This window comes from Trachypithecus francoisi, unplaced genomic scaffold, assembly GCF_009764315.1.
Source record: "Trachypithecus francoisi isolate TF-2019V2 unplaced genomic scaffold, Tfra_2.0 Lachesis_group15, whole genome shotgun sequence".
NCBI classification, from domain to species: Eukaryota; Metazoa; Chordata; class Mammalia; order Primates; family Cercopithecidae; genus Trachypithecus; species Trachypithecus francoisi.
The window spans coordinates 30,256,223-30,400,401 of NW_022681460.1; the positions used below are offsets into that span (position 1 = coordinate 30,256,223).

At 39.1% G+C, this 144,179-nt stretch overlaps 2 protein-coding genes across 2 annotated transcripts; one reads left to right on the forward strand and one right to left on the reverse strand.

Moving 5' to 3' along the window:
* The first annotated feature begins 18,276 nt into the window (after positions 1-18,276).
* On the forward strand, positions 18,277-101,374 carry HTR1E (5-hydroxytryptamine receptor 1E). Its single transcript, XM_033236535.1, has 2 exons — positions 18,277-18,576; positions 99,852-101,374. The coding sequence occupies exon 2, from the start codon at positions 100,037-100,039 to the stop codon at positions 101,132-101,134; it is 1,098 nt and encodes a 365-aa protein (XP_033092426.1). The 5' UTR covers positions 18,277-18,576; positions 99,852-100,036; the 3' UTR covers positions 101,135-101,374.
* A 41,590-nt stretch (positions 101,375-142,964) lies between these two features.
* Positions 142,965-143,140, reverse strand: LOC117097050 (small integral membrane protein 30). The gene is given in 2 exon segments (XM_033234538.1): positions 142,965-143,116; positions 143,119-143,140. Coding segments are annotated over 2 exon segments (174 nt in total).
* Between the last annotated feature and the right edge of the window lie 1,039 nt (positions 143,141-144,179).

A 144,179-nucleotide genomic window follows, 5' to 3' on the forward strand; every position in this document is an offset into this window, starting at 1 on the left:
TTGCCCTGTAAATAACAAGGGTTCTTAGAGAACAATAGGTGATGTTTGAAAACACTGTTTTAGTAAGAGTTATATAGCAATGCCCGAAACTAAACCATGGAGTCAGCCAGGACTCAAAAAACAGCACAAGTTCAACTAAGGAGGGTGAATGAACAAAACAGGGTAAGCTGATGACTAAACTAGCAAGCCCCTTAAGTACTCACCAGCAGTCAGGGATGGCAGGGTTAAAACGGAGTCGACTCTGCTTGTTTGGAAAAACTCTTCCATTAGTATTTCTACAGAATTAGACTAATACCAATTTGAAGACTTAGGTCGCATATGATGGATTATCCTTGCCACTGGAGAACTTTTTAAACCTTGCCTTTTTCCTTTCCCTGATTGTTTCATGGTAGATCAGCTTTGGAATGCATCAAGGAGCAACAAGAGTCAGATCTGTGACTCATCCATCGAGATTAAAAGCTGTCCAAATACATAGTTAAGTGACTGTGAATGTGTTAAAAATGCCAAAATACACACAGACAGAGGCTCTTCTAAGCTTACTAAGCAACTTTGAATTTTTTTCATCAATTTGTATAATACACTCTCTGCAAGCTTTAATAGAGACAGGACACAAAACATTGTCTTTACTGAGTCTCGTTTATGTCCATCAGATTGTGTTACCTCACCTGGTAATGTACTAGAATTTCCTCTGAATTTTAGACAAGGTGATCATGAAATGTGGTACAATCTCAGGTGGCTTGGCAAACAACCTTCCACATCAGTGCAGTCATCTCAGCCTTTAAACCATCAGCTCTGGATTGTAAATTTGATCTGCCAGGTTATGAAGTTGAGTCAAAAACAAGAACATTATGCCCTGCTTTGAAAGGGGATTAGAAGCAAAAACGAACTCAAGTGTTAAAAAAAAAAAAAGTACTAAAAAAAGAAACAAAAAAAAAAATTCTCTCTCTCTCTCATTCTCTCTGTTTATCTCTTACCCTTCTTTTATTTGGTACACTACATCCGTTTAAATTATGTTTGCCCAAAGGCAAAGACAGTTTTTGGTGGTATTTTTCTACCTCTGAAGAGAAAACCAGGGTGAGTGTCATTTGAAGATGGACAGTATCTTAATTGTCCTGTTGGAACTCCTGCACACTGCAGAGACTTGGTAAAAGCTCAAAAATAAGGAGGAAACCTTTCAGTGGTACCATCAAGATCAGTGTCCAAGGTTATACTAAGAACAAGAATTTTAACTCCACAATGCCTGCATTTGTATTCTCAAAGATATAGAAAACCCCTTCTGAACTCAGGCACTTAACCAACCTGGTCTAAGCTTATAAAGAAAATAATAATTCTGATTATCTTTTTTCCTCCTTTTTCCTACTCCTAAAAAAAGAAAAGAAAGCATAGCCCTCAAGCAGAAATTAACTGGACATTTTCTTTTTTAGTTTAAAGATTTATTTGACTAATAGTGGTGCCTAAATTATGGGACCGTTTTCTTAGCAAGTTACCATGCTGTGTTAACATGGAGACAAAGACAATTGTCTGGTGCAGAACCCTAGGAGCTCTTCCTGGGTTGCCAAGTGTTACTGATTGAATTGTGCCCCCTACAAAGATATGTTAAAGTCACCGTGTCTAGTGCCTGTGAGTGTGATCTCATTCAGAAATAAGTTCTTTGCTGATGTAATCAAATTAAGATGAGGTCATTAGAGTGGTCCCTAATCCAATATGACTAGTGATCTTATAAGAAGAGAAAAATGCCATGAGAAGACAGAGATACATAGGGAGAATATCATGTGACAACAGCGGCAGAGATTGGAATGATACAGCTGCAAATCACAGAATGTCAAGGATTGTTGGCCACCCTACAATATAGGAACAGGCGAGGAAGGTTCTGCCCAAAGTCTCGGAGGAAGCATCATCTGAAAATGCCTTGATTTGGAACTTCTGGCCTCCAGAACTGTGAGAGAATAAATTTCTGTTGTCTTAAGCCACCCAGTCTGTGTTGCTTTGTTATAGCACCCTAGGAAACTAAGACAGTGGGCAATGAGCTAGTTGAAACCAATAACTTTCCCTTTTCCCAGTCGGAGGAACTTCACCAGAACTTGACTTCTCATGGCACAGATACCACCAACAGTCTCTAGGTGCTGGGCAGCTGACAATTCCCAACATGCCTTAAACAGCCGTTTTTCTCCTATTTTACCAGGCATCTCATACTCTGTCCCCATTAAAAGGTAGAGCAATGGGAAGTGGAGATCCCCTGCAAAAGCACAGGCCAAGCACAGAATACTAGAAAAATAAGAGGAGTGTCAAAACTGCTGACTTGCCGCTCATTAGTGCCACCTGCACCAAGTGACACACTGGAACTTGCCGCATGCCCTTTGCAGCACATATAATGCACTCAATAAACTCTGACTTTCCATTTACATATTAAGTGACATTTGGAGTATGCATAGAGCTCATATTCTAGAGTCATGATGCCTGGCTTTGAAAGCTGTCCCCTGCACTTACTAGCAATATGACCTTGAGCAATGCATTACCCTTTTTGGCCTTGGTTTCCTTTATCATAAAATGAAGTTAATAAAAGATAACAAGAATTTCCTCTGGGGGCCCTTGGAAAAGTTAAACAAACAAACAAAAAATCCTTGTGAAATGGTGCACACACTTAGAATACAAGTCCTGTGTAAGTTGCTTTGGTTGGTACTTCTTTTGCCTGCTGTAAGCATAAAGTAACTGAAAATTTATTTCTCATGACTGATGAAGCATTACCAGCCTCCCAGAGTGCCAGGCCTCTATCTTCTTACAACTATCACACTGACAAATTTCACTGGCTCATCATTTTCTCTTCATGAAGTCATTCTTGGGTTTCACGTCCTTAAAGACAGCTATGATTCCTGTTTCGATTATTACTTTCCCTAAATCAATAAGCAAAATAACTACTTAAATTTGTGTACTTAAGAACAGAACTGTCTGAAGGCCTCTAGGTCCTACCAGATGCATACAAATGGTGATTGATGAATGTCAGGTATGACCATCACAATCATTCTGTTGCTTTCTTACTCAACTGAGAACAACTAGCCACCATATCCCAAGATAGTTTTAAATTGTCTTTAAGTTTTTCCAGATGCATAATTTGCACTCATCTAGTCATCAAAATGTCTATAATGCAGCAAAAGCTAATGTTTAAACAAGAAAATATTGTGATACTAAATTCATTTTGATCCCTCACTTATTGAGAATAACCACTCGCACCAGCATTGAGTTATTTGCAGAGAAAAGGGTTGCACATAACAGCCTAAACCTTTCTTTCTATCTCATTAAGATGCAAAATGCACCCCACACACACACACATGCATGCACAAAAATATAAAAGAGTTAATTTTTTTTTTTTTTTTTTTTTTTTTTTTGAGACGGAGTCTCGCTCTGCCGCCCAGGCTGGAGTGCAGTGGCCGGATCTCAGCTCACTGCAAGCTCCGCCTCCCGGGTTCACGCCATTCTCCTGCCTCAGCCTCCCGAGTAGCTGGGACTACAGGCGCCCGCCACGTCGCCCGGCTAGTTTTTTGGTATTTTTAGTAGAGACGGGGTTTCACCATGTTAGCCAGGATGGTCTCGATCTTCTGACCTCGTGATCCGCCCGTCTCGGCCTCCCAAAGTGCTGGGATTACAGGCTTGAGCCACCGCGCCCGGCCAAGAGTTAATTTTTTAATACCAATGCAAGAATTCCAACATCAATCATGAAAGCCTTTGGGATCCATTTTTAGGTCACAACATTTAATTAAATTTTAGTCAATATCTTAAACCAAGCATAACATATGTCATTATGAAATCCATTTCAACAAATCTTTTTTTTTTTTACAAAATTAACTTAAAGAATTAAGTGGTCACTCACTAGCTAAAAGAAAACAAGTCACAACTTGTCCTTATAATGTAAACCTATGTTACACATTTAATAGTGAAAGAGAGTGGAGGTCTCATTCAATAACCTAAATAAATATATACATGCATAATAAACAATAAACAAAGCAAAAGAAGTCCAGAAGAACAGTCCTTTACTTTTATGTTCCCACTCGAGGCCCCAGGGAGTATCTGGGAGGCACGCCTCCAAATTACTCAACTTCTCCATTGGAAGCTTCACCGTAGGCCTGGTGGGAAGAGGGGTTTTTCAGTTTAGAGCCTCTAAGCCACTTCAAATAGCCAGCTTCTTCTCCTCAGTAAGACAACCCATCTATTTTTGAACTTCTCATTCTTTTCCTCTCCTTTAAATCTCAAAGTTCATTTACCCCCTTTTGCTTTCCAACTGTACCAGGTCAAGCCTATTTATACTCTTCCTGGTTTTCAAAGCAGTTTTGCCCATCTCTTTTCTCTTCTGCATCTCCAGACATGAGAGAGGTGGGGTGGGACAGGATGGGAAAAGCTCCAATTAGGGTCTGGCCCAGACTGGGTTATCCATGAGATAAGATGAAACTTCAAACTGTTCAAGCAGACCTTCTCTTGACATATCCCATTTATAATTATGCTTCAAAACAAAAGGAAGCCTCTGTCTCTTTTTTAGCACCTTTTAAATTGCTTTTAAAAGACCCTCCTTAGTTACCCATATTTTGGTATATTTTAAGCTCCTGAAATCGGGTGAGATAGGAGAAGAGGAACCCAACCCTATGACATGTATATTATGGTTATTACTAAAAAGAAATTTATAAAATAATCTTTAATTATATGCTAATTTTAAAACATTTTACTTGAATTACAAAAGGACAGCTTTAATTACTAAGCAAATTATAAAAGTATATAACTCTGTGAAACTGTCCAAGAGTCAAAAAGCAGTTGAACTACTCCATTATTCTAGACTACTAGGACTTCTCTGATATGTCCTGCTCAACAATTGATTGTATCACTTTGACACTTTTTAAAGACCACTGATTCTTGATGTCATTGATTTTTAAATTTCCCCTTTGAAAACTTTAAAACAATACTAAGAAAAGAACAAAGTAATGAAGAAAACAGTAATGACAAAAAGCTAGAAAACACTCTATGTGTATGTGTATGTGTGTGTCTTATTGTTATTGTCAACAATCTCATTTGTTGACAGCAAGATTGGCTTTATAGACTGGACTGTGTCTCCCCACCCCCAAAAAAAAATGCATATGGTGAAGCCCTAAGCCCCGTGTGACTATATTGGAGATAGGGCCTTTAAGGAGGTGACTAAGGTTAAATGAGGCCATAAAAGTGGATCCCTGTTCCAATAAAACTAGTATCCTTATAACAAAGGAAGAGATACCAGTGAGCTCACTCTCTGCCATGCGAGGACACAGTGAAATGGCAGCTATCTAAAAGCCAGGAAGAGAAACCCTCACCAGGAACTAAACCCTGCTGGAACCTTAATCTTGGACTTCCCAGCCTCCAGAATTGTGAGAAAATAAATTTCTTTTGTTGAAGCCACTCAGTTGATGATATGTTGCTATGGCAGCCCGAGCACATTAACACAACCACTGAATGTTTGACAGAGTAAAGGAAGGGCTGCATAATATGAACAGTTTGAGAAAACCTGTCCTAAGACAAAATCACCATTTTGAAAACACATTGCATGTGAGTCTTCAGCAATCCTTTGATTTTCTTTTTAATTCATGAAGGAATTATTTGGGGGAGCTTCAAAAAATACAAATTCCTTGGCCACAGTCTCAGGAATTTTGATTCAGTAAGTTTAGGGTGGGCTCTGATTCTGTTTTCTCTCATTTCATTGTTTCATATTCCCCAGTTGATTCTGATGCCTAGCCAGGTTTAGAAACCACTGCTCCAGGGTATCCAGAAAAAATAGAGAGTAGTGAATGAAATCCCCTCCCCAAGTGTTTTCTCCTCCTCCTCCCAAAGCTGCCTGTTCCCTATCCACCCCTTTTCTTACCAGTAAAATAAATTTAAAGTAGTCAGGTTGTTGAATTGAAATCAGTGTGTGAAAATTTTCTGTTGAAGAACAAAAACTGCCCCCCCAACCCTCCAGTCAAACAATCAGGTGACATGCACGAGAGCAAGACAAAACTCTTGGGAAGTCGCTGCATCCGTTCTCAACAGGTCTATTATAGATCTTCAGGTATTTGTATTCCAACTGTCTTTCTGGATTAATCTATTTACTTTTTTTTTCACCTTCACATTTGAAACCCATAGTTTTCATAAGTAACCCAAGTCTCTGAATAGACCTTTCCTTCATAAGAAAAGAATATGGGAAGGTCACAGCAATCCCATTACTGGGTATATACCCAAAGGATTATAAATCATTCTACTATAAAGACACATGTACATGTATGTTTATTGCAGCACTATTTACAGTAGCAAAGACTTGGAACCAACCCAAATGCCCACCAATGATAGACTGGGTAAAGAAAATGTGGCCATGGAATACTATGTAGCCATAAAAAAGAATGAGATCATGTCCTTTGCAGGGACGTGGATGAAGCTGGAAGCCATCATCCTCAGCAAACTGACACAGGAATAGAAAACTAAATACCACGTTTTCTCACTCATAATTGAGAGTTGAACAATGAGAACACACAGACACAGGCAGGGGAACATCATACTCTGGGGCCTGTTGGGGGTGAGTGGGGCAAGGTGGAGAGAGCATTAGGACAAATACCTAATCCATGCAGGGCTTAAAACTTAGATGATGTGTTGATGGGTGCGGCAAACCACCATGGCACGTGTATACCTACATAACAAACCTGTGCATTCTGCACATGTATCCTGGAACTTAAAGTATAATTTTTTAAAAAATTAAAAAATGGAATATGGGAAGGTCAAAATCAAGCCTTGAATTTATGTCTCTGGAGCCTGGGATATCAAGCAATGGGCTGAAGCTGGGGTGTATGTGGAGCCTAGAGCTTGGAGAGAGGCAGCTCTGTAGTCTTTGTCCCCTACCAGCAATCTTTCCCAATGCTGGGTGGTGTACACACCTCCCTCCACACGCAACACAGCCCTGAGGCTTACACCATATCCCAAGGCTGGGACCACTTCAGTTATAACACCAGGGACCCTTCCTCACAAGGTGAGGAGAGAGAAAGGAGTCGTAAATTCAAAGAGAAAGGCAAAATACTGTAGGATTCCACAAACAGCACTGCAATTATGATCACTGAAGTTCTTAGAGCTAAAATTTTGAGAGATGCTGTCATGGGAAACTCACTTGATCCATTTTCCATCCAGAGACTCACTTGAGGAAGTACTTGTTGATAATAGTTTTCAAAAGCTGAAACAGCTAAATTTAAAAACCTCTTTTTTTTTTTTTTTTTAATGCCAAGGCTTTTTGAAAAGACTGCGGCCAATTCCCTCTGTACAGACATGTGGAATTCTCATACTGGCCCAGTCACCTGTGAATCCAAGGATTTGTTGCAACAGTAGAAAGTCTGGGCCCTGTCACACATGCATTTTTTGCACACCAAGCTCAAAAAAAGCAAGTATATGTCTTTCATGCTTCTACTTCCCATTTCAATGCCCTCCCCTCAATACAGGCCCATCCCTTTTCTCTCTCCCAGGATACGAAATATCCCCATTATATTTGGTATAAATCTTTGTACAAGGTTTTGCATAAATCTTTAAGAAGCAAGCTAATGACAAAAGTACTAACTTTGGAGTCAGCAGAACTGGATTCTAATCCAGGCCCTATCACTGCCCAGGCATGTGACTCTGGAGAAGGTCATATACACCATGCTTTTCTCAGCCCATATCTGTTCATAAAGAAGTACACTGTACATTAACACTCAACTGTACATAAGGAAGCTCTCATCCTCCATCTGTACATAAAGAAGTACACTGTACACTAATGTCTATGGTGTCTAATTTCTCTAAACTTTTCTGGGATCTGATAATTTATAAATTTCATTTACGTATACATGAAGAGACAGAGAAAATAAAACCACTTAAAAGACATTGAACATGTCCTCTTCTAACTTCTCGAGGCCTCGATGCTGGTTCCAGATTGCCTGGTTTCAAACCCCAGTTTGCCACATACTGGCTGCAGATTTGGGAAAGGTACTTAACCTCTTCATAACAGTCTACCAATATAAAAGATGACGATAATAATAGCTTTTTCCCCACAAGGATGATGCAGGGATTAAATGAGCCAATACATAAAACATGTTTATAGCAGTGCTGCAAATAGAAAGAGTTCAATAAATGCCAGCCTCTTTTATCATCCTACTGTCATAACGTGAGAATAACAACCTGTCTTCACTTCTTCCCATGGTTCCTGAAGATCAACTAATATAATGATTGTCAAAGTGATATGTAAATTACAAAGTACTATTTAAAGGTAAAGAATTATACAAATGTTCACAAGCAGATGAATGATTTTAAAAAGTATGGCATATCCATAAATGGAAAACATTTTGGCAATTGAAAAAAAGGAACTACTGGTACATGGTTCATATGGATAAATCCAAAGACATTTCACTGAGTAGAAGAAGCTAGATGCAAAGACTGAATATTTATATGAAATGCCTAGAAGAGGCAAATTTATAAAGACAGAAAACAGGCGGGGCATGGTGGCTCACGCCTGTAATCTCAACACTATGGGAAGCCAAGAGGGGCGGGTCACCTGAGGTCAGGAGTTTGAGACCAGCCCGACCAACATGGAGAAATCCCGTCTCTACTAAAAGTACAAAATTAGCCAGGCGTGTTGGTGCATGCCTGTAATCCCAGCTACTCGGGAGGCTGAGACAGGAGAATCGCTTGAACCCAGGAGGCGGAGGTTGCGGTGAGCCAAGATCATGCCACTACACTCCAGCCTGGGCAACAAGAGTGAAACTCCGTCTCTAAATAAATAAACAAAACATACCAGTGGTTGCCTAGGATGGTTTTGGGAGTAGAGATTCACCAAAAATGGGCATAAGGAAACTTTTTAGAGTGATAGAGACATTCTACAGCTAGACTGTGGTGATGGTTGCACAGTTCTAGAAATGTACTAGAATCATTGAATTGCACACGCACAATGAGTGAATTTTATGTTATATAAATTATCCCTCAATAAATTATTAAAATAAATAATAAATAACTATAAAGTAACAGTGTTACCATCACCTACTATGTTATTTCATAAACAGTATCTTTTTTAGAAAATGATTTGGAATTGCCAGATTTTATGAAGATAGGGAAAGTGCTTTGAAAATTCTACGTTTCTATACAAACTAACAATATTATTAATAAAAACAAATAAGAAACCCATTTTAAAGAACTCTGTGATTTGTCTACCCCACATGTACTCACCCTGCCGAATACTCCCAGGTCAGGAAGCTGCTCCTTTAGTGACCCTGAGTTCTTCCTTCCCCCCACACACAGTCCACTCACTCCCATAACCCAGCTTGCCCTGGAGCTCTATTAGCCCATCCTGGAACACACTGCAATGGGAGGGAAAAGAACAGGCCTTAGTACAGACACAGGTTTAAGCCTCAGCTAAGCCACATTCTACCTGTGTGGCGTCAGGTAAAGTATTTACACCTGCGCTCCTCCTTTGCTCTGTCTGCCAAATGGAAATGATAATGCTCATCTCCTAAACTTGTTTTGATTGTGACGATTAAATATAACATATGTAAATTACCTAGTATTTGCTCAACATGATTTTTCTCCTGTAGGAAAAAAAAAAAAAAAAACTCTACCATATTTTGTTAATTCTTCAGTATTTATTGTGTACCAAATGTGTTGGGGACGTTTAAAAGAAACAAAGGTTTAAATAATTCTCCAGCAGAAGCCAAGTCTGACAGATAGCAGGTGTTTTTCTGGGGCTTTGGTAAGAAAGTGCACTGCACATGGTCATGACAGCTGCTAAATGACAAGGCCTAAAGAGCCAGGCCAGTGGGAGTCGTGTCTTGACAATACCGAAGTCTCCTTTTTTCATACAAGAGGAAAAGCTTCCAAGGCCAAGAAAAAGAGTGGAGCGTCTTTCTCCCTCATACAGGTCAGTTAGAAAAAGCCACAAGGGATTAAAGATCAAAGGAACATTTTTCTTTCTCTGAGTTGTGAATAGCTTTGGGTGAGTAATAAATTGAAAAGATTTAAGGGCAACAAGGTCCAAAAAGAAAAATTAAAAATATGTTAGAAAACAACAAAGCTCAAAGAGATGAATAAAAGAATATCCTGGGGATAAGTATGCTCATATACAGCTTGAGGAGCTAGCCCACAAAATGCACATAAAGGCCAATTCCTATGGACCCCCCACAAAAAAAAGTTATCTCCAACTCCAGCTGCTGACTAGATACTATGCTGGGTGGCCTGCAGCATCCTCAAATTGAACAGGTTCAAAATTTAACTCTAGTACTTCTCCTATCTAGTTGTCTCAATCAGAAATTATACTTAACCTTTTTCATGATCTCTGCTACCATTACTTTAATGCAGCTCGCCATTACTTCATGAATAAAAGAATGAACACAAGAATAGCTAAAGAATAATACCTAAAAGCCAATTTTTTGGGAGATGGTTAATTTTATTTTTTAATCAACAAATGATACTTGTACATATTCATGGGGTACATAATGATGTTTTGATATAAACAATGCATAGTGGTCATATCAGGGTAGTCAGCATATCCACCATCTCAAACATTTATCATTTCTTAGTGTTGGAAATATTCAGTATCCTCTTTCTAGCCATTTAAAACGATATAATATATTATTGTTTACTCAAGGGTCAATTTTTTAAAAAATGATGTAAAAATATGGTTGGAAAATTCTCCTTCAATAAGTATTTATTGAGCACCTCCTGTATACCAAGCACACTGAGGAGCAGTGAAGTGTGTATAGTATAGTGCAGCATAGTGTAGCATTTCAATGGAGGGAAAAGTTAGAGGTGACAATGAATAGGTATTTTTGGGCTGAAAGTAATCAGAGAAGAGAAATCTCCAGGATGAGAATCCAGAAAAGGGAAGTGATGTGGATAGCATAAGACAAACAGCATTTTCCGGCCGGGCCCGGTGGCTCACGCCTGTAATGCCAGCACTTTGGGGGGCCAAGGCGGGCGGATGAGGTCAGGAGATTGAGACCCCGGTGAAACCCCGTCTCTACTAAAAATACAAAAAATTAGCCGGGCACCTGTAGTCCCAGTTTCTTGGGAGGCTGAGGAAGGAGAATGGCGTGAACCCGAGAGGCGGGGCTTGCGGTGAGCTGAGATCGCGCCGCTGCACTCCAGCCTGGGCGACAGAGCGAAACCCCGTCTCAAAAAGAAAAAAAAAAAAAACAGAGAGAAGCAACATTTTCTACTTTACCATCCTAGAGAGACAAGGGAAACGAATACAAGCTACACTGGAGCTTTGGAGGAAGAACTTGAGACTTGTATAAAGTAACAAAATATTCTTGTGTGCTTTGCCTTGAGATTATGATGAACATGACTAAAATTCTATAATTCTGGATGCTAAAGGAGAAAGAATTACTGATCCAAATGTCCTTAAATACCAAGTCTAGTGCTTAAAAGTTCTTCCTTATCAAAATATTGGAGAATATATACCTAAATGTTTCTCTTTTGTTGTCCTGAATTATTTACATTTAACTATTTCATCTCTTTGGAATTTTGTTTTAATTTACATATGATATGAGGATTTTGAATTTTGTTGTTGTTGTTAATTTCTTTTTTTATTATTATACTTTAAGTTCTAGGGTACATGTGCACAACGTGCAGGTTTGTTACATAGGTATACACGTGCCATAGTAGTTTGCTACACCCATCAACCTGTCACCTACGTTAGGTATTTCTCCTAATGCTGTCCCTCCCCTAGCCCCCCATCCCCCAACAAACCCCGGTGTGTGATGTTTCCCCTTCCTGTGTCCATGTGTTCTCACTGTTCAACTCCCACTTATGAGTGAGAACATGTGGTGTTTGGTCTTCTGTTCCTGTGTTCGTTTGCTGAGAATGATGGTGTCCAGCTTCATCCACGTCCCTGCAAAGGATACGAACTCATCCCTTTTTATGGCTGCATAGTATTCCATGGTGTATATGTGCCACATTTTCTTTATCCAGTCTATCATTGATGGGCATTTGGGTTGGTTCCAAGTCTTTGCTATTGTGAATGGTGCTGCATAATTTATTATTCTTTTCACTGCTTTGTGTTATCTTACTATCATGGGTTAAGTTTGTCTATATTCAAGACCTCTATTTGTGCTATCTTTTCTATTCTTTTTAGATGTATTTTTATAGTAATTTTATTATTTTTTTTGTTGTTGTTTTTTTTTTTTGAGACAGAGTCCCGCTCTGTCACCCAGGCTGAGGTGCAGTGGAGTAATCTTGGCTCACCACAACCTCTGCCTTCCTGGTTCAAGTGATTCTCATGCCTCAGCCTCCCAAGTGGCTGAGACTACAGGTGCACACCACCACACCTGGCTTGTTTTTGTATTTTTTTTTTCTTTTTGTAGAGATGGGGTTTCACCACACTGGCCAGGCTGCTCTCAAACTCCCGACCTCAAGTGATCTGCCTACCTCAGCCTACCAAAGTGCTGAGATTACAGGTGTGAGCCACCAAGCCCAGCCAGTATTCCCTTTTCAAAATCACTTTACTCTTATAATAGATTATAACTACTTACCTAATTGTCCTCCAATTAATTCCTTTTTCAAAGTTTTCTTTACATTTCTACTACATTTATAATGTCATATAAACATTAGAACCTTCTGTCCAATTCTCTCCATTTAAAAAAAAAAAAAAGAATGCTTCAGTTTTCTTATCCAGGCACATACCTCCATTTACTCAAGTTCGCTTTTTACTTATTATTAGCATTGGCTAGGTCTGCTGAATTTTTGATATTAGAGGTTCTAAGTATAAGCAGCAATACCTAAAGTGCACTCAAAGAAAGGCAAGTTAGGAAAGGCAATTTAAACATAATGGTACAAGAGATAGAAATACCAGCAGAGGTGCATTCTAGAAGGCAAAAGTAGAGAAAGTTTAAGAAAGACTTGTGGTAAGCAATGCTAAAACTGATGAAGGGGACAAGAACTGAAAATCAACCTCTGAATTTGGGAGTTACTATACAAGTCACTGATGATTTTCCCTAGAAAAATTTGATAGCATGACTAAGTCAGAAGCTATATTCAGTTTATTGAGGAATGAGTGAGAGATGAGGAAGAAGAAATGCTGACCATGAATTCTTTTTCTTTTCATGACGTTAAATGGTAATGGTAAATAGAGGCGAAGATAATACAGATGAGAGATTCAAGGAAAAGTGGGGAGTAGAGAAGGGTACAGGGAATATTTAGGCTAGAGAATCTCTATATGCAGGCTGGAAGAAAAGAGTCAGAAACCAGAGGCACAGACATTAAAATAATCTGAGAAATGAATCTCCTTCTTACTCAGTAAATAAAAAGGAAAAGATCATACCAATAGCTAACACCTGTTACTTACTGTGTGTCAGCCACTGTGCAATGAACTTTAATGCACTGTCTCATGTAAGAAACCCTCATACAAGACTTATCCCCATTCTAGAGATGTTGGAAACTGAGACAAATGTACAATAAGTTGGCCTAATGTCACTCTGCTGTAAGTAGTGGAGCTGGAATCTGAACCCTGAAGTTCAGATTCAGAATGCTTGATGACCATCCTACATATTGTCAAGCAGAAGGGTGAAAGCAGGGAGCTGCCCTAACATTGATGAATCACCTCCCAAATCACCAAAGGCCACCTATGAACACATAATAAGGACTTCCAGCTTTGACTAGGACTCAGGAGTGGCAGAAACAAAGAAGTTCTCCATTACAAGGATGCCTATGAATGAATAGGTGTCAATTTCACAAGCAACCACCCTGTTTTTCACACCAGTTTCCAAACCTTGATCTGCACACTGCTTGTTTTTTGTGCCTTCATGGTTTCCACTTGTAAGTTATTTATTTAATAATACAGGGACTTGGGTACAAAAAAATAGAAAGAGTGAATAAGACCAACTATTTGATAGAACAACAGGGTTACTGTAGTCAATAATACTTAATTGTACATTTTAAAATAAAGAGTATAATTTAATTGTTTGTAACTCAAAGAATAAATGCTTGAAGGGATGGATAGATACCCTGTTCTCCATGATTTGCTTATTTCACATTGAATGCTTGTAGTAAAACATCTCATGTACTCCATAAATATATATACCTCCCATACACCCACAAAAATGAAAAATTCATAAAAATGAAAAATAAAAAAGCACATAAGGGCAAAGGGACATAATTGTTTAGCCCACATGGTCATAACACAGGGCTTCTGGCCTGTCCATTTGAGCAAAGGGTTAGGCTGGTGAATCCCCAGATGCACATGCATGGCACATAGTGATAGCTCCCTGGAGCACAGAGAAGCATGCTCTGCAGGTCAGGAAGACAGAAAAATTAGCCCTACACAAACAGGGCCTGCTCAGACTCTACATATCTTTCCAAAGCCCCAATTCCTTCACAGAGGTTTCTCTGCTCCTTCAGCTCCTTCATGTAGTCATTCATGTAAATGCCTTCACCTACCTTGGGTTTTTAGTTCTCTTAGAGAAGGGACCAAGTCCTACATCTCTTTCAAATTCCAGGTTGGAGGTGTTCAAGAAATCATTATTGAAAATGTATCAGCTATTTCTACTTATAAGTAAGTGAGCTGCTTCTCATGATTACTTTTGATGAAAAAATGTGTTGATCATGAACCACTGTCAAGACCACTAGAGCTTGAGGTTTGTTCCACCAAGTCTGCCTTAATATTTCCTCCTGGGAACAAATATTACCACATGCCAACAGGGAGTAAGAGCCAGTTTTTGGTCAGAGAGTAGAGCGTAAGGCCACCTTGCCAACTGTTCCCTGAACAGTTTAGATCTAGATGATGTATTCTAATCAATTAAGCTGTATTCTAATGAATTAAGCTATATTCTAGTTGATTAAGCTAATCAACCTAAATTCATTATTTTGCTCCCTGTATCATGAGGTTGGTGAACACAGTTAGCCAATAGTATCAGCAAATAAAACATTTTATAGTGAAAATGCCTTCATTCAAAAGCATTGCTGGAGATTGTTGTCAATTTAATAATTTATTCACAAAATATGGTGACTCTCAGGCCCATCTCTACAGAAGCCCTCCCTGGAATCCTTCCCAGTGGAGGAAGCCTGCTTTTTTTCAGTTGACATCAGGCTTAGCCATATGATTTGGGTTAGCCAATGGAATGTGAGCATAAGTGATTTATCTCATAATTCAGCTGAAGCTTTAAGAACCATTGTGATGTTCCCCCATTACTCTTCCCTCTACCATAAAAATGGCCTGGCTTCTTCAGTCTGGATTCCAAAATGGAGCTGCAGACTCTCCACAGCTAATACCTTTATTAGCAAGCCACTAACTTCTACCATAGCAAGCCACTGAGATTTGAGGGTTATGCTTGCTTACCTTAGCATAACTTCCTGAAAGCTGACAAATGTTAAAACCTACCTATAAACATTTCCTTCTCTCCCTCTGGCCTTTGTCACACCACAGACATAAAATGCAGTTTGAAGCTCAGTCTTTGAAACCAACAGTAAAATGAGAGAACCATGTCACAGGGTTGTTGAAATTGTTTAGCGGAATAGTGTATGGAGAGCACCTAAGATGGCGTGAGCTCCCTCACCACCATAACGTCTTCCCTTCATGTTTCATTCCCATTTCCATGGTGGAGGTAGGAACTCACAGACAATGTCAACCAGAATCTTGATTCTTCTCTGTAATCATGTGATGAACAAGTTATACACAGTTCCTGCCTCACAAAACTTGTAGTCTTACTTCTAGCAGAAAAATGTACCATGTGCATGCTTGCTTCCTCATCCATTAATGCGAAGTTCCAGCATCCAAGTGAAAAGTTAACAAATGTAATTAGGATTGTCTAGGAGATAGAGGGAATCCATTGTTCATTATTTTTCCCTCTCCCAACCACTATCAACCACCCCACCACCTATATACACCACCACTGCCAGCACCACTTCCAGCAATTACTCCCTGGTCCTAAAACCTGGGTTAGATTGTCCTCCTTTGTGCTCCCATAATATCCTGTACTTCCCCCTTCTCCAAACTGTTACTCTGGAATGGATTTACTAGTTTGGGACTCAGTCTTCCCACTGAGAGAATAAACTGTTTCTTCGTTATTTTAGTCCTAGAAGTTGCCTTGTGCCTCAAACATGATAGATATTTATCAACATTTTTTGAATTAACGAATGAGTGGATTTGATAATTTCTTCATAATGACTTTTTAGTTCCTGCTGCAAGTTGAGGAATTTTTATACCAGATGTCCAGGGCTCCATGGAATCCTTATAGTTTGTTAAGTGACAAGGAATTCTCTATTATGAAATGGGGATGTATACCTACATTCCTAAAGCACTCACAGAGCCCATTGGAAATTCAAATGGGTAATACAAATTGAATTATCAGCTCTTGACTAAGAGAGCATTGATTTTATTAAAACTGGTGAAATATATGCCAGAAGTTAATTAATAGCTTGAAAATAATCAGACACTTCGTAAAGCTGAACATCTGCCAAAAAGCGGGTATTCTGAGGTATGCTCAGGACCGTTTCCAAGTGTATAATATTTGTTTCCATAGTTCTTTACATTGTAATAACCAAAAAATAGGTAAATCAATTTTTTAAAAAGGAATTTAACAAACTCATATTTCCTTTATATTTTGGAGGAACCCCAAATTTGCCAGAGTAGGACAATGTCCTTACTTACTCTCTTGGAATATCTAAAAAAAACTTCAGTCCTATAAGATTCCTTTTTTAAATGAGGAATGATTCTTGTTCTGTTTATTTTTACATAATACCTTGATCATCAAACAAACTTCAAGCTGTGTCATCTTTAGTAGAAAAACATATTTCCACCTCATCCTCCTGTTAGACTTCAGTCTACTTAAGCCTATTCTCAGTTTAATGGGATTAATAGAAGCAAATCACAATTCAAGACTATAGTTTACCAACCTTCCTTTCTCTTGTTCAGTGAAATTCCCCTGACATCCATCAGTCAGCCCCTGCTGGCCTTGAGAGGCACACCAGAAGGCAGGAGGAAGGGCACACAGGCTTGCTTTTTGAACTTAAGAAGGGTTTCATTTGGTTTAGAATTGCCAAACTTCAAAAAATAAATAACTTAAAGTGCTTTTCAGATCAGCCATAAGGCTGCAAACCAGAAAGAAAAGTGTGAGGCAAGTGTTTGGGGAAGCTACTCAAGTTGCCTACATGATTTCCAAGGTCCTTTCAACACTAAGATGTGTGTATCAGATTGTCTACAGATCATACTGTCTCCATAAGATTGTCTAGTTCATTTTATGGCTAGTCTGAACAATCTGATTTTCTTTTTCTACAATGGCAGGGACTCAATCCATGTTAAGCTTCAAAGTTGAGTCACCCAAGTTCTCCACAGAGAACAACCAACCAGCCCTAAGGAAGCTTCTTTTAGCATTGCCAGGATTCTGTGAAGTCCCTTCCAGCTTAACTTTTCTGACCTTGCCGCAGCAGCACATCAAAAAGAACAGCCCCTGGCACCCTAAGAAGAGCACAAAGCCCTCTGCCAACCTGAGATGGCGCCCAGGTAGACTTCCCTAAAAAAAAAAAAAAAAAAAAAAAAAATGGCAAGGCTACTTCAGCAGATCTTTCAGCCCCAACCACTCCACCCTCCGTCTCCTTTTCTTCACTGCTTTCCCCATCTCTCTTCCCCGCTTCCACTTTGACCCACCCCAATTTTCGTCCACTTCTCCCTCACCCCTTCCTTGTAATCTCTCTCCTTGAGGTGTCCTGTGGATGTTGACTGTAATCTCCCCTGCAGGAAAGCTAAGAAATGCACCTCCAGAGGGTTGGCCTGTTGGAGCCGCGCAGAGAAAGCGTGCAAATCGGTCAACCGCTGTTCCTCTCCCTCCTCAACCCAGGTTCTCTGCAGAAGAGGGGAGTAGGGTCTGCCCCCTTGTTGCATCTATTTTCCCCTTCTCCGCCAGGGCTGTGGCCCGCAAGGGGCTCAGGAGGTGAGTCCCTTGCACACAGCGCCAACCCCGCAGGCCCGGTTTATAACATGGACAGCCCTGCCCTCTAGTGTTTGCAACCGGGAGCCCTAAGGCGCCATCAGCTCCATAATACCTCTTTTACAACCTAAGCAAGACCTGGAGCCCCTCCGCGCTGCGACCTCCAGTTCACAACACCATCTGCCTCACACCCGGGCTCATCTTTTCATCGCACCCCCACCCCACCCGCCTCTCTGTTCACGGTGTCCTGGGAGGCTGCGACCTGCGTAGATGATTTAGCAGACTGCCCCTGCCCCTGCTTCTGCTCCTCCTCCTCCTCCTCTTTCTTCCTCGCTCTCTCTCTCTCTCTCTCTCTCTCGCCTCCTCTTCCAGTCCAGGCGCCCAGACTCGGCGAAGCGCAGCGCCTGCCACCCGCGGTGCCTCGGGCTGCCCGGCGCGCCGCGCTCCCAGGTTCTGTCTCGCCGCACCCCGGCCGGCACTGGCGCAGGCAAGGACGCTGGCGGGGAGAACGCCCTGGGCTCAACGTATTCCAGAATCGAATGTTTCTGGAGAAAAGCAGTGCTTTGATCCAGCTCAGGAGAAAAAGGAGCGGGTTCCGAGTGAGACTTCTGGAGCCAGCGGGACGCCCCAGTTTGCCCAGTGCGGCGCGGCTGCACGCACCATCCACAAGGTGAGGGGCGCACACCTTCCGGGACGACCTTGGCTTCTCTTCTTACCCGCACCCACTCCAGGTACTCTAGATCTGGCTTGGGAATGTTTGCCAGCTTTGAGGCGCAAAGGCGGTGGGAGTTGGGATGCGGGGTGTCGGAGGGAGACTATAAGGGTCGCCCAGGCACCGTGCCTGCCCCCTGGATTATAGTACAGAGCGCATTTCTTGTTCAAACAATTCCTCAAATGTGTGAACCTGAGAATCAACATCGTGTGTAACTGTGGTTTGAGCATTTCATCCCGCTTCCTTGCAAAAGGATTAGAGGCAGTTTAAAGATTAAATAGGTATGGAACGGGTGCTGGGGGGTGCCGGGGAAAACTTGAGTAGAAATCACAGGGAGGTGGTGTGCTCCAGGGACCCCAGGAGGACGGTGTGATTTCAAAGCCAGCTGATTAAAAAATCTTTGATTAGAAAGGACTGCACGGTTGCTCCAGCCCTCAGAAAATAACTATGTGCTCAGTCCTGATAAAATACCCAGGTGAGGAGGTAACGGGACAGGCTCATTTTTTTTTTTTTTTTTTACTACAAAATAAATCTTGAAAGTAAGAGTTAAGATGAGAAGTTTGATCTTAAGCCATCTCCACCCAATACTGCAAGGTGAGAGGCTGACCCCCTACCTAATGAAAATGAAAGGAAATTGAGTTTAAAGGGAAGTGATTCCAGCTCCTATCACAGGATCATAGTGGTTTTGCATGTATATGTATGTTTCTGCCTGTGCCCAGTTTTGGAAGAAAGGACCTTGTATTCAACCCAACGCTGCTTGTCCTTGAGTTAGAAGGATAAGGCAGAGGGTGTCAGCATCCCAAGGTGCTTCTTCCTAACCTCTCTTATTGTCCTTCCTTGCCTCCTGTACCAAATCTCTTGGGAAGGGAGCAGCCCAGAAGGAAGTAATAGATCGTCAAATGGGTTGGGAGAGCAGTTTTTTCCAAAATAATTTAGGCTCATTTCATCATTCTTATGTTTTCCCTCAAAACTCTAAGCAGTACATCATCCTAAGCTGAATCTAACATTGCTCCAGAATATATATTTACCATGGTTATACATTCAGACACAATATGCATAACCTTAAACAGCCAGGATGCACTTGTGAGTCAGGGGCTTCCCTTACTTAACCCTGTGCAAGAGAGGCAAAGCAGGCACCTGGGTCTGATTCCCCGTGCAGTCTCCTTCATGAGGAGCGTATGTGAAATACCTTTGAAATACAGAGAAGATTGAGACAGCTTTTCTCTTTCTGATACAGTTGCTTTCCTGCTGAATTAAATAAGGTGACCCTGTCTTCAACAAATAAATGACTTTTGAGGCATTTGAGGCCCATTTAACAAAAGAACAAAATATGCCTACCTCGGTTTTTTCTCCCTCCAGAGCTTTAGCCTCCAGTCCACGGAGTTGTAATGATGAAGCTCTCCTCCCGGGTGGGACTAAGATCAGTTTCTGTATCATATTTAAAACAGAGTATGTTGCTTATTTCTAAAATTGCATAGCACCTCACCACTAACTATTTTGCTGCATAGAGGTGGGAGAAGTACTTCTGCCCAGGTATTTCATCACTATGAGAGCTATACAGAGAAACTCAATCAAATCCTGATTCACCATTGTTGATAGAACTTAACTATTGTGTCATCATCACCTGATATGAGCTGCAGACGCTTCAAGGATTGCTTTAAGGATTGCTTCAAGGATCAGCTGAGATTTCTAATGACAGAACTAGAAAGGAGCCTTTTAAAATGTAGCCATGACTCTGGTCATTAGGTATATGGATGTTCAAATATTCCCTTAGGTGACTATTTTTGCTTTCATAACAATTTCCAGGGAGGAAAACTTAGCAGATTATTTTTATAATGAAGAGTATTCAAATTAACAATGTGCATCCACCAGCTAACAAATTTTAAATTCCACAGAAATCAACATCACAAACATAGTAAGCTCAAGTTTTCATTCTTTCCTCTTCTGCCTTAATGACTTCATTCAAGGCATAGTCCCAGACCAAGTGCATGGAGAAGATGGCTCATGTCTCTCAACATTTGCCCAAGGGAATGGTGCCTTCTTTGCAACTCAGCGTGATGTCACCTTTGTTAGCCATTCTGGTGTCTATACAAAGTATTTGCTCTCCATTTCTTGTTATTGATGCCTGGTCAGCAGCAATCATATAAATAAGTTTCCATTCTTTTGAGGAAGATAACAAAGTCAGAACTTCTCAGAAGTGGTACCAAAGAAGAGACAAAATCCAGGATATGTCTCTAGTTCAGGTAACACTGCAATGCATTTCCATTTCCTGCTGTGTGATGGGGTTATTATTGAAGAGGGAAGTAAGATATATCATTGGCAGCACATTGTTCCCACCTGGCTCAAGCACCGCCCATTCCTCAGGTGGGCTCAATATGCTACCCCCACCACAACCAAGATACCAAGGCTTCAAATGAAAAGTAGATCTCATCCAGGCATGATGGCTCACACCTGTAATTCCAACACTTTGAGAGGCCAAGGCACGAGGATCACATGAGCCCATGAGGTCAAGACCAGCCTGGGCAATATAATGAGCTCTCGTCTCTACAACACATTTTAAAATGAGCCAAGCATAGTGGTGTGCACCTGTAGTCCCAGCTACTTGGGAGGCTGAAGTGAGAGGATTGCTTGAGCCCGGAAAACCAAAGTTGCAGTGAGCCAAGTTCATGCCACTGCACTCCAGCCTAGGTGAGAGAGCAAGACCTTGTCTCAAAAAAAAAAAAAAGAAAAGAAAGAAAAAGAAAGTGGGTCTCTTTGCAGAAAGCCTCAGGCCCTGAACTTTTCTGTCATCTTCTCATTACTCAAGTGTCTAATTCCCTACATCTCACTTTTACACACAGGTCATTTTTTTTTCATGTTTGTTTTATTGCCCACCTTGGAATTCTATTTCTACACTACTCTTTAAAAGTGAAAGATCAAATCTAATACTCTAATGTGGGAAAGCATTCCCTCTATTTTTACAAGCTTATTTACACACACAAAAAAAATAAGCTTGAGACTGATCAAAGGCTGACTTTCTACCAAATAGGAACTTATTTTTTATGTCATAAATTATCAAGGCCATCTCAAGGCAGAGGTGAGTTTAGCATCTCATGCTTTATGCTCCTTTCTTCTCCACCTACCAGATTTTTATTATGTGTGAAATTATATGAACATAAACCCCAGGAAAATATTGAAGATGAGTGTGCCATCATAAGTGATGAGAGGACAGATGAACAGGGAAGAGAAATGGGGCAGCAGCACTTTAGAGTGGCTTATTTCTCTCTTGTTTATTCCTCCCCGAATCATTTTCTAAAACCGGTATTGTGGCCCCTAAATTTGGGGCTTAGGTCAGTCAACTTACCAAAGCTCTTCTTCCTGGCAAGGAAAGGACTTTCATCAAAATCCCAGCTACTTTTTATTCGTTCTCACATTTTGTGGACTAAGAAACTGAGAACCAGAATTTATAGAGATCATTCAATCAATTGTCATATTCCTGGATCACAACAAATTGATAAAATTCTTGAGGAACGCTCTTTCTACTACAGATTGACTGTAATTTTGTCTTTCTTTTTTAGTTCTCTTATTTTGTCTCGTCCACTGTGGATTATCTGGTTTACTGCAGTCCTTACCCAAATAGATGTCAGTGTTTTTGTCCCGTTGTTGTATTGCCCTAAAACACGTCAAATGAAAAGTACACATAGCCAACCGGACACTTTAATAGGTTTATTGTTAGCACTCTCTCATATTGATCAATTTTCACCACATGCAGCTGTAGGATTAGGAGGACAAAATCCTTTAGAAGAGGCTGGAAAACCTAATCCTGCATCTGGATCATTTTAAACTACAAGTTGTAAGAGGAATGAACATCTCTGGATTTCTAGTTATCAGTGCAGACCAGATGGAAGGTCTTTATGAAATCTGGTGTGAGAAGGAAAGCATTTTATAGCAAGAAGAAAATATTTTGAGAATTAGCGACCAGCAGCAGCAGCTAGCAATTCTAAAACTCTCAGATCCTCCTAATGACCCCATCTACCTAAAGTGCCCAAATAAAGTAAAACCAGACCCCATGAAACGTCGTTCCTCAGATGCAGCTGTTCTTTATTGCTTTATCAGATAATGAGCCTGTGGTGATATTCCAAGAGATTTGGGAAGGATCTGACACAAACATTAAAGTATAGGTTTTTTTAGGATAGCCTACCCAAGAAAGTTAAATCTGTGTCAAGATTCACAAGCCAGAGTGTCTTTTTGAAGTAAACACCAAATAGATAGTGAGATTGACAGAGAATACCTCCCAAAAAGTGACTTTAGTTACAATATCCGAATAATGTTCAGAGTCACGAGTTTATTCACCTGCACTTGTAGGGAAGAGAAAAGGAAGAAGGAGGTAACATATGCTGAGTGTCAGCTATGTTTCAGGAACTATGCTAAGAGCTGTACGTATGTTCTTTTGTTTAATGTTTACAAAAGCACTTCAATGTAAGTATTATTGGCCTCACCATTCAGTCATTTATTTAAAAATTACATATGTCCTCCATCTACCTAGTCTGCTGTCCTTTTACAGAAGTGCAAAAAACTCAGAGTGAGTGGCAGTGAACACACATGGCGGAAAAACAAGAGAGAAAGTTTGAGAAGTGTGTGTGAGTCGTGGAGAGGAGCCTATCAAATTCCTCTTTACCTTCAGAGGAATCATTTAAGAATGTTGGTGTTTTGTTTTATTTGAGACAGAGTCTCTCTGTGTTGCCCAGGCTGGAGTGCAGTGGCACAATCACGGCTCACTGCATCCTCAAGCCGGCAGGCTCAAAGGATCCTCCCACCTGTCTTCCAGGTAGCTAGGACTACAGGCACATGCCACCATGCCTGGCTAATTTTTTTTTTTTTTTTTTTTTTTTTGGTAGAGATGGGGTCTCTTATGTTGCTCAGGCTGGTCTCAAACTCCTGGGCTCAAACAATCCTCCTGCCTCGGACTCCCAAAGTATTGGGATTATGGGCATGAGCCACTGCACATGGCCCATTGTAGAATTTTTAAAGGTATTTGCGAAGAATAATACACATACAGAAAAGTGTACACATCATAAGTGTTAAACTCAGTGACTTTTCTCAAAGTGGGCTTGCCTACGTAACTACCCACTGCCAAGATAAGAAATAGAACATCACCACTATACAAATTCCTTTCCTATTCCCACCCAGTCATGACTTCATCCTCCTCCTTAAATGGAACCTACCTGACTTCCAAGATCACAAATCATTGTAACTCTCATATACATGTAAATCATATGGAATGCTCTCTTGTCGTTTGATTCAATGTTGTATTCATGAGATTCATTCATGTGGATGGTAATACCAGAGGCTTGTTTATTTTTTGTTGCTGTATAATGTTATATAAATATGTCACAATTTAATTGCACATTCCACCACTGATGTACATTTGGGTTGTTTCTAGGTTTTTGCTATAATGAATAACACATTATAGTATCTCAAGCTATTAGCTAAGACGATTAGTTTGGTGTTAGGGAGAGTTCACTCTGGCTGTAACATGGAGTGGAAGGGAATGGGCCTGGTAGAGGCAAAGGCTACAATGAGAGCCCGAACCGAGGCAGTAACCATAGACATGGAGAGAGAGAAACAGAAACCAGATGAATTTTGGCTACAGAAGAAGAAGGAAATGATAATGTGTTGAGATTCAATGGATGTGAGGAGTGAAGGGAAGGATAGAATGCAGAACAACTCATAAATTTCTAAACCTGTAGATAATGTTTCCTTTCACCACGACTAAGAACACAAGAGAGTGAAAAAGAACATATGTACTGAATCTCAGAAAGGCTAAAAGGATTGCCCAAGGTGACTCCAAACCTGTGCTTCTGCACAGATTATTTTCTCACTATGTCTTTTCTCACATAGTTCTCACTATGCCCCTTCCTCTTACAACAGCCCCCATCCCCACCTGCAAATGGTAATGGGTAGCCACCTAAAAAGGAATATGACTACTTCATATTTCCCGAATGGGTGAGCTATGAATCATTTGCTTTTCCCCTCAATTTTGTCTCCCTTTAGCAGCACAATTACAAAAACGAAGGAGATGCTGATCAGTTAAAACTTTGTTTTATCTTTTAGACTACAAGATAGAATTCAGGAGAAATGAATGGATATAAAGGAAGCAGAATCTGTAGAGGGTAGTCTTTGGCTGGCTGGTTCAAGAGAACACATCCAGTTAACAAAGTGTTCAGAGAGTCGGTTCCAACCCTCATGGCAGAACTTTCTAACCATATCTGAAAATACAAGTAGATTGTCCATACGGTGTGTTTCTTGCATCATTAGAAGTAATTAGGCACAGCCTGGCCAGCAGAGTGAGACTTTGTCTCAAAAAAAAAAAGAGCGATTAGGCAATGTCTTTGGGGGCATATGTCAGGTTGGGTTCTCCAAGAAAAAGGCTCTGAGATGGGGTTTAGTATGCAGGATGTTTACTAGGAAATGCCTTTGGGAACCATGCTGAAGGAATAAAAGAAGGACGCAGGACTGGGTTGTGCTGCGAAATGGGCCCAACAACATTCATAGCTGACTCCATGGTGAGCAACTCTGAGCTAAAAAGATCCATGAGAGTTGCCCCAAGATGAGCCAAAATAGGTCTTCCTTCCTCCCGTAGTCACTGAGTGTGGTCTTCTCCCGGAAAGGCATGCTTCTAGGGGAGGCAGCTTTCTCCAGCTGAGGACATTCCTGAAGGGACTGACAGTGGAAGACTGTTCTGACAGCAAGACCAACAGCTGGGGCTACAATGAGAGGCAGAAATCTTGATGAACATATATGAGCCCTTGATGAACAACTTCTCTTAAGAAGGTAGAAAAGGTATACTGATAACTTTCTTCAATGGGAACTTTATAGATGATCCTAAAGAAACTGCATTTTGTGGGGGTTGTGTGTGTGCATGTGTGTGCGTGATGGTATTGTATTTAATGCTTGAAATAAACTTCACTATAGCTTTTTCTTTATTGGACCTGCATGACAACTGAAATACAACAAAAAACTGCTCATGAAAAACCTCCCTTTGCTATCTCTGCCTATCTCAGGGATAGTATCCTGCAAACAAATTTTATGCTGTGCACTTTTCAAAAAGGGGCTAACTGAAGAACCTTTCCCAGGCAGAGCAGACTCTGCCGGGGAAGATTCCTTCTCTCACATGAGACACAGCAGCCCTTATGCCTCTGACTTCATGACTCATTCTGTCTTTGTTTTCGATGCTGGGACTGCTGGCCCTGGCTTTCACACACCTGTATTCAGTGAATTCCTACCGAGAGCCACTCCACAAAGTTTTTATGACCTAGAAAGGGCAGAATTACCCTCTGTTTTCTGCCTCCATCCCAGCTCTATTCCTGGATATGATTGACTTTCTCCTTTACTTTGACCTCCTTTAGGAAATAGTTTCGGTGTCTGCAAAAACATCGTTATTAAAGAAACATGGGGTTGTTAAAGCATGCCATTGGCTATTTGACCTTTGTTGTGTTAATTTTCGGTTATGTTCTTATTTCAGTTCTCCAGTTCACTTCTCTTGTTTGTAATGTAATGCTCTCCCTCACTTTGTTCTTATCATGACCCAAAATAAATTATTTGCCCAGTCTGCACCTCAGTTGTCGCATCTCTAAAATGGAAATAGCAACCCATGCCTTCAATACCAGTTGGAAGGAGTAAAGAAAGAGTGATGCTGCATAGGCTGGGGAGAAATAATAGGTGTGATTACAATTAATATCTTCATTATTATTCCTGTGAGATGAGTTGTATAAATAATCCTGGCCTTAATCTAGGTGAAGTGTGTGGTGCTGGCCTTGTAGAAAATAAAGACAGATAAGTACAGGCTGAGTTCCACTGCGGTGAACCCTGTCGACAAGATGTGTTCTCTTTTAATTCCTAAACTTTGCCTCAGATCAGGTACAGCCTCAAGACCCAGCGCATGCCCTTGAGTGCTATCTTCTCCAACCATGAATCCCCAAACTCTGAATCCACTGACACATTATTTCTTTATGCATGCAGGAAAAGAGACCAGTCCCTGTCTGTCACTTTGGAGTTCATTTGCAGTTGCTCTGCACCCAGAGAGTCACATGAATTCTGTATGTTCTATAATGATGCTTCTCAAACCTTAGTGTGCAAAAGAATCACCTGGAAAGCATGTTAAACCTCAGACTCCTGGCCCCCACCTGTAAAGCTTCTAGTCAGTAGTGTGGGATAAAGCCAAGAATGTGCATTTTTAACAACCTTCCAGGTGATGCTGATGCTGCTAATCTGTAGACCACACTTTGGGTAGCATCAATCTACAGGGTTCTGCATGATCTACCAAAAAAATGTGTTTATTATAACCACATAAACAAAAACTACATAACAGAACTTACTCTCAAAGAGCTAGCCCTGATTATAGACATGTCATCTTTAAGCAGGAAAATATGTTGCAAATATTTTATTACCAGAATTTTCTTTATGGGGAACTCAAATTGTCTTTAAAAATGAATAAGAATATCACATCAACGAGCCAAGGGTCAGCTGAAAATTTACCAAAAGTTTATAAAGTTCAACATATATCCATAGTTTCTTTAAAATTCTTAGAAAACTAGAAATAGAAAGGAACAATTTTTCACAATCAGGATGTCCTTCTCAAACAATTGTCAACATGCTATTAGTAAAACACCATAGAGATACAAGAGGGATGCCTGCTATTCCCATCATTATTTGACACTTATCTAAATGTTATAACCAATGTGTAGGGAGGAAGGAGGGAGGGAGGGAAGAAGGAAGGAAGGAAGGAAGGAAGGAAGGAAGGAAGGAAGGAAGAAGTATTTATAAATATTGGTCAAGGAAAAGCTTTAATTACAGATTACATAATTAGCTACTAGGAAAACTCAAGGGGATAAATAAAAATGCCATTAGAAAGAATGAGAGAACTCAGTAAGGTGGCTAGCTACAACCGCTTGCCTGGTTAGCAACAATAAAATCATAGGGATTTATATTATGCTTGTACACTGTTGGGCAGAAAACATACCCGAGAGGCATAAAAGATGCTGTTAGCATCCAAGAAAAATGGGAAAGGAAAGCCCACCTCATCTGAGGAAGATGCAGGAAGAAGAACCTACAGAAAAGGACTCCACATTCCAAACTCATCCCTCTGGATTCAATAATATTTATCCTACATGATTTCTGACAGTGTCGTTTGTCATTGTAATTAATTATTTCCTGTAAGTAGACAAAAATTGTATACTTACTCAAGTACCTTACATTTTAAACTTTATTACATAGTGCTAATTTTAATGTTGAATTCTGCCCTAGTCAAGGACGCATTTATCACCTAACACAAGAATTTGATATAGAGTAATCCGTAAACACTATCCTACCGTATAGTTCATCATAATTTAACATTCAAGGAAAGAAGCATGATTTCCTCTTTTATTATGCTTTCATTTGAGCTGTTTTAACTTTCTTATCATTCTTTCCTTCTGAGCCTAATTCAGTTCCTTATGCAGATGCTCTAAAAATCAAGCATTAAATATGTAACTTAATTTATAATTAGCAAATAAATCATTTACAAGATACATTCATATTGGCAAGAATATTTTATTTCACAGATTGTAAACTGGTAAAACAATGTAATCTCCTCACCCTCTCTGCAATACAGTAAGCCTGTTTCTAAGACCACCCGAGGTTTTACTTTATGTCCTAGCCATTGGAGAACCAGACTATACTGACCGCAGGGTTTGGTGACTTACATATAAACGAAGCATCTTACCAAGAAGGGATGAAAAATGACTTTAGAGGAGGCAAAAGTCTCAAAGCTCACAAGACTTGATTAGTTTCAGCGTGGTGACAGAGGCAATGCTCTTGTGATGCAGATGGAGTAATTTCTCCAGCACAAAAGATGTCCAGCCATGTCCCACTGGCTTTGAGATAATCTCTCACATTGTGTTAAGTGTACTGAGTGCCCTTTCTCAGACTTATGTACCATTAGCATGCATTTAATTAACAATGATTACATATTATTATCATTACCACATATTCCTGTTATATTAAAATACGTGAAATTTGTAGCTATGTTTTGCCTGTTTAGTAAAATGAGTCTGAATCTAAGGGTGAGAGGGTCTACACACAGCCAAGAGGATGGGGTATTAACCCAGGCCTGTGTGAAGATATTTGCATCTCATGGAATGCTCTCCAGAGAACAAATTGACCTGCCCTGTGGATATCAGCTAACCTCTCGCCAGCGTCCTCAGGGCTTGCTGAATGTACAGTGAGTGCCACGGTGCCGGCGTGGCAGTGAAACACAGGCTCAACTCTACGGACCTGGGGTCAGAAGACCTGGGTTAATACCCCATTCTCTTGGCTGTATGAGCTGCGTAGTCTGTCGTCATTACAATGGGGACAATAATACATGCCCTGTCTACCTCAGCCTCCTTTCAGGGAAGTTTCTCAAAACAAAGTATGCTATTGTGATTCATTGTCATCTGTGATGTCAAACTGCACCTTGTGTTATACTGCTAGGGGGTAACACACAGCATGGGGCTCAAGCCCAAGCTCTGGAGTCCAGAAAGCCAGCTTCATATCCCAGCTCTGCCATCCATTAACTGCTTTCACATCTCTACACCTCAGTTTCCTCATTTGTTAGGGCTCACATAACAGTACTCTGTCATAGGGCTATTATGAGGATTAAATATGTGTATTCATTATCTATTGCTAAATAATAAATTACTCCCAAACCTAATGGCGTAAAGCAACAGATTTTTATTATCTCTATTATCATAGTTCTATGGGTTGGGAATTTGGGTATGGCTTAGCTAGGTCCTCTGGCTCAGGTCTTTCACTCACAGGCTGCAAAGTTTCAACCGAGACTGCAGACATCTCAAGGCTCAACTGGGGAAAGATATGCTTCCGAGCTCACTCATGTGGCTGTTGACAAGCCTCAGGTCCCAGCTGGCTGCTGGCTGTAGACATTCTTTTGCTACCACATGGACCTCTCTATAGGGCTACTAGCAAAACAGAGTGCTTCTTGGAGATGTTGCAGCTTACTCTCCTTGGAGCAAGGACTAAGATTGAAAGATGGCAAAATGGAAGCCACGGTCTTTCTGTAACCTGATATCGGAAGTGATATCCCATGACTTCTGCTGTGTTCCTCATTAGAGACAAGTCACTAGTTCCAGCCTAATTCAAGGGGAAGTGATTACACAGTGGGAAGAATACCTAGAGGAACCAAATCATTGAGAGCCACCTGAGATACCGCCTGCCACAATATGGTAACACATGAGAAGCTGTTTGATAAAGACTCAATTCAGTGTCACCTCATAGTTTTATCTCATAGTCATGTTCTCAGACTGAAATTAGATAATCTATGTCAAAGAATTTGTAAAATATAAAGCTCTATACAATATCAACATTTTATTCATTTTATTAATGCTGAGAATCCAGTTCCACTTTATAGGTGGTGATACAAGAACAGCAAATCAATGATTAAGAGATGCGAATTCTACACCTTGCTCTGTGTGTGACCTTGGAAAAGCCATTCATTTGTTTCATACCTTAGTTCTCTCATAAAAGTGATGATAATAACAGACTTACCAGGATAAGATAAGATAATAGACAGCCATGCAGCACATTGACAATATTTTGGTCACCCACAAACCATATATATGACGGTGGTCCCACAGATTATAATGGAGCTGAAAAATTCCTATAGCCTAGTGACATCATCACTATTGCAATGTTGTTGTAGCACAATGTATCCCTCATGTGTTTGTGATGAGGCCGGTGTAAAGAAACCTGTGCTGCCAGTTGTATAAAAGCATAGCACATACAAGTATGTATAGTACGTAATACTTGCTAATGATAATAAACAACTATGTTACTGGTTTATATATTTACTGTACTATACTTTTTATCATTATTTTGGGGTGTGTTCCTACTTAATAAAAAAAAAAAGTAAAAAGAAGTTTAACTGTAAAACAGCCTCAGGCAGGTCGTTCAGAAGGTATGCCAGTAAACAGCATTGTTATTACAGGAGATGAGAGCTCCATGCATGTTATTGCCCCTGAAGGACCTTCCAATGGGACAGGATGTATAAATAGACAGAGTGATACTGATAATCCTGAGCCTGTGTAGGCTGAGGCTAATGTGTCTGTATCTTAGTTTTGTTTGTTTGTTTGTTTATTTGTTTGAGATGGAGTCTCAGTCGCCCAGGCTGGAGTGCAGTTGCGCAATCTTGGCTCATTGCAACCTCCGCCTCCCAGGTTCAAGCGATTCTCTTGCCTCAGCTTCCTAGTAGCTGGAATTACAGGCGCTCGCCACCATGCACCCCTAATTTTTCGAAGAGACAGGATTTCACAATGTTGGCCATGCTGTTCTCGAACCCCTGACCTCAAATGATTCGCCCGCCTCAGCCTCCCAAAGTGTTGGGATTACAGGCGTGAGCATCTTAGTTTTTAACAAAAAAGTTTGAAAAGGAAAGAAAAAATTTAAAGTTTTAAAAATGGAAAAAAAGTTTATAAAATAAGTTTATAAATAATTAGAATATTTTTGTATAGCTATACAATGTGTTTTAAGCTAAGTATTATTACAAAAAGAGTCAAAAAGGCTTTTTTAATTTAAAATTTGTGTAGGTTTTTTTTTTTTTTTTTGAGATGGCATTTCGTTCTTGCCTCCCAGACTGGAGTGCAGTGGTGTGGTGATCCCAGTTCACTGCAACCTCTGCCTCCCCAGTTTCAAGCAATTCTCCTGCCTCAGCCTCCCAAGTAACTGGGATTACAGGCATGTGCCACCACGCCCAGCTAAATTTTGTATTTTCAGTAGAGATGGGAATTCACCATATTGGCCAGGATGGTCTCAAACTCCTGACCTCAGGTGGTTTACCTGCCTCGGCCCCCGCAAAGTGCTGGGATTACAGGCATAAGCCACCACACTCGGCCTAATTAAAAAGTTTATAAAGTAAAAAAGTTATAGTAAGCTAAGGTTAACCTATTATTGGAGAAAGACAAAATGTTTTTTACAAATTTGGTGTAGCTTAAGTGTACAGTGTTTTTAAAGTCTACAGTAGTGTACACTAATGTACCAGGCCTGCATATTCGCTCAACACTGACTCACTGACTCATCCAGAGCAACTTCCAATCCTGCAGACTCCATTCATGATAAGTTCCCTATACAAGTGTCCCATTTTTTATCTTTATACCATATTTTTACTGTACCTTTCTACGTTTAGATATGTTTAGATACACAAATACCATTGTGTTATACTTGCCTACAGTATTCAATACAGTAACATGCTGTCTGGCTTCGTGGCCTAGAAGCAATAGACTATGCCACATAGCCTAGGTGTGCAGTAGGCTACACCATCTAGGTTTGTGGAAGTTCACATCCTGATGTTCACACAATGATGAAATGGCCTAACAATGCATTTCTCAGAATGTATGATGCATGGTTATATATAAAATTATGCTGAAATCTAAAAAAATGAGATGATGGTAATAATGACAATGATGAAGATGATTATATGTTTCAACTTCTACTGCATGGTCCTTTGAGGACAACTGAAGTAACTAGATATGATTTTTATCAGTTATGTTTTAAGTATATGTATCAAATCCAGCTACTCCAAGTTTTACAATGACTTTATATGGTTTAATCTTATCTTGCTGGACACACTAGATATGCTCCCCTGAAAGGTGGTTTGCAAACAGAATTTTTAGAAACTGAACTGTAATTAAAATGCACAGAGACCGGGCACAGTGGCTCACCCTTGTAATCCCAGCACTTTGGGAAGCCGAGGCAGGTGGATCACCTGAGGTCAGGAGTTTGAGACCAGCCTGACCAACATGGAGAAACCCTGTCCCTATTAAAAATACAAAATTAGCCAGGCATGGTGGCACATGCCTGTAATCCCAGCTACTCAGGAGGCTGAGGCAGGAGAATCACTTGAACCCAGGAGGTGGATGTTGTGATGAGCCGAGATGGCGCCCTTGCACTCCAGCCTGGGCAACAAGAGCGAAACTCCATCTCAAAAAAAAAAAACAAAAAATGCACAGAGAAGGTTTCTATGTATCTAGTGGAATTTTACAATGCTTGTGTGATCTTGTGATATCATTAATATCTTTGTAATATAAATAATTATCCTTATCTTATTATTTTAATTGTCTGGCATTATAGCAAGTGCCCTTGAATTGGGCACACCTGTATAAATATTTATAGTTACTTAAGAACTCACAAAACAACCTTTTGAAGTAGGCAAATAAAACCAGCTCTTGGTTATCTCAAAGAGTTCTTTTTGTTTGATTCTTGTGTTACCTTCATTTCTTCTTTCACTGTAAATTGGCATAAATTTGGCAGATGCAAAACAAGTAAAGTTCAAACTCCTCCATTCAACCACTTTAAGGGATTTTTTTTCCTGCTTATAAGTATATTACATGTTCATTGTAGAAAATTTGGAAATGCAGAAAAGTATAAAAAATGTAGTTAAAGTTATTCTTATTGCCACCACCAAGAGGTAGCCACTATTGATACTTTGATGAATTTCTGCCTTACTGCTTTCCCTCTCTATAGGAAGAAAAGAGCGGTTTCTTTTTCAATTAAATCAGGAGTATGTTATACACTTTTCTTGTATTCTGCTTTTTTTAATTAACATTAATTTTTAAATGATATTTCCATTTATTGATTCAACAACATAAATTAGTCAATATTGACTATATCCAAAGTAGAATTTGGATGAACTGTAAGAAATATAGTTAATAATTGAATTCAGATTTTTTAAATCAATTCCAACAATTGTGAAGTCGTTTTTTTTTTCTTTTTTTTTTAATTTTACTTTAAGGTTGGTGATACATGTGCAGAACATGCAGGTTTGTTACACAGGGGTACATGTGCCATGGTGGTTTGCTGCACCTATCAACCTGTCATCTAGGTTTTAAGCCCTGCATGCATTAGGTATTTGTCCTAATGCTCTCCCTCCCCTTACCCTCTACCCCATGACAGGCCCCAGTGTGTGATGTTCCCCTCCTTGTGTCCATGTGTTCTCATTGTTCAACTCCCACTTATGAGTAAGAACATGTAGTGTTTGGTTTTCTGTTCCTGTGTTAGTTTGCTGAGAATGATGGCTTCCAGCTTCATCCATGTCCCTGCAAAGGACATGAACTCATTCTTTTTTATGGCTGCAAACATTATCTATTTAATAAGTTTCACATATAATTAAGTATTATTTGAAAACATCATTTCTAATAAGTATATAATATTCTGTTGTATGGATATACTATATCTTATTTAACCAGTCATTACTATTGGACTTTTAGGTGGTTGCCAGTTTTTAATACTATAAAATTATAGCATGAAAAGAAAATTTTTACATAAGTCTTTGTCATTCATTATTCTAGTTATCTTAGTACAAGTAGCAAAGGAGTCCTTGAAGTCACTAGTGGGAAATGAGGTTTGGTAATCCAAGTATAAATATATACACCATAGTCTTCTCTTCCCTCATCCCTACCACTTCCTCTCACCTCCCACTGGCAGAAATTTGCAGACTTTTAGTGCTGAAAATTGCTGAAGTAACAATCTAATTGGGGTGGCCATCTGTTGTTTTTGGCCCATATGGTTCAGGTCACACTGAATGCACCCTTGGCTCCAAGAGTGACAGGGGACCCAGGCCCATCCAAATATCTTGTTCTCCAGGGCACTGTGATTGGTTCGGAGATGGGCCATGGTCCAAGCAGACCAACTGGAATCAATGAGGCTCAGTTGAGAGGTGTTCAGGTGCCATCATCTCCATTGGATTTGGAGATTTAAGGATACATGCCAGGAATTGCAGGGACCCAACATAAGGGGAGTGCCTCCTGAGGATAAAACTTTACACGGAGGAAGGAAGAGCCAAGAGATGGAGAAAGATTCTTGACTGTATTATTTAAGTTTCTGGATCCACCTGTGCCTGATCTACCCTTGACACTGAAGTTACATGAGCAAGTAAAGCCTCCTTCTTACTTACGCCAATTTAAGATTTCTGTCATTTGTTTTTTAAAAGGTCTTTAATAATCCAGAGATTTTTACCCTCTCAATTGATGAAAATGAGTTGTAGTTCAGACAGATTCTGGAGCTGAATCCTAGTTCCATCACTGACAGTGTAATGAGGGAAGGTTACATGACCTTGTCCCAGTCAGCTTCTCTATCTATAAAATGAAAATAATGCTAACACTTATCACCTCAGAGGGGTTTTGCAGGGTTAAGTAAGTTCATATGTGAAAAAGTACTTAGAACAGTACCTGGCATATTTTAATTACTACGTAAGTGTGACCCTGCTGCTGCTGCTGTTGTTATTTTGAAGGCGGAAAGAAAACACAGGAGAGTAAATGACCTATTTCACTCATGCAGAGATTTAGCAGCCAAGCTAAAATTCAAACTTAGGTCTTCTCTTTTCTCTTGTTGTTTTTTCTCAAGAGCTAAGTGTATCATCATCTTTATGATATATCTGAGCATTAAGCTTTCAGAAGTTTCTGTCCACATATTTGAACATTTCTGTCAAAACTTTTTGAGGTAGACCAGGAGACCAGAAAATAGGTTTAAGTTACTAGCAATAACCAGATGCTACTGTAGGATTATAGGTTATCATAACTTGTAACTAAAAATTATGAGTTTTATTATAATAAGTTTAATTAAATATATTTAATTTTAATTAACATTAAAATACATTTTATTACTATAATTTCTACTTTAACAAGTAACTGTACCTTTCACAGTGTTTTATTTAGTACCTTTCACAGTGTTGTTGTTTTTTTTAATACACCTTCCTATTAAACCAGTTGCTCTTTGCAGAATGCTTGAATCATTTGGCTCTTGGTTAGTAGGCTCCCGTTACCTAACCAAGCACTGAGTGAATGTACTTACTGGGGAGGCAGCTGGTCTCTCCCAAATGTAAATCAGATTTCATCATGTCTGGCTTAGAGAGAACGTGGCATATGGCAAATGAAGACACAGCTGCTTAGTGAAATTTTCCATCACAAATTAGTCTAATACCTGAATGCAGAGTGAATAAAACATTTTCTAAATAAGAATATTATGCTCAAATTCATAATCATTGTTAAATATTAAGAGTCAGGTTATTCCCTTGACTTATATAAAATTTCATTATTCTGCTTGAAAAAGTACATGTTATCTTATATTTAATGTCATACTATTCAAATCCAGGCTGCCTTTCAACTTCTATTATTTAAAAATATTTTCAGATATCTGCATTGCCTGTTATTAAAATGCAAACTATTCTTTGAGTAGAGAACCTTTCTGTAAGGTCTTACAAGGTTCTGATAGAGATGAAATGCATGGAAGGAATGACAGTGTGGTGGGAAGGTCCATGGCCTTAGGGGAATGGGTGGGAGCCTAAGCTTTGGAGCAGTTAGGTTGGAATTCAGACAAAGCCCTTCTACTTCTAGGCTGTAAAGGCATTGAACAAAGTACTTAACTACCCTCTGCCTCAGTTCCCTTATCTGTGATAAGAATAATATCGTGTAATGATAATACAAACATCATAGGATTGTCAGAATCGAAATGAGAAAATGTGTGCAATATTCTTAGCATAGTACCTGCCATATAATAGGCACTCAAAAATAATAAGACCTGCTTCATCACTGGCTCTAAAGTTTTGTCAAGTTGGTTTCATAAGCCTAAAAAGGCTATCAAATCTTCCTGGGCCTCAGTTTTGTCATTATGTGAGTAAATTGGAGCAAATGATACAAAAAGTGCCTTTGGGGGTTAAAATGCTATTACAATGCCCATACACATTGGGGTAAACCAAAAATCTATAACAGGGGCAAACTTGGGAAGATTTTTTTTCAAATCTGTTTTTCTGCATTGAAATCGAGCTGCATCCATTATCCAAAGGTGATCATCTTTAATAATAAAGCAAGGTTTGTCTATTTACAACTTTTTATCCATCCAGTGCCCAGATTTTTCAGCACCATTTGGGGAGGACTGTTCAATGGCTCATTGCAGAAAACCTTCTTTGTCATAATGATTTTGATAATATTATTGACATTCTTTCAGATTCCAGAGTGAGTCTTTGTCATGATCAAAGGGCTCATGATGCTGATAACACAGACAAAAGTAACCAGTTCAAGAATTAACTTGGTTAATGAGGATCACTAATACAGATAAGTTCTTCCTAATTGTTTTGGTGGGATGCATTATTTGGTTGAGTGTATTATCTTGTTTATACTGATCAAGCTAGTGTGAAACTCTTCTTATCAGCCCTTAACTATGTCCTTTACCAACACGACTTTGAAATATTTGTTTTCTTTTCATGAAGAGCTTTTAAATTTTTTGCCTAGATTCCAAAGTAAGAAATCAGTTTAAATGGCGTAACTTTCAAACTAGACTTCTGAAAGACTTTATGCATCACCATTAAATCTAAATTGATATTTTTCTTTAAAAGGTGCAACTTTTCTATTTCCTATGTAAATAACTGTGACTCTGTTGATTTATAAACTCCAAGAACAATTACCGCTGGGGAAAAAGACAGGATAAAGGAGCGTTTGTTAAGCAGATATAATATTTTGAACTGATGATAATGTTTCCCTTACAAAACATGCTTGTATTAACTGATATTTATACTCATTTTTGAAAACTGAATTACAGATTTATGAAGGATATATTCAAAACTTAATTCACTGAAAGAAAAAAATAGATATCTCTATTGAAATATCCCCTAAGAAGTAGAAAAATATTTTTGTTCAGGTAATATAAATAGAATAATGCAAATAAGAATGTCACCTGAATTTTAAGTAACACACAGTGTATTTGGATCCCTGGTTGACAATTGGCAACAGTACCAGAAAATAAACTAGAAATTAGATGCAGCCAGGCCTTGGCAAATATCTTTTTATACCATTGTTAAGAAACTCATTATAACTGCTTTCTCATTGATGTGAACTTTCCTTAGTTGACACTCTCTTGATTACAAGTAGAAGACGCCTACTTTAAATTATCCTTAATCATGAAGGGAATTTATTAGAAGATGCCAGGATATTTGGTGAAACTCAAGAGCTAGAGTTAGCTACTAGGAAATTATCAGGAATCTAGAACCTTATTTTTCTCTTCCCTTTTCTCTTTCCAAGACTGGCTTTCAATATTTCTACACACGTGACTAAATGTGGGTGTCCCATAGCTCCTTAGTTTCAACTTCGGGATTCAAACAACTCACAGAGAAAACCAACGAGCATCTCTCATTCACAGTTCAAATTCCTAGAAATAAAGGGAGTTTGGCCCAGCTATAGCTAGCTTTCTATCCCTAGCCCATCAACAATGGTGCAAACATAGGTGCTGGGAATCTAGTCTTAGCAGAAGTGGAACAGTATGCAGAAGAAGGGGGATCTGGGTTGTACAGACACCCCAAAAAAGTTGTCTTTTCTTCCTTTTGGCTTACACATACACACACACACAGAGACACACACACACACACAAACACACACACCCCTACCATTCTTCCCATTTATTAAAAGGTCTCCCTGCCATATATGATTTAACCATCTTACACTGAACTACACTCTCATTCACCCTCTTCCTAAAGGGGATAATCCAATCCATCATATCTAGCAACTGAATCCTAAAATGTCATCAATAGGCCTCTCTTCACAAAATGAACGATCCCCAGAATAGTCCATTTTTTTCTGTAGATTAGGCTTCATTTTGTTCAGAAAAATGGTTTTCTCTTTTTATTCTGCAACATAATGATTAAATGGTAAAATTAGAAAGTTATCAATAGAACCACAAACATTCCCACTCAAAAAATGATTACAAGAAGCAAAAATCTTCACAGCAACATCATACATTGGGTTACCAGACCAGAGAATATGTTGCATCCTGCAGGACAAGGATTGCGAGAAAGGTAAAGAGTAGGATAAATAGGTTTTATGGGCTTCCATTATTGTTGGGGTGGGTTCCTTCCTAAATCAAGTGCTTCACTACAATGTAAAGAAAATAAAGTTAACTTCTCTGCATGCTGCCTTGACTGACTCAGCCAACCAGTTTCATATTCTTTATGTAGCTATGTTAACTGTAGCTCTCTCTATTGATGCAGTTTCTCTCTTAGTCAACATCCTTTTGGTTGTGAGTAAAAATATACAGATACGAAACCACAGACTTTAAGTTAGCTTAAGGAAAAAATATGTTGGCAGGAGTTTACTGAAAGGGTTTCATTAATTCATAACAAATGACCCTGAAACTTAATGGCATAAAACTACACTCTTTATTTAAGTCAATTTTGGAGATTAACTGGGTAGTTTTTCTCCTGTGGTCCAGCTCAGGTGGTCTCTGCTGAGACTGTTCATGCCTCTGCCTGAGCTGACAGGTCAGTTACAAGCCAGATGATCTGGTGTGTTCTCACATTTCTAAGGGTCGGCAGGCTGTCAGCTAATGCAAAGGAAGCAGTGGTGGGAAGGGACTAGGCCATGTGGTTCTCGACATCCAGGATGCTACACTAGGCATCTTCACAGGGTTCCTAAAAGTACAATGAAGAAAGCAGCAAAGTCCTTGAGACTCAGACTCAAAACTCACATGATTCCATTTCTGTCACATTCTATTAGTCAAAATAATTCATAAGGTCAGCCCAGACTCAAGGAACAGAAAACAGATTGTATTAGTCTGTTCTCACATTGCTATAAAGAATTACTTCAGACTGGGTAATTTATAAAGAAAAGATTGCTTGATTGACTCACAGTTTCATAGTCTGTACAGAAAGCTTGGCTGGGGAGTCCTCAGGAAACTTACAATTATGACAGAGGCAAAGGGGAAATAGGCACGTCTTACATGGCTGGAGAAAAAGGAAGAAAGTGAAGGGGGAGGTGCTGCACACTTAAACAACAAGATCTCATGAGAACTCACTCACTACCATGAGAACAACAGAGGGAAATCCACCCCCATGATTCAATTACCTCCAACCAAGCCCCTCCTCCAACGTTGGGGATTACAATTCAACATGAGATTTGGGTGGGGACACAAATACAAACCATATCATAGATTCATCTTGATGGCAGGAGCTGTAGTAGGGACATTTTTGCAGTCCACAACAAGAGATATTTCAAAGAAGTCAAATATAATTTGTAGAGCCAGACACCACAAGGGGCTAGAACTGAGAATTGTAAAGCTGTCGGACTCTGAGATATTTCCATTTTTATTCAGGCTGTCTGTCTGCCTCTCGTCATATGGCCTCTTACTCTGCTTCTCTCACTAAGACAACTTACTTTATTCAATTACTTTATTCAACTTACTTGATTCAATGTATGTATATAACACTCTAGAGACCTGCCCCACAAATCCCCAGTGTGCATGTCTTCAGTTCAAGTGATCTGCTCAGACAGCTGAATAGTATCTCTTAGCACCAATTCCAATTCCCAAAACAGAGGATTTGGTTGCCCCCATTTGGGGCAGTGATTCATCCCAGTTCATCCACTGTTTCTGGATAGGGAGCCACAGAATAGATACGTGGTTAATGTGAGGCCCGTCTGCAGAAAAGAGTGGTGTGGGATCCTTCTCAGAGGACGAGAGACTCAGGAGATGCTTTCTATCACAGTATGTAATGAAAGCCTGTATGCCCTGAAAACTTCAACTCTCTAAATGAAGTCAATATTCTGTTACCAAGTCAGTGCCAGGAAAATGCAAGAAAAATTGAAAACAAGCTTGTCATTTTCCTTCCTTTTTTCTGAGTCTGAAGTGCCCATAGATACTCTTAGTTCTTTTAGAAAGCTTGAAAGCAATATTTAATGGAAGTCAAATTTGGTCTGCAGCAGATTTCTTTTTCATTTGATTTTCTCCCTCTTATCTTGAGAACAACCTCTAATGAGAGAAATATTCCAGAGCACCATCTCAGAATGTGTCTGGGAAAGGAACCCAGCATCCACCAGAGCAAATCAACCCTCTGCTCCCCGACAGTGTGCTTGGTTGTCAACAGCTTCCTTGATCCTACATCTTATGATTTTAATACACTTTTCCACACTTCCCAGAGGTTCAGCAAGGCTTCCATCTCCCTGCTGGTCTTGTCAGGGCAATCTCTTCACTGGCACCATGGCTTATTTTCTACAGAACCACTGAAAGCAGACATGGTTCCCATGCAGATTATCTTCCCATTTGCACTTAGCAATCATGTGAACTCAGGCTGGTCCACCTCCTGCACAATTTAGACTTCAAGTATTTTCTCTCACTGCTATCCTGTATGTTTGTTATCAGATCAAAGGAGACATCTGCATGCGGTAGCACCCTAAAAACATTAGAATGCTCTGTATGTGTAGAGAAATGGAACTTCTCTCACAGATACTTGGTAGTGAGATAAAGTGGCATGGGTCATTTCATGTCCAGTATCATCATACAGATGTAAAATCCCACCTTGGAAATGTAGGTGACCACATATAGAATTTTACCTCTGCCTGCTCCTGAGACCCTGAGCAGAGGACTCAGCTAAGTCATGCTCAGGCTCGTGATCCACAGAAGCTGTGAGATAATAAATATATGTTGTTTAAAGCTGCTAAATTTATGGTAATTTGTTACACAGCAACAGACAACTAATACAGTGTTCAATCTCAAATGTAAAATAACATTTTAAATAACAGAATGCTATGTGTAGGCTTGAGTGAGAGAAAGAGAGAGAGAGAGAGAGAGTGTGTGTGTGTGTGTGTATATGTGTTCCAAAGGAAACATATTTTCAAATGAAATACACTTTAACATATGGTTTTCAAAAGGCTGAGAAAATGATGATAAATTTACACTCGTTGCTGCAACATCTCAACATTGTAAACCAAAAATAAAATTCTAAGACCCCCAATCAATTGACTGAAACCCCCTCTCAGTCAAAGGCATTCCAAAGTAAACCTGAAAAACTAATTCAGACCATGATGGGAATGGGGGATTAGACATGCCTCATTATACCCTTCTCTCTTTGGAATTGGGGCACAACGGACCAGCATTAACATTACGACAGAGAACCTAAGACTGACCAAACAGATTCTTTGTGGCAATAAGGTACATCACAAAATCATAGATAGCAGACCCTGAAAGAAATTGAAAGTATTTTACCCTAAAATATATTTCTTTGATGTATCTTAAAACAGCCCTGCAAGGCTGTCTCTTGTGGGGGAAATATACTTTCTATAGAGAATCTTCTTCCCTTTCCAGGTCTTTTTCTGATCCCAGAAAGACTAACTAAACGTCTGGCACCTTTGTAAATCTGATAAGAAATATGTACCATCTAATCTCTCTGAGGCCTGCTACTTGGAGGATTCATCTGCATAATAAGAACCCTGGTCTCCACAACCCCTTATCTTCAATCAGATATTCCTTTCTATATTGATTCCAGTGCTTTAGATAATAACTTAACCCTTTCAACCAACTGTCAATCAGAAAATCTTTAAATCCACCTATAACTAGAAGCTGCCCTGCCACCATCACTGTTTTGAGTTGTTCTGACTCTCTGGACCAAACCAATGTACACCTTATATGTATGGATTGATGTCTGCTTGCAACTTCTGTCCCCCTAAAATATATAAGACCAAGCTGTAACCCAACCATCTGGAGTACATGTTCTCAGACCCTCCTGAAACTGTGTCATTGCCATGCCCTTATTCTTGACAAAATAAACTTCTAAATTGACTGAGAAAAAAAAATTTTTTTTAATAAAAACATGTTTTTCTTGGTCAGAGCTGGGATACTACTTGCTTGCCATATGACCTTGCACACATTACTTATGCAGTTTTTTATGTTTCATTTTCTTTTTTTTAAGTAAAAACAACTCTACCAACTTCAGAGTCTTACGAGAATAAAATGATAAAATGTATGTGAATATGCTTAGCATACTGTTTGGCCATGATAGAAGACTATAAGGTTAGGTTTTATTTGTTTGTTTGCTCCTTTTCTGGTGTTCACTGGGTTCAATGGCTGAATTCTATTACATGTTAACCTTGTCGTTTAGTATAGAAAACTGTGAGATTTAGCATGATTATTGAAACAGCTAATCTTCAGAAATCCAACAAGCCTGTGGCACTCAAACAGCTTAGTAAAACCTACCCAACAAAATTTAAGAAGTCTTGGAAGCAGATGGTTTGGGGCATCTAGGCTCCAGCCCAGGGGCATTTTTGCTCAAATAGAGCTGGCATTTGTGAGACTTTTCAAAAATAATAAGCAGTCAACATTGTTCAAGTCTAAATTTTTTCCCGCCTTCTGAGGTGACTACTTGAGCAACATCTTTCAAATAATTCTAATCTAAGAAGAATTTTTTATTTTAACCTTTAAAGAAGGCAATAAAATAAGACATCTATTTTTTTCTCCAAATAGCTATGTGCAATAACCTCTATTTATTAGGACATTTGAAAGTTTCTTACCATATATTCTGGCCAAGGCCATCTGTGTTTTTATGAAACATTGTTAGAATTAAATCCCAGAATTTCTGATGAGCTTTCCCTTACATTGTCATATTTCACCTTACCTTTTAACTTTTAAGGGACTGTCCATGAATACCTGAGCCCCAACATCTCAGTCACATGGCGCTGAAGAAAAATCACAGTGCCACCCACCTATCTTCTGAATCAATGTATCTGAATGTTTAATATTTTCCATTTGTTTTACGATTTCTTACAAAATAAATTATTTTCCCAGTAAGGAAAAGAAAGATTTTTATGCATTTGCATGAAAAGGTTTCAAAGATATTGTTAAATGGAAAAAAAGGACATAACAAAGTAAAACATAGCTTGCATATCGAGATCGCATGTGCATGGAAATGCATGGGCAAAAGCCTACAGGAGCACAATGGTGGACGCTGGTAACCCATGGAAGGTGAGTGGTGTGTGAGCAGAGAGGGGGCCTGTCACCTTTAGTAATACATACTTCCATAATAGTAAAATGTTTTAAACTCAGGCTATATCCCCATACTATTTAATTTTTTAAATTGTTCTTAACTGGGAGTGGGCAGCAGGCATGCATTCCCTGACCAATAGAGGCATTTTTAATTTACGAGCTCATGGGAGAAGCCCATGTGCCTATACTTAAATGCCAGCTCCTCACAATGATCCCAAACATTCTGTCTAAAGTGCCCTCTCTTCTTCCAGTCTGTTCCTGTTTCCATTTTTTCCCTCATGATATTTGCCATAATCCAAAATTAATAAGTATCTGTTGGCCTTTCTTCTCTCCCAACTAGAATACAGGCATTATGAGGGCAGGAGTCTCACCAGTCGTGTTCAGTTTTCATCTCCAGTGTTTAGAGGAGAATCAAGCATTGAGTAGATGCTCAAAAAATATTAGAATAAATATAAGAATGAATGAGACAAATGTCCTTGTCCCATTATTGTCTGCTGTAAAACTCTGAAGGAGCAGGGGCTGCAAGCAAAAACAGCAATGTGCCCAAGTTTTACATCTGCTTCCAAAGTTCTCTTTCTTATTTGCTAGAGGAGACATTTGTTTCCAGAGATGCAAGAGAAAATTTGCCTGGTGGAAGATACTAGCAGCCGCAGACTCTGAACAGGAAGTGTCTACCAACCAGATGTTGGCCCAGCTCCCACACAGCATAAGACAATGTATTAATCAGGGCTCTCCAGAGAAACAGAACCAATTGTGTGTGTGTGTGAGAGAGAGAGAGAGAGAGAGACTGATGTTAAGAAATTGGCTCACACAGTTGTGGAGTCTGGCAACTTCAAAATTTTCAGGGTAGGCCAGTAGGCTGGAGACCCAGGGAAGAGCTGACGTTGCAACTCAAGTCTGAGGACAGTCTAGAGGCAGATTTCCCTCTTCCTTGGGGAAACTCAGTCTTTTTTCTCTTGAGGTCTTCAACTGATTGGAGGAGGCCTACCACATTATGGAGGATAATCTGCTTTACCCAAAGTCTACTTTAAGTTTAAATGTTAATCTCATCTTAAAAAAAAAAAGAAAAAGAAAAGAAAAGAAAAAACACTCAGCCGAGCACTGTGGCTCACACCTGTAATCACAGCACTCTGGGAGGCTGAGGCGGGTGTATCACCTGAGCTCAGAGTTCGAGACCAGCCTGGGCAACATGATGAAACCCTGTCTCTACAAAAAAAAAAAAAGATACAATAATTAGCCAGGTGACCTGGCGCCTGTATGTAGTCCCCAGCTATTCGGGAGGCAGAGGCACGAGAAATGCTTGAACCCAGATGGTCAAGGCTACAGTGAGTGGAGATCCTGCCACTGCACTCCAGCAACTAGTGTTTTGACTAATCTGGGTACCATTGCCTAGCCAGGTTGAAACATAAAATTCATCATCATGGGCAGCATGACGGAATCTCAGCTGGAGCCTCAGCTGTGTAGGTAACACAGAGAGTATCCTGTGGTGAAAAAATTAGAAACAGACATTGTGTGAGAAAGAAGGGGCAAGTTTTGTGTAACCTCCTGACAAATTTTGAATCTCTGTTAATCCTCTTTTATGCAAGTGTCAGAAGATCACTTCATGTTCAGCCATAGGAGCCCTTTCCTCACAGCCCCATATCAGCCAAGTGCATATAGATAAAGCTGTAGGCAAAGATAAGGCGTCTCTGAATCCCCAGCTGTGTCTATAGAGACAGTCTTCCTTAATGCCACTATATTCCTCACACTCGTAAGGAAGCCAGCCAATTCTACTCAATGTACAAGTAAGTACATTGAAATGCAGACTGTCTAAATAAGCAAACTGAAGGGGCACACTGGGAAAGTTATCCAGATAATTCGGGATACAATTGAGCAGGTGTCTTGGTCTGTTTTGTTCTGCTTTAACAGAAGAGTGAAGATTGGATGATTTATAAAGAATAGAAATGTATGTCCCACAGTTCTAGAAGCTGGGTAACCAAGATCAAGGTGCCATCATGTAGTGACTAGTGAGGGCCTTCTTGCTGCACCATCCCAAGGCAAAAAGTGTAAGGGCAAAAGGGGAATGAATGCTGTGTCCTCACATGGCGGAAGTGCAGAAGAGAGCAAACCCACCCCCCATAACCCTTTTTATACTGACATTATCCATTTATAAAGGCAGACCCCTCCTGACCTAAGCACCTCTCCAAAGGTCCTACCACCCAACACTGTTGCATTGGGGATTAAATTTCCAACATATGAATTTGGAGACACATTCAAACCAGGCAATTTTGAAAAGCTTATATTTGGGGTTTACATTATTTCAGCTGGTGAACTTCACCAGTTAGACTCCCTTTATGTTTATGACACAACTCAGGTCAATGTTCTGTTATCCTGGTTGTTCAATCAAGATCCGTTGAGCTGTAGTGGGTGGGGGAAGTGAATCAGGAGCAACCACTTCAGAAAAGTGAGGATAAATGAAAGAAAGGCTGAGCCAGGCATGGAGAACCTGAATTCTAGATTTTCACACCTCTCTTGATCATTTGGGACAAGTCACTTAACCCTAAGCCTCAGTTTCCTCTCTGATTCCCCTTTAGCCCTATACTTTCATGGGATGTCTAATCTCAGACACTCTACTGGGTTGCCTCAGATCCCTCTCCTAATGCCTGATATGTGTTAGCTCCGTTGTGCTTTCAAATATCTACTACTACTGCTGGTTTTATTTCTACCACTTAAAGAATGGAAAACCCATATTTTAAAAAAAATCTATTTTCCCCACAATAGGGTGTCTGAATACAGATTCTGAATTGCTTTACACATATACTGTATGTTTATCTAATTATAAATAGAAAATAATATTCTGCCAGTGATAAAAATGAAGTAAGAACTATCAAGAGAGCCTGGTCCTATTTCCAAAGACCATTATATTTTTTAGTATTTTGGTTTCAAATCAGCTTCCAATATTTGGGGAGTCAGTTTTTCTTTTTTGATATTTTTTTCTGCTCAACTGATTCAGAAAATATCTTGTTGCTATGGAAGTCAAATGGGTTTTTTCATCTGTTTTAAAATCATCTCCTCATACCTTTACAATTAAAAGTCATACCTTATTATAATGCTAACCTACTGAATGTGGATCACATATTAAACAAAAGAAAATATATGTTCATAATGTCAGGTTGGTAAGAAAAAGAATTTTTTTAATTTAATTATTTTACCGGACTTTAAGTCTTTCCCATTCTTATACATCCCTTTTGAATGACACTAAAATGTATAAAATCAATTATATGAGTTTAATTTGCCCAAGCTTGGTATAAAATTTTGTTACTCCTTTCCTGAGTATCCAGTTATTCTAATTAATTTTCTCCTCTTTATCAGCGGATTTAATGATTCACTTCCATGCCCCTCTTTTGCCAAGTGCGTCAGCCTGTATTGTTAGCCAGAGGTGTCTCCATGGCTATTAAGAAGCTCTGACTCGGTGAAGAAACAGAAGCAGTATGCTGAGCAGGAGAAGAGGGATGAGGTCATGCCTTTGAGCACTGACTGTAACCTTTATGTTGCTCTTGGTTTTTGTAATGCATACATATGCACATGCAAATGTACGTGTGCACACAAAAATGCATGCCTAGCTGTATGAATTCTCATGTCAGAAATGAGTGGCGAGTGAAGATCAGAACAGATTTCACATTTTTAACCTAGTCTAAATTCAGCTCCTTTGCAGAACTTCATCTGAGTAATCCCTTTTAAATCTGAGCCCTCCAGTTACTCTAGATTTTCTTAGCACTTCCTTACTTACGTGCATGCCTCTGCTGTCATAGCGAACTCACGGGCTGACATCCACAGCAGGGAAGGTAAGTAACAAATGCATGAACCTGTGGCACAAGATCAAGAACTGGGTGTACAGGCTCATGACTGGCATTGAGGAACATGGTAAAAAAGGAAGGAAAATAAAGCAAGTAAGATTTTTGTTTGAACATTAAGGAGAATTTTTTGGTTAGGTACAATGGAGCAGTTTATAAAATGTAGTAGTGTGAGCTCCAATCCTGGAGCACATAAAGAAGAAAATAAAAACCCATTTTCCTGAAGTTACTTGGGTCAGAAATGTCAGAGATTCAGTGCAAATCATCTTATCAGCTATTCGAGACTGGCCAGATGTAGACATGAAAAGATTAATATAATTATTCATTCTGTGAATACAGTCATACACCACATAATAATGTTTTGGTCAACAACAGACCACATATACGATGGTGGTCCCGTAAGATGGAGCTGGAAAATTCCTATTACCTAGGGACATCCTAACATCATGGCACAATGCATTACTCATGTGTTTGTGGTGATTTGGTGTAAACCTACTGGGCTGCCAGTCATATGAAAGCATACCACAGGCTGGGCGCTATGGCTCACACTTGTAGTCCCAACAGTTTGGGAGGCTGAGGTGGGCAGATCACTTGAGGCCAGGAGTTTGAGACCAACCTGACCAACATGGTGAAATCCTGTCCCTACTAAAAATACAAAAGTTAGCCAGGTGTAGTGGTGTATGCCTGTAGTCCCAGCTTCTCAGGAGACTGAGGTGGAAGAATCACTTGAACCTGGAAGGCAGAGATTGCAGTGAGCCGAGATCATGCCACTGCACTCCAGCCTGGGTGACAGAGCGAGACCCTGTCTCAAAAATAAGATAAAAAATAAAATAAAAATAAAAGCATACTACATACAATCATGTATAGTACATAAAACGTGATCTCTGTTACCGGTTTATGTATTTACTGTACTATACTTTTATTGTTATTTTAGTGTGCTCCTTCTACTCATTAAAAAAATGTTAACTGCAAAACAGCCTTAGGCAGGTCCTCCAGCAGGTATTCCAGAAGAAGGCATTACTATTATAGGAGATGACAGCGCCATGCATGTTACTGCCCTGAAGACCTCCCTGTGAGATAAGATGTGGAGGTAGAAGACAGTGATATTGATCATTCTGACCTTGTGTAGTCCAAAGCTAATGTGTATATTTTTGTCTTAATTTTTAACAGAAAAAATTTAAAAATAAACAAAAAATGTAAATAGGAAAAAGCTTATAAAATAAGGATATAAAGAAAGAAAATATTTTTGTACGGCTGTGTTTGTGTGTGTGTGTTTTTTTTTTATTATACTTTAAGTTCTAGGGTACATGTGCATAACGTTTATATCATGTATAACTCCCCAATGCAATCCCTCCCTCCTCCCCCCTCCCCATGATAGGCCCCAGTGTGTGATGTTCCCCTTCCCGAGTCCAAGTGATCTCATTGTTCAGTTCCCACCTATGAGTGAGAACATGCGGTGTTTGGTTTTCTCTTCTTGTGATAGTTTGCTAAGAATGATGGTTTCCAGCTGCATCCATGTCCCTACAAAGGATGCAAACTCATCCTTTTTGATGGCTGCATAGTATTCCATGGTGTATATGTACCACATTTTCTTAATCCAGTCTGTCACAGATGGACATTTGGGTTGATTCCAAGTCTTTGCTATTGTGAATAGTGCCGCAATAAACATACGTGTGCATGTGTCTTTGTAGTAGAGTAATTTATAATCCTTTGGGTATATACCAAGTAGTGGGATGGCTGGGTCATATGGTACATCTAGTTCTAGATCCTTGAGGAATCGCCATACTGTTTTCCATAATGGTTGAACTAGTTTACAATCCCACCAACAGTGTAAAAGTGTTCCTATTTCTCCACATCCTCTCCAACATCTATTGTTTCCTGACTTCTTAATGATTGCCATTCTAACTGGTGTGAGATGGTATCTCATTGTGGTTTTGATTTGCATTTCTCTGATGGCGAGTGATGACGAGCATTTTTTCATGTGTCTGTTGGCTGTATGGATGTCTTCTTTTGAGAAATGTCTGTTCATATCCTTTCCCCACTTTTGGATGGGGTTGTTTGTTTTTTTCTTGTATATTTGTTTGAGTTCTTTGTAGATTCTGGATATTAGCCCTTTGTCAGATGAGTAGGTTGCAAAAATTTTCTCCCATTCTGTAGGTTGCCTGTTCACTCTGATGGTAGTTTCTTTTGCTGTGCAGAAGCTCTTTAGTTTAATTAGATCCCATTTGTCAATTTTGGCTTTTGCTGCCGTTGCTTTTTGTGTTTTAGACATGAAGTCCTTGCCCATGCCTATGTCCTGAATGGTACTACCTAGATTTTCTTCTAGGGTTTTTATGGTATTAGGTCTAACATTTAAGTCTCTAATCCATCTTGAATTAATTTTCGTATAAGGGGTAAGGAAAGATCCAGTTTCAGCTTTCTACTTATGGCTAGCCAATTTTCCCAGTACCATTTATTAAATAGGGAATCCTTTCCCCTTTTCTTGTTTTTGTCAGGTTTGTCAAAGATCAGATGGCTGTAGATGTGTGGTATTATTTCTGAGGACTCTGTTCTGTTCCATTGGTCTATTTCTCTGTTGTGGTACCAGTACCATGCTGTTTTGGTTACTGTAGCCTTGTAGTATAGTTTGAAGTCAGGTAGCGTGACGCCTCCAGCTTTGTCCTTTTGACCTAGGATTGTCTTGGCAATGCGGGCTCTTTTTTGGTTCCATATGAACTTTAAAGCAGTTTTTTCCAATTCTGTGAAGAAAGTCATTGGTAGCTTGATGGGGACGGCATTGAATCTATAAATAACCTTGGGCAGTATGGCCATTTTCACGATATTGATTCTTCCTATCCATGAGCATGGTATGTTCTTCCATTTGTTTGTGTCCTCTTTGATTTCACTGAGCAGTGGTTTGTAGTTCTCCTTGAAGAGGTCCTTTACATCCCTTGCAAGCTGGATTCCTAGGTATTTGATTCTCTTTGAAGCAATTGTGAATGGAAGTTCATTCCTGATTTGGCTCTCTGCTTGTCTGTTACTGGTGTATAAGAATGCTTGTGATTTTTGCACATTAATTTTGTATCCTGAGACTTTGCTGAAGTTGCTTATCAGCTTAAGGAGATTTTGGGCTGAGACGATGGGGTTTTCTACATATACAATCATGTCATCTGCAAACAGGGACAATTTGACTTCTTCTTTTCCTAACTGGATACCCTTGATTTCTTTCTCTTGCCTGATTGCCCTAGCCAGAACTTCCAACACTATGTTGAATAAGAGTGGTGAGAGAGGGGGCATCCCTGTCTTGTGCCAGTTTTCAAAGGGAATTTTTCCAGTTTTTGCCCATTCAGTATGATATTAGCTGTGGGTTTGTCATAAATAGCTCTTATTATTTTGAGGTACGTTCCATCAATACCGAATTTATTGAGCGTTTTTAGCATAAAGGGCTGTTGAATTTTGTCAAAAGCCTTTTCTGCATCTATTGAGATAATCATGTGGTTCTTGTCTTTGGTTCTGTTTATATGCTGGATTACGTTTATTGATTTGCGAATGTTGAACCAGCCTTGCATCCCAGGGATGAAGCCCACTTGATCATGGTGGATAAGCTTTTTGATGTGCTGCTGAATCTGGTTTGCCAGTATTTTATTGAGAATTTTGTATCGATGTTCATCAGGGATATTGGTCTAAAATTCTCTTTTTTTGTTGTGTCTCTGCCAGGCTTTGGTATCAGGATGATGTTGGCCTCATAAAATGAGTTAGGGAGGATTCCCTCTTTTTCTATTGATTGGAATAGTTTCAGAAGGAATGGTACCAGCTCCTCCTTGTACCTCTGGTAGAATTCAGCTGTGAATCCATCTGGTCCTGGACTTTTTTTCGTGGGTAGGCTATTAACTGTTGCCTCAATTTCAGAGCCTGTTATTGGTCTATTCAGGGATTCAACTTCTTCCTGGTTCAGTCTTGGAGAGTGTAAGTGTCCAGGAAATTATCCATTTCTTCTAGATTTTCTAGTTGATTTGCGTAGAGGCATTTATAGTATTCTCTGATGGTTGTTTGTATTTCTGTGGGGTCGGTGGTGATATCCCCTTTATCATTTTTTATTGCGTCTATTTGATTCCTCTCTCTTTTCTTCTTTATTAGTCTTGCTAGTGGTCTGTCAATTTTGTTGATCTTTTCAAAAAACCAACTCCTGGATTCATTGATTTTTTGGAGGGTTTTTTGTGACTCTATCTCCTTCAGTTCTGCTCTGATCTTAGTTATTTCTTGCCTTCTGCTAGTTTTTGAATGTGTTTGCTCTTGCCTCTCTAGTTCTTTTAATTGTGATGTTAAAGTGTCAACTTTAGATCTTTCCTGCTTTCTCTTGTGGGCATTTAGTGCTATAAATTTCCCTCTACACACTGCTTTAAATGTGTCCCAGAGATTCTGGTATGTTGTATCTTTGTTCTCATTGGTTTCAAAGAACATCTTTATTTCTGCTTTCATTTCGTTATGTACCCAGTAGTCATTCAGGAGCAGGTTGTTCAGTTTCCATGTAGTTGAGCGGTTTGGATTGAGTTTCTTAGTCCTGAGTTCTAGTTTGATTGCACTGTGGTCTGAGAGACAGTTTGTTATAATTTCTGTTCTTGTACATTTGCTGAGGAGTGCTTTACTTCCAATTATGTGGTCAATTTTGGAATAAGTGCGATGTGGTGCTGAGAAGAATGTATATTCTGTTGATTTGGGGTGAAGAGTTCTATAGATGTCTATTAGGTCCGCTTGGTGCAGAGATGAGTTCAATTCCTGGATATCCTTGTTAACTTTCTGTCTCGTTGATCTGTCTAATGTTGACAGTGGAGTGTTGAAATCTCCCATTATTATTGTATGGGAGTCTAAGTCTCTTTGTAGGTCTCTAAGGACTTGCTTTATGAATCTGGGTGCTCCTGTATTGGGTGCATATATATTTAGGAGAGTTAGCTCTTGCTGTTGAATTGATCCCTTTACCATTATGTAATGGCCTTCTTTGTCTCTTTTGATCTTTGATGGTTTAAAGTCTGTTTTATCAGAGACTAGGATTGCAACCCCTGCTTTTTTTTGTTCTCCATTTGCTTGGTAGATCTTCCTCCATCCCTTTATTTTGAGCCTATGTATGTCTCTGCATGTGAGATGGGTCTCCTGAATACAGCAGACTGATGGGTCTTGACTCTTTATCCAGTTTGCCAGTCTGTGTCTTTTAATTGGAGCATTTAGTCCATTGACATTTAAGGTTAATATTGTTATGTGTGAACTTGATCCTGTCATTATGATATTAACTGGTTATTTTGCTCGTTAGTTGATGCAGTTTCTTCCTAGCCTCGATGGTCTTTACATTTTGGCATGTTTTTGCAATGGCTGGTACCGGTTGTTCCTTTCCATGTTTAGGGCTTCCTTCAGGGTCTCTTGTAAGGCAGGCCTGGTGGTGACAAAATCTCTAAGCATTTGCTTATCTGTAAAGGATTTTATTTCTCCTTCACTTATGAAACTTAGTTTGGCTGGATATGAAATTCTGGGTGGAAAATTCTTTTATTTAAGAATGTTGAATATTGGCCCCCAATGTCTTCTGGCTTGTAGAGTTTCTGCCGAGAGATCTGCTGTTAGTCTGATGGGCTTCTCTTTGTGGGTAACCCGACCTTTCTCTCTGGCTGCCCTTAAGATTTTTTCCTTCATTTCAACTTTGGTGAATCTGGCAATTATGTGTCTTGGAGTTGCTCTTCTGGAGGAGTATCTTTGTGGCGTTCTCTGTATTTCCTGAATTTGAATGTTGGCCTGCCGTACTAGGTTGGGGAAGTTCTCCTGGATGATATCCTGAAGAGTGTTTTCCAACTTGGTTCCATTTTCCCCCTCACTTTCAGGCACCCCAATCAGACGTAGATTTGGTCTTTTTACATAATCCCATACTTCTTGCAGGCTTTGTTCATTTCTTTTTCTTCTTTTTCCTTTTGGTTTCTCTTCTCGCTTCATTTCATTCATTTGATCCTCAATCGCTGATACTCTTTCTTCCAGTTGATCGAGTTGGTTACCGAAGCTTGTGCATTTGTCACGTATTTCTCGTGTCATGGTTTTCATCTCTGTCATTTCGTTTATGATCTTCTCTGCATTAATTAGTCTAGCTGTCAATTCTTCCACTCTTTTTTCAAGATTTTTAGTTTCTTTGCGCTGGGTATGTAATTCCTCCTTTAGCTCTGAGAAGTTTGATGGGCTGAAGCCTTCTTCTCTCATCTTGTCAAAGTCATTCTCTGACCAGCTTTGATCCGTTGCTGGCGATGGGCTGCACTCCTTTGAAGGGGGAGATGCGCTCTTATTTTTTGAATTTCCAGCTTTTCTGCCCTGCTTCTTCCCCATCTTTGTGGTTTTATCTGTCTCTGGTCTTTGATGACGGTGACGTACTGATGGGGTTTTGGTGTAGGTGTCCTTCCTGTTTGATAGTTTTCCGTCTGACAGTCAGAAGGACTGTCTGTTGGTCTGTTGGAGATTGCTTGAGGTCCACTCCAGACCCTGTTTGCCTGGGTATCAGCAGCAGAGGTTGCCGAAGATAGAATATTGCTGAACAGCGAGTGTACCTGTCTGATTCTTCCTTTGGAAGTTTCCTCTCAGGGATGACTCCACCCTGTGAGGTGTGGGGTGTCAGACTGCCCCTAGTGGGGGATGTCTCCCAGCTAGGCTACTCAGGGGTCAGGGACCGACCTGAGCAGGCAATCTGTCCATTCTCGGATCTCAGCCTCTGCGTTGGGAGATCCACGGCTCTCCCCAAAGCTGTCAGACAGAGTCGTTCGCCTCTGCACCGGCCCCCGCTGCTTTCCCTATTGGACCTCAGCTGTGGGCTGTCCCCAGAGGTGGAGTCTACAGAGACAGGCAGGTTTCCTTGAGCTGCTGTGAGCTCCACCCAGTTCGAGCTTCCCAGCGGCTTTGTTTACCTACTTAAGCCTCAGCAATGGCGGGCGCCCCTCCCCCAGCCTCGCTGCTACCTTGCGGATAGATCGCCGCAGACGGCTGTGTTAGCAGTGAGGGAGGCTCCGTGGGCGTGGGACCCTCCCGGCCAGGTGTGGGATATATTCTCCTGGTGTGCCTGTTTCCTTAAAGCGCAGTATTGGGGTGGGAGTTACCCGATTTTCCAGGTGTTGTGTGTCTCAGTTCCCCTGGCTAGGAAAACGGATTTCCTTCCCCCCTGCGCTTCCAGGTGAGGCGATGCCTCGCCCTGCTTCAGCTCACGCTGGTCAGGCTGCAGCAGCTGACCAGCACCGATTGTCCGGCACTCCCTAGAGAGATGACCCCAGTACCTCAGTTGAAAATGCAGAAATCACCGGTCTTCTGTGTCACTCGTGCTGGGAGTTGGAGACTGGAGCTGTTCCTATTCGGCCATCTTGCTCCGCCCCCGTGTTTGTGTTTTAAGCTCTGTTTTTTTAATCAAGAAGTTAAAAAAATTAAATACTTATAAAGTAAAAATGTTACAATAAGCTAAGGTTAATTTATAATTTAAGAAAATAAAACATTTATAAATGTAATGTAGCCTCAGGGTACAGTGTTTATAAAGCCTACAGTAGTGTACAGTAATGTTCTAGGCCTTCATACTCACCCCTCACTCACTCGCTGACTCACCCAGAGTAACTTTCAGTCCCACGAGCTCCATTCATGGTAAATGCCCCACACAGATGTACCATTTTTTCATCTTGTATACTGTATTTTTACTGTACTTTTTTATGTTTAAATATGTTTAAGTACACAAATACTTACCATTGTGTTACAATTGCCTACATTATTTGGTACAGTAACATGCTGTACAGGTTTGTAGCCTAGGAGAAATAGGCTATAGCATATGGTCCAGGTGTGTAGTAGGCTATACCATCTAGATTGGTAAGTACACTGTCACACTCACACAAGGACAAAATTGCCTAACAACACATTTCTTAGAATATGTCCCTGATGTTAAGCAATGTAGGACTATACTTATTAAGTACCTATTGTATGCCCAACTCTCTGTTAGGCACTGGAGACACCATAAACAGACTCTATTTTCAAAGCCCTCATAGTCTTAGGGGCAGGACAAACAGACAAGCAAAAATTACTCTACAGTTCAAGACATCATTCTAGAAAACCCTAGAAAAGAAGTTGCACTGGGTGCTATGGAGAAGAAGAGAGGCACCTTCCCTGGAGCAATGGTGTGCTAGGGAAGGCTTCTCAACAATATCCAGTCCTCTAGTTTGAAAAACAAAATCATCATGTGACTATGAAGAAAGCTCATATAGTCATTTGCAGGACTGAAAAAATATGCATTGGAATCGTATCTGGGGGCATGGGACAGGTTGCACTACTAACACATAAGACAAATCAGGAATATTTACAATTATCCTTAAAAGTCCTACATATTGCTCATAAAGTACTGAGTGCATGAATATGTGCATAGTTTTATGTTGTGGCTATATTTAGTAAGTAATATATATGCCTAAATATGCCATCCATGCAATAAACGCAAGAATCACACTCTGGCAAGATGCTCTCAGTGTGAAACACAAGGAAAATGTGATAGCAGGTGATATATTCATTTAGTGATATAGCAGAACTGTCTGCAGTACTTAAATTCTTTCTCTCTTTCTCTGCCTTTATATTTTCTTTCAAGCATGGGTAGTTACATTTGTCTAAATTAAACCTTTCTTTAAAACAGTGAAGTTGTAAACTTTGTCTAAGTTGTCAACTTCTCCTTACAACAGAAATAAGTTACAGTTTGAACAAAGTTTTTGAAAATTTTTTAAATCATCTTAAAACAATAATCCACAGTACTGAAGAACTCAATGAAAAAGTAGTTACAAATTGTTAATGTTTATTAATTCTTAAGGTTCCTTATATATTAATGCCTTGAAATAATGAATTATTTCAATCATAGGAATTATAACTTGCACATAAAATTATAGTCAATAATTTTAAATTAATAAAGGAAACAACATAGTACTAGTAAAAGAAAGAAAAAGGAACATATTCAGAGACATATTCTTCAAATTTATTGAGCTTCATTGACCCACAGATTTTGTTGTTTGAGCTGTTGCCTCAGAACCAAATCTACTCAATTAACATCACCTTCTGCCTCATTTCCCTTGTCTTTATAGGCCAAATTCCCTATCACTGCACCCACTCCATGCCATATGTGGGCTTCCAGACCAAATCTGACTTGAGGGACTCAGCCTCCCAGGGCTTTCCACCTCCTTCACTGAAGCCACCTGAGGGGCTCCTCCATCAGTCCTGGGTGTGCTCACTGCTCCTCTGACAGAGCAAGCCATTGACTCGAAGCAGTTCTCAGAGTCTCACCATCCTCTGCAGGAGTGTTCCTACCTGATAATGAGGCTCTCACTCCTGGCATGGAATCTCTCCCACTTCCCCCACTTTCTATGAGTTCCAGTTCAGAGGTTCTCAATGATTCTCAACTGAGAACACTGGAACTTCTTAGTACAGTGGTTCTCAAATTTGGTTTCACATTTTATTCATCTGGGAAGTTCTGTATGTTTTTTTTACTATCCGTGCCTAGCCATCACCCACATAGATTCTGATTTAATCATTCTGGAATAGGTCTGAGTCATCAACAGTTTGCAGAAATTTCCCAGGTGGTTCTAAAGTGCAGTCAGGGCTGAAGACCACTATCCTTATGAGTTTCTTGCAGGCCTCACCTTCCCAGTCAATGTCAAGAGTCAAACCAGTCCATCCAGGGGTCTACACACACACACACACACACACACACACACACACACACAACAAACTTGCTATAAGTAAATAGCTCAAGGAATGATAGAAATAGATGGTCTCCGTTTTTCTAAGTGAAGTGACTCAGGAATGTAAAACCAAACACTGTATGTCCTCACTCATAAGTGGGAGCTAAGCTATGAGGATGCAAAGGCATAAGAATGATACAATGGACTTTGGGGACTTGGGGGAAAGTGTGGGAGGGGGCTGAGGGATAAAAGACTGCAAATTGGATGTAGTGTATACATCTCGGGTGATGGATGCACCAAAATCTCAGAAATCACTACTAAAGAACTTATTCATATAACCAAACACCACCTGTTCCCCCAAAAACCTATGGAAATAAAAAATAAATAGGAATTCTCTAACACCCACAAAAAAAAATAGATGGTGTTCCCCTATATGTAAGTTGTTCTAACTGAACCAGTCTTTCTTGGAGGGTGGTACAAAATGAAAGGATGGATAGTTTCAAATTTTTCAGAGTCTGAAAAAAAAAATGAATACAGGATTTGGGTAGGAAATAGTATTACCAAGAAGAGGGAAGAAGGAAAAACAGCTGAAAATAAAAGTCAGGTTAACTGATGGAGTCCAAGGTAAAAAGTTATAACACAAGAAAAAAGAGAAAAGTGAGAAGGAAATAATTGAGATTTTTCAGGAAAGTTAATGTTATTTAAATGAAAAAAAGGAAACTCTCCATCCAGTTATTAGCATCATCCAATGACTGAGGCCCTGTGGATAATGCAAAGTATACAGGTCCTGAGCTAAAGAAGACAGATGGAATCTCATCTCTATCTCTTTCCAGCTCTGTAATCTTGGGCAGTTGTGGGAGACTTTCCAAGATTCCCACAGCAAGATCTTTTCTCACACATTCTCTTCTTGCAATATGAGACTAATCTCCTCCTGTTGTGAGGTAGGATCTGTGCTTCCCATCCCTTGAGTCTAGGAGGTAAGGACAGGGGTGTGTAAGATGGTGTGAGAACTGAGGAGGAACTTGCTGACACACCTTTGTTGGGGACTGATTCAGAAAAGAGGTGATGTTCAGTCTGAGTATGGAATGCTGAGATGGAGTTTGCCAGGCAGAGAAAGGGTATTTCAAGTAAGGATAAACAACATATGTGAAGGTTTGGAGATACAAATGTGCATTTTCATTACACCAGGCTTCTGAAACTCAGCTGCATGGACATATTCTTAAAAGATTTAAAGAATTTTTATTCTTTTAAGGGTTAATATTTTATTCAAGTTTATTGAACAGATATAATTCTTCATAACCAGAGACAATACAAGGCACATAAAATGCCCATCTTTTCTAGAGAAACATAAAGCTTCTGAATTGGAGGGGACCTCAGGGATCTTTTCTCTCAGCCCCCATGTACCCATGTGCCATGGCTGAGTGAAATAGTATAATGAGCAGAAAGACTGTGAAACCAGACACGTAGCTAAAGAGCAAGTGCAATTAAAGGTTAAAATTAGATTATTATTCCTTTTGATGCCCTTCCCCCATGGCATATCACCAAATATAGAAGCAAAGGCAAGGGAGAAAAACAGTAACTGGGAAGACTATACCCTCTAGCCAACCTATCACAATTACAATGTGGTATTTGAGAGAAGACAAGACATTTCAGAAGGGCACCATTATTAACGCCACCAAGAAGGGATTGGAAAGTTGCAGTTTAAATCATTGGTTTTGTGCCAGTTTTTTTTTATATAAATATCAATTCTCACTGTTAATTATTGCACCTTTATTTAGTTAGGAATACATTTTTTAAATGGCTTGCTACAAGGTGTAATTCAATGGAGACAAAGTATTATCAAGTAGTGCAATGATCCATAAATAGATATTATTATTATTTAACATTTGTTAAACACCCACAGTGAGCTAAGCACTGTACCAAACTTTGAGAGGATGTGTTTCTTACTCTGACAAGGACAGATTAAATATGCACAAGAGAGAAAAGCTTAGGATTAGGGAAATTTATTTTTCTACTCCAACATTTCCATGCTTCACTTGTCAAATTAACAAAATTCAAGATACTATAATAGTATTAATACTAGTTATTTCTCACTTGTGTTCAGTGTTTTATACATTACAAAGTGTTTTATAAACCTATCTCATTAGATAACTTGGCATATAGTCTCTGGAAGATGTGAGAATAAGAGAGGTAATTTTATTTCAAGAGAAGCAGCAACTGATTTGTTGGAGCATAAAAGGGCAGTCATACTGAAGGAGAGGGGAGAGATTTTTTTGGATAGGTAATATATGCAAAAAACAATTGTTCTTCTCACCTGGCTTTCAGCTATCAGCTTCCCTCCCTGAAGGCAGTCACTGTAATCACATATTTGCATATCAATCCAGAGATATTAAATGAGTATACTAACATACAGTTTACTCATGTGGTATCACACTATGTGCACTGTTCTGCACCCTATTTTCTCTTATATTTTGGAGGTTATTTCATGTTGCATTACTATTTTTAATGGTTGCATGCTATTCCATATATAATTGTACCACAATTTATTTAACTGGTCTGTTATTAAAGCATATTTGTAGAACTTTTGTCATAATTTTTGTTTGTTTCTGAAAAATTCTGCTAGTACAAACAGTAATTCAATACGTATCTTTGTAGAAACACCCCTGCAAGTATATATGTAAGACAATTTCCTGTAAGTGGAATTGCTGAGCCAAACTGTAGGTGCCTTGGTCATTTGGTAGTTGCTGCTAAATTCCCTCTGGAAAATGTATACTGGCTGCAATTCCTAGGAGCAATGTATGAGTGCCTGTTTCCCCACACTGTCACCAACACAATGTGTTACCAAATTTGAGATATTTCATAACCTGAGGAGTGAATAGCAGAATCTCATGGTAGTTTCATTTGCATTCCTTCTAAGTATAAGATTGCTTAAGCATTAGTTCATAGTTTAACAAAAACATTAGTGGCTTCTTTTCTGTGAACTCTATTTATATTTTCAGTTCTTTTATGGGGTGGGTGTTCGTTTTTGAATTGGTTTTTGGCAACTCCTTTAATATTGATGAAATTCATCCTTACTACATAATCCGAATTGCAAATATTTTTCCTAGTGTGGCATTCGTTTTCATTAATGGTATTTTTACCTTACAGAATTATCTAGCTTTAATAACTTAGTGTATTAATCAATCTTTTGTGGCTTCTAAGTTTTGTTTCATATTCATAAACATCTCTATTAACACAAGATTATTTTTTAAAAAGAAACTTCCTAGTTTTCACTTAGGATTTTTTATGTAAATTGTTAATACCTTTGGTATTTATTTTGTTATGAGGTAGGGATATAACTTTATTTTTTTAATAGATGACTATTAAGTGGTCCCAACTCTACTCATGAATAATTCACTTTTCTTCCATGAGTTTAAAATACTTCTGTCATATACTAAATTCCCTTGTAGGGAAAGTGCTTTGTAAAAGTCATCATTGTTCAGTTTAGAAATGTAGACATTCCCCGGGGTTGATTCACTAGCGTTGATGGTTGATAATAACCTACAGAATTCAAGCAGATGTGTGGGGCAAGAAACACAGAAAAAGCAATATGCAGGAAGCAGGAGGGGTGCCTACTTGGAATTAAGAAAGAAAATAGGAACAGAGGAAAAAGGAGATTAAAACGTCAGACAAAAAGTAGGGATAACTCCAAAACAAATACTTTAATGATATAAAAGGTAATGAGAGGACACCTATTCCAACTGCCCACCTGATAAAGTCCAAGCTGCATCACATGTACTCCAGGACTTTTCTGGTCTGGTCTCTACCTACCTCTCTAGCCCAGTGTAGATTTCTCACTAATTATCTCTCAGGTTTCAGCTTGAACATTATTTTCCACCATCTACTTCCATGACTTGGCAAAGAATGAATCAAGTGTTCTTTTTTTGGTCCCTGCGGCATTCTGTGCATTGTATTGTCTAGTCTCAAAACTTTCACCTCTGTTGTGGACATTTTTCTTCACTCCCAGCTTCTAGTCATCTCTCTCGGTGACTAAGTTTCTCTCTGGATGACTTCTCCTTCTCTTACACTAAGCCCAGGTACTTCTGATGGCACTGACTCGACCCTACCACTGATGTCCCTCACATGACCTAGGCAAAGCGGCTTGATATGAGTCACTCTCCACACCCCAGTGATTGGTTCAGGGATTGGCATGTGCCCAAGGAGAGCTAATGTGACACAGTGAAACTTGGCCTGGGGAGCCTGAATGAAGACTCAAACCAGAAGTTATCTTACAACAACAGATGTCTGCAGAGTGGACCAAAAATGAAGTAGGACCAGGAAATGGAAGGACAGAGAAAACCATCTGAAGCCCTGGATCAAATTGGAAACCAATCTCATCTCTGGATTATTTCATTATGTAAAGTAATACATTCCTTAGTTTTCCTCACATCGTTTTAAGCTGGATTTTCTGTCGCTTCTAGAAAATGACTGCAACTTCTTAACAGTTCCTAAAGGTTGTTTCTTAAGGGAAGAAACTGTGTCTTAATGCTATTGTATTCCCAGGGCTCCATTCCTGGAGCACAACAGCATTCAATAAACATACAGGGAGGAAAAAGGAATAAATAATACGGCAAAGTTCTTTTAAATCCTAAAGTAACAACTGCTTCCATGTATGGATATTCTAGTTGCAAAAGCTCACTGAGCTGACTGATGGCAGAATCTGGATTCAAATCTAGGCTGACCTGGGCCCAAATCCTTGGTTTGCTCACCTGTAAAATGGCAATGCTTTGAGGTTTGATATTAAAATGGTGATGATATCCTCTTTTATTGCCAGAACCAAGGAGTGTGCCAAAGAGAAGAAGGTTCCTGCTTTGCCAAAAAAACTCAAGAAAAAGCAAAGAAATTTTGCAGAGCTAACGATCAAGTGCCTGAGAAAGAAATTTGTCCAAAAGATGCTTGTAAAGGCAAGGAGAAAGCTTATCTGTGAAAAACTGAAGCACTATCACAAGGAATACAGGCAGATGGACAGAATGAGATTCGAATGGCCGGAATGGCAAGAAAAGCTGGCAACCTCTATATACCTGCAGAATCCAAACTGGCATTTATCATCAGGATCAGAAGTACCAATGATGTGTCCCCAAAGGTCTGAAAGGTATTATTGCAGCTTCTTCACCTTTGTCGGATCTTCAGTGGAACCTTTGTTAAGCTCAACAAGGCTTCAGATAACATACTGAGGCTTGTAGAGCCACTTATTGCATGAGGGTACCCAAACCTGAAGTCAGTAAATGAACTCATCTACAACAGTGGTTAAGGCAAAATCAATAATCGCCTTGACAGATAACACTTTGCTCGATCTCTTGGCAAATGTGGCATCGTCTGCTTGGAGGATCTGATTCATGAGATCTCTACTGTTGGAAAACACTTCAAAGAAGCAAATAACCTCCTGTGGCCCTCCAAATTATCCTCTCCATGAGGAGGAACGAAGAAAAGACCACTCATTTTATAGAAGGTGAAGATGCTGGCAACAGAGAAGACCAGATCAACAGGCTTATTAGAGGAATGAACTAAGGTGTCTACCATGATTATTTTTGTAATCTAGTCCATTAAAAAACAGTAACTGTTTTCAAATTGAAAAAAAGAAAATGATAATAATATAACACCACATATCAAATACTTATTCTCTGTTAGAGCTGATTATTTCACGTCTTTTCTCCTGTAGCCTCACTGTTCTTCAGAAACTTTATGGATTATAAAAACTACGAACTCTCTAAACTCTAAAAGAAAGGCATCATGGATATGAGCAATTACTCTGATTTCTGCAAATAAAATTGTTTCATTTCGCTTCCAATTGCCTCTGCTAATGAGAGAATGTAAAATTGTGGATAATCAAAAGTCATTGGTATGTGTTTGGAGACCTTGTTGTATGATCAGTTCAGCAGTAAATTTCCCTTCCTAATTTCATTTTGCCTCCAGTGGCAAAAAAAAAAAAATGAGATTGGATTGTCTGAGCATATGTTAACTGGGTGATAAAAAAGATAATTATTGTGCTGGTCATGAATAGAAATCATTGTATTTTTAAATTTTATTTTATTTTAGATTTAGAGGGGATGTGCAGGTTTTTACATGGGAGTATTGCAAGATGCTGAGGTTTGGGCTCTAGAGATCCCATTGCCCAAATAGTGAACATAGGTAGTTTTTCAAACCTTGTCTCCCTCCTTCTCTCCCCTCTTTTGGAATCCCCAGTGTCTATTATTTCCATCTTTGTATCCATGTATACCCAATGTTTAGCTCCCACTTATAAGTAAGAACATACACTATCTGGTTTTCTAGAAACCATTTTTAAATGTCCTTAAAATTTACTTCATGTAATCTACAAAGCAGATAACCCACAAGCAGATAATTGAGGGGTGAATGTCAATAGAATATAAGAACATTTTTGTTCTATTGCATTATTATGATTTTAAACAGAGCATTAAAATTTTTTATTTTGCAATAATTAAAAGCAATCTTACCTACTTTAGTTGGTGGAATTTTCATTAAGTGTAAAATTTTATATCACTTGAATATTCTCATGTTTCAATTGCCATCTTAAAATAGCACAAATAATGGCTGAAACATTATTCATTCTTTTCATAAGTTAATGCTGCTTAAATTCTGTTAGTAAAATGTATTAAAAATTATTTATGCATTTTTTCATCCCTTACATTCTTAGCTATGCAGGGGTCAAAGTTCATACCAAACATTTAAAGGTGTTGTTCGGTGTTTTCAGGGGGAAAAAAAAGGTTACCTAAACTAAGTGAAGTAACCAACTTTTACAAGGCTCTTCTCATCTTCTCATTACAACTGGCGGTTGTACACGATGAAATATTGTTGTATAGGGCAGTATTCCAAGTTGCATAAAAAGCCTTGAAATATTTAGCATTTTACTCTATTACCACTTGAGAGGTTATATTAAAAAATAAAGACACAAAAAAGATATGTCATTGCAGCACTATTTATTACAGGGGAAAAAATCTAAATTTCTAATAATGGCATATCTGTGACTTTAAAAATCATATCTGAATTATCCCAGATAGCTATATGAGTATGTATGTGAGTTGGGGGAACTCTGGAAGAAAATCTGCCAGTGATTATTGGGGTTATGGCATATAGATGATTTTTACTTCTCATTTTACTTACTGCTAAATCATCTTGAGTTTCTGTAATAAATCTGTATAACTTTTATCGGAATAAATTCTGTTTTCATAACTAGATGCTAGTTCCCAGAGCAAGCAGATTAGGTAAACAGCACTCTTTACAAGATGGTTTCTAAAAAGAGGCTTGAACACAGGAGCACGTTGTACCACTACTGTTTCTATTTAGCTAGTTCTTTATTACAGTTGTATTTCACAGCTTGGTCTATAATATAGAAATTCTCTAGCAAGGTTGGATACCTCCTTACTATTTAGTAGGATTTACTTTCCTGGGGGGAAGAAAATGCATCTTCATTCTACCTTCCACCTTCTCCTTTTAAATCCTTGGCTTTTAACTCCACTGTAGGTTCTATGCTCCTTGTCTGGAGGCTAGAAGACCTATTAGGAGGCTGTTGCAATAGTCTCAGCGAGAAATAATGAGCCAGAACAAAGGCAGTGGCTGTGTGTGTGTGTGTGTCTGTGTGTCTGTGTATATAGCTGAGTGGGAAATTCAGTAAGTCTGAGGCTGACAAGGAAAGCAGGAGAGGGGATCTCTCCCCACTTCTTTTCGTGCTGTGCTGATTACAGCTATATCCAGCTCCATAATCTTGCAGCCACTGACTCTCATAAAATCAATCAATCAGATCTAAAAGAGATAGAGCACTGTAACCACAAATGTCCTGGCCATCAGCATAGAGACTTTCCAAAAGACCCTCCCCAAATACATATGTTCTGTAGGGTCTTAGCTCACCCTAACTTAACCTTTGCTTCATTTTAATAGTAAAAATCACAGAGCCCAGGGAGGAGATTTAAGATGTTAATGAGACATGGGACATATAAAGAAGCATGACAAGAGACTGCACCGGTGCAGCCAACAGACCACGCAAACATGCAATAATGTCACCTGGAAAGAATAAAAGTTCTAACTAACCCACTTTCAGGAAGCCAACAGCAGATCTCTTTCTGCTGTAGTTTCCCTTTCTGCTTCAGGTGAAAGCCGCAATAAACTGCCTTGCTGAAGCCCATCTTAGACTCTCCATCAATTTCTATTTTCTGAGGGTAGAGAACCCACTGGCCAGTCACAAGTCCACACGGCCCATGTGTATTCTCTGCCTAGAATAAATCTGCTTCACCTCTGCTTGACCAGATCCTTCTATCCTTTAAGTTCCCATTCAAACATCTCCTTCTCCATAAAAACTCTTCTTATACCCACAGCTGGAAGTAATTTTCCCTCCTTTGGTTTTTATGTTTTTAACTTTTTCATATATATATATATATATATATATACACACACACATACACATACACATATATCTTTTTATTTTGAAACAATCAAAATTGCAATACAGAGAACTTTTTTGAACCACTTGAGAGTAAATTGCCAGCCTAATGCTCCATCACAGCTGAATACTTCTGTGTGTATTTCCTGCAAAGCAATGAGACATTCTTTATGTAACTACAGTACAACCTTCAAAATCAGAAAACTAATATTGAAACATTAAAGCCGTCTATTCCTCAGTCCAGTAATGTTATTTATAGAAAAAGGATCCTGTTCAGAATCAAGTGTTGCATTTAATTATCATCTCTTTAATCCATTCAATCTGGAATGGGGTCTCAGTCTTAAATTTCATGACTGTGACAATTTAGAAAATACAGACTAATAGAGTACTCATCAATTTGGGTTTGTCTAGTGTCTCCTCATGACTAGATCCAGTTTACACACCTTCAGTAGAAATATCACAGAAGTGATGATTTGTTCTTATTAAATGGTGCATGATTGCAATTTGTTCTATTATTAGTTAGTCTCACTTTGATTGCTTAAGATGATTTCTGCCAGTCTTCTCAACTTTGAAGTTACTCTTTTCCCCTGTGTAATTAATGATATTTTGTGGAGATATATTTTGAAACTTTTATTCATTCACTTATTTTTTGTCAGTATGGACTCACTGTTTATTTTATTCTATGAGCTCTAATCCATTACTCTCATTATTTCTTTTGAACCTGAAATTGACAAGATTTGGCCAGTGGAAACCCCTTCAAAGTGGTTCCTGTCTACTTTGATACATCCTCACCATTCTTTGAGCATTTCTTTGCTTTATGTTATAAGATGTTCCAAGATCATTCGTATTTTCTCTTCCCCCAACCTGGACTCACCCATAGTTCTACAAGGACTCCTGGTTCCCTTAAGAATGGTATTTAGAAACCAAGGTCTGAGTCCTAGGAGTTTTTATTGCATTTGGGGTAGTATTGCTCCGAAGACTGCTCAGTCGACAGAGCTTAAAATCATGGGAATGTGTGTAAGTGCACACATGTATAAATCCACACATGTTTACATCGATAGTTATTATCTACCTATAGATACTGAAAATCATGAGTTCACACTTAAAGGTTCCAACTCCATTGAGTTTATTCCAGCTTTCTCCCTTTCCATATATGCAATTCCTATTTTCAATAGTGAGAAACCTGGCTCCCATTATCCTTAATATAGTTACTTACTTAAACACTTTCATATATGTCTCCCATCTTTGGAACTACCACCTTCCCACATAAATATCCTCCTTATTCCACTCAGGTCATGATTGCACATGGATATCCTCCCCTCTCTGTTCAGTCTCTGAAACTTAGGTCAAGTCACTCTCCCTTACCCCTCCATCTTTATATTCTCCTAAGCCTGTGCATTCTCTGAAAATTCCATGCCAGGCCACTCACCCCCTGTGATATCCTTGTCACCCTGCTTGGGCTCTGATACCCCACTTTGGACTATCCTATATGTGTACCCTCCTCACTCTACTAGGATGCCCATACATGCACATCCTCTCACTCCGATTACAAATAATAAAAATTTTTAGTTAAAGGAAAAAGAGATACTGGTAGGATTTTTAGTCTAGGAACATCATAATACCTTAAGGTCCTTGGCCAAACCTGAATTCATTAGCATACTTGAAACACACTCATGGAAAAGTGATTCCTTTCCTGCTTTTCTGCCTGTCAGACCAGACCAGTCATCAATATAATCATTGTTTACGAGAAAAAGTGTATCACTTTCTTATTAAATCTCACTCTTTCTCTCTCTCTCTCTGTCTCTGAGACACACATACACACACCACACACACATACACACACACTCTCTCCCATTCCTTCACCATGAAAGTTTCTTTCACTCTTGCTCAATCCTCTGTGGATCAAAATTGGCAAAGGATAACAAAAGTACTAATATTTTTCAAGGAAAACACTGACTATTGTATTCTGTTGCTGGAAAGATTCTTCCACAAGACTAATGACAGAAACAAAGGAAATACAAGGAAGATGTTATGGAAAACAGGAGGGAGAGGGATGAGTAAATAAGAAAAAGAAAAGGTCGGAATGAGGAAAGTAGCAAGAAGGGAAATGGAAAGGGTGACCTGGGAGAGAGAAACCACAGGTGGGATGCTAAATGGGAGAAATGTGAAAAGAAAGTAGTGGGAGCGGCATTCAGGAGAGTCTAACTTAGCCACCAAATCCCATGGCAAAGGGTGCCAACTTTATTATCAGCCCCAAAGCAGTGTTACTGTCAAAATAAAAAAGGTTACCTACTCCAAAATCACTGGCATGTCTAAGCCAGTAATGGAGAAACTGTTTGTTCATACACTTTTTGAGAAGCCAGCTTCTGAATTTTTGTCTACATATTTGCTTCCTGACATCTTTAAATAATTGCTGTTTGGAGCATCAGTTTTGGACACCACACACCAACATCTCCAAGATGGTGAAAGAGTTCTTGGTTGATCAAAACTTTGTTGAAGAAAAATATTGATATGTGTATAAATAGAATGCCTGCAACATTAGCATCACATCTGATTTTGCTGCTTTTATAAAGAAAGAAACTACACATCTCATCACGTCAATGTGTCTGACTCAATCCCCTACCAACGACCCAGAAAAATGTCTTGTCTAATGCTAGGATCTTGTCAAATCCAGGTTATGAAATCATTGCCTTTTCATCACTTTGAATTCAAAAGCATACCTGAATATTCTCTTTGTATTCTTCATTATAGACCTAAGTTTGCTGGATTTCCAAAAAGTAGTTTTTGAAACACAATAAAACTTAAGGGAAAATTTTTGCTCCTTTTAGAGAAAAAGAATATCCATTCTTTTTTTTTAAGATCCTCTATTAACTACCTTTATTATGACACTTTCTAATACTGTATGAAAACCTTAATATTGCCAATTTCTTTTTTTCCCTCAACTTTTATTATAGGTGTAGGGTACACATCTGCAGGTTTGTTACACGGGTATGTTACACTCAGGGAGTAAGCTCAGTACCCAATAGGTGGTTTTTCAGCCCATGCCCCCTTTCCCCTCTCCCTCCTCTGGTAGTTCACAGTGTCTGTTGTTCCCGCGTTTGTGTCCGTGGGTACTCAATGTTTAGCTCGCACTTATAAGTGATAACATATGGATTTGGTTTTATGTTCCTGCATTAATTTGCTTAGGATTATGGCCCCCAGCTCCATCCATGTTGCTGCAAAGGACATTATTTCATTCTTTTTATGGTTGCATAGTATTCCATGTATATGTAACACATTCTCTTTATCCAATCCACAATTGATGGACACCTAAGGATGATTCCATGTCTTTTTTATTGTGAATAGCGAGGAAATGAACATATGAGTGCAGATGTCTTTTTGGTATAATGATCTATTTTCCTTTGGTTTTATACCTAGTAATGGGATTGCTGGGTCGAATGGTAGCTCTATGTTATTTGAGAAATCTCCAAACTGCTTTCCACAGTGGCTGAAATAATTTACATTCCCACCAACAGTGCATAAGCGTCCCCTTTTCTCCGCAGCCTCACCAGCATATGTTGTTTTTTGACTTTTTAATATAATAGTCATTCTGAATGAATGGCTGTAATGGTATCTCAGAATGGTGAGATGGTATCATATTGTGATTATGATTTCAATTTACATTTCTCTGATGATTAGTGATGTAGAGTATTTTTTCATGTTTGTTGGCTGCTTGTATCTCTCCCCTTAAGACGTGTCTGTTAATATCATTTGCCCATTTTTAAATGGGGTTATTTGTTTTTTGCTTGTTGATTTGCTTAAATTCCTTTGTTGGATGCGTAATTTTCAAATATTTTTTCCCATTCTGTAGGTTGTCTGTTTACTGTCTTGATAGTGTCTTTTACTCACAGAACAATTTGATGAAGATTTATTCCATGATTAGTTTAATTAGCAGATATTTTGCTGAAGTAAATCATTCTATATGCTTCCTACAGATGTTATTGTAGATGCTACTGCAAAGATCAGTAGGGCACATTAGTTACTTTCCCAACATTCATTTTACTTTATTCCTTCCTAATGAAATCCTGATTTTAGTTTGGACATTCTTTCTTTCCCCTACTCACCAAATGACTGAGGAAAACAAATCTCATTGCCAAATTATCCCTCCTTAGTTGAAGCCAGTCAGCACATGACATTGTTCTGGCTACTGTTGTAGGTAGAGGAGAAATTACATGACCTGCATTGATCCCATCATAGTTAGGGGAAGAACTCTCTTTTACAATGTTAAGAACATATGTTACATCAGATTCTCCTGGTAGGTGACTTGTAACCATAGGAGAAGCAGTCTGAATTCCAGGCTGTCTAACGGAGCAGAAATATGGAAAGAATTTATGTATTGATAACATTATGGATCACTGAGTCATCACCCTGACCGAAGCTGACTCTACTTCTGAACTCTCTGTTATGTGAGATAATAAACTTCTTTACTGTATAATTCGTCATTGACTTGGGCTTTTGTACTTGCAGCCAGAAACATCCTAATTGATCAAATCAAGTCCAACCTCCTGTCTGAAAACTGAAATTGCAAGCAGACATGCCCGCCAACTTTGAGGTGCTTGTGAAAGTGTTTCTGCAGGTTAGGCCTTCACAGCTTCCCTGCAGAAGGAAATCTGAAAATAACTGAAAACACTGAAAAGTTCCCATGCAGATTTCTTCCACTGAGACAACTTTAAAGCTTAAACACGATCCCATAATCATTTTTTTCCTGGCATAGAGAGAATTGGTAATGCCAGCTTTGCAAGGTAACCTCACTGATTTGAAGAAAAAGGAAATGATGCTACACAAATTAAACCCAAGAGAGTCTTGGAGAATTCCAATGTTCTTTGACAGCAATGTACCTTTGAGTCACAGGTTTTAGTACCAGCTGCCATCAAAATAAAAATGTCAAAATCAATTGAGTGTGCAAGATAACTCTCACATTGCTATGTCAGTCTCTTTTTCAAGTTTAACATCAGATGGCTTAATCTGTACAGAGTTAATGTTTACTTTTAGGATTTTATTTAATTTTTTTTTTTTAGCACAGTTTAGGTTCATCTTGATTATTTCCTGAAAATCACCACTACATTTACATGGCTTTTTCCATGAGGAAAATATTCTCTAAACAAAATCAACTTCCAGTTCAATAGGAGAAACCAAAATTATATGCAAATTTGTTGTGTATGTGTATATACTTTTCTGAAAAGGGGAATTATATTTTCATCTGATTCACAAAGGAGTTCATGACTCAAAAACTATTTCTGAAGGCCAAATAGTAACTATAGATGGTCAGAGAAATTACCATGAAAGAGGAAAAGAGAAGAAATGAAATAAGATGTATTTTTTAAGTTTTGGCCTGGTTGAGAGGACAGATATAAGGTGACTGCCTCTTGGATATGGCAACGTGGCCGTATATATAGATTTGAGTCTATTACAGTATAGTTGGGAAACACAACAAGCAAATAAGAAGTCCCTGGAGACTTTAAGATATGTACTGACAATATATTGCTGTGTGGGTACAAATTAGCTGCATACCTGGATCAATCAAAGTACTTGTAGGAAACTTAAGACACAATCCAAAAAAGGTAATTGAAGAGATTTTAATTAAAGTACTATTCACAAACGAGTAAAAGATGGGATTAAGAGAAGCCACAGGGATGGTGAAAGAGCCTAGGATTGACAACAGGAGCAGCCATTACTACTCCTATGCCGAAGCTAGCCTATTGAGAGTCACAGTGGTAGAAGGATGCCTGACAGGAGCTATGATCACAGGTGGAAGGTTACAGAAACGGTCCACTGCAGCACCACAGGAAAGGAGCCCTGGAAATAAATACCCCATCCTCACTCTCTCCCCATCATCTGACCTCCTGCCAAAGCCTCTCATTGACCAAATCCAAATAAAAGCTGAGGGGGTGGAAGCTGGATTATCTTATCTGACAAGATCAGTCCTTTAGAACCAAAATAGGGTCATGGATGAAGAGGGATGTGACAAGGCAAACAGGTGCCACCCAACTCAGACACTGTCCATATAATAGTACGGGAGGGGCTCTCAATAAGAAATAGAGATATTTAGTTCCACAGTAGCTCCGATACACATTTTTTGAAAGATGTATATTTCAGAATCCTTTCCATTTAGTTAATGCTAGTTTTTAGTCATCATACTCTATGTTGACAACTTTATGGATATAAACAAATACTTATTTTATAACCATTAACTTTCTGATAGTAAAGCTAATTTTCTCCCGCAGGCAAAAATATTCTTCTAGTTTCATAGCTTTGGCAGTACTTTATTCCCGTTAAAGAGTAAAGTGTTTATGTAAACTGGAAACAATTGTTTTGATTCCATCTCCAAATTACACTAATTCCTATGAGATTCACAGTTCTCTTTTGAGTTGTTATGCACCTAAGCTGTGTCCAGGAGTATGTGTGGGTGGGTGTGTATAACGTACTGAACTGATCAATTGATAGGCCGTGTGTACATGCACCTGGAAGGCCACCACTAGCTCATCATGTCTGTGTCTTTTCAGGGATGGATTTCATAGGTTGTCTGGTGCAGTGGAGAGAGTTCTGAAGACACTGGTCATGATCTGTCTTTTCACTACGAAGCTGTAGGTCTCTTGGCAAGTCCCTCACCCCTCCAGCTACTCTTCAAAGGAGTAATGGGTTGAGGCAATAGAGGCTCAGATATCCACCGACTTTAAGTTCTGTGGTTCCCATGCCTGTGCCTGACCAGCATACCTAATGGGAACATCCACTTTGCTGCTTACTGACTGCTCTGGTTTGAAAAGAGCTTTGTTTTAAACTTATATAGAGAGTGCCAACTGCTCTACTTTAAATTAAATATTAGATAAGGAAAGCAACAGATGACATTAAAATACAACAAATCCTCAGTGACTTTCTGTGGGCCTAAGAGTTACAGCCTCACATGAACCTTAGGATTTCAGTGAATTGCATAAATTATGCTTACCATTTCGCAGGCAAATATTTACATGTGCAAGTAATGACTCCACAAAGCTGTGAGAAAGGAAGAAGATAATTCATGCCCTAGAATAGATCTGTACATTGTAATTCAGCTCCACTGGAGAAACTCTATTTAATATCATCTTCAATGTCCTGGAATGGAGGAAGGAGCTATGGAGCCACTGCTGAGGCTAAGGTATTTCATGCCAGCAGTCACATGGGTACTTGGACAACATTCTCTCATCATACAAATAAATAATTACCTACATATTTAATACCTATTGCACACTGTGTTAAGTGTATTACATATATTGTTTATTTCTTATAACTGTCCTTTGGTATTATCTCCAATTTACTGGTCTCAATGAAATGAAGTAAATTAACCAAAGACACTACCTAGGAAGGGAAAGAGTCAGGATTTCAACCTAAGATTCTAAAGCTGATGCCTCTATGCTTATTACCCTAGTGTCTCCAGCAACTCTGACCAGACATATTCACTATCTCTCAAACACTTCCATTGGTTTTTCACAGAAAATGAAGCTGTTCACTTAACTTTGATTTCTCCCTTGAGTGATGTATCGGAACCCTTAGCCCTCCACATGTGCCTGTAGCAATATCTACCATTTCCTGGAGAATAAGAGCCAGGTGGGCTGGGTCTGGCCTCAGTTGCCAGTGTTCTCCAGCTCCATAACAGGGGCAAGCAACACATCAATGTGACCCGTCTTTAGGCACTAGAAGTTCTATCTCTTGTCTTTCTTCTTAATTATAGACCACATTTTCCTGTAGGTATCTACCTCCTCTTCCCTTCCACCATAATTACCCAATTGTCCAAACAGCCTACTCCCTACTTCAACTGTCTCTAGAGAACATTCACCTTCTAAATGTGCTTTAGATAATTTTATACCTTTACTGGGCTTTGAGAATTTTTTGTAAGGGGAGGCACTGCCCTAACCCACTCTCCTTTTGTCTTAGGTTGGGTTTCTTGGAAATAGATTCTAAGATAGAGAATTGTGTGCAGAAGTTTGGTTGTGATGTGCTCTCAGGAGATACACCTGCAAGGAAGTGACAGAAGAATGCCTGAGGAGGAGTGAGAATCCAGGAATGGGTCAGCCTTGAAAAGGGATCTGGGGCAGGCATCATGGTGTGCACTGTACCTGCTCAGATTGGTGGGCCTGACTTGTGTCTTCAGCTTAATTACCTATTCCTCTTCCAGGTAAAAGATCTTTAAGGTCCTAAACACCAGGCTGGAATCTGACTACGCAAAAATGAAAAGATCCTGAGCTCCCTCTCCAGGGGAACTAAGTAGAACAAAGAACGATTATAAAGTAGGAAAGTTCTAAAAATAATTAAGATGAGACTGGGTAATTTGAATGAAAGCCAGTCAAGTCTATGTGGAATATAGCATCTTACTGATTCATTATCAGCCCATATAATTTAATTACATTCCACTTACTATGCAATTTCATATCCTAAACCATCCAGCGTGAAGTCTATGTTATCTGATTAAAGAAAGAGGAAAGGGAGAGAAGGGAGTGAGAGAGAAAGAGAGCTCCTCAAGCCATGCAAAAGCGGAACTTCCTTAAGGATGGCAGAATGCATTGCAAATTCAGAAACATATTTAACATGTAAAAGAAATGATGTAAATTTACCTCTTATTTTCTATAAATAAGCCAGGTTTGATTATCTTAAACTATTAATACAAATATTCTTCTCTCTGTCTTTCTTAACTTGAGCCGTTTGCAATTTATAACACAGAGAACCATTTTTCAGATCTAACTTAACATGTAACTCTTCATTGTTTCAAATGAAATTAGCAAATCCGAGAAAGAAAATTCTTCCCTAAGAAATCATTTCTTCAAAGTGATTATTTAAGAGTTGCTAAGTTAGAAACACACATGTCACTATCACTATCTTCTGATCATGGTATCACTATCTTCTGATCAAAATTTAAAGATATTCATTTGAAGAACATATATACCCCAAGTTCTAGGAAAAGGAGGTTTTAATGACTGGAAGATGTTAAGGAAAATGTGAAGCTCTTAATTAAAATTATTGAGTCACATGAATATACTGAATAAAATGGTGGTTGCCAGAAGCTGGGACAAGTAATGAGAAGGGGGAGATGACGAGGGGTTGGTTAATGGGTACAAAAATACAGTTAGAAGAAATAACTTCTAGTGCTTGATACCATAATAGCGCGACTATAGTTAATAATTTTTATTGTATAGTTTAGAATAGCTAGAAGAGAAGATTTAGAATGTTTCCAACACAAAGAAATTATAAATGTTGGAGGTGATAGATATCCCAGTCACCCAGATTTGATCATTATACATCATATGCATGTATCAAAACATCACATGTACCCCATAAATATGTACAACTATTATGCATTGACAAAAATTAAAGATAAAAAAGAAGTGAGTCAAACACAATAGCGGTATTATCTACTCTGAAAACAATTATTTACTTGGTCCCAATAGATCACATAAGAAATATACAAATAATGTCATTAGGTTAATCTGATCGAATTAATAAATTAATAACACTAAAGTTTTAGGAATGTTTCTGTATTTAAAAAAAAAAAGAGGTATTTATTTAAACATTTCCCACAATGTACGGTGTCCTACAAATTTTACAAAATGCTTTTTTTTCCAGATGGGTGCCTTGCTATGTTGCCCAGACTAGTCTCAAACTCCTAATTTTCTGCCTCAGCCTTCCAACAGCTGAGATTGCAGGCATGTACCACTGCACCCAGCTCAAAATAGACTTTTAAGTCTGTCTCTAAAGGAGCCACAATTAATATTTTATTTCAAATAAATTATGCTGTGAACAGGATATAATCTTGTGGAAGGCATGTTTTTTTTTAATCTGTTTTATTTACACCACATCTCCAGCAACTGGAACAGTAACTGATACAAAGTCAGTGCACAAGAAATGTCTGTTGATTAATAAATTAGGACAAGATTAGTGAGGAATGTGCTTTACATAATTTTGTACTTTTATACCTATAAGACGATAGTACAAGTAAGAAATTGCTCTGGCCATTCAGTGAATGTACTTTGTCTTAGAAAGAGAACTAGCAAGTATGTAAAACAAAGGAGTTCAATCTAGTTTGGGTTGAAACTAAAACACTCTATTGACATATGTCCAGGTTCTATTTAGAGTCTTGGATTCTTACGTAAATGTTCTACAATCTTTAGAACAACACAACAGGCATAAGTCCAGACCCAGGACAGCTTTGTTTCAACAGAGAGCTAAGCAATGGCATGTTGAAGAAATGTCTTTGCCACAAATTATTCATGCTGGGATATCAACAGAATGTTAATTCAACTGCAGTGCTTAACTGCATTATTTGACCAACAGATTAAACTGGTCCTGGAAAATCCAGGAAAGGCAAGATAATTTGACAAGGAATAGCTCCCTATGGAGTCAATGGTCTTCCCATAAGACCCTAAATACTATATTATCATCACTATTACATAATGTGCCTTACAGTTTACAAAACAGAGATACCAATATGAAACTGCTCATTAGTTTACTTTCCACTAAATGCATATACATGATCAGTATGTGCTGGTTCATGTAGTACTTATCTTAGTATCTATTAACAGGCTCAAATAGCAAGGAGGAATAAATCTGATGCCACATTCCCACCAAAAAAAGAGTCTTCTCAGTATAGTGCAATTAAAGGAGGTCTTTCCTCTAATTTATTTGGGAAAGGGGAGGTTGAATGACGACCTGGAATGATTCACTGCATTTTAAAGTTCTTTTTAAGAATTCTAATATGGGCATTTAGAGTTCAGTAGCTAGCGTCTCATGTTGCCTCTGCTCTCTTGAACTATTATTCCACAAATAAACTCTCCAATTGCAATTATAGTAAGAGTTCTGCAACTTATTACAGGAGAATTTGAGGTGTGGGGTGGAATGGAAATTAAGACGACCCTGGGGGCCTGCCAATTTTTTTTGTCTATGGGACCAGAGTACTTTTGTTTCTGCTGTAAAACTTCTTAAGGAAAAAATTTTAAATGTCAGATAATTTCAAGACCTTGTAAAATAATGAAAAAAATTTTTTAATGTTGAATAAACCTGTAATTACCTGAGATAATATTTATCTCATCTGTCTTCTACTTTCTGTGGAAAATCTTTCATGGGTATCCCTCGAAATGTTTCCTGGGTTTTTTTTGTTTGATCATTTGTTCTAGGACCAAATTAAATATGTGATTTTTTTTTCTTTTTAAAAATCAATGATCCCCAGTAAGCCTCCTAGAGACAGAGCATCCTTCCAGCTTGCCCACCTCAATTTTGTTTTCCAATGAATTTAGTTTGTTTTATGGTTGTATCTATTAGTGGATTTGTTTTGGAATAATTTTATTGCCCATGAAAATGTAACCAGAGCATAGTAAAATCTTAATAATCATTGAAGAAATGCATGACAATAGTCTTAAAATGTTTCAAATCCTTTTTTTATTTATAACTGATTGAATAAACCTATTCATTTTACTAAACAATTAGTTTTCAAAAATAATCAATATTGAAAACTCAAGAAAGTCAAAGATCATATCCTGAATTACAAAAAGAATATACTTATTTTAAAATACATATATTCCTAGAATTATTTGACTTTCACGTAACTAATACTCTGTGATCAATCCCCCTAATTAAATTCAAATTTATGTTAACCTATATTTACATTTATTTTTGGAGGTACTATAGAAAAGTTTTCCAAATTGCATCCTAGTTGCTGTGGCCTTTGGTTTAATGGCTTTCACTTTTGAGTTCAAGCCTCATTTCCCAAATACATTCTACAACTAGGCATATTTATTTAGAACTCAAAAGGCCACCATCTTCAGACTTAAGAAACAAAAGCAGCAGTGGTTTCAGAATACCTGTGTGTCAAATATAATACTGTCTTCCTGGGTGAAAGGTCATATAATTCTACTCTCACATGGATGTTTTCCACAAAATGAATACATAGATTTAAACAGATCAATCCACATTCTTTCAATTGACCTCTCTTAAAAATCAAAGCACAGCCATTTGAGCTTCAGTGCTTAGAGCAGCTCTCTCTGGCCTGTGTAAGGAATTTACCCATGACTTGGGTTTCAATACTATACTCTAACCAACAGCAAGAGAGAGCCACCAACAAGAAAAAACAGGGATGCTGATTGTAAGAACTTAATTACAAGAATGTATCAGTTAGAATAACCCTAAGTACTGTAACAAATAAACCCTGAAATGTCAGAGGCTTGACAGAACAGAAGGTTTTTTCTTATTCAAATAATGACCCCACTCTGGAACTCCTGATCGCGAGGTAGCTTTTCTCTACATGGTGATTTAGGACACAGACTCCTTGCCTCTTGCCGTCCCACCATTCAGGGTCTCATAATCTTCTGCATCTTGCCGGTGAAAGAAGAAAGCATGGAGAAACATTCTGTTTCTTAAAAACTATGGCCCAGAGGTAACACACATCACTTTGGCTCACATTTCATTGATGTGATAATCATAAACTCAAACTAAGATGCAAGGTGGTGGGAGGGGGAGAGTGTAGAAAATATACGTAAACCTAAACTATGGGACAGGGAGCACAAGTTTTGGTGTACAACTATTCATCACAACCACAAACACCATTAAACAAGAATTTATCAACACCTACTTTATTCTGGATGTTATAGTAACGATCAAAGATGGCATAGGCCAAATGACAATAAAGAACTATAATGTATTCACTCTGTCACTCAGCGAATGCTTACTAAACATCTACCGGCTGGCACTTGCTGGGCTGTAAACTAAGGAAATGAAGATGGTGCTCTCAATCCCGTGTAGGAGACAGGCCTAAGCGGTGCTGGGTTACCTCAAAGCAAATCAAGTACATTTTTAGGATTCCAATGTAGGAGCACCAAAACTAGAGACAGAAAAAAAAGAGAAAGTTTTTGACACAATTTGATCCCTGATGTGTCCTTAAATAGAACTAAAATGTTCATCAAAATAAAGGTAAGAACTTTGTAGGATTTCTTTATACTTATGATTAACAATTTTTAATTACGTGTATAAGGAACATCAAAATATTTTTATAATATCCGAGCCCTTTAAGGTATCAACTTGGTCCGGATATTTAAATAAGTGTAAGGAATGCCCAAAAAGACCTCACAAATGGGATGGGATTTGAATGCCTTAGAAAAAAAGCAGGGCTCAGAGAAGCAGAAGACACGAGGGAAGATATTCCAAATCAAAGGAGCTAGAATAGTGCTAGTCATCAGAGACAGCATCAGGACAACCATTAGGGCTGCAAAAGATAAATTAACTGGGTGATGGGTCCTCTTATCAGCCCAGCTTCACTCAGATCTGCCTTCCCTGCTGAATGTGAGCACCTCAAGGGCAAAGACCATGGTCATCCTTTAGCCCCAATCACCAGTATTTACCCAGGTTTGGAGAACTGAATAAAATTCAACGTGTGCATCAACTTGCTTCTTTTAAATGCTGCAGCATACATTGTAACAAGGTGAAATTTTTAAAGCATGTCTTGACTCTGGAAACCATATCTTGTCAGGTCAAGATGGGAGGCATGCAGTGCTCTTATCTGCCTCATATTTGAATGCTTCTGACTTTAATCACAGATTAAATTTACTGGAATTCATTTATTCTCTGTACATTTCTCCTCTGTCATCCCCTCTTACTTTGCGTAGCAAATATGAGATATTTTTCTCCATAGATTCTTCACCTCAGAAAACTGTCATTACCTATTCTGTCAGTCCTAAACATCTGGAAAACTGGCAAAACTATTAGTTCAAAATTTATGATGACATTCTTCACATTTTACAGAACAAATTCTGGTGACGTTTACTATTTCCAATATCTGGAGGAGTGTTATTTACTATATATGCTTTTTTCCACAGGAGAAAAGTTTATATCACTACCTTGCTGTACTTCTTAGAAACATTTTTAAAGTATTGTATAGGATCACAATTCTACCGGTGTTTTTGTGAGAGCTTGAATTCATACTCATAGTGTTTGGAAGAATTTGTTTTTCTCTAGGCAGAGCTAGGATTAAAATTAGATTGCACAAAGATGACAGTCTTCAAGACCTTTGCTGCCATTTAGAAGGGAGTCTTTTTAAATTCTAGGAAAATAAAATATCTTAGTTCTTCAGATATCAATGTAGGCTAGTTGCTAGTGACTGATCACTAATCAGTCATAACTTTCTTCTGCTGAATCTGAACACCACCTCCAAATACTCAGCCCAGCACTCCATCAGTAAGCACCCATGAGTTGAAGTTTACATGAGGTGAGACTATATCTGAAGTACCTCACTTGTAGCAGTTGAGAAAAATAAATATAATCCTATAATGTTTACAAAGATATTAGTACCGTATCAAATTCTGCTTAGTGCGACTAATCCCCATAGACTCTTTCAACACTTTGTTAAAAAAATAGTGAAATTTAATTAACCATATTCTAGAAGGAATTGCAGCTAATGATAGCTTAGCAACTAAGAAGGTTCACCGGGGCTAAGAAGAAACATAGCAAAGTCCCCTTGGCCTCTTTCATAACCATACTATTGATGAAGGAAAAAGAAAAGGAGGCAAAAATTGACAAAGTAAATATTGGAAACTTGGAAGTCAGAAAACATGTTTATACAAAGGGAAAGCAAAAACACGTTTACCGTTGAGGCAAGACAACAAAATACAAAGTAAATAAACACATATAGAACAAAGATGGCAAATATATAGGATGCATGCTCCCCAACCCCTTCCCACAGCCATGGCAAGCAAATATCAATTACCAATTCACAGTAATTCTCATGCTGAGACCATATGCAATCTTAGCCCAACGCAGTGTCAGTATAATCACTGAAACATGAGATGAGATAAGGCTTAGTCGTCATTCCCAGTCTTGCATCTGTTGCTAAAGCTTTCTTAGGTTTTTTACTATACTGTACATAAAAAGCTAGGGCTCTCCAAGGCACACATGAGTCTTAAAACTTGCCACAAGTTAGCAGTGAGGCAGACAAGCTGATCTCATCCAACCTCCCTTCAATAGCAAAGGAAAAAGAAAACTATCTTGTATTTCTCTAATGCTCTGCAATGTATAAAGAGCTTTATCAGCACTACCCAACAGAATTGTGAGCAATAATAGAAACATATATATATATATATATTCAATCCAATATGGCAGCCACTAATCACATGTGCCTATTGAGCATTTGAAAATAAGCACTAGTATAACTGAGGAACTGATTTTTACTGTAATTAAGTTTAACTGGCCATGAGTCTTAGTCATTTTGTGCTGCTACAACAAAATAGCAAGAAGGGTAATTTCTAAAGAACAGAAATTTATTTTCTCGTAGTTCTGGAGCCTGAGAATTCCAAAATCAAGACATTGGTAGGTTTGGTTGTCTGGTGAGAGCTACATCCTCCAGAGGGGAAGAATACAGTGTCCTCACATGGCAGAAGGCAGAAGGGCAAGCTCACCAACTGTGTAAAACCTCTTTTATAAGGGCCTTAATCTCATTCATGAAGGAGGAGCCTTCATGGCCCTATCACCTCTTAAAGGCTCCACCTTTTAGTACTAACACATTGGCAACAGCTGACTTTCGGAGAGGACATAGTCAAACCATAGCACTATATATGGCTGCTATATTGAATAGCACAGGTATCCATATTATCTCATTTGATCTTCACAATAACTTTGTCAAGTAGGTCATCTCCATTGAAAAGAGAAGGTAAAAAGACACAGAGATATTGACTTGCCAACATTACAAAGCTAGAGAGTGACCAAATGTTTACTTGAATCTCATTCTTTCAGAAACTAAGTTATCAGACCCTTCTTTGGTACCACATCAAACTTAAGGTAGGTATGGATCAAAAAAAGACCATGCCCTGAAACTAATGGTTCTATGCAGCCCACTATGAGTATACCATGGGAAGTATACTGCAAAGAACTAACTCTGAAAATCTGAGATTTTACCCTATTTGTAAGCTAACAAATTAGCATGTCAATTTCATGAAAGCCAGCAGAACACAGGAGACTCCTGGATCGGAGTGAAAGGACTTTATTTCTCACAGTAATAGCAGTAGACAGAGTATGAACATTTTCTTACAGCAATTTCCCAAGCCCAAATTCCCACAAAATGATGGATGCAAAGAGGGCCGGATAACTCTTGTGCATGCAATGGGTTGCATTACAGTTTGCAAACTTACCTTAGAAAACCTAAATCATTTATAGTGGGCAGAAAACATGCCTACTCCTTATTCCAAAGCGGAGTATTATCAGTATTATCTTTATCATAATAGACAGTAAGTATGACTCCCTTTCTCTATATCTATCCTCCAAGGATGCTGTCTATACAAACATTCTTGAAATGATAACTTGAAATGAAGGAAGTCCCAAAACATGCATAAATGTGAGAAACCACACACCACTTCTTCTCCTGTTTGATGAAAAACTGTTTTCTCCTGTTTTTTCACCAAAGAGTAGAAAATAAGCCCAGAAAAGAGAAAGATGATTAAATATCAACATAAGAGCCAAGTCGAGGTATAAGTGTGTATGTTTTATAGAAAGACTATATGTTCAAAGTTAAAACCAGAAATTAATGTTAAGCCAGGAAATTAAAGTGAAAGTAAATTTGGGAAATAATAGTGCCATATAAGTGTGATGAATCACTGACATTTTTATTGGGCATTAACAGCATATTTTTAAATATAATTTCCCCCAAACTAGAGGCTACTTCTTTCTTGGAACTGAATGATAAATGCACATATCCCTTACCCAAGGCAGCCATCTGTTCTGAGGGATCCTCCAGGTTACTGCCCCTACCCCGACACCACACTGCCTCCCACATGTCCTTCTCCCTGAAGCCAGCCCCAGATCTTCTCTCCCCAAGCAGCTGTCCTTTTTGCCTGTCTTCCTGAGTACCAGTCCCCAAATCACCAAATTCTTCCTTGAACATATTGAATGAAAGTGTGCAGTGCCTTATGCCCTGATGAGAAGTGGTCTTGGAAGATGTTTTCTGTACCAACTTAAGAAGCTATCACCAAATCATGAGAAAAAATGATGAGCTACTTATACTTTGCAGACATAGGTGGTTGTTGGAAGAGAAGAGTGCCTTAGGAATCAAATAACTGATATTGGAAGATTCCTGTGACTTTGTAAAATTCAATTAAATATCTAGGGGAAAATAATAGACAACATTGTCACCTGAGGATAAATTATTGGTCCTTGTTGAAAAAGCATTAGTTTCTAATCAGTTCCTTCCCAACCTATTTGCCATTAATTTCTGGAAGTTATAAACTGTATGAACAATTACCATAACACTGACTGTAGAATAAAAATCATAGGATGTTAGCCCCAAAAGATGGTCAGAAATAATGAGGTCCTAATTTTACAGATAAGCAAACAGACCTGAAGCAAGGAGTGTCTTTTTCAGGGTCACACAACCAATCATTAATAATCTAAGACACATTTGCAGGCAGATTCTGTTCTTCACTCCTCCATTTTTATACAACATACTATCTATTGCTTTTCAACCTACAGTAGGTTGAGCCAAAAAAAAAAAAAAAGATACAAACCTTCTTCTTGAACATGTCCTTGGAGGTGGCTGGAACAGTATCAAGTGGTCTGCGATAACAATGCATTAGGTGGAAGCTTAGATAGATGGCACTAAGTAGAAGCCTAGTAGGAAACCTCAGCCCTGCAGGCAGCTTCCATGTGTATTCCCTTGGGTCTGCCATAAAGGCATGCTGCACTACAAAAGATTCAAAAGGCAAATGTGTGCACAGCACAGGAGGGAGCCCAGTTCTTCTCTGAGGAGTTTCCTACTTCAGTGGTGTTATTAAGCTGGGCCAAAAAAAAAAAAAAGTCATTTCATATTTTTAAAATATGCTACTACAACCTCAAGCACCAGCTAGCTTAAATGACAAGCATTTCATAAAGTTCATTTGTATTATTCTCAGCTGAAAAGTAAATAACACTGCTACAGGTGTCCTTCATATAAAAAGGATTTATTTGCCTTCCATAGAGACTCTGTATTGACTAAAACCTTATCTGTATTTCACAAGACAAATCATTTTTCCCCATCACCTTTCAAAGAGGTGTCGTTGCCAGTCTATACAGGACAAAGGAAAACAATCTAATAAAAGAAATGGTTCCGCAGGAGCTAACTGAAAGAGTTCCCAGTGACCAAAGCTGGAACAACTTGAGCAATAAAATAAATAGCGTAGTATTGGATTATAACCCAAAGAATAAAATAAATAGCCATGAGTTCATACTTACATAAATAACCATAAATAGGCCTCAATAGTGCATTTATAAAAGTAATTTCCCCAGAACTAAAGGCTACTGCCCCTTGGGACTAAATCATAAATATATGCATAGTAAATATCAATATAAATAAATGACTGAACAAATAAAATAAGGGAGAAGAGATAAGTCTTCCTTGCAGAATTCCATATGATGTATGTTCATATTCTCCCTCTCCAAAAGGCAGAGCTTAATTCCTCAGTTTTGGAAGTAGACTAGACTTAGTGATTCACTTCTAAAAAAATAGAGCAGGGAAAGGGAAAAATAGTAACTTTATAGCAGAGAATCATGGCAAATGGTACCTTAACCAAATGATGACCATTAACACCACCAGTAATGTCATGTGAATATCATGTTCTCTAATATGAGCTAATGAGAAGGGCTTGGCTTCTGAGATACTCTTCACCAAAACTTATAACCCCAGTCTCAACATGGGGGAAAACATCAGATAAACTGAGATCGGGGGACATTTTTTTCTACAGGATACCTGGCCAGTATTCCTTAAGACAGTCAAAGTCATGAGAAACAAGCAAAGATTAGAAAGTCACAGACCAGAAGAGGCTGGGGAGATATGAAAAATTAAATACAATGTGGCGTCCTGAATTGGAACAGAGAGAAGACATTAATGCAAAAACTGTTAAATCCAAATAAAGTCTGAAATTTAGTTAACAGTAAAGAGCCAATGTCTTTTTCTTAATTTTGATAAATGTACCATGGTAATATAAGATGTTAACAATGGGTAAAACTGAATGAGGGGTATATAGGAACTCTCTGTACTATCTTTACAGCTCTTCTATAAATATAAAATTCTACCAAAATAAAAAGTTTATTTCATAAAATAGATGGTACAAATGTATCTTAGTGCATGTTGTTCCCCGGAGTATGGTAGAGTTTTATAGCGAATGCATTGCCAAATCCAAGGAAGACAGAAGACTTGAGAAAACTAAATACGTTCAGCAGCCAGGGGTGGAGTGGTGACAACAGGCTGTAGAATAAAAGGAAAAGTGATGTTTGTTCAGTGAAGAACAAACTAAGTCTTATTTGTGTAGTGGTCTCAGAAGCAGAATATGTTCCAAACAAAAAATTAAGGAAGGTAAAAGCTCAAACCAACAAGTAAACCAGATTTCACAGAAACACAAATGTGTAGTGGCTGCCATGTAATGATTAAATCTAGTAATGATTAAATGTTTAATAGTAGAATAGACTCCAGTTGCAAACGTATGTTTTATACAAACTCTTCAAATTGGAGAAATTTTTCTAAATTTTCCTTATAAGTTGTGCAGAATATTACATCTGACTTTCATACTATCATCTAAAAGTGGTGAAACCATTTTGCCAATCACTTGCATCACCTTTCTGCCACCCTGCCCTCTAAATTACTTCCTTTTCCCACTCAGGCCATCCTCTGCTTTCAATTCTGAAGGTTTCAGTTCCTACCCAAACCGTCCCCCTCTACCCATCCCACTTACATCCCTTAGCCTCATCAGAAAAATCTCAACCACCCTCTTTCCTTTAACACCTTTTTCTGGATTTGTCTTCTGAACAATAATCCCTTCAAAATGATTTTGTGAATGAATGCAACTGATTTAATGGATAAAAAGAAATGTATCTGCTTTCTACAAAAGCTTTATGTAGATACAGAAAATTACCTGTATAACTTGCCCTTTTTCTCCTCATCTTTCCATAGAAATATACAGTTGTGTTTCCAAAAATTCCAAGGAAGGCCTGGGCGTAGCTTGTAATACTTGTGGTATGGAGGTTGTTAAAAACAGTTTTTCAATTCAAGTTCTCAAGACTACTATGAATGTTTACCAAAGAACAATGTGAACTGGACTGACAAATGCATTATACTTTGGTCAGTATATATTAGGTTCACATTTTGTTTTATCACCTTGATGGCTGAAGAATAAATTTAAAAGGGATGGACTAAACATTCGAAAACACAAACACGAGTAAATATTTCAGAGTTCAATATGTAGATAACAAATCCATCAGCATATGAACATGTTCAGCGAACAATAGACTGAACAAATGTTTATTGAGTGTCTCTTAGGTGTCAGGAAATGTGCAAGAACTTTGGCAAATGTTGTCTCATTTAATTCTCTCTATAAATGTGTAAGGTAAATATAGTTATCCTCATTTTTCAAATTGTAAAACCAAGTTTCCAAAGATTAAGTAAGTTACCCAAAGAGAATCGATGTGTTACTTAAGATAAGTAATATTAGTTCCAAAATATCAATGGCTTAACACCATAAAATATTAAAATGTTTCTCACTCATATCACCATTCAATGCAAGTCAGTGGTGGGTATGGCTAAGAATATTCTATCCCATCTGTCCATTCAGGGGCCCAAAATACTTTCATCCCACAGCTCTGCCCTCCTCTAGGTCCCCAGAGACCTCACTATCCAATAGCTAGATGGAGATTAAAAGCACATTAAAGGGTTTTGTGTGCAAGATCTGGAAGTAGTGCATACCACTTCTGTTCAAAGTTCATTCTCCAGAAGAAGGACCAGAAAAGGAAGAGCTAAGCAAGAAGAAAACTTTTAGACAATGGGTAAAACTGGGTGACAGTATATAAGAACTCTCTGTACTATCTTTACACTTTTCTATCATTATAAAATTTTACCAAAATAAAAAGTTTATTTAAAAAATAGATAGTATAAACATATCTCATTGCAAGCTCCTGCTGGAGAATGGCGGAGTTTTATAACCAATGCATTGCTAAATCCAAAGAGGACAGTTAAAGAAACCTTGGGAAAAGTAAATGCCTTCAGCAGCCAGGTGTGGAGTGGTGACAACAGGTTGCAGAAGGAAAGGAAACACGATGTTTGCTCTTCACAGAACAAGTGAAGTATTATTCGTGTAGGAGTCTGAGAAGCAGAATATGTTCTAAATTTTACTAACTATAGCCACTATATTTCTACCAAGTACTACCGAAATAATTTTTTAAAAAGGTGACTCTATCTCCTCTCCTGCCAGAAAAGGCCAAATTTGCTTTCCTTCTACCACTGCCTGGCAGCAATCATCCAGTACTCCTCTTCTCTCCCTGGAGCAATGTCAGAGGAAGACTGCTACAACAGAAGATTCAAAGAAGATCCAGAGTCTCATAATATAATACCCAAAATGTCCAGGTTATAATAAAAAGTCAGTCATCATATCAAAGACCAGGAAAATTTAACTTAAATGAGAAAAAATTAAAAAAAAAACAATTCGCAGATGAAAAGAATTTTTTGAAGCCCATAGCAAAAATATCTCAGTGAAGAGTTGTGAGCACACTTGAAACAAATAAAATAATAGAAAGTCTTGTCAAAGAAACAGAAGACATAAAGAAGAACCAAGTTAACATTTTAGAATGGAAAAATACAATAACTGAAATTAAAGAGCTCAGTGTATGGACTCAAGAGCAGCATGGAAGACAGGAAAAGATCAGTGAACCTAAAGATAGAAAAATGGAAATCACCCAATCTAATGACAGAAATAAAATAAACAGAAGAAAATGAAGGGGGACTTGTGAGATGTAACAGAAGATCTAACATTCATGTCAGTGGAGTCTCATAAGGGAGAAAGAAGACAGGGCTGAAAAAGTATTTTTTAAAATAATGGCTAAAAATGTCCCATTTTGGCAAAAGATGTAGAAAAATATTCAAAGAGCTGAGCAAACCACAAATATAATAAATAAAACAAATCACACCAGACACATCATAGTTAAATTTCTGAAAATTAAAGACAAACAAAAAATCTTGCAGCTGTGAAAGAGAAATGACACCATACCTATCAGGAGAAAAAAAAAATTGAATGACTAGGTTTTTCAGCAGAAACCATGGAGACCAGAAAAATCTGGCACATTTTTCAAGTGCTCACAGAAAAGAACTGTCAACCCAGAATTCCACATGCAAGGAAAATATCCTTCACTAATGAAGGATTCAATACGATCTCAGGTGAAGGGAAACTAAGGGAATTTGCCTGAAGATCTACACTAAAAGAATAGCTAAAGAAAGTTCTCTAAACAGAAATGATAAGGAGAAATCTTAGACCATCAGGAAAAAAGGAAAAAAAAACAGAGCAAAAATATGAATCAATGAAATATGCTTTCATTTTCCTCTTGTTTTCTAAATTATGTTTGATAGTTAAAGTAAAATTATAACAGTCTGATGTGGTTCTCAGTGGATGTAGAGGAAATATTTAAGATAATTTTATTATAAATGGAAAGAGGGTTAAATGATATAAAGCGAAGTAAGGTTTCTACACTGCACTTGAACTGGAAACTAGTAACACCAATAGATGGGATAAGTTGTGTATATATCATATAATATCTGGAGCAACTACTAAAAGAGCTCTACAAAGAGGTAAATCCAAAAACACTGTAAGTAAATTATGATGAATTGCCTTAAAAATATCCCCAAGTAACCCGCAAGAGCTGAGAGAAATAAACAGAAAAATATAAACAGTGAAAACAAATGAAAACCAAAAAATAAAATGGCATACTTAAGGATTAACATATCAATAATTACATTGAATTTTGAAAGGTCTACATACTGACCTGGAGCTGCGGCTCACACCTATAATCCCAGCACTTTGAGAGGCTGAGGTGGGAGGATCACTTGAGCTCAAGACTTTGAGACCAGTCTGGGCAACATAGGGAGACCTCATCTCTATAATATAATAAATAAATAAATAAATAAATAAATAAATAAATAAATAAAGATCTACATACGAATGAAAGACAAATATTGGAAGAGTAGATTAAGAAAACACGACACGGCCAGACACGGTGGCTCAAGTCTGTAACCCCAGCACTTTGGGAGGTCGAGGTGGGCGAATCACCTGAGGTCAGGAGTTCAAGACCAGCCTGGTCAATATGTGAAACCCCATCTTTACTAAAAATACAAAAATTAGCCAGGCGTGGTGACACACACCTGTAATCCCAGCTACTCAGGAGGCTGAGGCAGAAGAATCACTTGAACCGGGGAGGTGGAGGTTGCAGTGAGCCAAGATCATGCCACTGTACTCCAGCCTGGGTAACAGAGTGAGACTCCATCTCAAAAAAAAAAAAGAAAGAAAGAAAGAAAGAAAAGAAAACATGACGCAACTACATGCTATCTGCAAAAAAACTCCAAATGTAACTAGGTAGGTTGAAAGTAAAAGGGTAGAAAAAGATATGCCATGAAAAGATTAATCAAAGGCAGTAGGAGTGTCTATATTAATATCAGATAAAATGGACTTCAGAGTAAAGAAAATTACCACAGAAAGAGAATGACATTACATCATGATAAAAAGCTCACTCCACCAAGAAGACATAGCAATTCAAAATAGCACCCGAAAAATACATGAAACAAAATGTAACAGACCTGGAAAGAGAAACTGGCAAATCCACAACTAGAACTGGAGACTTCCATACCCCACTCAAAAACTGACAGAACAAAATGACAGAAAATCAACAGGAGTATAAAGGAAACCACAAATACCATCAACCAACAAGAGCTAATAAATATTATAAAATGCTTCAAACAACAGCAGCAGAATAATCATTCTTTTCAAGGCCCTATGATAAACCTTATCTTGGGCCATAAAACAGACCTCAGAAAACTCAAAAGAACTAAATTAACACAAAGTATGTCATCTGACCACAATGGAACCCAATTAGAAATCAGTAAGAGAAGTATAACAGGAAAATCTCTAAACAGAAACTAAACAACACATTTATAAATAATTCATATGCCAAAGAAGCAACTCAGGAGAAATCTTTAAATACTTCAAATTTTTATAGAGAAAATCAATGAAAGAAAAAGTTGTTTTTTAAAAAAGATCAATAAAATTGACAAACCTTATAACTGACATAGAAAAATAAAAGACACAAATTATTGATATCAGTAATTAGTCAGGGAATATCATTACAGGCCTGCAGATATGAAAGAGATAACAGAATACTAAGTACAATTCTATACATGTAAATATAACAACTTAGATGAAATTGATGAATACCTCAAACAAATTTACAAGAAAAAAACAAACAACCCCATCAAAAAGTGGGCAAAGGATATGAACAGACATTTCTCAAAAGAAGACATTCATACTGCCAACAGACACATGAAAAAATGCTCATCATCACTCGCCATCAGAGAAATGCAAATCAAAACCACAATGAGATACCATCTCACACCAGTTAGAATGGCAATCATAAAAAAGTCAGGAAACAACAGGTGCTGGAGAGGATGTGGAGAAATAGGAACACTTTTACACTGTTGGTGGGATTGTAAACTAGTTCAACCATTATGGAAAACAGTATGGCGATTCCTTAAGGATCTAGAACTAGATGTACCATATGACCCAGCCATCCCACTACTGGGTATATACCCAAAGGATTATAAATCATGCTGCTATAAAGACACATGCACACGTATGTTTATTGCGGCACTATTCACAATAGCAAAGACTTGGAATCAACCCAAATGTCCATCTGTGACAGACTGGATGAAGAAAATGTGGCACATATACACCATGGAATACTATGCAGCCATCAAAAAGGATGAGTTTGCGTCCTTTGTAGGGACATGGATGCAGCTGGAAACCATCATTCTTAGCAAACTATCACAAGAAGAGAAAACCAAACACCGCATGTTCTCACTCATAGGTGGGAACTGAACAATGAGATCACTTGGACTCGGGAAGGGGAACATCACACACTGGGGCCTATCATGGGGAGGGGGGAGGGGGGAGGGATTGCATTGGGAGTTATACCTGATGTAAATGATGAATTGATGGGTGCCGATGAGTTGATGGGTGCAGCACACCAACATGGCACAAGTATACATATGTAACAAACCTGCACATTATGCACATGTACCCTAGAACTTAATGTATAATAAAATTTTTTTAAAAAATTAAAAAAAAAGACTTGTATCCAGAGTACATAAACATCTCCTAAAACTCTATGCACTGTTTTGTTTGCGTTTATAAAATGGTAATGTTTTCTTGTTTATGAATATAATAACCTTGTAATAATCACATGTCATATTCCAATCACAATTTAAATAAATAAAAAAAGAAAAAGAGAATAAAGAATCCCACACTGCAGTATCTCCTCTATATCTTCCCACTGCTTCTGCTGAAGATCTAATTGGGAAACAGATCATCCACCCTTCTTTTTCCCTGGAGAGGCAAAGAAAAGTATTTCCAAAGGCTGAGAAAGTCAATTTAACAAACAGAAAGATAAAATTACTAATGTGAGGGCAAGGTGCCATTCCTGAAATAATAAAAAAGAAGAAATTGGTACGTATTGAAGACTTCTTTAAATGATTGGAAGTAATTTGGGCAAAATGAGAACAACCAAAGAAGAGATGAAAGAATATTTATGGTGAATTAACAGTTATTGAAAACCAATAGATTAGCTAAATTGGTGAAATTAAAAACGAACTGAGCATGCCACATACATCAATGTCCAAAAGCAGCCATTCTCTGTGGGGAAAGGTGAGTGTTGACTCTTCCTGGAGACAAGAGGTCCTTCATAATTAAGTTCACAGGCACTGATTTTAGAGTATAAAATGCAGCTTGCTGATTAACACATGAAACAGAATTCCAGGCTGAATTATTATTTATATTTAAGAGCATCTTTTTAAACCTCTTAAATTAAGATAAATGTACAGTTTATTAAATTATTATAAGATAATCACCCCTGCAAACCACTACCCAGATCAAGAAATATAACTTAACTGAATACAGAAGCTATGTCTCAATCACAATCGTGTTTCTCCCCGTAAAAATAACCATCCTCCTTATGTTTAAGCTTCCTTGAAAGTTACATCACTCAAATACATATCCCTGATAATGATAGTTTTGGTTTGCTTGCTTTTATTTTTATGTATCTTTTAAGTCCCTTCTAGTCTATATGCCACACTTCCCATCGCCCTCCTTGTCTGCAACTTAGTTTTGAAGAAATTGGGTGATTTAACCCATGCATTTTTTTACAGTTTGGATTCCGATGATTGCATAATCATAAGGTAGTGTTAGTTTCTTGATTCTCTGTGGTTTCTTTAAAGTAGTTATTGGTCTAAGATGCTTAAACTTTTAATACATTGACTTTAGACAGCTTCAATGCCATTTGCAATAGCTATTATATGACCTCTGAATTTTTGGTAGGCAAGAGGTAGAGCAATTGCAACTCAGAACATCACGTGGAGCCAGGAAATGCTGCTAGGAGAGAGGGTGGCTAAGCTGACAGAATTGAGGGCAGTTTTCCTGGCTGGGTTTAGAGGCCATGTGCAAAACAGAAACATTGTAGCAGGAGGGAATGACTTATCAAAGGGAAGTGGTATCTGGAAGTGTCGAGGAAGGGACCGAAGTCAGGACTTCCACAGGTTGGGAAAATACTGGGAACTAAATAGAGAAAGGCAAGTATACCCTGGGGTCCTTCACAGCAGTTCGGGAAAATATTCTCTAAATGATGGTGATTACAAGCAAAGTAAATGAGTTGATCAGGAATGCTCCAGGTCCACCAGCATGGTAAACTTTTAATGGTTGAGATGTTATAGAATATTTTCTTTTTTTTTTTTTTTTTTTTTTTTTTTGAGACGGAGTCTCACTCTGTCGCCGGGGCTGGAGTGCAGTGGCCGAATCTCAGCTCACTGCAAGCTCCGCCTCCCGAGTTCACGCCATTCTCCTGCCTCAGCCTCCCGAGTAGCTGGGACTACAGGCGCCCGCCACATCGCCCGGCTAGTTTTTTTGTATTTTTTAGTAGAGACGGGGTTTCACAGTGTTCGCCAGGATGGTCTCGATCTCCTGACCTCGTGATCCGCCCGTCTCGGCCTCCCAGAATATTTTCTGATAATTCAAAGTCTTAGCAAAACTTTGTGGTAAGGATATTTGTCCCATATTTCAGATAACTCAAAAAATGCCAGGAAAGAGGAGTATGTCAACAAGCAATGTTCCATGTATGGCTGGATGCTATTTTCTATTTTTTCTCTTTCCCTCAGTCAAGCATGTGGCCTGGTTTATGCTTCCTTACCTCACAGATATTTCAGACAGCAGAAGTATCAGACAATAATCCCTATTTATGTTCTCAAAGCCAAGCCCATAGGAGATCTATTAATAAAAGATTTGTACATAAGCAAAAAAAGAAAAGAGAGCTTTTACAAGGTGGCTGAAAGGGTTAGGAAAAAAAAAGTGGAAGGAAGAAAGGAATGTCTCCCATGGTCTACATACCTATCCCCCGAAAAATGGAGGAACAGAAAAGATCCCGGGAGTCTAAGACTTGGGCCAGAAGTTCTGAAAGTCCCTTGGAGAGTCTATAATATTTTTAAAAGGGATAAATGCATGGTGTGGCTAGGGACTTAGGGCCTAGGCATGGGGTTCCCAACATTGGGACATTTCCTAAGAATGTTAGGGAGGCAGTCTGGATCTGAAAGAACTGTAGGAGTGGGGACAGTAAATATATTACCAGGGACTTTGTCTGTGCATGCGACACCTGAAATCTCTCTCCCCAATCAAACCTCAACGCCTGACCCTGCATAATCCTCCAGAGACTTGGGGATGTGGTTAGGATTAGAGAAAGTCTCAAGCATGAGAAGTGAGAAGCTTAGAGGCAGCAATTAGGTTGACACATGTTCTCGCTTATAACTGGGAGCTAAATATCGAATAACACATGAACACAAAGAAGGGAGCAATAGACCCAAGGGCCTACATGAGGGTAGAGGGTGAGTGGAGGGTGAAGATTGAAAAGCGACCTTTCGTGTACTATGCTTATTACCTAGGTGGTGAAATAATCTGTACAGCAAACCCTGTGACACGCAGTTTACCCATGGAACAAATCCGCACTGGCGCCCTCGAAACCTAAAATAAAAGTTGGAAAGAAAAAAAAAAAAAGAAAGAACGAAATTAAGTTGGCTTATTTTTAATAGGCTTTTATTACACATCAGAGTTTGTGGGATGAAATTTGTCTCCATTACCCAATGCAGAAAACACTGAGGAAATTCATATAACAAATGACCTCAAACACTTACATAGCACTTACTATGTATTAGGCGTTGTTCTCAGCTTCTATGTGTATTAACACATTTGATCTTCACATTACCTTAATCTTAGAGAAAGATGTCATTACTCCTGATTTAAAGAGGAGGAAATTGAAGCAGGCTAAGGTTAAAGAACATGCTTAGGATTATACCGCAGCTGACAGGTGGCAGAGTCAGCATTCAGAGTCCATGTGGGTAGTCACCACTCCAAGCTTCCTCTCCAAAACCGCTGACTCAGGCACACTTTTTAGGTTAAAGTAAATCAGGACTTATGAAGTGCATGTCAGTTTTCTATTGGAGGAACCAGATCCAAAATATAAAACCCTCTTTAAGAGAATTTTTAAGATGAGCAGGTGCCAGCTGACTCCTCCTTCTTGGTAATGCTTAGGAGCTTTGGAAACTCTTCCTGGATAAGGAAGAGATTCTTGTCCCTCTTCATCTGCTGCAAAGGACAAACCCCTGAAGAATAGTATGCCAAAGTCGGCCTTAACATCTGTCATCCCTGTAACCTCCTCTCCCTGGTGCTCTGACCTTCACTGGGATGGTATAGCAGAGGCTCCAGAGTATCCCAGGAAATGAGGAGCAGTGTACACTAACCAGTCTGGTTTAGAGTAATTCTCTCTTATTTGTAATTTTTATGAAAAACCATTTAAATGTGGCCTTGGACGTCATGATATTTTTTATGTCACAATAAAGTGGAAATGTAAAGTTACAAATCCTCAAAAAGGTCCTCCATCAACTCCTCACAGGATGTATCCATTTTTAGCTCTGATTATTGCAGTTAACTTTCCATTCTGGTGGACTGATAAGAGTCTGGTGTGTTGATATTAGTATTTGGCTTTGTTCTGCAGAATGTATTTTGAGTTGAGTGTTATTATAGTCCCTCCTCCCACACTATGTGAAAAGCTGAAGAGGCTGAACAGATTCCCAGGTGCTATTTAACCAGCTCTGTTCTACTTAGAAATCATACCATGGAGTTGGTAGTGGTTAAGGTAGTGGTTAGAAAACCACTAAGGAATTGGTAGTGGTTAGAAAACCACGTGTTATTTTCCTGAGAAGTTAAAGAAACTCAGCACAATTGAGGTTGAATCATTTCTTGAGTATGGCTATTATCTTTGACATCTTAACTGCCCCCACATGATCCCGAAAATTGCTCAAGGAACTCTACTTCACTGACGCCCCCAGGCCCCATTGACCACTCTCATCAGCCTCCCCCATTACTGCTTTTCTTCTTCCTCTTTTACATTTCACTCACTCCAAAAATGCTCTGTCCCAATATAAAGGATACTGAGTGTAGTAGCAAAGAAAACTGTAAATAGCCTAGTTTAAAAAGACGATCTCTCTTCAAAACAAAAAAAAAAATTCACTCCACATTCTTCTCCATAGCTATTATTTCTCTACTCCCCATTTCAGCAAAGCACTTGAAATAACCTTCCTCATTTATTGTCTATCTTATCTTCTCTCATTCTTTCTTGAAACCCCCACCTTCAGCCTTTTACCTCCACTGCTTCACCAAGTTGCCCTTGTCAAGGGCATAGATGTCATCCTATTGCCTAGCCCAGTGGTCAAGTCCCCATCACCCTTGAATCATCAGTAGTATTTATGCAGCTTTATAAGCTTTCTTCACTTGGTCTTGGAATAAAATCACTTCTCATCATTCTCTTCCACCTCAGTGGCTGTTATTCTCTGTCTGCTTTGCTGGTTCCTTCTTACCAAATTGACCTTTAAAAAGAGGCCAGGCACAATGGCTTATGCCTATAATCCCAGCACTTTGGGAGGTCAAGGAGGGCAGGTCACTAGAGCCAAGGAGTTCAACACCAGCCTGGGTAACATGGTATGGTAAAACACATCTCTACAAAAAAACAAATAAAAACTAACCGGGTGTCGTTTTGTGTGCCAGTAGTCCCAGCTACTCAGGAGGCTAAGTTGGGATGATCACCTGAGCCTGGGAAGGTGGAGGCTTCAGTGAGGCATAATTGTGCCACTGCATTCCAACCTGGGCAACAGAGTGAGACCCTATCTCAAAAACAGTAAAGAGCTCCAGGGCCCAGTTCTCAGAATTGTTCAATCCATAATTGCTCTGCAGTTAGGTCTTCCTGGGCCTGATCTCACCTAGCCATTTTAAAGAATGTGTTATATGTGTTATTATGGGACAAACTTCAAAATATATTTGTTAAATGAAAAAAAGATGGAAGACGGCATGCTAGGTGTGTGCAGGAGTTTGGGGTGACTGATAACACAGGGATACAAAATCTAACTCTTACTCTGAAAGGCTTGGGCACAAAATAAACCAGGAAGTCATGTGAAGAGCTAAAAAAGTAGCTCTCAACCTGTAATATTTTTACTAATTTAACTAGAATTAGTCCAAAATGTGAATCAGGCATACATCCCACCCACTAGAAATGTATAGTCTGTTGGGGAGAATAAAAAAATAAATAGTCACAAAATAAGGAAGAAAATGTCACCAGAGAGATGACAGTTAGGAGTTATGGGAGCTCAGATAAACAGAGCAGATTTAAAAGACCTATAAAGCTGAATTATTTCTGATGTTTTTAAACTGCATGCTTTCAAAATCACTACATTTCCTAATTACCTCTACTATAAATTGAAATTTCTAAAGTTTTCCTTATCAATGCTACTCTCCATACTCTCAATCTTACAACCAGAATGGAAAAGCCTTTTTATTGAGAACCATTCTACCCAATAAATCTCTAGAACCCAAGGAAAACATAACCAAGGATTAGTACATGCACAAAAAATGAAACAACTTTTTTCATTCAATTAGAGAGAAAGAGGTCAACGTGTAGAAACTTTGACCATGCAACACAGGGAACAATGGAGAGAGGTCGGTCCAAGCAGCTAGTAGATGGCACCGCTGGAATCTGAACCCAGGTCTGTCTGATTCCAAAGCCCACAATCTTTCCATTTTACAGTCTACCTCAGATACAAATGCAAGTTTAAACTGTTTGTAAAAAGGGGGGAAAGGTACCAGTAGAGAAGAAAATATTCAGTCTACAAAAGAGAGGGGGTTGTTCATAGAATTAGCCCCATGGAAGAACTAGAGAAACACAAGAGTCATAGAATAGTAGGTATAGTCATAGAAATGCTGTGAGTGCGTAATGGAAACAGAGAGGCTAAAAGATTGTCATTTAATTACAGAAAGATACAAACTGTCTTGAAAACAATTGACACATTTGTGGTCTTCAATGAACATCTTGTTTTCTTTTACTTTCTATATCTGAAGGCTAAATGTCACCTATCTCTCCCCCTTCTTGGTTTTTGCTCTATGAGCAGAAGAAATTAAAACTAGGGCTAGATCTTATCCACAGGCTGGAGGTTTTTATTCCTGCCACCTATCTCCAAACCACCCAAAGACTCCCTCCAACATTCACACCCTCTTACACATGTGCCTCACCTGCTCCTGCCTCCATCCCTTGCTGAAATCACTGTCTGTTAAATCTTATGCACATCAATCTACATCTCTTCTTAAAACTGCTAACGTTTCCTTGAAGTCTTCCTGGACCAAATCCCGTGGAGTCAAATCATAGGATTTGATAAGCCTTCTATCCAGCAGTCATTAACTGTGAATATTTCCATGTAATTTTGATTGTTGTGTTCTCATGAATATACATTTGTATTTGACTTTATATTTCTATAAAAATGGCACTAGCTCATTGACTGTCCAGCTTAATCACAGCTATCTTGGAGAGAATGAGAGAGAAGAGAGGAGAAGAGGAGAGGAGAGGAGAGGAGAGGAGAGGAGAGAGAGGAGAGGAGAAGAGAAGAGAAGAGAAGAGAAGAGAAGAGAAGAGAGAAGAGAAGAGAAGAGAAGAGAAGAGGAAGAAGGAGGAGGAGGAGGGGAAGAGAGGAGAGGAGAAAGGAGGGGAGGGGAGGGGAAAGAAGAGGAGATAGAGAGAGAGCATGAAGAAGAAAGAAGAAGGGAGAAGGAGGAGAAGGAGAAGAAGAAGAAAAGAAGAGGAAGAAGAAGGAGGAGGAGGGAGAAGAAGAAGGGCAGGGGGAAGGAAAGAGGGAAGGAAGGAAGGAAAGGAAGGGAAGGGAAGGGCAGCCACAAATGTTAAGTGAAACAAAATACTTTTTTTAATATAGACATCTTTAGTTTGGTGATGATGCTGTTTCACAGTTGATTTATTGTATTACTCAGAGAATAATTTTCCACAAATATCAATGTAATGTTATATGCTTTTCTCCAAAGAAAAATAGAACAGTATGATGCATAAATTGTTAGAAATAATTAGACAAAGTTGTGTAATCCCACTGTGACACTTCCATACCTTTGGAGTTTAATATTTACTGTGAAAGTTTTGTTTTTGTTTTTGTTTTTGTTTTTGAGACAGTCTCACTCTGTCACCCAGGCTAGAGTGCAGTTGCACGATGTTGGCTCACTGAAACCTCCGTCTCCCAGGTTCAAGCGATTCTCATGCCTCAATCTCCCAAGTAGCTGGGACTACAGGTGTGTGCCACCACACACCTAGGTAATTTTTGTACTTTTAGTAAAGATGAGGTTCCGCCATGTTGGCCAGGCTAGTCTCAAACTCCTGACCTCAGGTGATCTGCACACCTCGAACTCCCAATGTGCTGGGATTACAGGTGTGAGCCACCACGCCCAGCCTATTTACTGTGAGAGTTTAAAATCTAATTTGAAAGCTGCTTCCTATAAGCAATATAATTTTTTCTTTAATGTAATGATCCCAGAATTTTTAATGTTACATAATATGAATACATATTTTCAAATGCAAAAAAAAAGCCTTTTTACATATTAACATGTATAAAAGAATAAATATAATAAGAAATTAATTGGGGTGGCAAAGTACATTTAAAATTTTGTGATGTTTTTGTCAAAAACGGTTTGAACAAATTTACAAGAAAAAAACAAACAACCCCATCAAAAAGTGGGCAAAAGATATGAACAGACACTTCTCAAAAGAAAACATTTATGCAGCCAACAAACATATGAAAAAAAGCTCATCATCACTGTCATTAGAGAAATGCAAATCAAAACCACAATGAGATACCATCTCAGCACAGTTAGAATGGCAATCATTAAAAAGTCATCATTCTGAGCAAACTATCGCAAGGACAGAAAAACCAAACACTGCATGTTCTCACTCATAGGTGGGAATTGAACAATGAAAACATTTGGACACAGGGCAGGGAACATCACACACTGGGCCTGCTATGGGGGAGGGATAGCATTTAGAGAAATACCTAACGTAAATGACAAGTTAATGGGTGCAGCAAACCAACGCAGCACATGTACACATATGTAATACACCTGCACGTTGTGCACATGTACCCTAGAACTTAAAGTATAATAAAAAAAAAAAAAGATCAGGAAACAACAGATGCTGGAGAGGATGTGGAGAAATAGGAATGCTTTTACACTGTTGGTGGGAGTGTAAATTAGTTCAACCATTGTGGAAGACAGTGTGGTGATTCCTCAGGGATCTAGAGCCGGAAATACCATTTGACCCAGCATTCCCACTACTGGGTATATACCCAAAGGACTATAAATCATTCTACTATAAACACACATGCACACATATGTTTACTGCAGCACTGTTTACAATAGCAAAGACTTGGAACCAACCCAAATGCCCATCAATGATAGACTGGATAAAGAAAATGTGGCACATATACACCATGGAATACTACGCAGTCATAAAAAAGGATGAGTTCATGTCCTTTGCAGGGACATGGATGAAGCTGGAAACCATCATTCTCAACAAACTAACACAGGAACAGAAAACCAAACACCGTGTGTTCTCACTCATAAGTGGGAGTTGAACAATGAGAACACAGGGACACAGGGAGGGGAACATCACACACCAGGGCCTTTTGAGGGTTGAAGAGCTAGGGGAGGGATGGCATTAGGAGAAATACCTAATGTAGATGATTGGTTGATGGATGCAGCAAACCACCATGGCACATGTATACCTATGTAACAAACCTGCATGTTCTGCACATGTATCCCAGAACTTAAAATATAATTTAAAAAAAAAAACAGTGTGAAAACTTCCCTGAAGTGAAAAAGTATCCTTTGAGGAACAATGTAAAGATGAGCTCAAATTTCACAGGAAAGAGAAAATTAAAATTTATAACGAATTTATAAATATCAAACTATTTTCATGTTTTCCAGGAAAAGTGTGGCTTTCTCATTCATTAACCAATAGCATAATATTTTCCAGGAACCTTCAGTCAGAAGAAATGCTGTGGCCCTTCCCTTTACCAACAGAAAATGGAACACAAAAGACCACATAGCTGAACAAATTACAGCCTCCTTACAAGTGAGAAACCTTCGAGGCTACGTAGTTTTCAGCCAAAGAAAAATAACCAACAGCTTCTCCACAGTGTAGACTGAAACAGGGAAAACATGAACATCACAAACTGTACCACAGAAGCCAGCATGGCTGTGAGGCCCAAGACCATCACTGAGAAGATGCTCATTTGCATGACTCTGGTGGTCATCACCACCCTCACCACGTTGCTGAACTTGGCGGTGATCATGGCTATCTGCACCACCAAGAAGCTCCACCAGCCTGCCAACTACCTAATCTGTTCTCTGGCCGTGACGGACCTCCTGGTGGCCGTGCTCGTCATGCCCCTGAGCATCATGTACATTGTCATGGACCACTGGAAGCTTGGATACTTCCTCTGTGAGGTGTGGCTGAGTATGGACATGACCTGCTGCACCTGCTCCATCCTCCACCTCTGTGTCATTGCCCTGGACAGGTACTGGGCCATCACCAATGCTATTGAATACGCCAGGAAGAGGACGGCCAAGAGGGCGGCGCTGATGATCCTCACCGTCTGGACCATCTCCGTTTTCATCTCCATGCCCCCTCTGTTCTGGAGGAGCCACCGCCGCCTAAGCCCTCCCCCTAGCCAGTGCACTATCCAGCACGACCATGTTATCTACACCATTTACTCCACGCTGGGTGCGTTTTATATCCCCTTGACTTTAATACTGATTCTCTATTACCGGATTTACCACGCGGCCAAGAGCCTTTACCAGAAAAGGGGATCAAGTCGGCACTTAAGCAACAGAAGCACAGATAGCCAGAATTCTTTTGCAAATTGTAAACTTACACAGACTTTCTGTGTGTCTGACTTCTCCACTTCAGACCCTACCACAGAGTTTGAAAAGTTCCATGCCTCCATCAGGATTCCACCCTTCGACAATGATCTAGATCACCCGGGAGAACGCCAGCAGATTTCCAGCACCAGGGAACGGAAGGCAGCGCGCATCCTGGGGTTGATTCTGGGCGCATTCATTCTGTCCTGGCTGCCATTTTTCATCAAAGAGTTGATTGTGGGTCTGAGCATCTACACCGTGTCCTCCGAAGTGGCCGACTTTCTGACGTGGCTCGGTTATGTTAATTCTCTGATCAACCCTCTGCTCTATACGAGTTTTAATGAAGACTTTAAGCTGGCTTTTAAAAAGCTCATGAGATGCCGAGAGCATACTTAGACTGTAAAAAGCTAAAAGGCGCGACTTTTACCAGAGCCTCATGAGTGGATGGGGGTAAGGGGTGCAACTTATTAATTCTTGGACATACTTGGTTCAGGAGAGTTTGTAAGTATGTGTGGTCTTGTTTTCTTGTTTGTTTGTTTTGTTCTGTTTTGTTTGAGGATGATTTGGCGTGCTGTTTTCTACCTCTGGTCTTATCTGTGATACATAATTTCAAATAAACATTATCATACAAAAACATACATTTTGTAGAAGTAATAATAAGATGAAATAGTAAGTACTTTTTATGGGCTTGGGTTTTTTTAGCCATTTCAGTTACCCTGCAATTAAAGAATGCCAAAAATATCTTTATTTGCAGAATTTCTTATTACTTATAAATTAAATACTTCATAATGCCCTCTATGGCATTAAATCTGAGATTATGGCTCTATCTGCATACATATTCCAGTGGGAATTGCATGACTACGTAAAGAATTAAAAGAAAGTGATGTGCTGTCGTCTACTGCTTGCAGACCTGAGCTAAAGTCGTTTACTGTAGCACTATGACTATACAGCCTATTCCTTTCAGGTAAAAATAGTACAGCTGGCTTGTCCTTTTTAGTTCATGATTAAATAAACTTCCTCGTTTTCTAAAATGGAAATACCTGGAATAAATGCACTGGCACTTTTCTGTCTTTTACTATGAATATAAAACATAAAGCAAATAAGAAATCATCTAAATCTACTTTGGTCAGTGTGTTGCGGTATTACCTGATAGACACATTGGGTCTCCTCCAATTCTAAAATCTATCCCAGCTAAGCCTCCCATATACACTTTCACTGTAGCAGGGCTAAGGTGGGAGTACATGTCAAATTTGGAAAACTTTTTAAGAAGCTTAATGAGGTGCAGTGATCAAATGACAGAATATATTATCTGAAGAACTTCGTTGGAGAATATTACTCATTAAATTAACAGTTGCGGCTGGGCATGGTGGCTCATTCCTGTAATCCCAGCACTTCAGAAGGCCAAGGCAGATGCATCGCCTGAGGTCAGAAGTTCAAGACCAACCTGGCCAAGATGGTGAAACCCCATATCTGCTAAAAATGCAAAAATTAGCTAGGCATGGTAGCACGTGCCTGTAATCCCAGCTACTCGGGAGGCTGAGGTAGGAGAATCACTTGAACTTGGGAGGCAGAGGCTGCACTGAGCAGAGATCATGCCACTGCACTCCAGCCTGGGCAAAAGAGTGAGACCCTATCTCAAAAAAAAAAAAAAAAATTGCTGGTTGTGCTCTTGGGGAAAAAAAGTAAAAGTTGAAAATCTGTGTTTACACCAAAGGCCACTCATCAGGATATGAGAATGAAATTGTGTCTCCCAGAATAACTATGGCTTCCGTGCCAGACTCTACCCTGGGACCAGGAGGCTGCAGATGGGACCTGAGGCCATGGGTGTGGCCTGAGAAGGAGTGACTGCTACAATCACATGGAGGAGTACACCATTACAAAGTCAAGAGTGAGGGCAGAAGGACGGAAAGTTTGTACATTCTTGCATACTCCTAAGTAGGTGACCGTTCTCAACCTCTGCTCCTAGTCTCTCATCCACAGCCTCTCCCTATCTCTTCACTCTTCTTTGTAGGGAGAAGACATTGATTTGCCTCCTTTCCACTTCCGTGTTTTTAGTCCTTCAATCTATCCCCTCTCAACCTTTCCAGAATCTTGCTTCTTACACCCAGCCTCCCTCTGCACCTTCCTTTCTCCCTCCCCATCTCAACACTTTTCCTCCCCACTCCTCTTTAATCTCATCTATTACTTTGCTCAAATCTCTTGGACACAAAAATCAACTTCCTCTGGCCCTACTTCCCCATAAGCTCCTACTTCATCTCTCCCTTAACTCTCTCACCTGGGTTTCTCCAATCATTAATCCACTCATTCTGCATCCACTTCTCACCTTCCACTGACTTTTCTATCCTTTTCCATCTGAGTATACCCTAGTTCTCCCAAACTTATCTCCCAAAAGTCACTGGAGACTTGCCAGTAGCCCTTCTCTGCATCTCTACCTGTTATTTTCTCATCAGTTACAACAGCTAACCATCCCTTTCATGTTTAAGCCCATACCTTCCAGGATATTTTGCTCTACTGGTTCTCCAACTACCTCCTTGTCTCTTTATTCTTTGTCTCCTTTCCTTCCTCCTGGGGCTTTGTCCTCAGCAATCACCTCCTATAGCTCTATATGCCATCCCAACTTTGGCCATTTCAACAATTAGTTTCATGCCTGTAGCTCCCAAATTTGTGACTTTAGTCCTGATCTTTCTCTTAAACTGCAGACCCATAAGTTACATCTGGTGAGCCTCTCCCTATGAATATTTCTTTGGTACCTCAAACACAGCCTTTCTATACTTAACTCAGGATAATTTCCCCACACTCAAGCCTTCTCCTCTTTCTACCTTCTCAGTCTCAGATAAGAGAATTACCATGCTTTTTATCGTTCCTATTAGATGAATGTTATTCTCTCTCTTTGTCTCAGGTCTCCAACATCCAGATAGTCCTGAAGTCTAGTCCATTTACCTCTACAGAAACATGTGTTTATGCCACCTTGCTCTCCAATAAGTTAGTCCTCTCCCCTAGATCAAATGTTATTTGATCCACCTGCCTCTGGATTCGCCCACCTGCAACTCGGCCCCCACACATCTCCCAGTGTGAGTTTCTCACTGAGGCATCTCCAGACTAGCCACATTAGCAGCACCTGAGAACTTTTTAGAAATGCAAAATCAAGAGCCCCATTCAAGACCTACTGAATCAAAAATTAAGAGTGGAGCCCATTAATCTCTGTTTTAATAAGCCCTCCAGGAGATTCTGATACAAGCTAAAGTTTGAGTCACTATTTTAGAGCATACAGTAGATTTTTAATTGCATTGTTCAAAATCCTTTACTCTTTCCCTATCAATATAAAATAAATTAATAGTCCAGAGTATAGCATTCAAGGCCTCTTACTTTGTGACCCCAAACTATCTTTGCAGAGTTACATCTCACCACTTCTTTTCACCTACTTCATGCTCCAGAAAAATGTGAGTATTACCTGTGCTTTCCAAACTCCCCTAACATTTGATCCCATTGCTTTAGAAACCTGACCTCATGGCTTCACATCTTTCTTCCACCAATGCTTCCTATGTAGCTCAAATACAATCTCTTCTAAAAAGTCTTCCTGAGATACTTCTTCCTTCACTGTCCCTATGGAAGTCCTCTCTCCCAGCTCTATGCTCCCATATAACTTCACTTGTATCTCTAATATTATATGCATCCTATCTTCTAGTGCATTTGTTTGTATATTTGTGCTGTCTTCTCTAGTATATTGTGAGCTCCTTGAGGGCAGGGACTGTGTCTGTTTCCTCTCTGTATCTCTAGGGACTCCTACAGTGTTTTACACACAGTCGGCACTCAATGTCTGTTAATGTGAATGGAATTAAGTCCGTGGAGGAGAAAATGTAAATGTGACATCTTTTCTTAGTGAGAAAACAAAACTTCCAAAATTCCATGGTTCTATACTGACCCTTTTTTTTCCCCAAAGCTTACCCTGACATTCCAGGTTTGTTTCAAAAAATTCTGGGAAAAACTTATATATAGAAAGAAAATAAATTTCTCATTGAATATAAGTGAATATCCTTTATTAATTAGGATTCCAGATAAGCTGTTCTCAAAAGAGAGAAAGGAAAAAGGAGAGATTCGATACAAGGGGACAAAGAACAATATCTGCCACAAGGGGCTATTGGTTTCTATACGAGCAACTCAAATATTACTGGGAAAGTCACATAGCTGCCCAGCTAGTGGTGATATATGTACAAGGATGTTGGCATCTAAATTACAGGTGATTTTACCAAGATTGTGCCTATGCTCAAAATTAGTATTTATTATGACTACAATATCTAGAAAGTATATGAGCAACTCACACTGCTTTCCCATCATCCTCCGAGTCTAAGTAAATAAAAAGCAAAAAGCAGATGCATAATAATTTTTACTTGCTTGTTTTCATTAACTCATTTTGTAACTATGAGGTAAGTCCTAATTAAATACATTTATCTCACAGCTGCCTCTGCCCTTAGCAAAGAAGTTGCATATATTTCCTGGTATAAACCAAACCTGTTGAAAAATAATCTATTATTTGCTTTGCTTATTGAGCCAATAGTGCCAGCTGCCATTGACTACTATTGTCCCCTTTAAATTAAAGCTTGAATGAAGTAATAGTACCTTTTAATAAGGTCAATGTTTCTCATGCAAACATTAGTATGCTAAAAGTAAGCCCTAGGGATGGCATTTTGATTACCTCCATTAGAAATTAGGACTTCTTAGCTTTTTATTCTTGGTGAAAGAATTCTTGAATATAAGTCACTCCCTGGTAGACCTGACAGGTCCTTTAGTTACAACAGGTGGCAGTAAGAACCCCCATTAACATTGCTACCATGGTCTGCTTTGGGTAACACTACAGGCCTCCTATACTTTTGGACTTCAGTTTTCAAACTCTGATAATTACTTCTGAGGTAAGTTCCTAAATAAATTCCAGCAAAAGCACTGGCTTCCAGCACAACGCATGTTAATTTCAACCATCACACTGGTCTTGGTCTACTAATGTGTGTACTGCCTTAGCTTAGTTTGTAAGGTCTTCTACACACAACTTTTAACTCCATTACGCACAGCATTTGCAAAAGCAGTGATAGCATTGGAAAAATTAGTGAAAAGAAGCATATGACTATGACAAGAATACAAGCAAAGACAATTTTTAAGTAAAAGTGCTGAGAAAATGACAACCATTGCATATGAGAATGGGATCAAATCTTGCTCAATATTCAAGGACTGCCACACGTAACAGGTGAAGACCACTGCACCTAAAGTATGGACTATAATTAAGGAGAAAAGAAGGAAAAGGGACTGTGTCTGTTTCCTATCTCTAGGGACTCCTACAGTGTTTTACACACAGTCAGCGCTCAACGTCTGTTAATGTGAATGGAATTATAGAGACATAAAAGTGTCTGAGCAACACACAGTAGTTTTAAAAGGAGTTTGGGAATATGTGTAGGCATTTCAGTTGTCTCCATAGAGAATAGTAATGGCATTTTTGTGGTAGGATTCAGTAAGTCTAAATCCTGCAGTAGATAAACCAGTCCCACTCAGTAAAGGATTGTCCCACCCAAAATACCAATATCACCACCTGCTGAGAAATTCACAAGTATCAGCATCAACATGGGATGCTCAGAAGTCTAATGTTAATTTAGAAGTTGACTAGGGGTTGTTTGAGAACTTAAAGGTGAAGCATGGTGAACATGTGGCTTACAAAATTTCATTAGGAGCCATGAAAGGTTTCAAAGTTTCAAAGCCAATTTGAATTTACTCAACATTAAAGTGAGGGTCAAGCCAGCAAATGAAAACACCACAATGATTAAAGAGTTTCCTATGACATTGGCAGAAGTAACTAAGAAAGGGGCCCAATAAAATGCCTATCAGCAAAGAGGAGTGTGTGCATGGTATTAATGCTTCAGAGGATTGACTCACATCCTTATTTGATGAAAAACTTTACAAAGACTGTAAGTATAGTCTTACCTAAGCCACCTCAGATTTAGAATTAAAAAGGATTGATGGACAACCTTCAGACCTTAACTAGTTTATACATTGGAGAGCTTGTCTTAAATTGGAGAGAAAGCAAGAATGTTATCCAATTCACGTGTCCTCAAGTAATGATGTTATGAGGTGGAATCTCAGGCACTGGTCCATTAGAGAAGGAGACATTTCAAATGGTAGGAAGGAAACATAGGATATTCTTGGGACCCTAAAATTATCCAAGGACATCCAAACCTAAAATTACCCAAGGACATAGGGGATGTTGTCCAAGGACATAGGGAATGTCCTTGGATAATTTTAGGGTTTCAAGAATATCCAATGTACCCCTAGAGGGATCATCTAGGACCACACCCTAGAGAATATACAGTAGGTTTCAGCCTTACCACAAAAATGGTTTGAAATTATTTTCTTCAGAATAAATAGGGATCACTCTGAGGGGAAATTACTTCAGTAAAGTCATCTATTGCCTGCCTGGAAGCACCTAGCACAGAGCATGGTGGCATGTAATTTATATATTATATATATTGGGTGAACTTAATTGGAATGGATACATTGATTATAGATTTCAAGAAGTTTAGAAGGAGGCCAGGTTCAGTGGCTCACACCTATAATCCCAGCACTTTGGGAGGCCAAGGTGGGCAGATCACCTCAGATCAGGAGTTCAAGACCAGCCTGGCCAACACAGGGAACCTCATCTCTACTAAAAATATAAAAATTAGCCAGTTGTGGCAGTGAACACCTGTAATCCCAGCTATGCAGGAGACTGAGGCAGGAGAATCACTTGAATCCAAGAGGCAGAAGTTGCAGTGAGCCAAAATCGCACCACTGCACTCCAGTGTAGGTGAAGGAGTGAGACTCTGCAAAAAAAAAAAAAAAGGAAGGAAGGAAAGGGAGGGAGGGAGGAAGGAGAGGGAGGGAGGAGGGAGGGAGGAAGAGAGGGAGGGAGGGAGGAAGGAGAGGGAGGGAGGGAGGAAGGAGAGGGAGGGAGGAGGGAGGGAGGGAGGGAGGGAGGGAGGAAGGAAGGAAGGAAGGAAGGAAGGAAGGAAATTTAGAAGGAGAACTATGTAATGGATAAGGAGGGCACCTTCTCATATGGAAGTGGAATTGTTAAATACCTAAAATTGTTTAAAGGAAAGGGAGTATCCAGGACAATGATAATGATACAAAAGAAACAGCAAAGGGAGGGGCTGAGAGATGGCATCAGCAGAGTTTTAGGTAATCAAAACACATTGAGTACCTGCTATAAGTTTAAGTAGATTGTGACATTTTTTAATTGAAAAAGAAAAATAGGAACAAAAGCAATAATATGAAGCAAGAGAGAACACAGCAATAGAAAGAGCAGAGGTTAGAATATATTAATAATGTCAATTGTGGCTTGTTGTTAAAAATGTTAATTTAGCCTATGCTATGACTTTAGCATCCTACTAGGCACTGGGATCTCTGTAAGGAGAAAAAAAAAAGTGGCAGTGGGGCAGCAGATGATCCAAGTGAAAAACCATGAGACCTAGCTAGATCTTAAGAACAGATTTTTAGAAAGTCCATTGTAGTTATTTTCTGTATAAAATGGTATTTTAGAGACAATTATAAGGGGGTGGGAGAGAAAGGAGGCATAGGAGAACACTTTGCACATATGAATCTTGGGGAAAATGAAGGTGATACTGGAAACTCTGGAGAATAGAGAAGGGATGGTTGTTCAAAGAAAATATATGAAGAATATCTATAAGCAGGAATACATATTCCTGTATTTTTGGATACAAGAAAGAAGGTCCTATGGGCTATCGTATTTTTCCAATTTGTCTAGTATCCAACAATCATACATCAAGTAATGACTCAAGAAAGCTAATATATGAAGATATCCAAAAGAAAGATGTTGGAAACAGATAACTAAGAAAAATTTAGACTTGTATGCAGTCTAATAATAAGCAGACCAGTAACCTCAAGTGTTTCCAGTTCGTAAACACTCAGTGAGAGATTGGCAAATGAATAAATCAGTTGCTCAGTTAAGAAATCAAGCCTGAGCTGGAAGTTAGATAACAAAGGAGAACAATTTGGCAATATAGCAAAAGTATTTAGGTAAGTTAGTAAGAAAGATGCTAACAAAATATGCATTCAAGAGGTATGAAGTAGTCATATGAAAAAGCTGAGGCTGCAAGCTGAACATTTAGCCAGCCTTTCTTCCTGTACTTTGGAGGGTGGAAGAAGTGTTTTATAGCAAACAATAAGAATAATTAAAATGTAAATTGTCTTGACAAATACTGTAGAAATGTTGAGGCAGCATGCAGCTTTTTACCTGATAGCTTTACCTGATTCCTTCTTATTTATCATTTTTAACTAATAAAAACTAAGACCTAACTTCCCATTCTAATCATACACACACACACACACACACACACACACAGAGAGAGAGAGAGAGAGAGAGAGAGAGAACCAAAAACAATATTCTCAACCTCAGTAAGGAAAGCAAAGATCGGTTTGATATGGGCCAAGTGTCATCGGCTAAATGGTTAGGAGAGTGCAATTAGAAATGTAATATCGAAGCATAACATCAGATGTACTATGTACATGTTATTCTATGTATGATTGTTGGACACTGTGAAAACTGTAATAGGAGGATATGAGATATCAGCCTCATTCATCATGCTGAAGATAAGTCATAATCAGAGTCTCCAAAATGTGTTCTATATTGAAAAGATCTTGCCTTAGAATGCCTGCGCTGCCCACAAGCTTCTTCTAAATGGATGATCACGTACAGCTTCCATGAGAAAAGCAACCTTAGCTGGTTCCTTAAGCACAAAGCACCATGTAGCGCTATGTGACACCTCCCACCCCACCCTTATTCTCTGCCTGCAGATGATTGGTCGGGGGGAGTTGAGCACCTGGCCCAAGGATGGCCATGTGCTATGACACGGTCTGATACAAAAGCTTCCCCCAAACACAAGGTGACTCATTGAGATGGTGACATTCTTACTCTCTCAAGAATTTGAACTAAAAATATACAAAGGATGTACCAGTGTCAACGGATCAGAAAGAGAAAGATAAGCAAACAGAGGCTGATTAAAACCCCAGCTCACTCACATTCAACGCACAGGACAAGAATGAACTCAGTTAATTCCTGCTGCTGAGAAACTAACAATTTCACTTATTCCCTAGAGATGCCTCTTCCAACACCAAACAGCCTTCCAGGTACCAAACTATTCCCAGATCCTTGAAGTTTAGCTGTAAGAATAGTCCAGAGATTCCTTTTACTCTTATTGCAACAGTTACCATTACAATAAACCAGAACAATAAGTGCAATTGGGCCAGATTCAAGTCATGATTTTCATTTCTATTGACCTTTCCATTGTGGAAATGTACAGAGTTTTTGTTACTCCCTGATACACTTCAGTTCCCTCAGTGAAATTAAATTCCTTCATTTACTTTTTACTACCTGTATTTCAATTTTATTTATTATTATTTGTTGTTGCTGCTTTCCTTTTTTGTTGTTGTTGTTTTTGCTTTGGTTCCTAGGATGAAGTGATGTAAGGAACAACTGACTTTTCTTTAGTTTTGGCCTTGAGAGTGAGAAAGAGTAGTGAAGGAAGGATAGGAGGGGTATTGGGCAGAGGGATGAAAGTACTAACAGGATGGGAACAAGTTTTTTGGACCAGGCTTCACCAGCCCCATTAGCATCCTCTCCGGGTTTTTCAAGGGATTTGGAGAGCACAGTCATGATATTAACCACCACCATGTGCTCAGCCAGGCTTAGCCCAGTCACAGCCATTCTAGGGGGACAGAATCACCTCATCTTATCTTATAAATAGATGTTATATGCTATAGATCTATATGTTACAGATCTGAATATACTCCAGCAAATAAAACAGACATATTTCTAGTTAGGGAAGACTTTTCTGAATAGAAATAACCAAGAGAAATTACTAAAATCCAGTGTGGGGAGGAGAGGATTCAATCTACTAGAGAATAAATTGAAGATAAAGTTCAATCAACAAACATTTGTTAACTTTGTGTGTAAAGCTTTGCGACACATTGTGCTGTCAAGAGGCAGAGCCCCAGCCCTTAAGGAACATATGGTCTATTGGAAGAGAAAGCCAAGTAAATAAGTGATTGCAATAGAGTGTGACACCTTTTATAATAGAGATATGTACAATGCATTATGTGAGCACAGAAGCCTAAATAAAAATTTACGTGAGACATAGGAAAAAGGAGCCTGTAATAATCACATTTTAAACTGGAACATGATATGAGTTTGCTAGGCTGACAGTTTATTCAGATAAACAGCATGAACAAAGGCATGTAGATGCTGAGATAAAAATGGTGTTCAGGGAATGAGAAGTAGCCTGTGGTGGCCGGAGTATGCGGTAGAAAGAGGAATGGCATGAGAAGAGGCTGGCAGGGAAGAGTGTCCACAAAGGGCTCAAATGCCTTGCTAAGGACAATAGATCTTACCTTACAGACAGCAGAAAATCACCCAAGGTTTTTTAACCAAAGGAGAACAAGATCAGGCCTGCAGTTTTAAAAGCATTCTTGAATGAAAGACAGAAGATGGAAGAATGATGACCAGGTAAACACGTGTTGAAAAAAGCCAATGAGAAATAAGGGAGAGTCTATATTAAAGAAGAAGAAGAAAGTGAAGGAAGGGGGAAGGTGGGGAGATGCTAGAGAGATTTCACAAATAAAATTGAAGGATGAAAGACAAGTAGATTTAACTAGAAGATAAACTCTTTAAATTGAAAGAGAGCAAAGTTTCAGATTGCAAAAAGGACCATGTAGTAATTGCAGAAGCAGAATATAAATCTCACAATTTGAGAATATAGTAGAATAGACCACGTCACTATTGCCAAATGGATGAATTCTTTTTCTACTTTGCAGATTGTCCATCCTTGCTTAATCATAGTCAACTGGGCAGAAAATCTTTCTGTGAAATAACTATATAATCAGAGGTGTTAATTACATACCTCATTTTTCTCTGCTGCTAGCACTACTCTTTCATTGAGCCCTTCTAAACACATTGGTTACTTCACAACATGCTTAAGCAAACATCCCTCACACCAGCAGATATCCATTCATTTATCATTCAACAAGCATTTACTGAACACCTACTATGTGCCAGGAATTATGCTAGGTCCTAGATATCCAGTGGTGAACTAGACAGTACAGATTCCTTCCCTGACTGAGATTTCATTGTAATGAAAGTGAGAGACAAGTTAAGTAGCATTTTCAATACAGTGTGTTAAAGTGCAATAAAGGGAAGTATTTCCTTTACGGTCTAGAGTAGTACCTGAGAGAGTGCATTTCTAAAAATCCCCAGGTAATGTTGATGTTTCTAGTCTAGGGACCACACTTTGAATGGCATAGATTCCGATAACCCAGTGTAAGTCATTCTCACTCAAAATCATTTGAAGAGAAATTGGCAGGAGGATGAAATCTGCATGTCCTGTATATCATGATTTCAGCAATAGCAATTAAGAACAGAGAAAGAAAGAGCAAGTAAATACAGGCATACTTGCAGGACTCTAATGCAACTACAGCAGAAAATCTAACTGACCCTTGAGCAAGTTGGTTCAGAAAGACAATGGAGATGAGTGTCCACACTTGGGACCTCAAGCAGACATGTAGAACCAGAGCCATGACGGTAGAAAACAAGGGCCAGGACAGAGTTCTCACTGCATCACTCATTTTGCCCATAGCCCAGTGCAGAGGGATTAGCATTTAATACCTGACCCAAAATTAAGTTATAATGATACTGTTTAAATAATTTGCTATGTGCATTTATGCTTCAAATTAAATATTTTATAAATGTATTTCATTCTTTGGGTTCATATGTTTTCAACTAATTCTTTTGTTGTCCTAATAAAACTTCTGGATCTTAAACATCCTTTTCAGGCAAGATTAAACAGAGTACCTGAGCTACGAGAATTTAGTTGACTGGGATCCTAAGACCATCTACCTTGTCTTTTAAAGCAAGTAAAAGGCCAAGAGAAGCAGAAAGAAAATGGGAAAGAGAGGAATCTGCTCCTGTTTATTCAGTTAGCCTCTGTCACACCTGAATTATAGGATACTGCAAATACAGCAAGACACAAAAACATAAAACAAGCAATAAGGAAACATCAATAAAAGACCCTTTCCCAACAGAATGTTCTTTACTTTGCATTTAATACAATATAAAGAATCTAAAATGTGTGCTTAAATTTCAGGATATGTGTGTATACCATTAATACAATATATTTAAATGTGCACCTAAGTCAGCATCTGAAAATGGTTCACCTAACTTCCAGAGTTCCACCTGACTGTATTCCGTGAGCTTTACACCTTGTTGCCCTTCAGGAAGCTAGAATTCTCAGGCTGTGTGTCCTGATAAAAGCCTCAATACAGAGAGTCACCCCAGGTGAGGAGGCACATCACACCTCCTCATTTTGAGGATGGGCCCTACACTATCAAGAAAAACCAGGAATCATAGTTTTGCATTCCTTGACTTTTGTTATATTAATAATCAAAAACTACCTTATGGGGTATTTCTGAAGTTCAACCCTTAACACTGTTATACTCTTTGGACCTTTCCTACACTTGGTCTTGCTTGCATTCAGCCAGGACTGGACGCCAGTAAAGGAATTAAATAAGTGAAATTTGCCAGGAAAGGAATTAAATAAGTGAAATTTGTTTTCTGTACTCTTTATTCTTCTGACAACCATCAGATACTAGAGTCTTCCTGTTGCTCCCAGCTGCCCACAGACCTTTGTAGCACCCACCCTGGACCAATAGCCCAGGCTCAGAAACCATTTCCTTTCTCTGTTCCTTTGGAAATAGCTCCTGCAACAGCTTAGGAAATTTTCCCCCATCCCCATTTCATATGGCTCCAAGGAGGCGTTCCATCACAGAATGCCAGTCCCAGCAAGGAGTGGGCACGTGACCAAGGTCTGGTCAATCCGGGTCCTTTCCTGGGATTATGGATGCTGCCTGAGAATTATTAAAATGGGAGCCCAGAGGTGCAAGTGGCCATATGCTCTACTATTTGAAGGCACCAAAGCTGATGAGTCCAACACAGAGACAGAAGATAAAATCAGAGTTGGAGATATAGAGGAAGCCATAGCAGTTTTGCTAATGAGAAATCAGAACAGTTAATTTCACCACTAACTCTTATGATTCTTGAAAATATATGCAATAATAATCATAGTTTAATAGGTTACTTCTCTCAAGTAATATATTTGAAATTAGCTTGAGACTTACTCTGGTAGACTGAAAAGAATACTGAATATGCTGTAAGACAACCTATGTTTAAATTTCAATTCCAAAATTATTAGCTGAATGGTATCAGGAAAGCGGTGTTATCTCTCAGAATCTACTTTCTTCCTCTACAAAATATGGGTAAAAATACTTACTCCCCAGATTATTGTGAGTTAAATTATATAGTACTCAAAAAGTGCTTTAGTTAACTACAAAGCCAGATAGTAAAATAGAAAGACAGAAAAAGAGATTGAAGGGGATGGGAAGTAAAGTCAGAAAATCTTTAAAATTGCCTAAGATAATGCAATGATATTAAAAGGATTCTAATTTGATAAATAATGCTAAGAAGTCAGACACTTGATGTCTATCCAGAAACTGCCCAGCACTTTTAATCCAAGTTCTGATATGATCTCAGAGCCCTCCAGTGTTTGATACAGGATGCATCTAAATCCTCCTGTTTTCAGTGCTGTTCTCAGAAAAAAGAATAAAAAATTATTGTCATATTATACCGAAACTAGACCTTGGAGAGCGTATATGCAATTCCCACATTTATGAGATGAGGAAACAGAGGCACCAAGGGACTAGACATACATACAGTATTTCAGAAGCCGAAATCATACTATTTATTTTGAAATTTCACCCTTTATATTTTTCCTGAGTATCAAAATTCAACAATTACCATTTTGATATAAGTAAGATCCATTCATTTAAAATGTATAATAAGGTGTATCTATACTAATTGGGACCAAATTATCACTCAGTAATGTAAACATGATGTTTTAAACATATATTTACATCTTGGAATTGTTTTAGAACAGATGTTTTGGCAATTAAAATGCAAGTATTTTTTAATCAAAGCCTGTACTTATGACAGTTCTTTGATGCCCCCTACTGGCCATAACATTATCATCCAATGTACAACATGAATTCTTTCTGCATGACCCTCTAATCTGCTTATCATATGTCTGAACACTAGGAAGGCTGACTTGGGGAATAAAATAAGTATATAAAGGGATATACAAAATCCAAAAATGTATCAAAAACATTGAGCCAATAATGTAAACCCAAAACAAATCACTACTAGGTAAATTTTCAAATTACTGGGTAAACCGGTTTCACTTAATATTTAATTTATGAAACATAATAATGATGAAGTTAATTTTGTTCTTATTTTTAAATTTTCCTGTTGCATCAGACTCTATAAGAATGGTCTACTGAGAAGTGTAGCAATATAAAAAATATGAGTAAATGCCCTAACCAGTCAGATAACCTTAAGACCCAAATGAACTTAATTAAAATATATTCCTAATTCTCATACAATTTTATGCACACACATACTCATGCACACACCCTGAACACCCTGCATGGCATAAATATCATACTTTTGACCCAAAGAAAAATCGCAACCCCTAGAATAAACCAAATTATGGTTAGCCTAATGCTATAACCAATGAAATCCCTGATAGCCCTTCATGACCGAATCCCACCACCACCAACACATCATCTCTGGAGTCCCTGTGTTTCCCAGCCTCTCATAGACAAGTCTATCAAAACATTCCTCATATGAAGACCCACCAGGCCCTACTTCCCAAACAACCATTTTTGAGACCCACCATCTACTCATGTTGAACATCCTAAAGGGCACCTGTGTTGATTCCTGAGCCATCTTTGCTGCAGTCAGACCTGAGACTTTATGCTCCCTGTATCACACCTCTTCCTGTCCCTGAGGACCCCAGCTCCTTGTCCCAGAGTTCTCTTTTGATTTCTGCACCCCCTACCCTTTTTCTACCTGTCCTTCACATCCCAGCCCTATGGCTGTATTCGTTTCTAGGGCCACCAGAACAAAATACCACAGGCTGGTGGCTTAAACGATGGAAATGTATTTCCTTACAATTGTGGAGGCCAGAAGTTCAAGATCAGGATGTCAGCAGGTTCGGTTTCTCCTAAGGCCTCTCTCCTTGGCTTACAGATGGCTTCTGTCTCACTGCATCTTTGTGTGGTCTTTCCTCTGTGCACACACAACTCTGGTGTCTGTGTCCAAATTTCCTCTTCCTGTAGAGACACTAGTCAGATCAGATTAGGGCCCACTCTATCAGCCTCATTTAACCAGATCACCTCTGTTAAGGCCCTTTCTCCAAATTCAGTCACTTTCTGAGTTGTAAGGCCTTGTGGCTTTAACATATGAATTTGGAGATGGGGGCCCACAATGTAGCTCATAATACCAATGGACACCTAATAACAGGGCCTCATGGTGTAGGACCTCGTGTCCATGTGGTAAGTGTGGAGTCCTTCCCCACTGCCCTGCCCATAGATTGAGTGCCTCCTATCTGGGATGAAAGCTGAGGTAGGTAGGTTGGTTGGTTGGTGGGTTGGTTGGTTGGCTGGTTGGTTTTAGAGGTAGGGTCTCACTCTGTCACCCATGCTGGAGTGCAATGACATGACCATAGCTTACTGTAGTCTCAAACACCTAGACTCAGGTGATCCTCCCACCTCAGCCCCTTGAGTAGCTGGGACTACAGGCACACACCACCTCGCCTGGCTAATTTTTATTTTTTCTAGAGACAGGGTCTCACTATATTGCTCAGACTGGTCCAAATTCCTGGCATCAAATGATCCTCCCATCTTGGGCTCCCAAGGTGCTAGAATTACAGGCATGAGCCACCATGCCTGGCTGAAAGTTGACATTCTGATTGTTGCTTGGCTCTATTCTAAGTTTCTCCTTCCCCAAACACAGAATCTTATCAGCCTGGAAAATGTCCCCACAGTTAATGTTGACCATTAAATATATCCATTTTTTTCTGGTCTACTGGATATGTCTTGGGCTGAATCACAGGTTCATCTACCTCACCTACACCATGTTGACAAAATATTACCACTACTTACTATAATAACGGTGTTAAAACCTTTATTGAGTTCTAACCATGTCCCAGACATTTTGACAAGCACTTCTCATGCATAATCCTCACTATAATCCTGTAAATTTTATGCGTAATAGATGTTCAATAATTGTATGAAGAAATTAATGAATGAATGCTATCATTGTGCTTATTTTATAGTTGAGGATATATAGACTCCCAGAAACTAAGTAGCTTGCTCCTAGTCCTGTCACCAGCAAATGGCAGAGCTGGTTCGCTTCACCATGCCTCATGCACTGCCATGCCTTGTGCATATCCCCAGAGTTGCAGCAGCCAAGCCATCTGGTGCCTTTTCTCCTTAGGATTCAATATTGAACATTAGCTCATGCTTCAAAGATATGGGACAAGTAAAAATTGTTCTATGACTTTCAAAATCAAAACTCAAGTGCTAGACAAGCACACTTACATAGACGGGGTAAAAGATATATTTAAGATTGAAAGCGTTTTGTTGCTTTGGCAGTTTTAAAACATAGCTCTAAACTATTTGATACTTCTCTCATCTTGAGATGAGAGCTATGTCTCTTTTCTTTGAATCTAGATGAGTTTATGATTGGCTAGACCAATAAAATAAAACAAAATTATACTTTGTCATCTGAGGCTAGGTCAGAAAAGACCATCAATTTTCCATCTGCTCTTTGAATGCTCGCTCTGGAAGAAGCCACCAACCACCATGTAAGTCGACCTACCCTGAGACCACCATCCTAGAGAGCCCAGGTGTAAATGATCTGATTGACAGTCCCAAATGAGTTCCCAGCTGACAGCCAGCATCTGCTTCCATGGGAATAAGCCATCTTGTAAGCCAAATTGAGCCTTCAGAGGACTGCAGACCTAACTGACATCTGATAGCAAATGTGTGAGGCATCCCAAGCAAAAATTGCCTACCCAAACTCTTCTTGATTGCTCACAATTTTGTGGGCAAATAAATGGTGGTTGTGAGGCAGTACATTTTGGAGTAATTTCTTTTTTTTTTTTTTTTTTTTTTTTTTTTTTTTTTTTTTGAGACGGAGTCTCGCTCTGCCACCCAGGCTGGAGTGCAATGGCCGGATCTCAGCTCACTGCAAGCTCCGCCTCCGGGTTTACGCTATTCTCCTGCCTCAGCCTCCCGAGTAGCTGGGACTACAGGCGCCCGCTACCTCGCCCGGCTAGTTTTTTTGTATTCTTTGAGTAGAGACGAGGTTTCACCGTGTTAGCCAGGATGGTCTCGATCTCCTGACCTCGTGATCCGCCCGTCTCGGCCTCCCAAAGTGCTGGGATTACAGGCTTGAGCCACCGCGCCCGGCCTTTGGAGTAATTTCTTATGCAGCAATAGTAATCAGAGTATTTCCCCCCCGCCGCCAAATATTTATTTTTCTTGTTACCCTAAGCTCCTGACTTTGTCCCAGTATCCTAAACACTGGAGAGCCCTAACAATCATATCCAACTGTGGTTTGGATGTTTGTTAGATAAGTTTCCAACAAAGGCACATAGAAAACAAAAAAAAATTCATGAAACTGGAACAGAAGTACATAGACACATTTCTGAAAATTTAGGTTGATTGATTTTTACTTTTTAAAAAGCAATAAATAAAATATTGTTGCTTAGAATGAGCACACGGAAAGCATAAATGGACTCAGGGCAAATGCACTCCAGAAAATCATGGGAGAGAGCCCTTATCCTTAGACCATTCTCATTTTTCAGAGTATATGGATGATTTAAAGATATCTTCATCTGCTGTCTCTGTATTTCCCTGATGCCAAATTCTACTGTGGAGAATTCTCCTGAGACACCTAGTCCCCTACGCTTAGTAGAGTACCCACCCAATTATCCACCAAAGTTCCTGTCCCTACTAGGGTGCTACCCACAAGGAAGACACAAGACTAACACTCATGAAAACAATCATCTCTATACCCTCCGTCTCAGGAAATGCAACGCCTGAAGGTTAGAACACATACCACTTCTCCTCAAGGCAAAAGTCTCCACCCCTCATCCAGAAAAATCTATCCTCATTGACTTGAAAGTCCTCAGCCTTTGAAACTTAAAACCTCTCTCAGATTGTGCTTTCCAGGTATTAGTGTTTTTGGAAATTTCTTCATTAATCTCTAGCCCACACAGACAGATGCATATACACAACCTACAAGTGTTATTGTTTACTTCTTTCCTGATAGTATAGAAATTCCAAAGTTTAAAAATACAACTAGTCACCAGTAACAATGAGCACACTCAGTGCTCAGATCTTGGTTCTTAACACCATCCTCCAATAAAAAGAACTGGGGTGCCTTTAAGAAATGACTGGTTCTAGTGCTGGGGCAGGGAATATATAAGATGAATCTGAAGCATCTTGTAGTTCCAGAAAACAAAATGTGCCAAAAAAACACAATGATAGGTGTATGGCAGTGGGATAATGGAGATGCCAGTGGCCAAACCTAGACCAGTTTAAGCAACAAAGAAAATAACATATCATTGGATTATAGCCTAAAGAATAAAATAACTATTATAAGTCCATAATTATATAAATAAATGATTAAATAAATAAATGGGTTAAATAGAAAAATCACCCATCAAGTTCTCCAAATAATGTAGATACTGCCCCTTAGTGTGGGTTGTGAAAAATGACTTTCTTCCAAAAAGTACAATGCAGAAAGGGAGGAAAAAGACTAACTGTGCCAGTGGAGAAACCTGACAAACACTGCCTCAGTCAGGTGATCAAAGTTAATATCAACAGTAATAAGTCATGACGATAGCATGTGCCCTTAATATGATGTGATGAGACTAGCACTTTGCCTCTGTGGTCTTCCTCCCGAACACCCATATCATCCCCATTCTCTTCATGAGAAAAACAGCAAAGAAATCTAAATTGAGTGATAGTCTACAAAATATTTGATGAGTATTCTTCAAACCTGTCAGAGTCATCAGAAAGGAAGTATCAGAAACTGACACAGTCTAGAGGAGCTAAGAAGACATGACAACTAATCGTAATGTGGTTTCCTGGATGGGATCCTGGGACAGAAGAACAGCAGGATAAAAAACAAACAGGTTTGAAAAAAAGAACAAGCTGAGGAAATCTGAATAAAGTGTTAACTTTAGCAAACTAATAATGTGTGATTATTATTACATACATTATGCATATATTAGTTGCACCAAATGTTTCATACTAATATAAGATGTTAACAGGGTGGGGTGGCTCACACCTGTAATCCTAGCACTTTGGGAGGCCGAGGTGGGCGGATTGCCTGAGCTCAGGAGTTTGAGACCAGTGTGGGCAATATGGTGAAACCCCATCTCTACTAAAATACAAAAATTAGCCGGGTGTGGTGGTGCGGGCCTGTAGTCCCAGCTACTCAGGAGGCTGAGGCAGGAGAATTGCTTGAACTTGGGAGGCGAAGGTTGCAGTGAGCTGAGATCATGCCACTGTACTCCAGCCTGGGTGACAGAGCAAGACTTCGTCTCAAAAAAAAAATATCTTTTTTTAAAATGTTAACAATAGAGGAAACTGGGTATGGAGTACATGGGAATGATCCATACTATTCTGCAACTCCTTGTACATCTAAAGTTGTTCTAAAATTTAAAAATTATTTTAAAAGAATATCTGCTACCACTCTATCAAATTTTCATAATTATTTAATTTTTGTGTATTTTATTTATATATTTCAACAATCTCATTACTCTTACATGTCATACTTAACAAACCCAAGAATCAAATGCTGTACTATTGATGTGAACACTTTGCTAAGTTATACTCTCTAATGTGTTTCCTGTAGTTTGCCATTTCATATGCATACCCTATAAAGAGCTCATATAATAAAATAGATGCCTAAGATAGCATTCGGTGTGTTTACTATCTGTGCTTAACTGTCTGCAGTATCTCACATTGCAAGGCTCACAATTATAAAACACATTTTCCTGTTATGCTTTTCTACCTTGATTGTAAGTTATTGATGACATATTTACATTTCACTTTTATTAATTCTATGAGATTTCTTTCCTCTTCACAATTCCAATTATTCTTCCTATAATTGAATATTAAATGGGACATTTCCTAATCTAACCTAGTTTCAGCAGAAACTAACAGATAACAGATATCTCAACATTTTAGGGAGGGGCCAAATACAGGACTGGCTAAAAAGCACCCAAAAAATCAAGATTACAACCCTTAGCACATCACCAGGATACAGGAGAGAAAGCTAAGAAATGACTTAAAGTTATTGGTGAGTCCTTGGAACAGAATTGTCAGCCTGTCAGGCATTCCAACGCCAAACTCCACCCTGATTAGCTAAGCGCCTTCCCCTACCACTAGCTCAAGGACAGGGCTTTCAAAGGAATGGTCAGAGAGAAAGGTGGTGTTTTCTAGGAGGATAAAAGGTGTGCAATAAGGAAGAAAGCACCCAACTAAACATGTACTGAGCTGCAGGCTTATGTTACTCTGTCCTGGCACAGCCATGAGAGACAGTTTAACCTGTATCCTCCAGAATTGGAGAGTAGGTACTGGGGCCTACCTTTTATCTAGAAATTCTTAAAATGAGAAGCTGCCTGGAGTGGCTTTAGGAGCCAGGAGATAAACCTGGGATGTGAGAAAGCTGCACTTGCACCCATCTGAGGAAGAATGTTTCCAAAGGCTTGGGGTGAGCATGGTAGCAGATAGTCAGGCTTGAGTGACCTCTAAGGGCCCTTACCCCAGAGGACTGCCTGGAGAGATGTGGTGAGCCCAGCAGAAAGAGACTGCATAGTGTAGACTAGAAGGGACATCAGAAGCCATTTGCTGGGGAATGCATCGCCAACTTCAGGGAAATGTTGAAGGGTTGGTAAGGGAAAGGAAGCTGGTGTTTCTTAAAAGTCCGTAAAATGCTCCATGAGAGAAAGGAACAGCATTTGGGCACGAGCCACCCAGAGAGCAACAATTCCAGATTACAAGCCTGCCAACCGATGCAGAATTGCTTCTGCTAGCCATGACCAGAACAGATGTTGAAACTACAGCAACTCTCCTACTAAAAGATATTTTTAACCTGAAAACAAAACATCTTAATGGGTTCTCTTTGAATTGATAGTTTTTTTTTGTTTGTTTGTTTGTTTGTTTTTATTGAGACGGAGTCTCGCTCTGTCGCCCAGGCTGGAGTGCAGTGGCCAGATCTCAGCTCACTGCAAGCTCCGCCTCCGGGGTTACGCCATTCTCCTGCCTCAGCCTCCCAAGTAGCTGGGACTACAGGCGCCCGCCACCTCACCTGGCTAGTTTTTTGTATTTTTAGTAGAGACGGGGTTTCACCGTGTTAGCCAGGATGGTCTCGATCTCCTGACCTCGTGATCCGCCCGTCTCGGCCTCCCAAAGTGCTGGGATTACAGGCTTGAGCCACCGCGCCCGGCCCTTATTTTAAAGTTATTATTAAAATTTTATCAGAAATTCTGAAGTAATTTTCTCAGCAATTTTATTAGAAAACGCTAGATACTTCCCATGTGTAGAACTTAGTTATGGACAAGGCAAATTAGGGAGCTCTAAGCCACAGCCCAAATGACCTAATGTCTTTCATTTTGAAGGTTACTATCTGAATGAGTCTGCTTAGGTTGCCATTACAAAATGCCACAGACAGCCTGGCTTAAACAACTATTTTCTCATAGTTTTGGAGGCTAGAAGTTCAAGATCATGATAGTGGCAAATTCTGTTTCTGGTGAGGTCTCTCTTTGGCTTGCAGATGGCCACCTCCTAAGTCCTCACACAACCTTTCCTTTGTGCTTGGGTGGAGGGAGAGAGAGCTTTCTGGTGTCTCCTTCCCTTCTTATAAGGCCATCACTCCTATTGGATTAGAGCCTCATGCTTATAACCTCATTTAACCTTAATTACCTCCCTTAAATCCCCATCTCCTAAATACAGTCACATTGGGGCTTAGGGCTTTGACATATGATTTGAAAGGATCATATTTTAGTCGATAATACCAACTTTTATGGAATAACAGCACCCTGATTAGTGTAAGAATGGCCAGAATAAAAATACAGAGCTTAATTCTCTTCTCTAGCTCTGAGTTCTTCTAAGTTCTCTGAGTTCTAAGACAGCTTTCTTCAAAATAATGTATCATTTATTCAGATGCCATTAATTTGATGTTGGTGTTATCCCAACTGGAGAATCTGAACCTTCCATCTGTACCATATACCCAAAAGGAATATACCATTAGTGGAGGAGAATTGGAGTACCAAAAGGAAATAAATTTTGGTCAGGTATGATGGCTCATGTCTGTAAATCCAGCACTTTGGGAGGCCGAGGTGGGCGGATCACCTGAGGTCAGGAGTTCAAGACCAGCCTGGCCAACATGGTGAAACCTCATCTCTACTAAAAATACAAAAAAACAAAAAAAATTAGCTGAGCATGGTGGCAGGCACCTGTAATCCCAGCTACTCGGGAGGCTGAGGCAGGAGAATCACTTGAACACAGGAGGTGGGGATTGCAGTGAGCTGAGATTGCACCATTGCACTCCAGCCTGGGCAACAAGAGTGAGACTCTGTCTCAAAAAAAAAAAGAAAGAAAGAAAGAAAGAAAGGAAAAAAAAAAAAGAAAGAAAATAAATCAACTGCCACCACTGGCATATAAGTAATGAGCTGGTTTCCAATTGTCCTGATCTGGCCATAAGAGCAGCTTGGCAGGCTCTTCCTTCAGACACCATTCATCTTTAACCAAATAACTGAACCAATAGTGTTCAGTCCTCAAATCTTAAAAAAAAAAAATTCTTTTCGAACATTTCTGGGTATCTGATTGCACAAGTCAAACCCAAGTTTCTTTATAGAAATAAAGAGTAGAACAGAGGCTACTAGAAGTTGGGAAGGGTATGGGGTAGGGAAGGATAAGAAAAAATTTGTTAAAGGATTCAAAATTACAGTTAGATAGGACCAATAAGTTTTAGTTTTCTGTAGCACTGTAGCATAACTTAACAATAATGTGTTGTGTATTTTCTAAGAGCTAGAAGAGATGATATTGAATGTTTCCAACATAAAGACTGATAAATGTTTGAAATTGATATGGTAATTATCTTGATTTCATCATTATAAATTGTATCAAAATGTCACCATGTAACCCATAAATATATACAATTGTTACATGTCAATAAAAATAAATAAATGTTTTTTAAAAAGTCTTTATTTGGATAGCCAAGGCCCTCCTTAATCCATCTTTATTTAAGAACCTGACCCTGGTTCCCATTACTCCCCAGTATGACCCCCTGGTCACTCTTCTTTTGGCTCTGGGCATCCCATGAAAGTTTGATTCTTGGGGCCGGGTGCAGTGGCTCACACCTGTAATCCAAGCAGTTTGGGAGGCCAAGGTGGGCAGATCACATAGGCAGGAGATCGAGACCATCCTGGCTAACACGGTGAAACCCTATCTCTACTAAAAATACAAAAAACAAAAAAAATTAGCTGGGCATGGTGGCGGGCACCTGTAGTCCCAGCTACTCCGGAGGCTGAGGCAGAAGAATGGCATGAACCCAGGAGGCAGAGCTTGTAGTGAGCCAAGATCGCGCCACTGCACTCCAGCCTGGGTGAGAGCGAGACTCTGTCTCAAAAAAAGAAAGTTTGATTCTTGGATTGCTCCTTTTGTTCTTGGTACCTCAGGACCTTGCACTTTGGAGTGAATTTTAACAAAGCAGAATCTAGAAATTAGAGACTCTTCCATGCTTAGGACTCGATCGAAGATTTAGAGTCTCAATTCCTTAGTGACTTCCATTTCAAGAGTTCCCACTTCCTGTTTTACTTCAAGTCCCACCTTCTTGAAGAACTCTTATTTCCTAGCCATTTTTGTGGAATTACTCTTCTTTAATTTCAAGATGCATGCTACCCAACCTAGCTATGCAGTACAACCCTTATTTCTAGTTCTAGTTCTTTTTCATAACCAGGTCTTAAAATGAAGTATAAATTCCTACAGTGGAGGTACTATTGACTTTTAACATCAAAGGAGCTCAACACTTTATGGAAGCATAATTCAATAAATATTTTTCTCATCAAAGTGACTTGAATTTAAATCAAATCAACCCTCCCAAATATTGCTCTCCTCCAAATCAACCTTCTCAAATAACATTATTACTGAAGTTGGTCTGCATCTGGAATTTTATTTAAGCTTGACATCACAGCCAATTCTGGAGCAACAAGTATGTGATAGCAATAGCAATAGGAGGCAGATAAATTTTAGGCAGACAGGGGTGGGTACCTGACAAAACCCCACCTTCAAACCAAAAAGCCTAAAACCCACAGCCCAAAGGCGGAACTTCTATGCCTGTTTTCCTGCTCAAATGTTGCCTTTTCCTAAACTACTCATGGCCCACCCTGCCCCCCATCCTGTGCCTATAAAGACCCCAGACTCAGTCAGAGAGAAGGGGTGAAGCAGCTGAACATTGGAAAGAAGTGATTTGACTTCAGAGGAACGGCTTGACAGCCTGACTTCGGAGGACTTGAGAGGAAGATTACCTGCCACCCCCTCCATCCTCTTTCCAGCTCCCCTTCCCATTGGGAGCCACTTTCATCATTCAATAAAATCCTCCACATTTACCATCCTTCAATTCATTCATGTAACCTCATTTTTCCTGCACATCAGACAAGAGCTCAGGAGTCATGAGTGTGGATGCCCAAAAAAAAGAGGTTGTCACACTGGTCCTTTACCCTCACTGGTCAAGGGCAACTGCCCCACGTTACAAGGCAAAGGGCCCGCTGAGCTGTTAACACTTAAGCCAGCCATGAATGGCAGAGCTGAAACAGCCCTGTAACATGCCCTCTGTGGCTTCAGGGATCACAGGCACCCCCACCTGGATGCTGCCATGGGCCCACACAGAGTTTGCACCTGCTGCCATTTTTATGCTTGTTTCACTGGAGGAAATTGGAAGATAAAAGAGCTTTGGTAGTCTCAGTGAAGTCTTAGGTGAGACACTGGACATCTTCTCTGAAGAATGCATTTCCACCAGAGTTTCAGAAACTGCTCATGTAATGCCACAATGAACTGGAGTAAGAAATGCCACCTTTAAAATGCAGATGCCTGGTTGACAGGTCAGTTAAATGTGGTAGATTTCTGACTATAAGCCAGGTATTTATTTGGATTTTGTGAAAACTAGAAGTTTCATAAAATAACAACAGAATTACATTCTTCAGATGAACAGACCAAACTAGAAGACCCTTGACTTTGTAGCTATAACTCATATTTAGCTAGTTTATTTGGTCCATAAAGAGAAATCAAAAACAATTGACTGGTACTACAAATAAACCCATGCAATATATTAGATCTGACCCCTAGAGATATTTTCTTATGTGCCCTTAGTCACTAAGCTTTGACACTCTTAATCAATGGAACCATATGTCATCTGGGGTTTTTAAATATGAAAAGTACCCAGGAACAAACAGAAGAAACAATATGTTGTTTCTAAGAACAAGTGAGAGATTATTGATCACGATACATAAGAGTTCACTCAGCTGCTTTCCTGTAGATGAATGAGTGGGAGAAAAGAAAAACAGGTTGGTGAAATAGATCTCATGTAAAGAAGTGGATATCCTCCACTCTTTTGGCATACCCAACTTATGACTATAAATTTGTGCCACAGATCTTTCCACCTAGCAACCATACAAAACCATCTGTACTCACCTGGTAACTGCTCAGAATAACTTAATTCTCCTGGTTTCAAAGCTAACATAATGTGAAACACAAAAAGAACACAGGGACTTGAAAGAAATTGCAGAGAGGCGGAATTTTTGCCAATCCTGGACTTGGCATTCTAGCAAGCTTATTCTAATGAGACAAAAATTGTATCTACAGGACATTTTCCAGGATAATTTCTAATATGCTATTATTTTTAATAATCGTAGCTTATAACTTCATTAACTAAAGAAATCGGCCAGGCACGGTGGCTCAAGCCTGTAATCCCAGCACTTTGGGAGGCCGAGACGGGCAGATCACGAGGTCAGGAGATCGAGACCATCCTGGCTAACACGGTGAAACCCCGTCTCTACTAAAAAATACAAAAAACTAGCTGGGCGAGGTGGCGGGCGCCTGTAGTCCCAGCTACTTGGGAGGCTGAGGCAGGAGAATGGCGTAAACTCAGGAGGCGGGTCTTGCAGTGAGCTGAGATCCGGCCACTGCACTACAGCCTGGGCGGCAGAGCGAGACTCCGTCTCAAAAAAAAAAAAAAAAGAAAGAAACCTAAATTTTACCTGCTCATGGAGGGAGGCAATTGGATCATTGGGGCAGTTTCCCCCATGCTGTTCTCATGATAGTGAGTTTTCATGAGGTCTGATGAGTTTACAAGTGTTTGGAAGTTTCTCCTTTGCACATCTCTCTCCTGTTGCCATGTGAAGAAGGTGCCTGCTTCCCCTTCCGCCATGACTGTAAGTTTTCTGAGACCTCCCCAGCCGTGCAGAACTGTGAGTCAATTAAACCTCTTTCCTTTGTGAATTACTCAGTCTCAGGAAAGTTCTTTATAATGGTGTGAAAATGGACTAATACAGAATTCTATTTGGAATTGCATTAAATTCACTTATTAGTTTTGTGAGAATTGACATTTTATAACATTGTCTTTCAATTCAATAAGAAGATATGAATTTCCATTTGTTTGCATCTTATTTAACTCCCTAATCTCTAACCTCTGCCAATAAAATAAAACCTTTAAAATACTTTTAAAGATTTTTTCTTTCTCTCCCCCTCCTCTATGACATCCCTAATTCTAGGTGACATCTTGAAAAAAATGAATTTTTCTAAAATATTAAGTATTTTTTAATTTTTAGGGCATTATTAGCACTTACCATAATCATTTAGTCACTTACCAAACATTTACTGACAGCCTACCACATGCTCTGCAGAGTTTGACACACTGAGGGAAAAAATCTCTGCTTTTATAGAGTTTATGTTCTAGTATGGGGAGACAGATGCTAGACAAAATAAATGAGTAAATTACATACTATGTTAGAAAGTGATAAATGCAATAGAGAAAACCAAAGCATAGAAATAGGATGGAATGCTACAGCCTTGAGCATTGAGTGAAGTGTGCAGCAAAATGTTAAACAGCATAATCTCAGAAGGCCTGAAGGAGAACGTGGTGTTAGAGAAAAGACTTGAAAGAGATAATGGAGAGAGTCCTATAGATGGCTAAGGAAGAGCAATCTAGGCAGAGGAACAACAAGTAAGAAGGCACTGAGGAGGGATCATTCCCAACCTATTCAAAAACAAGAAGAAGAAGTGTGAAGTGTGATTGACAAGGAATAGAGGGGCAGCATCGGGGATATCAGAACAGTCAGAATAGTGAGAGATGAGGTTTTAGGGATTATGGGAATCAGATCAAATAGGGCCTTGCTGCATAATATAAGGACTTTGACTTCACTCTAAGGGAAATGGGGAAGCCATTGGACAGTTCTTAAAAAGAGCGCCATGATCTGACTTAGTGTTTAACAGAGTGATCAGTCTGATTGCTGTGTTAAGAATACAGTGTAGGGAGACAAGATGAGTTAGGAAGCTATTGCAATAATCTAGACAAGAGATAATAGTCGTATGGTCCAGGGGACTAGTGGTGAAAAATGGTCAATAAATAACATATTTTTAAAGATAGTAGAGCCAATGAGGTTTAATGGGGGATTAGATGTGGGGTGTATGAAGAAAAAAGAGGTCAAGAATAACCCTAAGGATTTTTGCCTGAACAACTAGAAGGACTGAATTCCATTAACTGAAACAGAGAAAACCATGAGAGGAATAAGATCAGTGAGGGGGCAGTTTGATTTTGGACTTCCACTAGACTTACAAATAGCTATGCTGAGATGATGTTTGGTTATATCCCCAATTGGTATTGAGAAGGGAGGTCCAGACTAGAGAGATAAATGTAGGTGTTTTTAGAATATGGTTGATATTTGGAAGTATATAACTGAGTAAAATTGTCAATGAAGTGAGTAAAAATAATGAAGAGGAAAAGAATGAAGATTTTACCCTGGGAAATACCAAACTTAAAAGATTGGGAAGACAAAAGCAGTCAGCAAAAGAGAATGGAGAAAAAGTGGCTAGTGTGGTTCCGGAAGCCAAATGAAGAAAGTGTTTCCAGAATGAAGGAATGATCAGCTCTGCAAATACTGCTGATGAGATGATGAAAACTTTGAATTGACCAGGGGATTAGCAACATAAAGGTCACTGGTGACTTCAACAAGAGAAGTTTTGGTGATGTGAATGGTACAAGAGAAGGTTTAAAAATATAAACAGACTTGTGGGCAGCATCTGAAAAAGAAAGTGATATATTTATTAAAGTTGGACCTATATTTACACTTGCATTATTAACTATAATTTTATTTCTTTGTATGCGTTTTTAAATGGTCAATTAACAAGTAATAAAATGCATCTTCATCTCATATTAAACACTCATTTTTTTCTCACTAGGTGGTTATTGTATAAGTAGTTATGAATTTCATATTCTAACACTTTCTAGCAACCTCATTGAATTAACATGCTAACAGAATGACAGGAGCCAGGAAGGCCCATGGTCTTCCTTAAACTTATAAACTATTACGTTTTACAATGGTACCTCCAAGCTCTCAACTGATAACTGTGCCAAATGGTAAAGTAAAATAACACGAATTCTAGTCCAGAGCCCTATCTCCACTTAAATAATGTTTGCAAGTTCTAGTTAGGCAGTGAGGGAGAAAAAAATGTGTCATGTATGACGGATAGCACTAATATATAATATTTTTATCAAAGAACTATCAGCCCCTTAAAACCCAGTTTTCAAAATTGATCTACATATAAAAAAGAGCAGCAGCAGGGAAATAATGCAATCCAAATATTCCAGGTTTGGTAGAAAGTGTCTTCATGTCAGATTGCGTACTACAGATCAAACACAAAAGAAGCAGCAGCAGAAGAAAATATTGTAAGTGATAATGTTAATAGTTTCACTCCAGTGGATTTTGTGAATAAAGACACAATTGAGAATTCCCTTGAAAAGTTTCATGCCTCAAGCTATTATGAAGGGTATACCATACTTTTTTTCAAAAAGTGGAATTAAACTAAATTTCTCAAAGTTGCACCCATCTTGTCTCATGCATAGTTCTTTGATTACCGATTTAACCCCAAAAATTCAGAGTAAACATTCTCACCCACATAGTTTATGAAGCACATCAGGGCCAGGTGCAGTGGCTCACACCTGCAATCCCAGCACTTTGGGAGGCCAACGCAAGCAGGATTGCTTAAGGCCAGGAGTTTCAGACCAGCCTGGACAACATACTGAGACACCATCTCAACAAAAAAAAAATTTTTTTTTAATTAGCCAGGCATTGTGGTACATGCCTTAGTCCTAACTACTCAGGAGGCTGAGGCAGAATGATCATTCAAGCCTAGGAGTTTGAGGTTAGTGAGCTCTGATCATACCTCTGCACTGCAACCTGGGTGACAGAGTAAGACTCTATCTCCAAAATAAAAAATTGGAAAATAAAATCTAACATGCAACACATTAGCTAGAAACTGACATAGTAAAGGGAGTGTGATGAGAGAAAATTCTAACGATGAAGATGCGGAATACAATCAAGGTGTTACCTTAATCCATAAGGAAACTGAGTGTGATAAATGAGGGTAAAAATAAGTTTATCATTTATAAAAGCTGCGAATTATTTGTTGTAAACCAAATAATTAAAAACATAGACTACTGTTATACAAGCATTGAATGTCCTTGAATCTTTGGAGAAAGATTATTTGACATTAAAAAAAACAAGAGAAACTACTGATATGTTATTCTGCTCAGTTTTTCAGCTAACATATCAGACAGATACTGTTTTAAAAAATCTCTCAAACACTCATCATAATAATAAGTTTAACACACACATACAATATACCCACTCTGAAAGTATGAAAAGATTATAAAATGTCAATAAATGGCTTTTATTTTTCCCTTTCTGCTTAATTTTATTTCTAATTTTTCTACAATGAAACTGAATTACTTGTATAATTTTTGAGAGTTAAGTTTGTTGAAATGTTTATGCATAGAAGAAGAACAGTTGCTAGCCAAACTTGTGGTACCTGAACTAAAAAAATTAATTAAAGAGTACTTCACCCAATCTTCACATGTTACATATGAAAAAACTGAGGTAAAGAAAGATTATGTCAGTTTTGCTAATAATGGGCTGAATGCGTATATTATGTAATCTGTAGTTCTCGACCCTGGCTGATTTAAAGGATAAAAACAAAAACAGACTTGGCTGGACCCTATCCCAGAATTAGAATTGAATTAGAATTGGTGTTTCTATTTATCAGAAGCTCCAAGTTCCCCACACTGTCGCCAAAGTATCTAAGAAAAATGGGGAGAGGAGACTTCATTACATCAAAATAAATATGGTGGCAACTTTAAAAAACATCTCTGTAAGAATTTCCTTTTCCTAAACATACATATCCATTAAATGTGTGATCCCAGCTCATTGCAAAACAAAGCTTGGCAATAGGGATGCTGTATCTATCTCTTATACTAAGGGTGTAATTGCTGCTTCTTTGCATCTTTTAGATAAATTTAGGTTTCAGACTCGGCAAAGGATTATAAGAGCAATACGTATTGAATGCTTACTAGGTGCCAGGCTGTGTTCTACATGTTTTACTCAATTATCTCAATCGAATATAATAAAACAGAATAATGTGCTCCATCTCACAGGCTAATGAGAAACGGGAAAATATAAATGTAATAAGTGATTAAATTTATAACAAGGTAAGTTACATGGTATCACAGTGGCACTGGTAAATGAAGGGCTCAGAGTGTCTGAATAGAGAATAAAGGTGATAGAATTCAAGTATCATAAAGCACATTGAACATGCTGACAAAAACAACAACATTGTGACAGTCAGAACCATATTCACTCTGCTAGCCAACATACTGCTTATATACACCAGCTGAAACAGTTCATTAGGATAAATGTGGCACCCAATACCTACTTGTTTTGTTGGTTGAAAGAAACTTGTTAGGCTAGGCATGGTGGCTCACGCTTGTAATCCCAGCACTTTCGGAGGCTGAGGAGGGTGGACTGCTTGAGCCCAAAAGTTCGAGACCAGCCTGGGTAACATGGTGAGACCCCGGTCTCTACCAAAAATACAAAAAAATTAGCCAGGCATGGTGGCATGCACCTGCAGTCTCAGCTACTAGGGAGGCTGAGGTGGGAGGATGACTTGAGCCCAGGAGGCAGAGGTTGCAGTAAGCCAAAATCATGTCACTGCATCCCAGTCTAGGAGACAGAGAAACTTTTTAAATCTTCAATATTGGAATATACCTTTATAAGTCCATTTAATAGATTAATGGTTTAATAGAAATTTATTTTTTAAAGGCAAGATAATATCAATAATAATAAGGACTCAGATGATGGTCCACTATGTTCAAGATCAAAATAATCGGATCTTCAAATAACATGTAAAGCCCAAACATTTTTTATATTTTTATATTAAATTCAATATTATAAATTTTTAGCAAAATATTATGTCACATTAAATAATCAGTCTTAACCTTGGTTTTATAGATGTAAATATTTGAATATTATAAATAATGTAGGTCACTACAAAGGGCCCTAGAAATTTGCCCTTAAAAGAGGTCCATATTTTACTCCAGTCTGAGAAACACAGGATAACGTCTAGAATGTTTTCCAGCTGTACGTTTTTATGTCTCTGATCTTTTTTTCATTACCATGTGCCCTATTGCCAGCCAGGCATCTTTCACAAGCATATGAATGGTGATCATAGGCAAAAAATGAGAATGCTGTTCAATCACGGAAAAGCTGTCATCACAACCGAGATGCTAACACAGGGCAATTGATGCTGAGACACTCAGGTCATTTTCAGATAGAAAAAACAGCATGCATATATTGTGTGAAATCTAATTCATCTACTTCATTCACAACCTATTATCCTAAAAGAACTATTTTATAAATAAAAATGAACAAACTGAGTTTTCCTAAAATGGACTGAATGGAAAGTTAATGAATACTGTCTGTTCATGTTCCAGACTGCTTATCAAAGACCCACCATTGGAAAGAAATGTCCAGATCTATCTTTTTTTTTTTTTTTTTTTTTTTTTTTTTTTTTTTTTGAGATGGAGTCTTGCTCTGCCACCCAGGCTGGAGTGCAGTGGCCCGATCTCAGCTCACTGCAAGCTCCGCCTCCCGGGTTTACACCATTCTCCTGCCTCAGCCTCCCGAGTAGCTGGGACTACAGGCGCCCGCCTCGTCGCCCGGCTAGTTTTTTGTATTTTTAAGTAGAGACAGGGTTTCACCGTATTAGCCAGGATGGTCTCGATCTCCTGACCTCGTGATCCGCCCGTCTCGGCCTCCCAAAGTGCTGGGATTACAGGCTTGAGCCACCGCGCCCGGCCCAGATCTATCTTATCAAAAATTTTCAGTAAGGCCAAGAAAAGTGGCAGGCAGCATTCTGGCCTTCCTGGACATGATTGTTCATGCTGGTTCTATTTTCTTGCTATTTCAAGCCATTTTCATAGCTAGCAGTCAGTCTTAATGTAATTCACATTTCCAATGCTTCTAGCCTTGATCTCTTTGAAGGTCTTTGAAGACAGTTGGAATTTTTACTCTGAGATATCAGAATATTGCATATGTTTCAATATATAACTATCTTTTGAGCTTTTTAATTTGTGATTCCTATTAATGCCTATAAATGTGTCAAGATTTTAGCAGTTTAAAAAAACTTGCCTCAATTCTTCTGTTTAGGTGAAATGAAAACATTGTGCAGAGAAAACGGCAGTTACTACCAACCTAACTGAACTTGGGGTGAAATCAGCTTGCTTACAACTTCTAAATTTTTTAGACCAAAAGAAATGGCAGAACAAAAGTTTTGTGAACTTCTAGGGTTGTGTTTGTCAGTCTGGCTGTATGCTGAGGGTAAGAAGCACTAAACACAAAAGCAAGATGAAAAGGAACTATTTTAGTTTTAGTTTCCTCTTCAGCAAAATGGGGTTTTCTATTTCTTCCACAGGGATTTTGAGAGAATTATAATGCATGACATAAATGAAACACCTGCCACAAACTAAGCACTCAATGTCATTTATTCTCCATTTTCCTTTTTTTCTTTTACTTTTTTTTTTTTCTTTTTCTGAGACAGGGTCTCACTCTGTCACCCAGGCTGAAGAGTAGTGGTACAATTATAGCTCACTGCAGCCTTGACCCCCTAGATTCAAGTGACTCTCCCAGCTCAGCTTTCCAAGTAGCTGGGACTACAGGCACTCACCATCCTGCCCAGCTAATTTTTTATTTTATTTTTATTTTTTGTAGAGGCAGTCTCACTATGTTGCCCATGCTGGTCTTGAACTCCTGGTCTCAAGCAATCCTTCCACCTTGGAATCCCAAAATGCTGGGATTACAGGCATGACCCACTGCACCCAGCCCATTTTTCAATACTGTTAGTACCATAATACTTATTATAATTATTATTAAGCCAGTACCTGCCTCTGAGTAGTTTTCAAATAAAATTTAGTTCCCATCCCCTTGTACTCAGGGTATAGGAATCATCCTTTTGAATTTTAGCACATGGCACTCAGTAGATTCAAAAGTGAGGTAGGGCATTTCCAACCCTCTCTGCACCCCCATTCCTGCCCTTGGCCCACCCAGTGCAAGTTAGACTCATACTGTCCAGAAACATTGGCTCCCCTTAAAGTCCTTGAAGACTTTGTCTCTTCCCTCTGCCCATTCTCCTCCCTGCATAACGATTAATACAACTAACATTTGCATTACATTTTACAACTATAAAAGTATATTCACCTACATTGTTACATATAATTCTTATAATATCTTCACTATTTTTATCTTCAGTTCATGGATGAGAAAACTAAGGCTCAAAGAAATTCATGACTTAGTAACAATAATAACAATAGTAGGTAACATTTATTTTATACTCACTTTGCTACAGGCACTGTTCTAAGTACTTTACATACATTATTACACATTTAATCCTCAAAACAAGTCTAATAGTGTAGTCCTCAAGATGCCCCATCCTGCCCTTTCACAGAGACAGCCTGTGTAATCCTTGGTACGATGAATATGATGATTTTCTTATTGAAGTAATTTTAAAAAGAGAAAACACCCTTGTTTCATAAATGAATACTGCCCTAGCCCCTTCCCCTGGTTCCCTGTCTCAACTCCTCAAAAATCAATAACTGAAGAATTAACATCTGGCACTGTAAGGGGCCTCTGGGAGACACCACTGATGGGCTGGTGTCTATGCCCTTGCCATGTTAAATATGTTTTCTACTAACTGACGAAAAAGACTCACTGAATAGGCCCCAGACTGATATTCACTAGTGTCTTTTACTTAAAATGTGTCTTTTGGGTTTATCTCAGCAAAATGTGACTTATATGTGGTTTACATGCAGTGTGTTTGTATTTGCCCAACCTCCTTGGGATTACATCAGGAACACAACTAGGTGGCTATAAGTGGCAGAACCCAGCAGTCCATGTTTGGCACCCTGACTTTTGGCAGAGTACCATAATGCCTTCCTCAGTCATCATGGCCATCTAGAAGAGAATCAATACTCAAATCCTGATCCTGTCCTCCTCCCAATATCCCAGGGGTTTCCAAACCTGGCTCATTAAATATATAATTGCCCAAACCCCACTCTACTCGGGGAAGAAATTAAGACTACCTAAATTTGGAATCCCAGAAATGTATCTTCAAGTATCATGATGACAGGGTGACATAGAAAACAAAGGGGCATTTAAACTCCCTAAGCCCAAGCACATCTTCTAAAACCCAGGAAGAACACATTAGTTCTGCCTCTTGTTAGACTGAACGTAAAAGAGAAATGTCTTAGTCTGTTTCATACTGCTATAACATAATACCACAGACTGAGTAATTTATAATAAACAGAAATGTATTGACTTACGGTTCTGGAGTCTGGGAAGTCCAAAGTCAAGGAGCTGCATCTGGTGAGGGTGTTCTTGCTGTGTCATCCATTGCAGAAAGGCAAAAAAGGACTAGAGAGAGAAAGAGAAAAGGGGACCAAACTCATCTTTTTACAAGGATCCCACTCCTATAATAATAAACCCACTTCCACGAAAATGGCATTATCCCCTCCAGAGCCCTCATGGCCTAATCACCTCCCATTAGGCTCCACCTCCCAACACTGCTGCATAGGAAATTAAGTTTCCAATGCTTGCTTTTGGCGAGACACATTCAAACCATAGGAAGGGCTGATTGTACTTTCTGGTTAGAAATTCTGCCACATAATGTTTTAGAAACATTTGCAGATTGAGAAACATTCTAAATGATTTATGGGGCAAAGTTGTCATCTCATCAAACACACATTCCTGTCTCCGAGTTTTTGTTTTTACTGTTCTCTCTACGTGGAATACTTTTCTCCATACAGATCATCATTTTCTTCATGTCTTTGCTCAAACCTCATATTGCCAGTCCCTGTGTAAAACACAAATCTGTTCCTATATCCTCCCCGACCCTCTCACCTGCTTGTTTTACTCTGCAGCCCTCATCTCCATCTGCCACACTATCTATTTACTTCTTTTTCATAATATGCATATATAAATTATATATAATATATACAATATATTATATATAATAGATATAATATAATTAATATGTATTATATATAAACTAAATATATAACTAATATACTTGTTAACTAAAATATAAGGTATAATAGAGCAGGAAATTTGTATGCTTTACTCATTGCTGAAATCCCAGTCCCTAGAAAAATGTCTGGTACATAGTATATATCAGTAAATATATGTTAAATATTCTCTGTTGAACAAGAAAACACCAGTAGAGAAACTGGCTTTGTTTATGGCAACTTTAGAAATCAGACCCCAAAATGCAGAAGACAAGAATGAATCTTGCATGTGGAGCAAGAAGGAAAGATGAACGGCACCCTGGATATTCACTGGGAATCTAAAGGTGAATTCATGTTGAGAAATTTGATCTGAGACAAGCGCTGATATAGAGAAGAAATGAGCATGCTCAGAAACAGGAAATGAAGTCAGCAGAGGCAACAGGTCCCATTGAGAAGTTCTCCCAATGGATGTAGTTTCTTATGATGCTCTGTGTGCAAGGAGAAGGAAGAATTGAGGTAAAGGCCTTAAAAAGCAAAGAGAAATAGAGAAAAAACAGGAAGCCGAAGATCTTTCTCTGTTGTCTAGATTATCAATTACAAACTTCTATTGCTGACTGATTAAGAAAGTAAAAGAATTTTTTTTTTTTTTTTTTTTAGATGGAGTCTTGCTCTTATTGCCCAGGCTGGAGTGCAGCAGCTCACTGCAACCTCCACTTCTTAGGTTCAAGCGATTCTCCTGCCTCATCCTCCCCAGGAGCTGGGATTACAGGCATGAGCCACTACACTCAGCTAATTTTTGTGTTTTTAGTAGAGACAGGGTTTCGCCATGTTGCCCAGTCTGGTCTCGAACTCCTGACCTCAGGTGATCCACCTGCCTCGGCCTCCCAAAGTGCTGGGATTACAGGCATGAGTCACTGCACCCTGCCAGGAATTTTTATATAAAATGATTGGGGGTAGTTCACAGAATCATGGGAGAGCTGGAGAATCAGGTTCCAAGCTAAGGGTTCAGAAATAACACCCTAAACTTCTCTGCCAAAGAGGCCAGATTTGGAAAATACTAGAATCATGTCTCCAAAAGCCAATGGGATATGTATTTTTTAACACAGACCCAGTATGTATTTTTTGACCCAGAAGGTCAAGACTTCGTTAATCTTCACTAACAAGGATAGTTGTTCAGGTAGCTAATCATGCCTGAGTACAGCACGGAAAGCCTGGTTTAGAGGCTGAGCTACTGGACAGGAAGCGTGGCTGCTAATTGGTAAGAGAAAGCAGGGAAGGTGGAAAACAGAAAGGAATGACTAACATGGGGCAAGGGCCGGGAGGAGGACACTACAGTCCTACATGAGGCTTGTATTGTCTTAAATTAGATTCAAAACTCACAAGAAACCCTGCTGCTTAAGAGAGAAGGGAAGGAAAAGACGCAGAAACAGGAGGAACAAGGTAAGGAGGCTGTGTTTTCCATGGGATTGGTCCCAAAAGAGTCCCGACCAGAATGTTTCCAGGCATGCCAGCATCCTCCTTTCTATCACTCCTCAGGGGGGCCGATGGGTTCAGCCCATAATTACAAGTTTTAGAAGGGACTAAGAATGGAGAGTAGAACTGAAAATGGCAATTCAGAACAGAATAATATACCACAAACTCCCAACATAGCTAAGAATGAGGAAATAAACAAAACTGACTGAAAAGCCAATATAGATCGTCTGTTAAAGTCTACTACAGTTTATGCACTTGCTCAGAGAAGAGACTCAGGTTCTTTGCTGTGTCCACTTAGGTTTTGTTTGTTTGTTTGTTTGTTTGTTTTTTGTTTTTTGTTTTTGAGACGGAGTCTCACTGGTCACCCAGGCTGGAGTGCAGTGGCGCGATCTCGGCTCACTGCAAGTTCCACCTCCCGGGTTCATGCCATTCTCCTGCCTCAGCCTCCCAAGTAGCTGAGACCACAGGCGCCCGCCACCACGCCCAGCTAATTTTTTGTATTTTTAGCAGAGACAGGGTTTCCCCATGCTAGCCAGGATGGCCTCGATCTCCTGACCTCGTGATCTGCCTGCCTTGGCCTCCCAATGTCCTGGGATTACAGGTGTGAGCCACCACGCCCGGCCCACTTCGTTTTTTTATGCGAAACTCTACCAAGTGCAAAACCTACATTCCAAGTCCTCAACAGGTGAGAAGCAGGAGAAAGGCCAACACAAAACTACAAGGAATAACAGACAGCAGTTTGATATCATGGGATGAAACGGATCATCAAAAATCAAAAGCCTAATACACACTCAATAACTTCTATGACACCATTAAATCGAATAAATTATGGTGAAAGAATTTCTCCATTTATTCATTCGTTTATATATTTAAGAATAATTATTCAGCATCTAGGATGTGTAAGGAAGTAAACTGGTTATTGAGATACAACTGTGAATAAGACAAAGTTCCTGTTCATAAGAAGGGCTTAATCTAAATGAGGTTACAGATTATTTTAATACAATACACTTGGTTACTACAGAACGACAGAGTAAGACAGAGAATGCTATAGTGCCACAGAGAAAGGGAATAAAACCCTCTAGCGGAAGCTCAGGAGAGGATTTCAGAGAAACTAGGATCCACACCAGAGCCTGAGGGATAATTAGGAATTAGCAGGGAAAGTAGAAGCAGGAAAGAGAACTTTTTTTCCCCTTAGAGATGGGTTATCATTCTGTTACCCAAGCTGATACAGTACAGTGGCACATTCATAGCTCACTGCAGCCTTGAAATTCTGGTCTAAATCAATCCTCCCTCTCCAGCCTTCTGAGTAGCTAGGACCCAGGCATGCACCAGGTTTTTTCTGTTTTTGTTTGAGGCTAGAATTTGGAGACCAACCTGGGTCTCTATGTTACCCAGGCTGGTCTCCAACTCCTAGCCTCAAGGAATCTTCCCGCTTCAGCCTCCCCAGTAGCTGGAATCTTTTAGCTCCATCACTTCCAAGCTGGGTGTGACCTTGAGTGTACCAATTAATCTCTCCAGCCTTCTATTTGACATCTTACAAAATGAGGATAATATTGTGTACTCTGCAGAAATGTGAGCCCTTGAAATGCTACATGTCAAGAACTTAGCTCAAAGCCTGAGTATAAAAGATGATCAAAGATTGTCATAGTTGGCTGGGCGTGCTGGCTTACGCATGTTATCCTAGCACTTTGGGAGGCCAAGGTGGGCGGATCACCTGAGATCAAGAGTATAAGACTAGCCTGGCCAACATGGTGAAACTAAAAAATACAAAAATTAGCCAGGTGTGGTGGCAGGTGCCTGTAATCCCAGCTACTCTGGAGGCTGAGTCAAGGAGAACTGCCTGAACCTGGGAGGCAGAGGTTGCAGTGAACCAAGATCACGCCACTGTGCTCCAGCCTGGGCAACAGAGCAAGACTCCATCTCAAAAATAAATAAAGAAAATGGTCATACTTGTGATTATTTTATTAACTGCACAGTAGCCAGCTAAACTCCTGAAACCAACCCCCAAAATGTTGATTAACAGTTGACAGAGAAGGCTGGTGTGCTGCCATGGCACTTGTTATCCCTGGTTTATTCAAATGTTTATCAATCACTTGAGACACAGCCTAAATGATTATTAAATTTCTAGATAATATAACACTAGACCAGATGACTAAAACACTTCAGTGGTCCCCAACAACACTGGGACCAAAACCAACAGGATGAAATTTGATGTCAGCAAAAGGAAGGACCTGTGTTGGATTTCCTTGACATTGCACTTGACACAGGACAAGCAATGATAGCATCTAAAGGACTGTCTTGTTTGTGAGTTTGGTGTGAGCTAACAGTGTGTGAGTGTCTATAACACATGCGAATTTAGTTTGCCTGACAAGGTTAGAAGTACCCTGAATTTAAAAACAGAGAAGAATTATGTGGCCGGCCCCAGTTACAATAAGGAGACAAGGCAGCTCTCTCCTCAGTAGAGTACCATTACGTGTCTCAGAGACCTCTATGGTGTGGTAGTGGGAACATGCAGACTTGAATTAGATTGCTATCAATCCAATATTAAACTACTAACATGTCTATTTCTAACAGCCTCAGGGGCTAGGTGTTACAAACCATCACAAAAACTCATTGGTTTTTTTTTTAAAACACATGGGAGCAACCCTAATAATAAAACTGCACAAAAGAACCAAAGGAAGAAAATGCAAGAAGGAGGAAAAGGTCAGCATTACAATGATGTTGATTGCAATGACCTGGTCATAGTCTTGCTTCTGAAGCACCAGGTTCTCTAGGTCACTTAAAAGGAAACTAATTCATCGCTTCTGATATTTTCTTTCATCTCCAAAATCATGTCTTTTTTTTTTTTTTTTTTTTTTAGGGTTTTGGCTACACATAGCCACTTGGTGGAGCTCAAAGTCCACAAAAGCACCTTGGAACCAGCAAGTAAATAAAAAGCAGCCAGCCATGGACTCATTTTCAGACACATAACATTTAAAATATTTTTTTTCTCTTGTGTTGATATGTGAAGAAGCACAAACACTGAATGAAAGGAAGTGGCCATCTTTTAGAAAGAAAGAAAGCATCTCTGCAAGAAAAAAAAAAAAAAAAAACAGCCAGCTCAGAAAGAGATTGCTGAAGTGGTTTTCAGAGATCAATAATGTGCAATATCCTTTAGCTCAGAGTGAGATTGGAGGCTTACAATCATAATGAATTGAAGTCCTTGCATAGAGAGTTTGTTTTGCTTTATTTTTTTATCACCTTTTTTTTAATTGCACAGAGGCACTTGCAGCTTAGCAGCTTTATTTTGCATATGTACACTGTGTGAATGTGTGCATAATATGAGTATAGGTTAAACGCATTCCTGTAAGAAGGCCCAGAGGCTGCCTGTGGGGCCCAGACAGTCCATCTGCTCCAGCAACCATCCCCTTGGGAAAATAAAACATGAAATGCCACTAAGACAACCGATTATTACACTGTTTTAGATAAGGCAACTTGCGCTTTCCCCCTTTGTCAAACCCCTGAAAGGAAGAGTTGCAAACCAGAAGAGAAAATAATAATGAGCTTTTCATTACCTCCAGAACATGAACTGAAAGGTTCTTTGACAAAGAGAGGAGGGAAATCGGATGTGTCTCAACTGGCTCCAGTTCCATTAGCATTTTTCTTTTGTAGCTATATTAGCATTTTTCCAATTTCCAGTTTTCTTGTACTGATAGTATATGTTTAACAAAATTTAATTGAGTTATAACAAAATAGCTAACACTAAAGCAGTATTTATTATACGTGAATGCTGAGTATTTTATGTCCTCACCCCTTTTCATACAACAGCCCTTTGAGTGAGAGGGAGGTATTATTATAATCTCCACTTTGCAGGTGTGGAAAAAAAGGCTCAGCAAAGTTAAGTAACTTGTACAATGATACACAGCTAGGACATGGCAATACCTACCTCAGATGCCTTTCTGCACCAAAACTCATTCTCTTCCTCTCCCATCAGCACATTTCACTGAAATCTCAGGATGTCCTAGTTAAAAACAAACTCAGTCAGAGAGAAGATATCCCGGTTATGACCTACCTTGCTCCCGCCTTATTACCTCCTAGGTACCACCCAGCAGCATTGCGATCTGGGGAAGAAGGAAGGCAATGCTCTAGCTTCCCAAGGGGAGGTTTCACCCAAAATAGGCTTAGCATCCCTTCTCCTCTCAGCAGAGAAGCTCAGCCAAATGTCTGGATTCTACCATGGCTCTCCAGTTTCATCCCTTGGCAGTCACTGAAGAGCACACCAAATCTTACCACCTGTGAGAGCTCGGGCAGGTGACTTAAATTCCCTTGTGTTTTTAAACCTGTGAAATACAAATAATAATACCTTCCTCACAGGTTTCTATGGGAATTAAATGAGTTAAAGTATACAATGCTTTTGATAGTGTCTGGCACTCTCTGCAAGCTAACACATTGACCATTATCATTATCAATGATGCAATATCATCAGCTTTGCACCCTACCCTTTTTTTCTTTTACAACATAATGGGTTTATATTTAATATAGTATTTCTCATCAGAAGGATATTACTCAGTTGACATAAAGTTTTTTTAACATTAAATCTTTTCCATGTCAATGTCTATAGTTTTTTTTACATTAAATCTTTCCTGAATTTCAGTATTACACTGAATACATTTTTCTAAATGTTTGTTTCCCAGAGATAAAAGTTTCCCTTTTTGACTATTTGATATCTAAATACAATATTAACTTGGGAGATAACAAAACAAAAATCAAATCAAAATGTGGAGAAAAGACTCCTCAACGATTCAAGAAGTAGTGATTACAACTGAACACTGGTGATTTTCTAGGATTCTGGGCAAGAACTTCCTTCTTCCTATTTCATGTGCTTTGAGAATTTTAAAACTATGAAATATTACTTACATAAATTTCAGCATCTTACTTCCTTGACCTCCTTTCTAACCAGCAAATACAAATCATAGGCTGCATTTTTCTGTGCATTATTTGTTGTAAAGAAAATTTTTTTTGTTGTTCTCATTTCACGGAAACAATGAAAAATATAAAACCCCCCTATTTACTGATTCTTCCTGGAAACTTTCACCAAAGTTCAGGTTTAGCCTCAAAGGCGCAAAGCCTTTCCCGGTGAGGCTTGATTCAGTAGGCCCTTCAAAGTCACATCTGTCCATTTATCTTTTGTGCATATACCCCCAAGCAAGCAAGAATGCCTGTAACGCTGAGAACCACACCTAACAAGACAGCGACTGCATCACAGGCTTCTACTGCTTCACACAGGCAGCACCAAAATAGTGACATGACGACTAAGTCAGCTGTGTTGAAACTCAGGTCATGATGTTGGAATCTTGAGGGCTGAAGGTTCCAAAGAAATGGTATATATAGAATTCTATCTGACTTGAAATTTTTCCTTCCTGGAGCTCTAGATGCTGAGACTAAGAGGTTCCTTGTGACACTGCCTTCCAGGAGGCAGCCATTACAGGAACCCACTTTGCACCCCCTTTTGTAATCACAACCTCCTTATCTCCCCCCATCTCCACACATGACCACTGTCTGCCTTGAAAATATCCTCACCTCCATGTCCTTCCCCTCCAATGAACCTTGCTCCTGGGGACAGACTACTGCTACTTAAGCGCCACTAGGATTATGATACTCTCCATGCTTTAAAAAATGAGGCTGGAGTAGTGCCTCATGCCTGTAATACCAGCACTTTGGGAGGCCGAGGTGGGTGGATCACCAGAGGTCAGGAGGTCGAGACCAACATGGCCAAAATGGCGAAACCCTGTATCTACTAAAAACACACAAAAAAATTAGCTGGGTGTGGTGGTGGGCTCCTGTAATCCCAGCTACTCAGGAGGCTGAGGCAAGGAGAATCACTTAAACCAGGGAGGCAGAGGTTGCAATGAGTGGGGATCACACCACTGTACTCCAGCCTGGGCAACAGAGCGAGACTCTGTCTTAAATAAATAAATAAATAAATAAATCATGGCTAGATACTGACAATTATCTAAAAGCTAAAAGTTCTAGATCCTTAGTCCAATATCCAGTGCTTTCCACAGTCTGCTCCCGACCATCTTTTTTTTTTTTTTTTTGTAAATTATTTTATTTCTTCCATGATGATTTAGAGGGACTATCTTCAAACCAGCACAAATATTTCATAAACAATACCTGGCCAATTTCTAACCGACTGAGTAATTTGTTGCCACCTCACATCTTTCAGCAAGAAATATATTAAATTTGAATAGTAAAGACATTACACAATGAATTAGGACAGAATTAAAATTTGCTTTAAATATTTATTTGGGGAAGGGGACACCACACTTCTCTACTTAATGAAGAGAAACATTTTTACAGTCCAGAGGTCTTTTGTTTTTC

Excerpts from the sequence above, each read along its gene's own strand:
- HTR1E (XM_033236535.1), top strand. The coding sequence starts at position 100,037 with ATGAACATCACAAACTGTACCACAGAAGCCAGCATGGCTGTGAGGCCC.